At 43.4% G+C, this 135,900-nt stretch overlaps 1 protein-coding gene and 2 long non-coding RNA genes across 4 annotated transcripts; all 3 read left to right on the top strand.

Moving 5' to 3' along the window:
- Positions 1–4,190: 4,190 nt before the first annotated feature.
- Positions 4,191–6,219, top strand: LOC310709856. Its single transcript, XR_014527690.1, has 2 exons — positions 4,191–4,228; positions 5,859–6,219. It is a non-coding gene; the product is annotated as an uncharacterized lncRNA (long non-coding RNA).
- A 29,051-nt stretch (positions 6,220–35,270) lies between these two features.
- On the top strand, positions 35,271–118,476 carry MAPKAPK2 (MAPK activated protein kinase 2). The gene is made up of 10 exons (XM_083509039.1): positions 35,271–35,948; positions 102,123–102,262; positions 104,602–104,666; positions 106,793–106,872; positions 110,770–110,896; positions 112,178–112,253; positions 114,098–114,222; positions 115,377–115,462; positions 115,905–115,985; positions 116,498–118,476. The coding sequence occupies exons 1-10, from the start codon at positions 35,673–35,675 to the stop codon at positions 116,639–116,641; spliced, it is 1,200 nt and encodes a 399-aa protein (XP_083365165.1). The 5' UTR covers positions 35,271–35,672; the 3' UTR covers positions 116,642–118,476.
- Positions 68,349–77,386, top strand: LOC310709474. 2 transcript variants are annotated; one of them, XR_014527549.1, is made up of 3 exons: positions 68,349–68,473; positions 68,701–76,039; positions 76,417–77,386. It is a non-coding gene; the product is annotated as an uncharacterized lncRNA (long non-coding RNA). The 2 variants fall into 2 exon arrangements; XR_014527550.1 differs by lacking the exon at positions 68,349–68,473 and having other exon boundaries at positions 68,564–76,039.
- Positions 118,477–135,900: the final 17,424 nt, after the last annotated feature.

Here is a 135,900-nt window from a genome sequence, read left to right as displayed (position 1 = left end):
GGCTAAATTCTGATCTAACAGTACTAACTGTACCTACCATGGCCGCTAAACTGGTTATATTTCCCCAAAAGTTCTTTAACATTTTTGATCTGTATGTCAGAACAGAATTTTTGACAAGTGGAGTCAAAGTGGTTTTTTATTATTGTTATTACAACCTGGTTGCTTAAGGTAAATTTTTAAAATTTGAATTAAAACCAGAAGGTTGCATATTTTTGTTGTATGAATATCAGTTCAGATGCTAGCTGTTAGCTGTGAAGTGGATGAGGTGGTTGTCATGCTGTATTTGAATTGTTTGAGATTAATTCCCTAATCAACTAATGAATCTCTGTGTTTCTCAATTTCTTTATTCTGTGACTACTACTTAAAGGTAAAATCTGTGCCCTGCTTAATGGTTAACTGGGCAAAGCACTGAGCAGCAGAATAGTCCAGAAAATCAGATCCAGTTGTTGGCTTGAAACGGGAAGATTAAGCTTGTGTAAGGCTCCATGAGCTCTTAAAGCAATTTCACTATTAAAGAAACAGATCTTCAAACCAATCTTTTTGGTGGTGGCTGCGTAATGCTCTCCCTAAGGAAGTTCACATGAGAACTTGTTTTTCAGTGCCCTTGGAATGACTGGTGGTTTTAGATTAAGGTTTGATGGAATTGGATGCAGAATCCAGAACCCTGGGAGTTTGATTGTGATTGTTTTTAAATCAGAGCCATAAAAGATCCTTGTGGCTTTTAAGAGTCTTGTTACATTGTTAGCAGTATCTGGTGAAATCTCGGAATCCAAAAATTGTGCTAAATAGGATTTCCAGTCAAGAGGGGTGGGGGACAGGGGAATCAATTTGTTTTGTAGGCTCTCATTGTTCTGTAGAAACTGAGTCAACAGTGTGATGCATCAACAAAAAAAGCTAATGCTATCCTAGCGTGCAGCAACAACACAAGTATAGTGTCCAGATCAAGTGAATAGTACTGCTCTATTCTGCCTGGGGCAGAGCATACCTAGAATACTGTCCAGCTCTGGGTGCCACAATTTAGGGAGGATAGTGACAAGCTAGAATGTGTGCAGGGGGGTGACCAAGATGATCATGTGTCTGGAAACCAAGCCTTATGAGGAATGGTTGAGGGAACTGGGTAAGTTGACCCATAGGAGATTTAGAGAAGATATGACAGGCATCTTCAAATATCTAAAGGGCTGTCACACTGAGGATGCAGCAAGCTTATTTTCTCCTGCTCCAGAGGGTAGGACTCGAACCAATGGATTCAAGTTCTAAGAAAGGAAATTCCGACTAAACAGCAGGGAGAACTTTCTGACAGTACAAGCTGTTCAATAGTGGAATGCACTCCCATGAGAGCCAATGGACTCCCCTCCTTGAAAGTTTTAAAGCATAGGTTGGACAGCCCTGTCATGTATGATCTAGTTGAGATTCCTGAATTGCAGGGAGATGGGCTGGATTACCCTTTGGATCACTTGCAATTTTATGCAGAACAAACATCTATATTCCAATTCACCATCATCCTCAGCTTTTCTTGGAACAGAATTTTGAGAGGTGTGAGGATTTTCCATCTGCTATTCATAGTGCCAGACTCCCAATTTATAAAATTACACATGGTGCATGTTGTAGATTATGCTGTGTTAATAAGTAGAAAGTGGGGCATGCAGCAAAATGTAGCAATATAAAGAATGCCAGCCACCTCATCTTCTATGATACTCCCATTTCATTCCCACTCCCAGAAGATACGCTCAGCATTCTCTGGCCACTGAACATGTTTAGAATTTAATGGGCTTGTCCAGATTCCCTCACTTACATTTCCCCCCTCTTTAAAGTTACTGGACCTATGCAAACAACCCTGCTGATACCCCCTTCCTGTGCACGGATGATGCCATTTTGGCTATATAAATACAGGCCTTCAGAGAATGAGTTCACTATTAAGATACAGGATGCTGATGTGGTGATGCAGTTCAGGTGTATGACATTGTTCATGCCTTACCCAGCGCTCATTGGTCCATGGGCCCAGAACTTAAGCTATGATCATGTAGATGTTTCTAACTGGCTCTTCACAAGCCAGTATTCTCGGTGTCTTGCAAGATTTTAATTGAGTCATGCCCCAAAGAGAAGGCGAATACTTTTTTATTAGGTCTCAATGGGTTTGAGCCATGAGCTCTCTCTTAGTCTGTTGATGACTGGTCTGAACTAGACCAGAGATGTTTTGAAGTGGCCTGGGGAACTGTCTTGGGGACACAAGGTCTAAGAAGGTGAAAATGCCTGTTTAGCCCCAACTTTCCCACAAGGAGTCTTTTTTTTAAAAAATATGCAAAGTACACACAACCCTACCCAAACCAAATGTAAACAAGCTAGCCTTTAAAGAACAAACTGGAGTAATTGTGGGGGAAAGGAAAGATTTGCCTCACCTACCTAGCTGTTGCTATTATGTTGGTTGCTATGTAAACAGTTTTATTTCTGGCTCACACAGCATACCAGGTTGTAGGTCAGGGCCATTTAATCCTACATTATTGGTTTATGTTTGCTGCAGCCTTCGTCCACTTCAAGTTAGGATGAAAGCTTCTTCAGCATTACTCAGGAGCAGCTGTTCTGGCCACCATAATGGCAGTTGCTGCTCGAGATCCATTGCTGGCATAAAAGTTTTTTTTGTCAGCACCAGAAAATAGACAGTATTCCCTCCCTACCCCTCTCCCTTCCCCAGAGCTGAAATAGCTGCCACCTGCTAAGGAATGCTGCTAAGACAAGCCGATGACAGGCCTGAGATGGACATAGGAACGTTGTCCAGCAGGGTGGAGATTACTAGAAATCTGACAAAATCTTTTCTAATTTTATGTGGTGGTCAGGAGCATGGAATGGAGTGGGGGAGCTGTTCCTGTTCTCCTTTAGCTGTGAACAAAAAATGAGTAAATTCTTTGACAATCTTATTCCTCTTCTGCCATGTAGATCTTTCTAACGAAAACAGTTACACATCAGTGCAGTGAAACATTACAGTATTGTTTCAGCAGGGGTAAGGGAGCACAATATAGGTAACCAAGCCCCCCTTTATTATTTCAGTTGCTAATTTTGGATGTTGCACCTTCATACAGCACATAGTTCAGTCCTGCTGTGTTTTAATTCTTAAATCTCTCCATCTGTCCTTTTATATTCAACCTCACAGTACTGGTCCAAACCATTTTTCTGCCTGTGGTAAAGGACAAGATGGTGTGTCCCACCATTCCATGTTCAGAAGCTAACTGGGCTAGCAGTTGAATCTTATTTCGATTCTCATAATGGGGCCATGTCCTCGATTATGACTGGGGTCAGCAGGGTAGTTATGGGTGTGCAGAACAGGCCATGTGATACACATAGTTCTGCCTTAAAGCAGAAGGGTCAGCCAGCAGGCTTCCACCACTGCTCCCCAGCGACTTCCACCTGAGGCAGTCACCTCATTCTGCCTAATGATAGGATTTGTCCCAATCACTAAGAAGCCCCAAAGGCCCATGCAATGCCATATAGGGTTGGATATAGCCTGTCTCTTTTTGCCCCTGCAAATGTAATGCTAATGACCTTACAGGTGGCTAGAGTCCCACAGGGGTGAGGGCAGCTGTTGGCATAGCAATGCTGTTAGCTGTTCCAGTAAAATCACCAGGTTACATGCTTTTGCCTTGTCCTTGAGTCAGAAATTGATCTTAATATTTGATTCTGTGAGCTGTTTTGCCAGGGCACTTGCAGCATTAGTTCTTCTGACCTAGTTTTTTTAAGTACTGTACCACAAAAGGGATGAAATAGTATATATACGGGCTGCATTGTTAATGCAGCACCATAAAGCACTATACTATGCTGGCTTTGTAGGGACATTATGCTGGCAATGCAGATATGCAGACACGTATATTCTTCACTTTCCTTAGTAGACTTTAGGAACCTAAAAGTTATCTGAGGTAAATTGATATTACTTATTATTATTGTGCAGTTCTTTCAAGTGTTTAAAGCACTTCACACACACTAACTACGTGTAATTCTTCCAGCACCGCTGTATGGTTTATTGGTATTATTATCCCCCATGTTGCAGATGGGGGAAGGGAGGACTGAATCTGAAAGGGAACAGGGGTCACCAGTTATTTTGAGTCACATAGAATTATGATTTGGAATTTTGAGAGTTCTTGGTGTCAGTCACAAAATGACTGCTGTGGGGGGCATAGCATAACACAAAATGGCTGCCACATCTAAAGGAGCACAAAATCAGACAGAACCACAAAATGGTGTAGGTATATCTCCCCACCCCACAATCATTGATTTGGGAGAAAGGCTGGCATAAACAGTCTCTGTACTCAATCACTGAGAGAAGCTCTTTGCACTTCTCCTCTCTTCACAACATCAGGGAGGGTGCTTAATCCTGGCATTCAGTGAAATATGGGCATGTTGCACAGCTGTCAACGTTTCCCTTTTTTTAAGGGAAATTCCCTTATTCCGAATAGGATTCCTCGCAAGAAAAGGGAAAAGTTGACAGCTATGGCATGTTGGGGGTGTTCATTGTGGGAGTGGCTGAGCTAGTGCAAACATGAAGTGAGCAAGAAGAGCAAGCAGTCTCTAATGCATTGTGGGTTTTTGAGGGAATACCTACTCAGACTTTGCATGGGTATCTTAGGAGGTACTGGTAGGCTTATTGGTGTGTGCCAGTACCACATTGGCAGACACTGCTGTAGGCTGCATTCACATGACAATTTCTTCCATTTCCCTGACATTTCCCTAATTGTAAATTTCTGCATTATATTTGAGCTTTCACACAACGTAACAGCCATGTTGTTACAATTGGGTTACTTCTGGAACTGTTAAACACGGAAATGAGTGCTTAACTGCCACTAGATTCTTTTAGATTTCTAAAAGTGGCTTTTACATCAAATGAAAGATCACATATAATATGGAAATTAAAAGTTAGAGAGATGGAATGAACTGCTGCCTGAATGCAGCCCTAGTGAGTTTCTGGCAATACCAATATTCCTAATTCATAGCTCATTCTTTTAGCCCCTATTGCTACACTAGTTCCCCAACTACCGTATTTTTCGCTCCATAAGGTGCACTGGACCATAAGGCGCACCTAGTTTTTAGAGGGGGAAATTAAGAAAAAAAAATCTTATTTTTGGATCCCGCTCGCTGTATTGGCTTCCTCCCGGCCGGAGGGGCTGCGCACGGCTATGCCAGAAACCAAGACAGCTATCTTGGCTTTCTCTTTAGCCGCACACAACCTCTCCGGCTGGGAGAGGCTGCACGTGGCTATGGCAATACCCCCACCTCCCGCAAAAGCCCACAGGAGCCGCGCACCCTTTAAGGAGCGTGCGGCTCCTGCGGGCTTTTCTGCGAGGAGGGAGAGGGGACTGACTGGCTGCGTCAGTCCCTTCTCCCTCTTGGGGAAAAGCCCACAAGAGCCGCGCGGAGCTTTTCCTGCCTGCCTCCCCCTCCTTGGGGGCTTTTCCTGCCTGCCTCTCCCCTGCATTCGCTCCATAAGACGCACACACATTTCCCCTTACTTTTTAAGAGGGGAAAAGTGTGTCTTATGGAGCGAAAAATACGGTATATGCCAAACTACACTCACATTTTGGAGTAGTGAAGTGGGGCACAAAATTACCCTGGTACAAATCAAATTATTTGCAAGTTCACTGGCCTTTGGGACACTATGCCACAGAGACTTTTTTTAAAAAACGGGGAGTACATCTCCTGATGCTCTGCAGTCACCAATATAATCAGAACTTAAACGGAACCTGAGTGAGGTTTTTTTGCTCCTGCCTAGGCCAAAAAAGTTGCTAACAGTAAGAAAAGAAAAGAAAAGAAAAGAAAAGAAAAGAAAAGAAAAGAAAGGAGTTCAAAAGCTATTTTGACCCTCTTGGCTCTTTCAGACAGAACTACTCTGGGTTTGGGGGATCTCAACCCTCTCTCCTCTTTAATGGATGTATATGAAGAGAAGCAGGCTGGCTACACTACTGGATGGACGTGACCAAATCCAAAGCAGTACCTATTCCTGCAACTTGGCCTGTTCTTCCTGAGCAGAGGATGTTCCTTCAGAGTCTTCTTATCTGGGTTTGTGCCTTGGCAAAAATGTTCCTGACCTTGCACACAACTGTTTTTTTACTAGCATCGCTGCTGGAGGCAGACTGACCCTAACCCCAGCCATGGTCTCAGACGACGACTGTCTTTGCTGATGCTGAATGGAGTTTGTCAGATCTAAATACTCAAATATTATGCTGTTTTTGGCTTTGATTACAGTTGCATAATGTGTGTGATGTTTTTCTGTTCCGTGAAACTGCAGAAATTGGCTCCCTAGGTGGCAGAACACAGGGGTGTTGATGTACAGTAAACCTGAGAGCCCTGCTAAGTCGGCATTTGGATTAGGCTTTTTAGAGAAGTTGCTGAGGCAGAAAGGTTGGAGCCAAGCATAGCCTGCATCAGCTGAAGGGGGAAAGGGATGATAGGCTCTCTGCTCAAACCCTTTTACCCTGAAGCTTGGAGCCAGAGGTGCAGTTAGATAATTTTAGAATCCGGACTTAATGGCCTTGCAGGGTGGGGGTGCTACTAAGATGGTAATGTGCATTACTGTACTTAAGTACACTTAATATTCACTTAGAGTTAATGATCTAAAAGGGGCCCCTCTTTAGATTATGCTGTGCATTATTTCACTTACTTCAATATATAGTAATAGGGCATGTCACTCTAGGGAGTAAAACTTATTTTTTTGCAAATTTCTTCAGTGAGCAGTCTTAAAAATACTTTTTTGAGTGTGAAGAGCTCAAATCTGCTATTACTTTTATGACTGGACAACATTTATCGTGGTAAGTCTATGCCCAATGAAGAGGCACATAAACTGCTTTCGGAAAACCAAATAATTTTAATTTTAGCTCCTGAAAATGTCAGGTAATATTAAATAAATATTAATATGTAATATAACTGCAAGTACTTTGCAACCAGTTTTAATTATTTCTGTGCAATTTTAAACATATTTTACTTACCAAGCAAAACTAAATTATGTCAATTTAAACAAAATATCTTTGGAATTCCCAAGTCAGGTTACAACATCTCAGCACCCCTCATTTTTGGAATCTGAAAGTTGAAAAATTCAACATGCCCTAATATAGTAAGCCCGCCAAGCTGCATTGGGGACCCCTGGACTTCTGTCCCATAGTCCTGTCCTGACAGCATCACTGCCTGGAATGGAGGTGGAAGGAGCTAGCGGAGTATGAACAGGAAGCAAAAATGGTGGGGGCAGGGCAAGCTCTATTACAAATGAGTTGGAGAGGGCAACAGTCAATGCCTGACAAACGGCCCTGAATAAATCAGCAGCAGGGTTAGGATTTCATTTTCTAAAAGTTGCTGAACGGAAGGCTGATTCCTCATCACTTCAACAAAGCGAAGGGAACAAGTAAGAATTCAAACAGATTCATTGTTGAACTCACTATCATTTTTCTAGCATAACTTGTTTTGCTTTCAGTTAATGGTTCATATTTTGGGGTCATTCTGAATCTGGAAGCCATGCTTGGGGAAAAAATGGTGTTGTGGAAATCTGTCCAATCAACTGCAGTTCTGACCATATTTTGAGGCACCCATCGCCCTACCCAATAAATAGCATCTGTTCCAACACATACCTGGAAGCAGATGTTTCGTTTCAAAACCTGGGACCTGTTCTAGGGTTGGCCTGTGCATGGCAATATTTCACATCATTTATTTATTTCATAGAGGTTATATACTGCTTGATTATAATGAAATCTTAAAGCAGTTTCTAATATTACTTTCCTTCATAGTATTCATTTAGCCATAAAGTTAAAGGCATCCCTTGTTTGTTCTGTGACCCCTTAACTTTGTGGGTTTTACTATAGCAGTCTGACACTTAGCATCTTGGCTGTGAGACCTGGAAAACCTGCTCCCTGCCTTGCTGGCTTTTTCCCACCTAGCCTGGGAAGGCAGGCCCCTGACGGACTCCAGCTACAGAAGCTACGGCTGCTGAAGAAGCCCGAGACAATCTTGGCTGACTCTTAGTGCAGATCCAGGTCATAGAGGCTGTGCTTCCACAGCTGCTGTCCACCATGAACTACCATTGGAAGGATTAGCAGCAGCAGCAGCAGATATGTGCTATGCTTACAATAACATCTCTTGCTAATTATGCTTTTTTAAATTTGCATTTTTTACTTGACTCTCTTTAGTAATGACTTTTAAAATGTTTAAGATTTTTTTGCATGCTGCATTAAATGTGCAGTGGGCCTCCTTTGTGATGTTTTATTTTGAAATATTTAATATTATATTTTAGTTTCCCATTGATTACATTGCTTTGAAAGTATACTTTATACTTGACTTTCTTCAGTAATGTTTTATTCTGGGTTGTTTTATTTGATGTTTTGATGTGTTGTAAACCACTATGAGATTGGTTTCTTAAAAATACAATGCAGTATAGAAATCATCATCAGCTGATATGATTTTGCTCACATCCACACCATATGTTTAAAGTGCATTGTTTCCTCCAAAGAATCTTGGGAACTGTAGTTTACATCTGACAGAGCTACAGTTTCCAGTGCCCCCAGGAAACAACAGCTCCCAGAATTCTTTGGGGGAAGGCATGAGTTTTAAAGGTGTGGTACAGGTGTTGACCTTAGCCCTTATTTAAAGTAATGCACAACATAGTAGCATTTTAACAAGCTAAAGAATAAAAATCTCTGGCCGTATTAACTGCTCATTGGCTAGTTGGAATAACAAGATGCGGCTTATTTTAAAAATTCAGATGGCCACCTGATTCTCCAGGCTGCTGCCAGACCAATGGAAAAAAATTTCAGCCCAGCTGTGCCCTGGAGGACATGTCAATAGAAACAATAAATGCTACCCTGTGGGTCATACAACTTGGCCTGCATATGCCTCTTTGGATTAAGGCCAGTGGCTGGAGCTGCTTATTGCTAATAGAGTTAATCTCAGTAAATCTTGTCAGGCAAATGCCCTTTTGTTGCTGGCAGAGGGGCAGAGATAAGGATTTCAGACTGCATTGCTGTTGCCAGCACACACATCCTTGCTCTTTCATGCAACTGGAAAAGCTGGGAATGAGCTGTTAGATTTATGCCGGAATGATGTTGCTCTGGGCACTTATCATGAATCATGAAATGATGTCGAGAATTCTCATTTAGGAAGAGTCTTGCAGGGAGAGTAAGTTGTCATGCTGCACACCTAACCTGTCCTCAGTGATCTGTCTTGCCCTGAATCACCTTGAACAGTTGACAGACTGTTCCATTACTTCTGTAGTCGTTGGCATCAGCCCAAAGAAACCCATCAAGGATGCCAATAGTGTTCAGTTTCGATACAATGTATTAGCAGGGGTTGATGGATGGGAAAGCTTTAAGTGGATTCTGCAATTGCCTTTTACAAAAAGGCGGTAATAGATCTAGGGGGTTATTTTAAAATTCCTAAAGGAATACTACTGCAATCAGCCAAGCTTATGTCAAAAGGCTCACGTCACAATTAGACTATCTCATTTACAGACTGCTGCCCAAACAGCAAAGTGCTAACAGGATGAATTCTATAATCAGCAGTCCATCTTTGCCACTTTTCTTTTCTGGAAGAGTTTGTGCTTTTGAGAGGTGTGAGACGGGTGGAAATTCAAGATACCAGTTTTTGTCTAGCAGTGCATAGGTAGGGAAATGTTCCCCTGCTGAATTTCTGTCTGGCAGGTGATTCGTAAGAGAAGGTTGGAAATCTTACTCTGGAGACTGCTGAGAGATTTTTTTTTCCTTCTGAAGGCCTGTTAATCATTTTTAGAGTCAGAATATAAAGAAAACAATAAAATGAAGCACATTGGGGAAAATGGTGAGTCAGTATAGCAAATAATTCAACTGTTCTCCTCTGTAGCCCTCTGATTCCACCCCACACCTCAGATAATGCCCTTCAGATGACAGCCCAGTATCTCAAATGACAAAGGAAGAAAACCAATAATTCAGTGAAGTCCATCCTGGAGGTTAAGCCCAAGACATTTGTCCTGATATCCTTTGTTCCTGCACATTTTTGAGAACTCTGAATGGAGACTCATGCTTCAGTGCTTCAGAATTGGCTCTTGGCACATTAGGTGTGAGCAGAACATGGTTTCTTCCAACATAGCCTGCCAAGCCATTGCAAGTTGCTTACAACAGACCAAACTGTGCAGTGTAGACATTCAAAACTGCAGATCAGTTTGGAATATCACTACAGCTTCTCAGCGTTTCCAAACTTCTGTGTCAGGGTTTCCAAACAATTTGTTTAAGGTGGCAACTTCTTATTGCTTTTCTAAACTTGAACATCTTCAATGGAATCACACAGAGCTTTAGCATTATGAAAAGAATCTCAGCTGTGCCCAAGCAGCCTTTACTTCCTGCAGCTGTGCACTGGGCTGTGGATTTACACTCACATGGCTGGCATCTCTTCATACCATTCCAGCTGCCCCTTGGCATGCACAGTAATGCGCTAGTCATAGCTTTGGCCGCTTTGGGCTACTGCCCGGGAATGGGCCCAACAGTTTTCCAGGCAGGTAAGAGAATCACCAGAGGCTTAGTCATGGAGGCAGCAGAGCTGCATGTCCAGACAACAAAGATAAATGGTGCTGAGCACTATTTACAGTTTAATGACCAGCAGGGACAAGTTAAATGTGCTTCCACTAACTGTTCACCCCTGAATTATTCAGTTCTCAATATTCAGTTATGGCATTTGTTTTCAAGCCCTAGCTGCTAAAATAAACATCTGAGCATACTTAGAAATAAGTTGCCAATCAGTTAATAATTGATAAAAGCTTGAGTGTGCATTTTAGTGCAGCCTTAGGCTGTTCCCATAAGCTGGAAATACATTCATATGAACCTGCCTAATTGTCAGCCATCACTGGGTGCTCCTGCCTGTGGAGGTGAAGTGAGTGGCATATGGAATGCCTGCAAATGCCATCTTGGTAGCAGGGGTGCCCAACTTGAATAAAACATTGGAGGGGCCCAGGTAAGCCCCACCCCACATAATCAATCACATGATGTGGGGCACACACACTATTTAAATGGCAATGCCCATCAACTTAGGAAGGGGGGCGTCGCCTCAAATATTTTACGGGGTGTGTGTGTGTGTGCTGAAGACCCCTTGGCCACTAGGAGTTGGTTCCTATGTTTGGTAGTCAAGATGACCCCAAAACTAATTGATTGTTGTTGCAAGAATGACCTCATATATGTTTATATTCACTTGCTTTGATATATGCTAAGTGGCTTGTTTTGATGCTGTTCTGTTCTGCAGGATGCTGGGCTCTTGGCCCAGAGAGAGGAGCTATCTTTAAGCTTTGGGTGGTTGCCACCTGCGGTCTTACCAGGTGAATTGATGGCAGGTTCTGGCCCAACTGACTTATGCTGCTTTGTGTATAAAGAATGTATAAATGTTTGCTTGGGTACAGACAATTCATGACGACCTATCACTGTTGCCATGTTTGCCCTGCATCTGAAAGGGCAGTGGGGCTCTGCGGACTGTGATGTAAGTCTTGTTCTCATAATAAGGCACTAGAATTGATCACTCTAGAATTTTTGACATCCTTCTGTGGTATCCCTGTACCAAACCACTCCCACAAGCCTTCCTTTGGGCTGGTGGATTAGGACAACCCCCCAGTGTCAATGTGTCTCCCTTTACTTTCTCACATAGGTCAGGCTTCAGATCCCGTACTACTGTCATAATCTTGAAATCACCTATCCAAGGCTTATGGGTTTCCCAAACTAGTGGGGAAGCTTTTAAGTGACCAGCAAGTCACCTGTTATTTTAAGTTATATCCACTTGTAGGGAAGGCATGCCAATTGCTATGTATAACTCCAGGCCATTTACCACATTTTTCGCTCTATAAGATGCACCAGACCACAAGACGCACCTAGTTTTTGGAGGAGGAAAACACGAAAAAAAAATATTCTGAATCTCAGAAGCCAGAACAGCAAGAGGGATCGCTGTACAGTGAAAGAAGCAATCCCTCTTGCTGTTCTGGCTTCTGGGATAGCTGCATAGCCTCTGCATTCGCTCCATAAGACGCACATACATTTCCCCTTACTTTTTAGGAGGGAAAAAATGAGTCTTATAGAGCAAAAAATATGGTACCTTCTTCCCACAAGGAATCCTCCCCAGCCCCTCGTTGTGGTGCCAGATGGCCAATCGTTCTCAAAATATGGCTGTAGAGAAGGAAGGAGCTGAAGTCCTTCTGTCTGCTCCTCGCTACAAGAGTGCCAATTTGAGCAACTGGCATGTCACGAGGGGGAAAGCAGATGGGCACAGTTGGCAAAAGGCATGGAAGGGACTTCCAGCACAAATTTGTCAAGACTTTCCTTTCAGTTCTCCCACCCATTCCTATTTCAACACCAGCCTGCCTGCCTTGCAGATTTGGTTGCATTTTGAACATAAGAAAGTCACCCTGTTTTTAATATTCCTTTAGGAATTCATACAAATGGTTGTCCTGACTACAAGACTCTCTGCCCCTGAAATTGCCTCAAGCACATTTTACTCAGTGGCTGAGCTTTCTAAATCCCTGAAAAAATGAAGCACATAATGGAATTGTTGACATGAAGCAGCCCAGCAGACAGCTACATGAAGAGAGTTACGGTCACCAGCTGGGTTTATTACTGTCATCACCTGGCTTAGTGAATAGCCGGCTTTCCTGACTGCTCATGTGGCTGGGCCAAGATTCTCCTTTAGCCCACTGTGCGGAATACACAAGGAGGGGAAGCCCTCTTTTATAAATGGTCTTATTTCTTGACTTCCTAGCATAAGTAGTTGCCCATGTTTATGAATGTTATAGTAATTCCATGAAGAGGAGGAAGAACAAGTGTGTGTTCGTGTTTTGAATTATCACTTTATTAATGTAGTTACTTGTTTATACTGTTTCAAGAAAGAAAAGGAGTGAAAGGTGGATGAAGAAAATAACTTCTGGCATGCAAAAGAAGGACAACAATGACTTATTTGTAAGGATCTTCCCTCCCAATCACGACACCTCCAGGGAAAAAGTATTGTTTGTTTTTAAAAAATGGGTACCCTGCATTTCTGTTCTATCAAAGCTCTCAAGGTGATTTTATCAAGGCCGCTGGTCACCATATTAAGTACAGTATCCTCGGTTCAGATGCAAATATACACATAGCACAGGGAGGTAGGAACACTAGACAGATAATACATGCACACAACTCAGAAAGAAGGTATTAAGCTGGAGTAAAGAACAAGAGAATGTGGGGCGAGTGCTATCCAGGTTTGTCAGTTTAGGGCCCGACTAGACTGGTATTTTATTGTGGGTGTATTCTGCAACATGTTCGTGATACAATAACATCATGGTGGGTTTATTCTGCTTTATTGGTAGTTCTGCGATGCTACCACATTATTGCTGTCTGGAGTGGCTATAATGCAATGAAAGTGGGACAAAAATTAAGCAGACCTTATGTGGTAAAAAAAGTTACTGGATATCAGCAGGAAGTTACAAGATATGCACTGCCTGAAAATTAAGCATTGTGACCACTGCAAAACTTCTGCAGGTGCCAACAGTATTGAAAGTGGGATTATGAATGACCACCCCAATACTATCATGAGCAATGCTAATAATATATTGTTTGTTTTAAAAAAATACCTGCTCTTCACCAGCAGATCCTAGTGAAGCTTACAACAATTTAAAATTCAGTATTAAAAACAAATTACAGTCACTGGAATTGTGGAGGGGATGTCCTAAAAACACATCTCAGGTGTGAAAGGCTGGGGCAAAGAGGTGTGTCTTTAGCATTCCCAGAGAGCTGCCAGACATACCTGTGTGCAAAGGAAATTTCACAAATTAGGGGCTGCTGCAGAGAATGTACACTGCTGTCACCTCAAACCTTTAAGGGCTGCAGAACTAACAAGAGATTCCCTCCTGCTAATCTTAATACGTGAGGTGGTCTGTAGGGAAGGAGGCAGTCCCTCAGATATTTTTGTTCTAAGTTGTTCATAGCTTTAATCACTAGCGCAAGCTCCTTAAATTAGGCACAAAAGCCAACTGGCACCTTGCTTTTGATCAAATGCCTGGTTTGCATACCTAGAATCTTAACTGAGAACTTGGTGGAGAGAGGGGCTGTGACACTGTCCCCTTTGCTCTGTACACCTTGGTCCACCCTTGAACTCTGCCTTTAGACGAGGTTAGGATTAGGCCCATCTTTGTGTGCCCCCCCCCCCGCCCGACCACAGTCTGGAGCATGGCAAAACAGGATAGACCTTTTCAGTGTTAACACATACAGAATTTTATGGGATGCTCTTCCCAGAGAAGGTTGCCTGGTATCAATACTGACATCTTCTTGGCAACAATCCCAATTGTTTCTTTTTCTCCCAGGATTTGAATGTTAATCCCTTGCTGTATTTCTTTCTTTGCTTAGGTAGATATTTTGTCAACATGCTGATGTTGGGGAGGGATATTTGTTTTGTGGCTTAATCACTTTCAGTTGTGGTGTTCTGGGTTTTTTATGTATTAAGTATTGGCAGTTGGGATGTGGGGGTAAGTTACTTTTAGACTTATTGTGGACAGTGAAGAATAAAATGAATGAACGAGGAAGCAGAGGATGCAGGTGATCTGCTAATTTGTTCTTCATGGGAAGTCTGACCTATGGTTATATAATGTGCATCTATCAAAGCAGAAAAGGTTTGTTTAGACAAGTTAATGTCCAAATCTTTGCCTGTTAGGCAGCTGAGCCCACAAGACAATCCATGCCAGTTTAAAAAGATGGGCAATAGTGCAGAAGCAAACAACTGATTCTGGATTTGCTTTATCTTTATGTTGAGAAGGCAGCAAGTGCTAATACAAAAATAAATGTGCACCCTTATTTGCATAGAGATTTAGTTGTTTCTATTTCATCTATATTGGAAGCAAATTGTGGGCTTTAGAAAACCCCACGAAGCTCCCGTGTTTATTGCAGAACTCCAATCCGCTCACAAGCTATTCATAGGCCCTAATTGGGATTAACAATATCTTTTCAACTCAATTACCCTTGCGCTAAAAGCAGCATGCAACATTATTTAAATGCTTTGTAGAATTTTAAGCATGAAAGACCGGCACTTTGAGGAATAAGCTGCAGGCATGCAGTCTTATCTGTTCTTATCCTAATCTATAAGGTAATTTCCCCATCCTCCTGCCTCATATCACTTATAGAAGCCAATAATGATGCAATTTATTGCATGCTGAGCAAAAACGCTTTAGCTGGTAGGTGAAATTGTGCTGCAAGAATGTAGATGTGAAATGGAGGCCATCCACTTTCTTTTCTTAACATGATGGTGGGGGCACAATAGCTTCGACTTGCAATCCACATCCTTAAATGGTTATAATGGGTGCTAAGTGCAAGCCTTCCTACTCAGTTCCTGAATCAATCTTGACCATTTAGTTAGACTTAATCACACTTCATCATTCCTGCACAATCTCAGAACTCAGGTAGATACAATACTTTTAAAAAAGATAGTTAAAAGTTTATATAAGGATTATTGTTAAATCTTTCTCACTATTAAAAAAAAAATCACCTGCCACTTGTCAGATATGTTGTTTAGACTGTGTATTATTAAAATCCCACCTATTAAGATTTGTGTATGTTTTTGCATTCATTTTAGCTTTAGTTCTCAGCAATAAACGGGCTCATTAGATCTTATCAGTGTCCATAGACAAAGATATCCATACAGGTTGCTAACCTCATATCATAGAATCATAGAGTTGGAAGAGACCACAAGGGCCATCGAGTCCAACCCCCTGCCAAGCAGGAAACAATAGCATTGTTCAGTATGTTCAATAGCATCTTGACAAGCAGAAACTGAAGAGTGATACCTTTCTCGTCCCTGCATTTCCATTTCCACTCACCATGCAGGTGTTAAAAATGCAGGAAAAGAGGGTAACTAATATATTGTTGGGACGCGGGTGGCACTGTGGTCTAAACCACTGAGCCTAGGGCTTGCTGATCAGAAGGTTGGTGGTTCGAATGGGGTGAGCTCCCATTGTTCGGTCCCAGCTCCTGCCCACCTAGCGGTTCGAAAGCATGTCAAAGTGCAAGTAGATAAATAGGTACTGCTCTGGCAGGAAGATAAACGGCGTTTCCATGCGCTGCTCTGGTTTCACCAGAAGTGGCTTAGTCATGCTGGCCACATGACCCGGAAGCTGTCTGCAGACAAACGCCGGCTTCCTCGGCCTATAGAGCGAGATGAGTGCTGCAACCCCAGAGTCGTCCGCGACTGGACCTAACGGTCAGGGGGTACCTTTACCTTTACCTAATATATTGTTATGCATTTCACAGACTGGAAGTTCCATGGGCAGTGTTCACCCTGGCTTGGTTTCCTGTGTAGGAGACACTGCTGGAAGCCTATGGCATTTCTAGCTAATATTTGCATATGTTTAGAAATATATGTGTTTGAGCATTGGTGAAGGCAATCAGCACAGCACTCCTACAAGGCAGCAAATCCACTACATACATCAGATTCCCTAGAGGGGCATCCCAGAAGCTTTCTAGTGTTCTGCCCCATTCCCCCCCCCCCCCGGCTATTGAGAAAACACGCACTGGTCATTCTGGGCCATTAGCCAATAATCTGCTTAACTATGGATGGCCATAACTATATATTCACAGCTAGCATCTGATTCAGTAAAATACTATCTGTGAAAATTCAAGCCACCATGTATGTAGCAACACAGATCTATCCTAAATATGTACTTGGGAATAAATTGCATGGAGCTTTTATTCAAATAAATGGACTTGGGACTGCAGTCCCAGTCTTTAAAGGTCTCTTCATATTTTTCACATTTTAATTTCATTTTTAGACTCCAGGTCCTGTTGAAAGTGCGTGAGTTGAGAGCTTATTCCCACAACCATCTTCAGACCTGTGTACTGATTGTTTCAGTCTATGTCTATGACATCCTTTCCCCTTTGATTCCCAACTGCTTTGACTGCACAGAAGTTGCACCTGCTGCTATTCACATGCTTCAGTCAATTCAGGTTTTGTCATACCAGGAACCCTGAAGAATATCATTCATGGTCAGTGGTATGTCAATAACTTGTATGTGCTGGTGGATGCATCATGTCACATGTCACATGTCACTGCCTTGCCATAGGCTGGAAACTAATATGGACAAGATTTTCCTGTGAGGTTTCATGCACTCAAACTGATATACAGCTAGATTATTGGAATGGACAGATTGGAGGGGCTGAATACAACAACTGAGATGGAAGAAAGCTGTCATAAGAGGAATAGCTGCCTTCAAGCCCCTTGTCAACTTTATCACTTTTCTAGGATTTTCTATTCTTTGGCTCTTTTGTCAGGTTATGGGTACAGGCCAGCGGCAGCACATATTGTGATTGTGATTTCATGATGCCACAGTGTAAGCATCACCATTATGTGTAGCATATTAGCCAAAAGGTAATCAGCAGTGAAGCAATGTTGCTCTCTGGGGGTTGAGGGGCTGAATTGCAGGTTCTTGAGAATCACTGGGGAAGAAAATGGAGCTGGCAACCTTGCTGTTATTTACGCTGATCAATAAATCTATTGTCTTGTTTTCTCTGTGATTATTCTACATAATCACTGGCTTATTCAGTTTACCAGCCAGTGCTGGAAGATGCTGAGTCCCATGAGGAAAAGGTGGGGTGTAAATAAATAACATCACCACCACCACCACCACCATCATAATGCTCAGCTTAAATAGTGCCAAGCCAGCAGAAGACTAGTTTGATTAACCAACCCAATTTCCCTGGTCTCTCTGAGCTCAGAGCTAGTGCTTGTGTGTGCTGCTGACAGGGATGTTTCCCGTCATATGAGGGGAGTAGCCATCTCCACCCCTCATGTGAGCTGGTTTTGTGGCCTGGAGTGAAGGCCAGCAAATTGTTAAATATCCCCCAATTTTCTGCAAGGATGGGGTCTCTACCAGCTCTCCTGCCCTGCCTCCTCCCACTGCATGAAGACACTCCGTTTTATAAATAAATATAAATATATAAATCCTTCATTTCATTAGCACCAGATCTTACATAATGAAGAGAATATAGCTAAACTCACATGTTATGGAAAACTATGAGGCAGTGTGCAACTAAATAGTTGTGCTAGCACAAGGAATTGTGCTGGTGCAATAGAACCCCCCCTTCCACTACCTCCAAATTTTCTACAGAGGGCTGGGGGAGTCCCCCATCAGATTTAGGGGTTGGGGTTGGGGCTAGGAGACAGGAAGAACGTTCCATGGCACAAGGAGAAATCCTTGTGCTAATGAAACTTCCACTTTGGTGCTATGTTGCATACAAAGCATGGCTTCACACTTTGCGTACACTCCCACTCTCTTCTTCTCTTCTTTCATGCACTGTCCTCTGTGATGTCAAAATTTGGGGAGCAGTGGTTTGTTTAAACCAAACCAAGGTCAAACTGTAGTTCTTGGCTTATTCCCAAACCATAGTTTAAACAAACCAGTTTCCTGAGTTCAGATACTGTGAGAAACTTTGTTTAGTTTGATATCAAAAGTGGGGCAATACAGGAGAACAGAGGGATATGGGGTATGCAAACGCAAAGTATTCTGAACCTAATTCTCAAAACGAGAAACCACGGTTTCCTGTTATGTCTGAACTGAGCCTTATTCCACTGCTCTTTTCCTCCCTCATGACATCTTGTACAAAAGCTTCTCAGAGTGTTTGATTTTTTCTGTGAACTATATGCTCACTGGCAGGCAGTTTTGTGGAAAGCCCCTGTGCTCAACAAAAGGTGAATTTAAGCATCTTGAGTATAACTCTGAAGTCATCGTGGAAATATTGTGCTTGATATTTTCCCCTCCCTTCTCCCCAGTTTTGAGCTTTTCCCCATGGATGCCTTGAACTGAGACAGACTTTGATGAGATGACTCTGCTGTAATCGCTTGGGTCAGTGTATTCCATTCTCATCCACACCGTCTCAGTCGGGAGGACTACTTTGCACATTACAGTGCACTTTTGCCATCACATATGCACCGCGTAGGCATATGTGTCAGGGACAAATTGCACAACGTTAAATAAAATTGGTTCTGCCCTTCAGTTCGCCTGTGGCATTGCTTTACAAAGTTTGAGTAAGCTAATACAACACTGTGTCAGGAGAGAACATGAAAGTGAATGTAAAGATGGGCCAGTTAAAAACTTCCAAAAAGGTTGGTGTGCAGACAAATTGCTGCTGAGCACTGAAGAAAGGGGAAGCAAGTTGTGCTGCACTGCAAGTGGAGCAGATAAGGAAGGTGAGAAGTTTCCGTTGGTGCTATGACTTGGAACAAAACTGTATGTCAGAAATGGGGAACCATTTCCAGCCGGAGGGTCGCAGGAGGGTTGTCTACTCATAGCTCCTCCTTTGACCTCATTTGTCCAAAGAGCTGAGCTGCAGGGGAGCCTCATCAGAAGTGGGGAGGAAGTGAGCGGAGCTGTGAGAGGAAGCAGCTCAAGTGGAAACTTGTAACAGGCACCAAAGCTTATGGTTCTAACTGCTGCAGAGCAAGAGGGGACCAGAGGCCATTGGAGGAGGACTTCAGGAGGGGCTGAGACTTAGATGCAGGGCCACCTGGAGAAATGGTGAGCCAGATGAAGAAGCCCTGTGGCTTACATCAGGCCCATGGACCAGAGGTTCCTCACCCCTGGTTTATATGGTGGAAAACAAAGCAAAAATGCACTTTAACATTTATTTATTTTTAAAAGCCTTCCAAAATAATTGGAGGGGGTGGGGATCAAGACTATGACACATGGAGAAAGTGGTTTTACTCTACACGTATGATGGTCACAGTGAAAAATTTCTGTCCCCCTCAAATGATGTGAATTCATCCTTTCAGGTTAAATACAGTATCTGCTTGCAGGAAAGCACTTTCTGTGGGATTGTTACACTGGAGGAAATGGTTCACCACTTTGTGTGCTGTCGTCCTGATCCTGATTGGGGTCCAAAATAGCATAGCTGCTATTTTGAAAGTTTTTTTTAAAAAAAAACAAACAACACATTAAATGAGCTTATGTGTTTGATGTCAAGTCTACCTAGGTCCAGATGAAGCCAGGGAGAGGATTAATACATTTCATTTTGATAACAATGTGGGTATCAACTTTTGATTGATAGATCTGAAACTTATTGTGCTCCTAGAAGCAGTGGCGTAGCGTGGGGGTGCAGGGGGGGGCAGGCCGCACCGGGCGCAACATCTGGGGGGAGGCGCGCTTGCACTCGCAGTGCTAAAATCAGTGCTAAAATCCACGGGTTAGGGGGCGCAAATTACTTGCCTTGCCCCGGGTGCTGACAACCCACGCTACGCCACTGCCTAGAAGAAAGGCATAAATGAAACGCATAAATTATTCACCAGAGTGAAGAGCATTGACCCACCAGTAACTGATTTGAAGCTGTTTAAAAGACTGCATGTGGGCGGTATAAAGTCAGACAGACTGAGATCCAGGTTAACCTGCATGCAGCGAATATATGGAATACAGGAAGTAGCTACAAAGCAATCAAAAGGGCTTAGAATAGCAGGGACAAAACAAAACTGGATGCAAAGAACTCTTAAGACAGGCAGCCTCGGATAAAAGCAACCCCCCAGCACTGGCAAATGCTCTAAACCGAAGGAAGTGTCACTTGCAGAAGTGGCAAAAACTTACAGCAGGTGCAGCAAAAACCATTGCATAAATTCCTGCCCAGAATATGAGAAAGGAGGGAAATAGTATTTATTTATTTATTACAGTTATCTCTCACTGTATACCTCCATGGGAAAGAAGGCAGAAAAATATGGCAAATGTTGTTAAAATGTATAAAACTATAATGTTTAAAGCTAGGGAGGGACAAATCTCAAGGCAAATATATATATAAACTGGCAGAAACAGGTGAATACTTGCATGTTTTCTTCATCAGTCAACTGAATTCTTCAGTTGTGGAAGACAAATTGTATGTGGATCTTCTCATAATTGATCACAAACCGATTTAGTTTAAATTGTACACAGGGGCATGCCTGGTTAATGCAATAACATTTTTTAAAAAATCTCATCAGTTCTTGCAAATCAGATTAGTAGCATATCTAAGGGAAAGACTGCACATAACCGATAAATGTAATCTGTGGGTGTTTCCCAATGGGTATTTGCTGTGGGATCAGTGCTTCTCATGCATGATTTTTTTTCATTTTGTTTGGCAATATGTATAAGACATTGTTGGTATCAAAACGCCAGCCCGTATTCCCTTGCCCACCCCCACAAATCAGGATTTAGCCTATCCATGGAAAACCCATTAAGGAAAAAAAATGAAGAAACCTACTGCCAGCTACCTGTTTAGAAATTAAATACCGATCTGGAAGCATCTCAGTTTACTGATATCAAGACCAAGCAGTTCAGCAGCAATTTTAGGTAGCAGATTTTGGTGTGCAAGCTATCTCAGGTACAGTGGCCATAAATGATTTAAATTTGAAAGAGCCAATTTAGTAAAAGGAGATGCAGATGTTTTCTATTTGAACACGGATCTGTTGACAGTGCTTCGGAAACATAGGCAACAGTTGACCTTTTCAGCAACAACACAGTAGCATCTAATCTTGCACAGTTGACATCTATTAACACAGTTAACTAGAGAAAGAAACACGGGCGATGATGTTGAGATGCATAAGGTCTGACTCATACATCCGTGGAAAAAACCCATAACTGGAGAAGCACAACAGAAATCATTGGAGGAAATTTTCAGAAAATGCTTGCATAACTTGTCCAAGAATCTTAAGATGACCACTAGCCCTAACACCACTAATCCTAAGGCCAGGCTAAGAGTTTGCAGGGCTGATGCTCTATATAGTGCACATATAGAACAATTTAGTTCAAAGGGAATAATGTGGCTGTCTACAAGAGGAACAGAAGAGATCTGCGGAGCATTCAAAGCTTTGAGCCAGTGATGACTGAAACAACGGAAAAAATGTAGACATGTCCGTCAAAAGATACAAACAAGCTAGACTAATCTCAGGAGAGGACAGAAGGGAACTCCTGCAGGTCACGGTGTCAGTGAGACTCACTTCCAAGCAGCTTTTGGGCCCTGAGAGGCCTAGTGCTACACCAAGGATCAGAAGGAGAAGAAAAGCTATTATTAGTAACAGAAACAAATATTTCATTTTTATAAGGAGGCTAAATAGGAACACTTGGGTTCCTACTGTCTTTATTTAGCCTCCTTTTAAAAATCTCTAGGGAGTGCTGGACGAAGGAAAACAGTTCTGGGGAACCCTAGCAGAACACAGAAACCTAAGTCAGTTGTAGATCAGTTACAATTAAAGCCGTACAGAGTTAAATAAAAGTTTGTTTTCTATTATCAGTCTCCTGTGGCACCAATTTACAAACTTTGCCACAGCAAATGTTACAAATGGAATGGACTGCAGCTCCCTTCTGCATGGGTGTGCTGTCATTTCATGGGGGTGGGGAGAAAGAGTGTGCGTGAAGTGACCCTCAGGAACATTATATATTCATAATATATAATATATATTCATAATATTCTCTGTTTTTCAAAATAATAATAATAATAAACAATCCAGATCTAATCATAATCTTTTCCGTTTTTTGATTACCGGCTGGTACTTTTTCCTACTGTTTGGCGCCACCTAGTGAATTGCAAGGTGGTGTAGCAAACGCAACAAGCAGATGAGATTTGGCCATGTTCACCAGTTGCCTAATTCGTAATACATATCATAACCACACACATAAATTGGTGTAATGCAGAAGTTGTGTGATCCGATCTCTTAATGTTTCCCCCCATTTTAAAGCAGCCCAAGGAGGGAAGTGTTCTAATTTTGACTGGAGCAGGTGGGCTAGATGGCGGGGGACTTTTAATCCTTTCCACCACCCTCATTTTTTGCTATCTAATACCCCCTTTTTTGAAGCTGATATTAAACCAATAGTAGAAAAAAGACAGGTGCTTGTGTCATGCCTGCCTTTTTCTCTCTATGGGTCCAAGAACAGCTTCAGGAAGGTAATTTAGATTGGGGAAAAGGATTAGCGCTGCTTTGTGCAATATTGGACAGACACACAGCTGCTTCAAAGTAGAAAACCTGACAAGATATCAGATTGTGGATCTCCCACATCCCATCTTCCCCCTTCCCGCATCTGTCCTCAGAGGTTGTCCACCAGATTATCTCTCCAAGCTGACCATGTATCCCCCCCTCTTCCATGTTCTTTCTTTAAACTCCCTGCCCCCAACACAAGCTGTGTACACATTACTGGCTTAAAATGCTATTAGGATCCTCTGTTTCTCAATCCAGTTCAAAGCTGGTTTGGGGAAATGACAGGATGGATCAGGACTGTAGTTAACATCATGTGTATACCCCAAACTGGTGGTGGGAGAACACAGGATATGGTGTAAATGGGAGTGGTATATGGTCTCTGTTAGTCTTGTGCAGGGTTCATTAGCTATGGGCTCCACCTGGTTTTATGGAGCATTTTTGAGAGTCATGTCTTTGTGAGCACACTGTGCCCTTGTGGGCTGGACTTGCAGCCAACTAATGTGTCATTTCCACCACTAATAGCTGTGGAACATCAGTGTTGTCCTGTTTTATCGCCTGAGTCAACAGTCCTTGGCCTTTCACAGCACAGACTTTCTCTTCCTTTCGATCATGTGTAAATCTCTCAAGCAGACCAATATTTGGCCTTTTTTTGGGGGGGGAGGGGAAAGTCTTCTGCATTAGGTTGTTGAGGGACCTCCGCTCCAGAGGGGAAATGGTGGGGTTTTTTTTTTTTTTACTAGATTTGATTGTTGTGAGACCCTTTGGGGCACTTCATAGATACCTGGAGTGGCAAAGGGCTTTGTTTGGTAGAGGAGGGACCCTGCTGCCTCTCCCCTAAACACCACAGATAAGATTACTCTTAAACTAGCTATCACCTAGCAGCAGACACTGCTGCAGAGTAGAAGGAGATAAGAGAAGCAGGGCTATCCCATCATTGTTTTTGCTGAGAGAACAGCTGCCTTTGGCTCTCCCAAACTGTCACCAAGCACTAGCCATTCTGTCAAGCTACCTGAACGATTTTCATTTCAGCTCAGTGCTATAAGAACTGTAACGTTGCTGTTTATTTGTTTGTTTTGTAACACAATAAAATCTGTAATAAAAAAATGAATTAAGGAAGTGATCTGTAACTTTTAAGAACTGGTGCTTATCTTCCTCGTCCCTTGCCATCCTTTTTTCTTGCGTGCTGTAGGGTTCCCCCCTCCCTTTCATTTTCCAGTTGAGTGTGGTGGTGGTGGTAAATGTAAAGTTTCCATGGAAGCTTATTTGTAGTCTTTTAAAATCTTTTCTTGATTATTGTATAATTGTAAATTGCCTTTAAATTTATATACAAGGCAAGTCATGAAATATTAGTAGTAGTAGCAGCAGCAGCAGCAGGAGTAGTAAACCTGAGGATATGGACTGCCCTGGCTGTAGTTTTGTATAAGCAAGGCTCTGAGAGCCTTTTCAGCTAAAGAGTGGGGTAAAAAACCCTTTAAATAGGTAGATAATAAATGCTCCACCCATTAGTGTTTAAGAAAAGAATTGCATGGATCATATACAGTAGTCACAGGATCGCATAATCACAGCTTTGTGCAAACCCAAATCTTATCACAAAACCCTGATTCCTAGCCAAATCTTCTTTTTTAAAAAATAAAATATTCCCATCAACAGATAGTATTGTGAATCTCCTCAGACACACTTTATCAAATGTGCACACAAGTAATCCATGTTGAGTTGCCCGCTCCTTGTTCTCCTGCTGCAATTGGCATTCTTGTGTTATCTTGTTTTTTCTAAATTAGTCCATAATAGCAAGGCTGGTCCAACTGCATAACCTCTCAGATTCTGTGATGCAGCTATTAAGGGCACCAGAATGGACAGCCTTGCATGGAAAGGGACCCTTCTTCATAGAGCCTTCTCTACCCACACTATAACATGAGATCTTTGGAACCCTAAATGAGAAATGAGTTTTTGACTTCATAAGCAGAGAACCGGATGCTCCTACCTGTGCCTGCTGTTCTGCACTGCAAAGCTTGATTTTGCTTGAATGTTTTGAAGGGGGGGAGGAAGAAGGAATCATATTCTGCATAGCTATCATTGCTCCAAAATCCCATAAAGCAATTCCATAAAGTGTGATAGCTTCATTAAAGATTCTACCAGCAGTACCAGTGTCAGGGGAGGCTTTGGGGGCAGACGCCCAGGGCCCCACTCAGCAGGATGGGGGCAGGAAGACCCCAAACACAGCCAGTCTCGCCCACCACATATTGAAGCAAGCAGAATAATAGACATTACCATCTAAAGAGATGGATGTGTCTGCGTGCATGCAAACGAGACCATTAATTTCAGAGACTAAAATTACCTAACTGCACCACCAAGAGATTCTTTGATCTTTTATCGTTGCTTTGTGCCGGTCTTTTAAAAAGCAGCCACGTACAGACTTAACACATGTACAGTTTCAAACCCCATGGTGATCAGGGCAAAAGGATCAGAAAAAAGACCTCATTTGTAACAAGGATTTCCTGAGATGCTGCACGCCTTGTAATTAATGAGGTTTCTTGGTAGGAGAAATATTAACACAAACACTTAAGATCTAACATAGCTGGAAATGGGTAATAGGCTTCTGCTGTTCTGCAGATTCCAAGGCTTTCCAGGCAGAAGACATTGATTCCCTGGGAAGGTTTTTATAATTTATATGAAATGCTGCCTGGCAACTGATAGATTTAATCGCTTTGTGATCCGATGGATGCTACTGGCACCAAGAGATAGCTTCTGAGCCTGTCATTCATGACATCTGGGTGGTGAATGGCATATAGGCACGTAAGTGATTGCATTGGCTAGTCATGAGCCAGTATACACACCAAAATGCAGCCTTATTAAAAATGCCATGCATGAACAAGATGGCTTCCTTCCTCCTCTACCATCAACTATCCTTTCCTTATGCTTTTTAAGACTTTAACACTGCCGGCAGGGATCCACTCTTTATCTTTTTGTACCGTGCGTGGTGAATATTGTTATGAGTTTGTGATGGGGGTCAGACTCCCCTAAATCTCCAGATTCAGTAAAGGGTTAGTATTTAAGAAACCCCCTAAATTCCTGGATCTAGCAAGGGTTGGAAATAACACAGGCCAGCTTCCTCATGAGGTAATCACTTGACAATGGCTGAGCCACTGACCTAACAAAAGGTAGCGCCACCAGGAGATTCAGTGCCTGCCAGTCCAACGGGTGAAGCCCCTCCCTGGGCCCTGGTTTTAAATGGTAAGACAAAAGGCCAGTGTTAGGGTTTTTTTTTTAGGATTGCAGTTGGCAGTGATATGCTAGCAAAACTGTGACAGGCTGTTAAAGGAGAGAGATAACATGGTTGATTTCTGTTTGGGATCAAGGCTGCTCTCCTATGCGAGAAGCAAAAGGCCGTGCTGGGAACCTCTCCATTGTAGGCTCAGGTTGAATATATGTGTAAAAAAACCAACATATCATAAAGACACCACAATCTCCGCTATGCCTCATTTCCAAAAGGAAACACAAACCCTGGCTAAGCACCTGAACTCCTGGGATTTTGCACTTCTTGGAGACTGCAGTAGCATGTAACAATATTTTATAAAGAATAATGATGGTAGTGGTGGTGATGGTATACTGGCCTAGTTTTGGATAAAACAAACTTAACATTTTAATATTGGAAAAACCTAGGTTGAGAGGGAAGGTAAAGATACTTGAATTAAAAGGCCAGGAACCAGAGGCAATAAATTCTACAGTGATCCAATGAATGACCTGTCTGTTTATGCTGCCTAAACGTTGCACAATTTCTACACTTTTTCTGCAGGGGAACCACATATGTTTCATCTAGGTAGTACAGTCATACCTCGGGTTACAGATGCTTCAGGCTGCATTTTTTGGGGTTACGGACCGCCGAAACCTGGAAGTACCGGAACGGGTTACTTCCGGGTTTCAGCGGTTACGCATGCACAGAAGCATTAAATCGCGCTTTGCGAATGCACAGAAGTGCCAAATCGAAACCCACATGTGCGCAGATTCGCCACTGCGGGTTGCGGACGCTGCTGGTTGCGAACATGCATCCCACACGGATCACATTTGCAACCCAAGCAATCCACTGTACTTGCATTGCATTCTACTATCATTTGGCTTGATCACATTTTACTATTGTTCATGCAACATCTCATTGCTAAGAAAACATGCATTCTGGCAGTCATAGAAATGGGAAGGGCAGCAGGTCACCCTCTGCCTGTTTTCTCCGAAAGCTACTACAACACCTCACTAATTTTGGGAGTGTGCCACCATATTCACCGCCCACCAGAAATGCCCTAAAATCCTCTAATAAACCAAAAAACCCAATTAACGTCTTTGTATTCTTATCTGACTTGGCTGTTTAAATTATCTTCCACACTGTTTATTTTGTTTATTACACTGTTCGGTTGCAACCTGGAACTACAGCCCATTGAATTTAATGGGCCCTACTTCTGAGTATGTGCATATAGGATTCCGCTAGGGTGTCCCATCCCCCCACTACTGTGAACTGCCTTGCATAGAAAGACCAGGATATGTAAATTATAGTGATAATGTCTTCTGCTTGCACAACAGGGCTTTCCCCCATGTCCCTGAAATTGGCTCAAGGGGGAGGGGGTCACCAGAATTCCCAGAACAGCTTGTGGGGAGAGGGGAGGGGCCTTGTTTCATCTGCAATACCTCAAGGTATGAGGTATGAATGGACTTGGACCCTGCAGTCACCATCTGAGGCCCTTCTTCATGTGCCCTCTCCACGAGAAGTCCAGAGGGTGGCAGCATGAGATTTTTTTATTATTATGCTGTGTATTAATATGCTTTGTATGATGTTTTTATTATTATGCTGTATGTTCTTAATGTTGTACACCACCCTGGGATCTTTGGATAAAGGGTGGTATGTAAACTGGAAGAAGAAGAAGAAAAGCCATGCAGACACTCTGTGAGTTCTCAATCCCCCCCGAAGTTCCCCCTTTTTTTGAGAGGTGAGTAGTCATATGTATATACAGATATATGCAGGTACCTGCTGTATTACACACTATATTTATCTACAGTGTAGAACACATGAATGGGCCTGCTATCCTCAGAGGCAGATTTAGGGGAGCACAACCGGTTCATTCTTACTGGGCGCGGAGCCTCAGGTGGGGGGCACAACTATGATATAGTAGAATGGAAGGTGAAAGGTGGAGGGCACCAAATTTTGGCATCACACAAGGCACCATTGAAATTTGGGGCCCCAAGGTTCACCACTGCCTCAAACAACATGTGCAGAATTATTAAAACTAGTCGTTGTATGAATGCGCAAATACCGTACGCCTTAAGAATCCTGGGGAGCAGCTTTCCCATTCATTGTTTAAAACAAAATCAAAAAACCCTTCCCCTTCTACCATGCCTGGAATAACAGGTTTCCAATTGGTTATGTAGTTTTATTTGGATTATTATGTTAACTTGACTATGGATCTGTTGTTCCCTTTTGCCTAACCAATGCTTTGTGGAGGCCTGATGACTAACGTTCGAATGAACAAATCTGAATCTAATCTGAATCGGGCCCTAACAGATGCCAGGTTTCAGAGTGATAAATTGGCTCTGAGTGATTGTCCCTTATCTTTGAAGTCCAGTTCTGGGGATCATTGGTTTCTTTATTGGATTCAGAGCTGCACACGGAAGAGCGAGTTAATTTGCCGCTGCTGGGATGTGCTTTGTTCTTTGCAGAACTCATTCTCACCTCTTGGCCTTTCTTTGACACTCATCCTCCCTGCTCTGTTATTCATGTCCCTTCTCTTCATGGGAATTGATTATAGATAAACACTCGTCAGGAAAGAGGAGGCTTTGGCCAACGTAATGATTAAATCACTTATGTTTTTATTTGTGGAATTAGAGATGTCTGATACAAAGTGACTAAAATGGAGTGAGGTTTCTTAAATGAAATCACCCTTGGGAGGAGATTTCTTCTTTGCATAGAGGTTTTGCTTGTATGTTTTGTCTTGGACAGCACAATAGCAAAGCCTATGCCACTGTTAGCCTGAATAATAATAATAATAATACTTTATTATTTATATGCGGCCCATCCAACTGGGTGGCCACTCTGGGAGGCTTCCAGCAATAAATATATCTTCCCTACCTACAAGTAAGAATCGCTGCCACTGTGTTTTGGAATGGAAGCAGACTTGGATCATGGCATGGGTGGTGGCAAATTAAAATTGCCTCCTGAAGCGACTATTTGACCTGGAAGGGAAGATGCGATTTTTACCTGTTGTGGCTTTCCTGATACTGGTGTGACTTGGTGTGTGTGCGTGATTGATTTTAATTTTAAAAATTGTGCATGTTATCACATTTCTCAAAGCAACCCAAATGGTTCCTCTATATTCCACTTCCAGCTGAGAATATGAAGTTATCAACTAAATTGCCAATAATCTATGCATACGTAACAAGGGTTAAACCTCCATACCACACTCTTGCTTTGGATCAGTGGCTCTCACGGATGATATATTTCCATTGTTAAATATATATATGAAGGTGATCACGTGTTTAAATGTACACATAGTGAAAGGCTGAATCTGTGCTCAGAGAATAAAAGTCAAGCCACGTTCTCATGACCTTTGGGTGGATCCAGTGAGGAGGCCCATTTGAAGAGGAAAACACTGCCCAAACCTATACAGACCCGTCCCTAACCTCATCTCTTTCAGCTTCAGGGATAGCTGCAGGTTGAAGACAAGGATGCTGCTGAATCAGACTGTCTATTGCAGCATTTTTGCCACTGTAGTCTGCTAGAAACCTCTAGGATGCTTGCAAGGTGGGTATGAAGCATTATTCTGCCTGTGGCAAGGCAGTAAAAGATGCTACTCTCGCCACTCACCCCACTTCTAGTTAAGGTGCGCAATACTCAAGGCTAGTCAAATTATTTTGGCACCTGAAGCAAATAATTCCACCTCTCCCCCATCCATGGCAGTAATAATGCAGTCATAATAAATTAAATAATAGTTTGATGCCTGTTCACAACATCCACAATCAGCTGCCTGGCTCTGTCTAACAGTAGGGCTGGTTCTATATGAAGCTGATAGTCCATTTATGTCCAGGAGCTGGTATTCAAAGTTATATGGTCCCTAGATTCCATTCAGCTATCATGGTGAACAGCCTTTGATAGGCCTATCCTCTCTGGATTTTTCTAATTCTAAGCTAGGTTTTTGGGTCTCTGGGCATGAGAGGAAAAGCACCACCATTGGCCCACCCTATGCCTACAGTTGCTTCAAAGAAAGGGAACCAGAACTACTCATCTCCACAGCTGATCTGCATTATAAAAATCCCCCCACTGCTGAATGTGATTTTGAAGCCTTGATTTCACCAGTCATATCTTTGCAGCATAGAAAGAGAAATAAAATATATTGCAGGAGCTGCTGTGCTGAGAGTTTGTTTCTGCAAAAATCGGAAATGGGATTTCTGTGCTATTCACAAGGGAAAAGGAATGTGAAGAGAGGTGGAAGAAACTACAGCTTGCGAAACATTTCAAGGTTGTACTTTATATAATGTCAATGCCTCTTAGCCAATAGCAGTATTGAATGTATGTTCTCCTCCATACTCTGCATTAGTTGGACAAATGAATGAAACCATTATCATGCTGGTTTTCAACAGTGCAAATACATTTCCGATCTGCCTTTTGGGGTCTTTCTTGACAGCATGCCAAAAACCAGCGTTACATAAGATGGCTTCATTAAAAAAAAAGAGGTGTATTTAAATTAAAATATTACAGAACATAGTGTGTGAAAATATGTAACTTGGAACCTAATTGTTATTTATTTTAAAAAGAAGTTGCTAAAAACTGAAAGCATGGTCCAGATACAAATATAACCCTCCTCACGTGGTGGAATGAAGAGTCCATAGATGAGAGGACTCTCAATGGCTACAAGCCATGAGGGCTTTGCTCTACCTCCATGGTTGGAAGCTAGATGGCCCATGGACCTGATCATGCCTGAGAATGGGAAGCTAGGGTCAAAGGGGGTGGGCTTTGGGTGCAGCGAGAAACCTTGAAAGGAAAAGGATTTCTAGTACAGTGGTACCTCAGGTTAAGAACTTAATTCGTTCTGGAGGTCTGTTCTTAACCTGAAGCACCACTTTAGCTAATGGGGCCTCCTGCTGCAGCCAGAGCACGATTTCTGTTCTTCTCCTGAAGCAAATTTCTTAGCCTGAGGTAATATTTCTGGGTTAGTGGAGTCTGTATTTATTTCTGCTCCATCCCATTGTCCCTCATCCCAAAATACACACTCACACAGCTCCTCTCTGCTATTGATCTATGTGCCTGACCTCCAGTAAGAAGGAGAAGGAAAAAATTTCCTATGCTGGCCAATCCTTCCTCCCTAGAATTCTCCTTCCATCCTCAGTCACATTCCTGACATCCTGGACTCTACATTCTTCCGGGCTTCCACAGTTGTTGTTTTCAAAATGATGACATATGGGAAAGCCCTCAAAGCTTTCCTAACCTATCACAGTTTGGGAATTACTGCTAGAAAGGCTTCTGTGAAGCCTGGAGCAAAAGCATGGGGTTTGGAAAGCAACACTAACATGATAAACCAGCCTCTTGTGTTCTCTTCCTTAGTTTCAGAAGTATTCTCATAGCTTGGTAAAATGCAGCAGGTTCTAAAAGCAGATTTTTCCAACTGCACACATTCCCCATCAGATTTAAAAAAATAAAGAAAAGCTGAACGAGCACAAAGTGTGATTTGATCCTTGCTTATACCCTGCATCAGTGGTGGTGTTTCTCCATAGGAGTCAGTAATTCTTATCTACTATACACTGGGAATCCATGTATGAACCTGCCTTAGTTCAGTAATGAATGCATGCAAAACCAGGAGTTATTTAAGGGTGTTTACAAGGATGCAATGACCTGCTGAAAGAGGAAGGCAAAAAAGAGGAGTCTCTGATGAGAAAGAGGAATATGGTTTGGGAAGTTTAAGTATGGGGAAATGACCGGGTACATGCTCTCACTTAACTGCTTAATATGCTTAATAAATACTAGCATCTCTAATACCTGCCCCCAAATATTTCCAACAGCTTCTTATTAGCTTTCCAACTACCCCACTTTTTGTGCCCAACTGCACACTAACAAAAGCCTTAACAACATGAGCTTTGCTAGATCTGACCTTTGGTCCATCTCACCCAGAAACAGTGGCCAACTAGACGCCCATGAGAAGCCCACAAGCAGAACAGGAGGGTGATAGTTCTCCCCTGCTTTCCTATGCTGCCTCTGATTCTGGAGAGAGTAGCCATTATGACTAGTAGCCACCCTGTATGTCTCTGTCTAATCCCATCTTTTTAGTGATTGCAAAAAGCCAAAGATCCACTGTTGATGTGTAGGATGCATACTATATTCTGTACAACAGTGATTTCCATGTACAAATTTTGCCTTCAAAATCTTTGAAATGCCCCTTAGTATCACAGATTCATAGGATTATAGAGTTGGAAGGTACCCGAAGGATCATATTATTATTGGCCTCATTGGCTTGTCAAAAAATAAATAAAAGCTTCAAAATATTACTAGGCCATCTCTCCAGCAGATACTCTTTCAAGTTTGAACTTGGTCACATCAACTTGATTTGTGCAGCCACACAACTCAGTGTAGGGCCAGCCCAGTTTGACTTAGTCCATGTTTATGGTGCTTTAACTTTAGGTCTTTTTGGACACAGAATCCTGAAGGAACCAACACTAAATTTCTGTAGGCACCATGTAGACTCTTACATAGTGATGAGGCCAGATGTCCACATGATATGGCTTAGGAGGTCACATTTTGCCCACTCGGCTCTCAATATACATACTAGCCATACTCCAAAGGACATTTGGAGACCTGCAGATGTAGGGTGCTATAATAATAATAATAATAATAATAATAATAATAATAATAATAATTTTCCTGCTTCTAGCTCTCCATGCAGAATAAGAGAGCATCTTCCACCCTGGTGGTGTGCTCTTTTGCATGCCTGTTGGCAGCCATGTAAGCTGAAAAGTATCGTTCATGATGGCCAGGGTCATCCCAACCTCCCTATGAAGAACACAAGAAATGTGTGCTGTTTTATTTCACCCTTCATTCTAACTTACGTCAGAAACGAAATTGGCCTTTCAGAAATGCCAAAGGCTGGCCTGACATAGCCTTTAATATTTGCCTTCTGTTTGCTTTGTGGGAACAGAAGGGAAGCATCTACTCATTGTTGGCATTTTCTGCACCAAATATCTGCGTTTTCTTAATCAACGCACTTCAAGTTTGGAACATTTCCATAATTTGTATTGACTCAGCTGTCTCTGTCCATTCTGCTTCTTTTATGCTTGCAAACTGAGCACATTCACGTAGCCTGGGTGAACAGAAGCCAAATCCCAAAGGGATCTTTTTAAAGCCTTGACATATAGACCAACGTTATAAAGTATCGCACAACCCACAGCTGCTTATAGGATTGTGTGACTATATTATGGTACAGTAGCAAGCTATGGCACAGTTGCATTGGTATCCTGTTTTACAGAAAAAGGATTTATGTTGCTAGTGGATGCAGTAACTATCAGCAAATGTTAAAGGCACCGAAAAGATATTCTAATTGGCTCATTTCAACCCAGGGATTTCACACAACTGTATACTGAATATTTTGTTCTTTCCTGACTTTTCTCATGCAGATCCACAAACATTCATTTCAGTTCTCAAGAGGATGATTTTCCTTACTTCAAAAACCTTTAAAGAATCTCTACATCTCTCAACTATTGTTTCTGGCCCAGGAGATCTCAGTCATAAAACCACTTTCCACACTTCCTTTCTGATCTGTGACTCCTGGTAGCCTATCTGTTAGGGAAGGGCCAGAGCTCAGTGGTAGAGGATCAGCATTACATGCAGGCGTTCCCAGGTTTATTCCCTGGAATCTCTGCATACAGCTGGGAGAGACCCCTGCCTGAGACCCTCTGCCAGTCAGAGATGGATGGATCAGTGCTCTGACTCGGTATAAGTCAGTTTCTCAAGTTCCTATGTTCCTATCTGCACTGGGGCAAATGTGTATCTGAAGCTTCAATACCTTTCCTGTGTAATATTGTAATTCTCATAGGACACAGGACTTTTTATCCTTTAGTCACCATGGTTTACATTTTTAATGTGTTGTTGTAAGCCACCCAGAGAACACTGTTGTGGAAAGTCATACATTATATTATAAATAAAGTCTCTGTAAGTACCTTTAAAAAATTTATTTAGCCCAAAGCTATGTCTTCTGAGATGTCACAGCTTCTTCACACACTGTACGTTCATTTCCATTAATAAGAAAGGGTAAGTCTCACCGTGCCTTTGCTATGATACCAGAGAGTTGAGCCATCAAACACCTGCTTGGAATTGATGTTGTTTGATGGCCAGGGAGAGATCAGCTGCAATAACTACATACTTGAATTTGTACTCTTTCTGTGGGACTCTACTGAAAAATCTGTTCATAAATTCTTGGGTCTCCCAAGCTTTTTAACCATGTAGGAGTACTATACCTACGAGGCTCAGTTAGTGGAGATTCAACGGAGCTTTCAGCAGCCACAGAACGGATATAGAGTGGTACCTCGGGTTAAGTACTTAATTCATTCCAGAGGTCCACACTTAACCTGAAACTGTTCTTAACCTGAAGCACCACTTTAGCTAATGGGGCCTCCTGCTGCCGTCGCACCGCCAGAGCACGATTTCTGTTCTCATCCTGAAGCAAAGTTCTTAACCTGAAGCACTATTTCTGGGTTAGCGGAGTCTTTAACCTGAAGCATATGTAACCTGAGGTACCACTGTATTGAAGAGCATAATATGTACCTTTTAAAGTGGCAATGTGCATACTTTCTAATGCCTTTGCATTTAGTAGAGTGGAGGTGCATAAGGGTTTTGCTTTTTTTAACTGAACTGAAACTGACACCAGCAGTTCTTGAAACATTTCCTGAAAATAAAGGAATTATTTACTGAAACTATATAAATGCCAGGTGTTGCTTACTGTTGGGTGCCTTCAGTACAGGAGACTGCCTCTGCCCAGCGTGAATCCACACACCTTGGTCACCATGCGAGGCCCTCGTTTAACTGGGGACCCGCCAAGTGTTTAAAACGCTGGTAAGCAAACTTCCCGGCCACACAGAGCTCTTCTTCAGGCCTGGTGTTCACAGGAAAGGAACACCTGCTCTGCCAGGCTCACTTTCCACCCAGCAAAGCCTGCAAACCAGGAACGACTCTGAGGGAGAGAGAGAGAGGAGCCGCCTTCCAGCAGTTCATCCCAAAGTGTGGCAACTTTCCCTCAGCCTTCAGGCGCCTCGCCTCTCCTTCACTATCTCACACACAAAACTCCAGGCCCCGCCTCCCTGGACAGGCCCCGCCCCGGCTCCTCCCACCCTCGTGGCACAGCCAGTCAACGCGAGGCTGTGACATCAGCGCAGGGAAGCCGACCGGGGAAAGGAGCGAGGTGGATACATTGTAGCGATTCCTTTTCCTGTCTCGGCGCTCGAGAGACGTTCCGCGAGCAGCCGGGCGCTGGGGCCAAGCTGGGGCGGGAGGGGAGCCGCGAGAGAAGGGCGGGCGGCCGCTTCTTCCGGCCGGGAGCTCCGGCGGGCGCGGGTCGCAACAAAGGAGGGATTGCGCCTTTCGCCAGCGCCCAGGAGGATCGGGAAGACCCCTGAATTTCCGACCCGGCTGCCGCGCGCAAAACTTCATACTGTTGGGGGAGAGGGAGGAGGACCAGAAGGAGGGGCGAGGCGAGGCGGCCCGGGAGGGAAGCGCTGCTGGTGGCCTCGGCTCCCCCGACGGCACGATGCTGTCCAACACCCAGAACCAGAACCCCCAAATACTTTTCCCCAACCCGCCGCCGCCGCCCCCGCCGCCGATCCAGCCGCCCCAACAGCAGCAGCAGCAACAACTGGCCCAGCAACAACAATTCCCCCAGTTCCACATCAAGTCCGTCCTCCCGATCAAGAAAAACGCCATCACGGATGATTACAAGGTCACCACGCAAGTCCTAGGGCTGGGGATTAATGGGAAAGTTTTGGAAATCTTCAACAAGAAAACTGGAGACAAATTCGCTCTGAAGGTAAGGCGGGTTGCCGGCGGTGGGAGCGGAGCGAATCGGGTCGAGGTCCCGGGAGGCCGATTCTGATCCTTTTCTTGATTTAAAAGTTTTCCCTATCCTCTGTTAGAAGTTTTAAATTCCTGTGGGGCTGTCATTCCCCGTGAAAGCAACCGCCGAAATGAATAGTGGACTTGTTTCCGAGTAAACACCATTAGGATCGGGCTCTTGTAGACCCTGCCTGTGGCAGATCGATCCGTAGCGGCGTAGAACAATAAAACTTGCTCCATTTTGATGCGTGACGTGTGTCTATCGGGGGCGGCTGATCGGGGGTGGAGGTGGGGGTGGCGGGTATTGTGTCTAGTTTAAACCCGCAGGCTGGCGAAGTTGCAGTGGAGGCGCCGTGCTTTACGGCCTAGGCAGGAGTTCCGCACTTACTCACCAGTGGAAAGTTCTGACCCCCTTTTTTAAGGGATGGGGGGCAGCTGATGATGTAATCACGTGGCGGGGTTTGTTTAGTTTACTCTTACTTCTTACTCCTCCTTACCAATGCCGCCTTTTTCAATCGGATCCCGCGTTTGAATGAACTGCGAGGAGTTGCCGGGGGTGGGGGATCCCCAGCGGCTCAAGAGCGCGGGGGGGCTGTAATCTTAGCCCCACTTACCTGGGTGTAAACCCCACTGAACCCATGCTTCTGAGTAGGCACGGGAAAGCTTATGCTGTCCAGCCTTGGAGCCAACTCCTAGGGTCCGAGGGGGTCTTCGGCCCCTCCCAATAAAATATTTGAAGGGGCTGCCCCCCCCCAAGTTGATTGGTATTGCCATTCAAATACTGTGCCTGCACCGTGTCATGTGATCGATTATTCGGGGCCGGGCTTCCCTGGGACCCCGGTTATTTTATTCAAGTTGGCAACCCTGTGCCCAGTGTTGTCAATATAGGCTTGGCACTTGACCCTTCTCTCTCTCTCTCTGCCCCCCACCCCACCCTCTGCAGGGGGTTGCAATGTGTTTTGTGACCGGTCCTAGGACTGGGAGAAGGACTTAGCTCGTGTCTCCGGGGTGGGGGGTGGTGGCGACAAACAAGAGAATCGAAAGCCAGGCGTGGACAGCTGCTGCATCTCACGTGGGGCCGCCGCAGACCACAGCCCCCGGTATAGAAGTGGTAAACGAGTGGGGTGGGGGGGGGACGGCTCCGTAACGACTCGGAGGTGGACCCTCCACCCGCACTCACGAGCCATTAATTTTGGGTCCCGTGGGGGGGTTCCCTTCTCTCCCACCCCCTCCCCCGCTTTTATTTAAAGTCCCGCTTCTGTAAAAGCCTCCCAAAGTGGTTCGGGAGGAGGCAGTTCCTGGTCTTTAGGGAAACGGTTAGTTTCGCCATCGCCGGTCCCTCCCCCTCTTTCCCCGCAGGTCTGAGTAAGAGGAGGAGGAGGAGGGACGAGGCGAAATGGACCCTCCGCCGATCTCTGCTCGGCAGTGAAAGGAAGGCGACCGCGTCGGGGAGGAGGGGCTTCCGCGTGGGGAGTCTTCTCCTCAGGCTGGTCGTCTAGTCACGACAAGGCTTTTTAAAAAGAAAAAAGAAAACGCGCCGCCCACCATGAGCAGCGAACCTCTTGGTGAGGAAAATGGAGATTCGCCAGTGGTCCTCTTAACAGGTATGTTGACAGCTCACGTGTTTCCTCAGCTTTCACAAGGGAAAGAGAGAACAGGGCGGCTGGACTTCCTTGGCTGCCCCCTGAGTGTGTGTGTGTGTGGGGGGGGTCCTTTTCTGGTAAATGGAAGTCATTTTCAGGCACTAAGGCCGCAATCCTAACCCCACTCACCAGGGAACAGCCCTACTTTAGTTCAGTGGGGTTTACTTCCGAGTAAACGTAGTTGGGCTCCTGCTGTAAACCGCCCCCCCCCCACAGACACACACCACTTTGAGCCTCTCCTGATTTTTTTCTAAGGACATGTCAATTTGTGTAGGGGTAAAACACAGAAGATTAAAAAAACCCAGTGTACATGTGCGAGAGCATATGCGCTACAATTGAAGTGCCCTTTGTATTTCCTATAAAGTGAATGTAAAAAATCTAGCTTTGTTAAAATGTGCGCCCTGTGTAAAAAAAGCATAGCTGTCAACTTTCCCCTTTTTTAAAAGGGAAAGTCCCTTATTCCGAATAGGATTCCTCACAAGAATAGTTGACAGCTATGAAAAAAGGGGTGAACCCCCGCTTCTTTCTGTCCTGCATTCTCAACATTCAGATTTCCACAAATATAGCAGGTGAGAGGCTAAAAGATATTTACAGTCTTATATGTAAAAATCCTTTTGTATTATATTAGTTACAGAGAGCAGCGTCATTTGTGAAAGCGTGCTACGGTTGTGGGCGTTCCTAATACAGTATATGTCCGAACTTTTTATTTGGAATACCTCATTTTGCGTTTAAATGTGAGTTCATTTTACAGGTGGGAACTTAGGCTGTGTGTGTGTGAGCGACTTGTCTACCTAGATAGGAGAAGCATGACTACCTAGATACTGGACCTGAGACTCCCTGTTCCACATCCACCCATTCATCTATGACATCAAGCTGGCAGTGGCTGTTCTGGGAGGTCCACGTGGTATAGAGTGTTGGACTTGGGAGACCTACATTTAAATCCCTGCTCAGCCATGAAGTTGACTGGCTGGCCTTGAGGATGTCTGTCTCAGCCTAACCTTAATACCAATTAATAATAAAGAATACTGGATGGTAACAGCCAAAATAGCTCTGCAACTAAGACTACAGAAGTTATTAGCCCACAATTATCCAGGAGAGTGTGTGTTTTTTTACCAGCTTGAGCTAAGAGACAAACATTTCAGATAGTGGCTGAATACTGTGTCATTGTGTCTCTGGTTTTTGTGAACTGAGGCCTGTGAGAATGAGCAATAGAATCCTGAAGTGGTCAAATGACCTTGGGCAGCAACATCTTAAGTGATAAAAAGATGCAGCAGAAAGCTAACACATCGGGGAAGTGAGCTGGAATAGATATTGTTTCTCTGATAGCCCCCCCCCCCGAAACTTATAAAGGTTGTATTTTGCCTGCAATGAGATTCAACAGGTAGCTCCCTCAAAACCTCCATTTCCCCCCTGTGCTTAAAATCGTACAACCTCAGGGTTCTACTGCTTCATTCTGTTGCATATAAAGATCAGCCCTCACTGGAATGCCAAGGGAGACTGCTGTTTTTCCATCCATGAAATGGAAATAATTTAAACCTACCTTGCAGGTGTGTTCTAAGGGCATAAGAAAGGAATGTAAAGCACTGCGGTGATTAGTATTCTTCATCTTCTTGAACTCCCTCCTGACATTGGTTTGAATTCAGTGGTACCTCAGGATGTGAATGGGATCCGTTCCGGAGCCCTGTTCGCATCCTGAACAGAACGTAATGCGCGCGTGCGCAGGTCGCGTTTCACCGCTTCCGCACATGCGCGTGACATCATTTTGACCATCTGTGCATGCGCGAGCGGTGTAACCCGGAAGTAACACGCTCTGTTACTTCCGGGTCGCCGTGGAGTGCAACCCGAAAATACTTATTCTGAAGCGTATTTATCCCGAGGTATGACTGTAATTTACATTCTGTTTGACTGGCTGACCTCCTCCAATGGAAACTTTTTAGAAGTAAAACTCTCCACATGGGTCTGAATGATCTCATAATACTTTGCATACAGTCAATGTTTGTTTTGTTCTTTGTTTCGAAACGTACCTTCTCATCACTAGTATTTGTGTAATATTTCTGCGTCAGCTGTCACTGCCTTCTCACTTCAGAAATATTTGGGTGCATGAGGACAGTATGCCATTACAGCACTACTGTCAAAAGGTGCTGGCTTGTGTGGCTGTTGCATATAACTAGGGTGTGACTTTATAAATCTCCTTTATGATGAACACAAATCTAATCTAAACCAACCATGAACAAAAGGCTTAACAAGACTCAAACCCACAGCCTTGTGAGATAAAGTTTAAAGAATGGAGTGAGCGATTCCATGAGATTCTGCCAGTAAGAAAATGGCACCTTCATTGATATTCCTTCATGTGATTCATCATATAATAATAGTTATCTAAAAGTTAACCTGTAGAATGCTTAATTACCCTGACCATTCTCATTTCTAGAGACCCCTTGGGCTTAATTCAATAAGGCTGATTCAATAATTATGTTAGACAGCATTGTGGTGTATTGTTCATTGTGACATAGGTGGTACATATGTGTTTGGAGCATGAACCCTTTTCTAAATGACTTTGGAAGTGGTGAACGTGAGATGGATACATCTCTGCTGCCTCTTCCAGAAATTTGGAGCAGCCTGTGTCTTAGACATAAATTTGCTCCCACACATTAGCTGTTCAGAAATGCTATACATTATCTTGTTAATTGTAAAGATGGAAAAACAAGAAGTCTCCTTCTGTTGCAATTAAATCTTATTTCCCCTTTTTTTGAAACATCCGTTTTACAAGCAACTGGAAAGAAAAACCCCGGCAATTCTCATGCAAAGCAAATGTCTCTGTGTAGCCATAAATGCTGAGCTTAAAAAGAGCCTGTGGAAAATGCTCTTTTACCTAATCAGCTGAATGGCAGATTCCTGCATTTTGCTGGGGAACATGCACATTTATCACTATTATTATGTCTGAGACACACTAATTCTATCCCCCCCATCTAAGCTGTAAATGAATAGGCTCAGCTTCTATTTTGACAGAACACTCTTAATCAATTCAGCAGTTGCCACAACCACTCTAAATTGTAAGTTTCTAACGCTCCCCTGTGTGAAGCAAGAGGCACGAGGGTTGGGGCGGAAGAGAAGGCGTACACTCCAGTATCTCCATGACCACTCTGCGTTGAAAACATGGGTTGAGATAAGGCATGCAGGTCTCTAAGCGCCATTTATCTTGCCGACAGCAAAGCACAATGCCACAGTCATGCGCTGTATCTCACTTTGACTTTTTTAATAAACTGGAACCAATTAAAGTGACATTTATAGGCTGGGAGTAATACGTTAGTGGTGAATAATACGTCACACAATATTAAACTTTGTTCTTAGAACCTAGGTCTTTTGTTATTTATCAGTATGAGACCTGTACAGATGGAATGTATGTGGCCAAATGTGATATTGCCAGTGTTGACCAGTGGTTAGAGAACTAGACCAGAGACTTGGGATGTGTGTGTGTCTCTGTGTGAATCTATCTCCAGTATTGGCCTTCTGCAGATCAGTTCACCTCATGTCTGTTACCTTCTTTTCTTTCCATTGGACAGAAATAAATAATGGCATCTATCTTTGAGGGTTCAAAGAGATTTACTTGTGTTGTTTTGGTAATCCAGTTTACATAGGAAGCTGCCTTATACTAAGTCAGACCAGTGGTACATCGATATTGACTACATCAACTAGCAGTGACTTTTCAGGGTTTCAGGCAGGGGTCTCTCCTAGTCCAATCTGGAGATACCAAGGTTGAACCTGGGACCTTATTCAGGCATATATTGTGCCACTGAGTTAGATGCGCTTTTCCTAACTGGTGAGGTCATGGCAGGGATGAGATTATAGTGGGGGGCTTGGGTGGACACATGTCACTCATACTAGCCAGAGTGATCTACTGTTGGTAGGACTGATTAGGGTTAAAACAAACACACTTGTACCTAGCACAATGAAGCCCTGATCTAAGCTGGGGCAAATGTTTTGTAAAGTCTTGGCTTTCACTGTTTGTAGACATGACATTCTGTTTCCACTTCTCTCTAGGGGGGGAACTCTTACTCTCTGCTCCCTCTCCTTGTGAATGAGCTTAAACCATTTATCAAATGCGTCAATTTCAGTGCAAAGTACAGGTCTGTGACCCTTTCTAGTTTCATTTAAACTGTTGAATTAGTTGTTTGAGAGTTTGAGCAGGTAGCGCTACCTGGTTGTTTACTGATGCCTGGAGTTTTCTTCCAAACTCATCATTTGCCAAACATGGGCTGAAGTGGGGCTTATATACAGTACATTAGAAATATATTGCTTTTGTTTGGTTGTTATCCATATCTGTATATAAACTAAAGGCGACTATTTAGCAATGTCAACACAAAAAAAACAACAACTGAACAAACCAGATATCTGGAAAGAATTGCAACAGAGCTTGTCTTGCTTCCGGTAAGGTTACAAAGGATTGGACTGAGTTGTTGCCAGGAGCTAAAGCTGAAACTTTCCCTGCAATTCTGCCCATTTGACTCTTCCCATTGGTGTTTCTTGTTTCCAGCGGTCATGGGGCATTAATGCAAACTTGGCTCAAAGGGGAAGACAATTGTAAACCTCATAAATATTAGAGTACTGCTTTTAGTTATGCTTGGTCCTGTTGGGAATTCCCTTGAAAGGGCCTGTTGCTAAATCTGCCCTCATTTTAGGTGCTCTTACATTATGATTTGATGACTACTTATCTCCATGATATGAACAGGGGGAAATGGTTTCATTTATTTAAGAACATGGGTTACTACAGACATATCATCATATAACATTAAAACCCAATCAAGCAATTCAAAGCAAATTGAAGGGTGTACATCAAACAATAGAGGTCGTTTCACAAAAACCACACAAATCTTAACTGTCAAGGGTGCATCTTTAGCACATGATAGAAACTACATAATGAGGCTGCTTGACATGCCACCTCCTCTGGGAACTCCATGCTTTGGAAATTGTATTAAGTCCATGTATGTTTAAGCTGAATAAATCTAAGTTTCCCAGCAAAGTGTTTCAAGTAGCCATGGTATATAGGACAACCTTGTCTATGAAATATATTTAGAGCACAAAACAGTGGAGGTCTACTTAGAAGTAAGGTCTATGGAGTTAAGTTGGGCTTACTCCCAAGTAAGTGTGAAGAGGATTTCAGCAGCCATTCATTAAAGAACTAAAACTCAGCAGTATGATAAAATCTTGCAGGTGACTTCCTTTAAAAGATGTTGGCTGGTCACTGATTTCTGCTATACAAAATGAAATTGGAAAAGCACTCAGTAGTAATTAAACCCTGGCAGGTTGAAAACAGCAAGTTGTCTTTGTATCCATTCAGACCTGGACACCTTTTCCTCTAGAAAGCAATTCTGTAAAGTGGAAGGAAACTTTCCATTGACAGTGGCAAGTAGCTCAGGAGAAGCACTTTGGCAAAATTTGTACTATACTGTCCTCGTCAAATGGCAGCTTGAAGGTCAATGTTTGTGGCCAGTTATTTGCAGAAATGATTGCTTCCCCCTCAAGCTGCTGAAACATCTTGACAGACAGGAATAAAGTGTACGAACGATGGGAAATCTGGAGTATGTAAATCACTCCTGACTTTACCTGGATCTGTTTATTGCTAATGAGGTCCAGGCATTATGTGACACAGATTGCAGAACTGGGAAAACAACACCTCAGACTGAATATTCAAAGCGGATGGTGTTTACAGTTTTATATGAGATCCAGGGACATGGTATGACTGGCTTCCTTAATTCAACTTTTTATTTAAAAATAGACCAGGCGGCCTTCATCTTGGTATTGGTTGTTGGCATTACATTCTCCCATACCCTTTTGGAGAGGCGAGCCATTGCTGTAGCTGCCAGTACGCTTGTCCAGCTCAGTGTGGATGGAGAGATTGCTAGTTCTGATGGAGCCCAGGTAGACAGAATCGTCTACAACCTCAAGTGTGTGGTCACCAGTATTGACGTGTTGAGTTTGGGCAATGTTCTGACCCTTTATCTGCCTCAGCTGCAACAAAACATGTCTCTCCCATATTGGCTTCTACAGCCACAGCATGCTCTGTAACTCTCCAAAGGTTTGGCTTTATTTGTGGCAGCACCTACACTTTGGAGCCCCCTGCCTATTGACATCAAGCAGGTGCTCTCACTGTACCCTTTTGAACACCTGCTTACAAACATTCTGGTCTAGACAAGTATACCCAGATGCTTAGAAAATGAGGTACTTTTAATCTGTTTAGTACTGTATTTTAACTTTTGTATGCTTTAAAATGTGGTTGTAATTTTTTCTTGTTCTATCTTTTTGTAAACCGCTTTGAGGTTTTCAGTTGTTGGTTTTTTTACAATCAAGCAGTGTATACATTTTATTAAATAAATAAATAAATAAATAAATATCATTTTAAAAAAAAATTGAAACAACTGATGAACTGTTGTCATCAAAAAGCCTTCAAGAGATGTCTGAAAGTTGGCAGCGAAGATCTCTGCTGGCAAAATACTCCACAGAATGGGACCAGTGACACTAAATGTCTGACTTCTTCTTGAAGCCAGAGTCAGGTTTCTGAAACATGAGGAACAACTAACAGCCCTGTTCTGAATGTTCCCAGTAACTGAGTTGGAATATAAGGGCTCAGAGGGTCCTTAGGGCATCCTGTAGCCAGGTTCAGGCCTTGATTCTTAACACAACCTGGTGGCATAGGGGCAGCCATTGCAGATGTTTTAGCAGAGGTTTTCCATGCTGTCAGCCATCTCTCTTGATCAGCAATCTACCTGCTCCATTCTGTACCAGCTGGAGTGTACTAGTCAAGGGCCACCCCACCTAGAGCATATGCAGCAATCCAATCATGAGGTTACTAAATGCATGGACCGCAGTTGTCATCCAGATATGGCTTGTAAAAAGCACTCATAGCCATAGGAGTCACTTAGAATCATAGAATCGTAGAGTTGAAAGGGAACTCAATGGTCATCTAGTCCAACCCCCCGAATCTCAGCTAAACTTGGGTCTCTAATGACAATATATATCCATTCGTACCCCAAAGCTGTGTACCTGCTTTTTCAGAGGGAGTGCAGTCCTATACAGAACAAGCATCATATGTGTTCCTTTGAATGTGGAAAAACAAAACCTGGCCATTAGAAGTGTGCAGATTTTTACCCCCCCCCCCCATTTTGACAGCCTGAGAATAATTCCATTGTTCACAGTGATGGGTGTATGTGTGTTTATTACTCCTTAACTTAAGATAATCTCATTTAGTCCAGCTGAAAAGATTTTTCACTGGTGTGGTTAACACAGTTGCTATTGATCAGCCTATTTAATGCACATCATAATGGCAGCCAGCCCAATCTATTTCAAAACTAAGGTACTCTGATTTATGCTGGCTTGCTTCAAAGGGGATTCAGTCCGTTTAAATCTGAGGGCATCTTCACAAAGGAAGCAAGGACTGTGTTTTTTGGTCTGGAATAGGTCACAAATGTTTTCTAATGTGAGGCAAGCCATTTTGAATTCAAATGGACGTAACAATCAGTGCAGGTTTCTTCTTTGATTTTGTCATGGGGGAAATGCAAAAAACTGTGCTTTAGATGTCATCTGCAAAAATGATGTCACTATTTTGGCTATGCTGGGATTTGGATTGAACTGCTTCTGATTTATTTTATTGGGAAGTTTACATTTGAACAGGACCAAAATTCAAAGCATTGTTTAAATATCACAAATTTATTTAAGGCTCATTTACTCCCACCTCTCCTCACTCATGCAAATACCCCTCTCTCCACATTTTGTTGTAACTATGGTTTAGTGTTCAGAGATTTGGAACTTCACATCGGAACTCAGTTTAGGCAGTACAATAGGATGGGCTGCTCCTGTCTTCTCCTTAAGTAAAAAGAACTAGAGTTCATTATTCAGATTTCCCTCCCTTCAACCCCCCCCCACTGCCCAATATTTCTGAGTTACTACTTTGGAGCCAGTTTGGTCATTTATTTAGGAAATTATCTGGATGTCTGCTTCGTATCCAGCTTGAGAACATGGAATAGGTTCAACTTCTCATCCCTTCATCATCTATATTTATTCTCTGTATTCCCCTCTCCCAATCATGTGCTTGGATAAAAGAAGCATTGTGAAATATGATCTGGTTGTTCCGTTGCAACCACAATTAGTTTTCAGGACTTGGGTCCTTTTTTAGCTGTTATATGTGGAATGCTAACATGAAGGGGCCACCTCTGGTTGTTGTTTATATCTTCTCTGGGAAGAATATCCAAGCATGAGCTTTCTAGTATAAGTGCTTTCAGGCAGGGAGAACCACCAGATTTAGGGCTCAAGTTAATCATTAATTAGGGTGTGTGATTAGATCTCATGAAGACTTCTTCCTAATATATTGAAGCTTCTGCTCTTGGCTGGGATCAGAGATTGCAAATGGGACAGGCTATGGGCTTTGACTTGTGTTGTTTTGATCTTCAGTCAGAATGATTTGGGTCAAAAGCAATCTTGGTCGGGGCAGGAAATGTTGCTGCTACTTTCTTTTCTCTTTTGCTGCTACTTTCTTTTCTCTACTTTCTTTTCCCTCAAATGCTAGCTGTTGTGCTTGATACCTGGACAAATGGTCTGACAACTTCCTATGACTTTAGCTAAAAACTTAATGTAGTCCTTGGGATGTACACCTTTGTTCAAACTACCGTCAGGAAAAAAAGTGTGTTATTCTCTCTCTTGCAGTAACTCCAACTGAAGTGTTAAACTCTACCCACCTAAGTGTTCGCCTGGATTTATGCATATTTCACTATAGTGACACTGTCAGTTCTTCAGATAACTCTTTCTGTTGCCTGTTGGTTATGTATACAGCCTTTGTCTTAAATGCTTTCTGTGGCTACATGGACTCTTCATGTTATCTTCAGTCCCAATTTTTCCTGAGAAGTCTAAAGTGGGTCCTTATGCAGCAGTTAAAACATCGAAGCAAAATGTTACCACGGAGACTTTTTTTGCTGACTTTATTTCCCCCCACCCACTCCAAAGGACACATTTTTTAATTGGCACAGTGTTTGTTTCTGTCTGTACTGGTTTGGAATAAAAATTCCCTGCATTTTAAGCATCTAAGGCAGGCACCCCCAAACTCAGCCCTCCAGATGTTTTGGGACTACAACTCCCATCATCCCTAGCTAACAGGACCAGTGGTCAGGGTTGATGGGAATTGTAGTCCCAAAACATCTGAAGGGCCGAGTTTGGGGGTGCCTGATCTAAGGTCTCTCTATTGGAAAAAATGATATAAATGCAGGTCTCATGAGTTCTAAAAGAGGCTTCTAGGCTGAGTCAAGTCCTAGATTGAGTGTCCCTGTTGTTTCATCTGTGTTCATGCATAATTTCCCTGTTTATTGTGTATTAATACAGGGCTTCTGTGTAGTGTTTTCCACCTGTGGACCTCAAAGTGCTTCACAGAGAGCAGCAAGCTTTCTAGAACATGTGCTGTTGACATTCATTCTTGTAGCACTTTGCTTCATGTAATGAGCCTTCTTCACTCAAGTGCATAGTGAGGCCTTGCCACCCTATGCATCTTTAGTCAGAACCAAGTCCCATCGATTCAATGGAATTACTCCCAGATAAATTCACATAGAATTCTTAGCTACACACTCAGCCCTTCATAACGCAGTGGCTTTCTAGAGTTCTACTGTGGCTCAGCTATATAAATTAAGTAGGCAAATAAATATGGGGAAGTAAGCACTGTAGTTGGGGACACAGATATGGTGCATAGGCTGTAATCCAGGCTTCCTCAACCTCGGCCCTCCAGATGTTTTTGGCTTACAACTCCCATGATCCCTAGCTAGCAGGACCAGTGGTCAGGGATGATGGGAGTTGTAGTCTCAAAACATCTGGAGGACCAAGGTTGAGGAAGCCTCCTATAATCATTCAAGAATGATTGTGGAAATGCATCAGAATGATAATGTTTGTGTGTGTGTGTATTTGCCAGGGAGATCCAGTTGACTGTGGTCCTAGTGACACAAGGTAACAGTGCAGGGGGTCTGAGAGAGTGATACAGTGGATAGCAGGTAGGGAAGGGTTTAGCAAAGGCTGCAGCACAGGCAAACTCAGGAAAGAGTTTGTGGAAGAAGTCGATATTGAGGGGAGACTTCGAAGGCAGAGAGAGGAACAGGTTTATTCATTTATAAAAATTATTTATTTACTGCCATTTATATAATGCAGTCCCAGAGTGTTGCACAACAATGAAATGTAACATAAAACAGAACAAAAGCATCATGAAATGACTGGCCAGTCAAAAAAAAGCTTCAAACAGCTGCCTAGGCCTGTTTGCATAAAAAGCAGGATTAAAGAGGCACCTGAGAGTCAAAAGTGAGGATGCAGCTGATCCTCGGCTGGAAGAGTGTTTCACAGCATGGGACCAGCAACACTAAATGCCTGGCTTCTGCTTTAGGCCAATTGAGCTTCTGTATTTTTTGGGAGCGCATTTTTGCTGCTGCTGCTGCTGCTGGTAGATAATCAGTCTGTTGTTTGAATTAGACACTGATTATAGCTCTAGTGGAAAAACAGCCAATACGGAAGAGGGAAAAAGAACTGTAGAGTTGGTTGACTTTTTACTTCTATATTTGACAGTTTGGACTCCAGCAGTATTTCCTGCTAAATGTCTTCAGCTGTGGTTCCAAAAATAGCCCAGAGCAAGGTCTCCTTTCCTTGGCATCACAGAGACCCTCTTTATTTATCTCTTTGTTTACAGGCTGCAGTGACGACTTGCTATGATTCCAGCCACTTAGTATTCTAGCCAAGGAATCTTGGAATTTGTGTCTACTTTTTTCTTTTAAAAAAAATGTTCTGTTTGGAAAGCCTTAGTAAACACTGCCTTTAAGAATGTGGTAAATCTGTGAGTAGGAGATCACCCTAGAGAAGCGTTAACATACAAACAGAAATGTCGCATTGTGGTTTGAGATTGCTGGCAAGCAGCTATGAACCTGTTTTAGAGCAATGTATAAGGTTGACCAGGATTTTATATTTCATTCATTTTATTTGGCTAAAATGGCTACTTTGGACTAGTGTATCAAAGAAGAGACTGGGGTTTGTATCCTAAGTAATGGAAGTTAACCATCCTGTTAGCGCAAGGATTTGCACTTGTGCAATAGGGCTTACTGCCCCCATCCTCTCCCCATGAGCCCATTAAATCTGTCCTGGGTTTTCCCCAAACCCTTCAGAGCAGAGTTGAGAAAGTGCAGGAGGAAGAAAGGTGGGAAGTCCTGTTGCATGAGGTCACCTTCAGACTTCCAAGAATAACTGTCCTGCCTGACGTGTATCTTGTTGTAGTGAAGGACGGTCTGAAAGGGTAATATCAACAAGGAACTGTAATTTGAATCTGTTTTAGTTTAACTTTTGTATGTTTTAAAGTAGGGTTGTGAATTTTTCTTGATTTTACTGTTTTATCTTTCGTAAACGGCTTTGATTTTTTTTTTTTTTAAAGCAACAGCAACCAAGCAATAATCTTAGATAGGAGTTTTTCATAAGACCTATTCGGACATTGTCAAAATGTGTAAGCCATCATGGAAGGGTGAAGCAATGGGGACCATCATCCTAGCTTTTCCTCCGCCTCATATCTTTTTTGTTGTTGTCTTATATGAGTTGGAATGTGACTGTTGCACTGGGTAGCCCTTTGTCTCCATTGAGATTCCACCTGGAGATCTTGATTTTCCAAGGTATGTAGTTACTTAACTGTATCAGAATCTGGTTATGCATTTCAGTATACTTATTTCCCTGTAAACAAATGCATAGACATGCCCACTAATGCCCTGGAGCAGTTGAACTCAATGTTCTGATGTCGACTCTCCTGACTTAACAGGTAGGTGTGTTATGTAACGTAATTCATTTTCTTTCGTATGCCAGAGATTTGAAACAATTACCTTACAGGCAAATAGTTTTAAAATATGGAAGGCGCAACAGGCAGATGCTGTTCCTAATTTGTAATTCGTTTATGGTAGAATGAAGCGTGAACAGTGCCTTACATAGTATTCACACATAGTAGTAACCCTGAGGCCTGTGTTTTAGGCCCCATCTGCACTATACAATTAAAGCAGTTATCAAACCACTTTAAACAGTGATGACCCCCCCCCCCAAAAAAAGAATCCTGGGAACTGTGGTTTGTAAAGGGTGCTGAGAGTTGTTAGAAAATCCCTATTCCCCCTCAGAACTACAATCCCAAATGGTTTCGCAATCACTTTCTCTTCCCAAGGAACTCTGGAGATTGCAGCCATGTGAGGGGAATAGCAGCCTATAGTGCAGATGGAGCCATAATTGCCAATCACAGCACAGTTGCTATGGCACCCCACATGCCCTTAACTTAGACCATGTTCCAGAAAGACATCAGCAGGCAGGGGGCAGGGACTCTTAACATGCCTTGTAGTGTTGTCCTTTGCTCCCATTAAACCATGTTTACACACCCCATATATTTAAAGCATTCTTACACTGCTTCAATAGTCATGGCTTCCCACGAAGCATCCTGGGGACCGGTAGTTGTTAAGGTTGCTGGCAGTTGTATCTTTTTGCAGTGTTTCCTAACAATTCCCAGCATCCTTAACAATCTACAATTCCCAGGATTCTTTGGGGGAAGCCATTAGTGTTGCCATGGTTTAAGAATGCTTTAAATGTGTCCTGTGATAATATTGCATCTAGTTCTCTAGCAATAAATCATGTGAAACAGTCATACTTGCTGGGAAGACGGAATTATTGCACCAACACTTGCTGATCTGATTTCTGAGAAACTACTGTTCACAGACAACAGGAAAACTTCCTGGGTGGCATCATTTGGGCAAAGTCATGATGTCATGGTAAAAGGTGGATGTTTGGAAAGCCCTAATATAACTACACTTATCACTGCACCTCTCAGAGACCCCACCATTAGGACCACCAAAATATGTGAAACTGAATGCCCGAGAGCCGCTGTAATTGAGTTTTGCTAAGAATGCACAAAACATAACAATGTTGATAATGACTATCAGGCATAGAAAATAGAAAGAACTGAAGGAAGGGGTGGAGTGCCACTTTATATGTTTTGTGTACGCACAAATAGAAATGAATGAGTTGATGGCAGTTGCACAGTGTATGGCTGATCTGTAAATAGAATGGACCAAGCTGGGTGCTTCGTTAAACAATTATTTCCTTTTCTATGTTTATGACTCTAAAGACTAAAAGCATGCTCAGGCTGTGAGTCTCTTTCCAGCTACTTTCTAAAAGAGTTTTGTCCTAAGACTTGGAGAACCTCAAAGCTATGCATCTGTCACCTCCCATGCACCCATGGGGGTCTTTCCTGGCACCCAAAGGGTCCCCTCCTCCTGCTGCAATTTTGCTTAATGAAGCTGTTGTGTGGGGTGCTTACATTTGTTCTCCTGTTTGCAAATGTGCTCAAGGGCCTGAAAAGGCTGACAACCCATACCTAAATTCTCAACAGACTGTGCCTGTTCAATTTCTTTAAGCAGGCTACAGTTGAAATGAGTTTAATAACAATAGGGACATTTTAAAAGATCCTCCTGTGAATTCAGAAGCATCCACAATATTCAGAGAATTACTTCTAAATGTGATTTCAGGGAAATGCAGTGATAAAACTCCGCTAAGGAAGTCTAACAGTATATATCTATTCAGTTCCATTTTAAAAATAGGGTCTATCAATAGATTGACTGCCTGGATTCAAGATTCTGACAGAGCCCTCATCTCAAACTGGGATACAGCGATATTGCTTTAGAAACCCAGCAAGAAGCCTTTGCATAGTCTAGCAAAATCAATCTCTCTTTCTTTCTGTTTTCCCCCCCTCTCTCTTTAAATGTTGGTCATTAAACAAGTAGTTCAGCAGTCCCATTAATCTTAACAAAATAAAATACTTTGGAGCAACACTGAAAATTAAGATTTTCGTTATTGAGATGGTCTTAAAGTGAGCTGCAGAGGCATTCGCCAGCACAGACGTTCCGGTTCTCAGTGTCTCTTCTGTATTGCCTTACCTGTTAGAGGTTTTCATTGGTGCTTGTGCATGCCAGTGATGTCAGTGGGTGGCTGATACTTAAAGGCAATCTGCCTGGGCCAAGCATGATTTCCTCCACTGATTTGGGGGCAGAATCAGTAGCTGAATGGGACCAGTAACTGAATGGTAATGTCGTATCTGTGGAATTGCTCCAGCAAGTTTCACCCATGTCTACTTTTTGGTGCTAGATAGATATATAATCCTGGTTGTTGTTCTTCCTGCCCTTCACCCTAAGCTCCCAGGGACCTTAAAACACAGTGTTTAAAACAGTTTAGGATAGGATAGGAGACACATTTCATTATGGCTTGCCAAAAGACATACATTCAAATAGCTGTTTATGTTTATAAACACCTGTTTATGTTTTAGTTGCTTGCCTTACAACCATCAGTGGCAGGATCCTGCTTGTTCAAACAATGAGCTGAACTTGTTCTTATCCTTTGTTCCTCCTCCACTGTATTTCCTCCTTCAGATTTTGCTTCACGTACTTGGTCTTTGCCGCAGTTGCTGGCATCCATCAGATTTTCATTTTCCTTAGAAAGAAGATTTGCCGGAAATAATCAGATTGGGATGCCTCTTTTAAATCCTCGGGACAATGCAGCCAGCTTTCTTTTTTCGGATGAGTAAGGCAAATGCCAAAGTCTGTCTGTCTGCGTGAGCCAGCAAAGCTTGCCAGCATCAGCAGCTGTGTAATTATCCAAATGACATCATCATCATAGTGAAATTGTGACTCAGCAGCTTTTAGCTGATGGGCTTGCCTGCCTTCATCGTGCTCAAGGAATCCAGAATATTGGACTGGCTCTGCATTGTGGATGAGAGCCATTAGGGAGTAGCCTATACACAGTGCCTATGTTGCAGCAGCAGTAGCACACAGTTGGATTTCCTTCAGGAGGGCTTGCTTTGTGGTTGAGAGTGGTGTTTCCATTACCGACAGCAGTACTTTGATCTTCCAGAGCCATGGAATCTGACACTGGGACAGCCTAGATTCTATTCTTGGGTCTGCCAATATACTATCAGATGACCTATATGCCACCCCATCCCCCTCACATGAAGTGAGTAAAATGAGAGTGACTGCTGGATGATCTGAGCCGGCTGTCTTATTGCTAATTGGTTTAGTAAGGGTTCATTTTGAAGGTCAGGGTGTTGCTATACAGGACACTGGGTTGTATTCGTTGTGGCTTTCTGAGGCAGAACTGAGCAGTATAGTATATGCTACTTGCTGCTTGTACATTCAGCAAAGTTCTTCCACTCTAGCAATCAAAAAGTTTCGCTGCTTCTCTTGCCGATTTCAGCACTGAAATATGGTGACCAGCCTCTGAATATGAGCAGAGTGTCCACTATTGACGTTCCATACAGATCAGATGATTCTCGGTGGCATTAGTGGAATGAATGCAGAAACTTTCTTTTTCATTTCTTTCATTTTTTTGTGTGTCATCATGCTATTCAGACAAATCTGTTCCATAAAAGCCCTTTCTTGTTGTATCAGTTCTAGGCTACTGTTGCCTGGTGTTGGTTTGTATTGTTTGTTCTACTTTCCTTACTCCTCAGCAGGTAAGGGTAGTGAAAACAAACAGAAAACAAACAAACAATTTACATGTAAATCGCAACGCATACCAAAATATATTAAATCTTCCAAAAGTGCAAGACGTCCAAACCCTCATATAATGTGAAAATAAGTCATTAGTTTTATCATTAACAAAGGTGGCGAAATGAAATGGTGGTTCTAGTCTCGGAGTGCTTTCTGTGAGAGGTGGTAGATTTTCATGCACACTTATCAGTTCTGTGTGCTTTTATCTTGAGAGAGCCCTCCTAGTATTATCTGGCAGGAGGAAGGCATGTGTTCTGTTTCTATTTTGTGTCACACAGCTGTGAAATCCTGCTGTATCCCATGCTTGACAAAGGATGCCCTTGAGAGAGTCTGTCAGATGACAACAGGTTGCAAGTCTGTCAGGTCATATTAGGATCTCATTTCGATCAGCAAGCTGAACACCTGTAGCTTACTCTTAAAAAATACCATCTTCTATTACCTGGATTTGAAAGGAAGGAGACAAAGACCCAGATAAAGCTGCAGTAAATTTTAGATTTTTGGTGTTGCAGAATGTTACCAGCTAATATCTCTTAATAAATCAAATGTGGATTGAATTGGTGGTTCATACAGTATTAGAACTGAAACATAACTAGCCTTTAAATTTGTATGCTTTTGCAAGCACAACACAAACGATAGAGACCCACGTACCCAACTGATTAAAAATGCATAGCCCCCCTAATATTACCATATGTTTATTTATGAATGTCTTCCCATGAAACATATTGAAGTGAGTCAATATGAACAGAGGAGCATTATGACACAGTATGCACTAAGTATACAGATTTTGCAACTCTCTTAATCCATTCATTATCGGAATTACCCATAGCAAAGTATATTTGTTTCAGTAATCCTAATGCTGCTTAGAGTCCACCACTTGTTTTGGTGTAAACTTAACAAATCCTACAAATGGAAATAAGGAATCAGGAGTTGGAGCTGGCGATCACTTGTCTGTCTTATTTTGGGAGATTGACTGTAGTAATTTCTGATGTACAGGTAGCTCAAATATATTAGATCTTCCCATAAATTGTAAGGCTCTGCTTAGCTTCATGCAACTACTGTCCAGGATTCAGGAGACACAATTTTCTGGCTGTCCTCTCCATATACAGAAGTACAGGTGTCTTATAGTCTCCAATATATTAATCTTTATGGCTCTTTTCATACAGCTTGCTAGATCATCATCATCACCATCATTTTATTTGTATGCCGCCTTTCCACAGTTAAAAACAATGCTCAAGGCGGCTTACAACATGACAAGATTTACATAATTACAAAAGTCATAAACAATAAACCACATCAAAAAATACACAACCAAATGGAAAATAATTTCCAAATAAATCAAAAACTAAAACTAAGAATAAAGCATTAATATCGCAGTTTAAAATAACGTAGGTAAAAAAATAACAGCAATTTAAATAAATAAAAACACAGAGCCCTCTCTACCCATCAGCAGCAGTCCTTTATGGAGCCCGTCAGGCCCCGCCCTAGGCCAGGTGGTGAGTGACAGGACTGGGGCGTTCAGCAGGGGAGTCCTCCTGGGTAGCTTGGCTCCCTACCAGTAAGGGGGGATAGAAACACATTATCGAGCTTGTAAGCGGCAACAGTTGTGCAGCTGGAGTAAGAATGCATTCATATCTGGTTTTTCACACACCTGCTGGTTATGTGAAGGCCTTATGAAGCAAAGTTGCAGTACCTGCACAGCAGATTACCACCACCACTCTGGGATGAGCTTTAAAAAGGTAATTTGTATCTTGCTTCCTCGCCCACAGTGCCAGATCTAGTACTGCAAATGCTGTGCAGAAAGTGCTAGGCTTTGAAGTCACTTGTTGCAGATCTAAGTCAGCACTGAGTAATGCTTTTAAGGTTTGCATACCCTTTTGAAAAGGTCTTTGCTTCTTCTAAATCCCTGAAGTGTTTGACTGGGAATAAAGCTTTGCATCAAAACACATAAGAGCTGAAGCAAGGAGGGTGAGAATGCCCTTTTAAAATCTCTGCTTAGCACGTCACCAGCATGCAGACAAACTTTGGCAAGCCCAGGTGACATTCCACTACAATCTGTTAGGTGAGGGTTAGTCCTCACAGCTGTTCCAGCTGCCATATTTGGCTCTTTGATTGTAGAAAAGTCCTTGGGCAGAGCAGTGCTATGCCTCAGGTACACTAGGGTGGGAGAAGAAATACCACTGAGTGACCTATACATGCTCAACCAGGGAGGCAAGGGGATTCAGAAACTCTGGAAAAATGGCTGGCATATCCATCGACACCCTGGAAACCTCAACAGTCAGGGACAAGTGCTGACAGTGATGCCCACATGCTGCTCTTATTGGTGGTGGTGGGAAGCCAATTAAATCATAACAATCAAGACTTTTTTGTGCAGTGATAATGTTCTTAAAGGGACACGGGTGGTGCTGTGGGTTAAACCACAGAGCCTAGGAATTGCCGATCAGAAGGTCGGCGATTCGAATAACCGCGACGGGGCGAGCTCCCGTTGCTCGATCCCTGCTCCTGCCAACCTAGCAGTTCGAAAGCATGTGAAAGTGCAAGTAGATAAATCGGTACCACTCTGGTGGGAAGGTAAACGGCGTTTCCGTGTGCTGCTCTGGTTCGCCAGAAGCGGCTTAGTCATGCTGGGCGCATGACCCGGAAGCTGTACGCCGGCTCCCTTGGCCAATAAAGCGAGATGAACGCCGCAACTCCAGAGTCGGTCACGACTGGACCTAATGGTCAGGGGTCCCTTTACCCTTAATGTTCTTAAGTATCTTCAGCATGCCAATGGAATTCATACCCAATAAGTGGTAATCAGTGTTCTTCCACGAGTAACAATGAGGGAGGAAGATAAGAAATCCAGGCCCAGAGTTCCGCATGATCAGACCCCTCCCCAGGTCCTTTGGCCAATTATGGTGAAAGAAGCCAATTAGGGAGCTTTCTGCAAATAGGATTTCCCAGCAGGAGGAAAATGAATTATCACTTCCAGGTCAGCGTGGCCTCAAACTCCCATAGCAACAAGGTTGATTGGCATTTGTATGAGGGAATTCCAGGAGAACAGGTTTCTAGTCTCCTAGGGGATGCACATACACAGACATCTTCCTGGAAAGGTCTGGTCAAGGAAAGAAATGCAACAGCCCTGGATGGTTTTTGGCAGTGAGCAGCACATGAAGGTAGTGCAGCACACACACACACACACACACACACTGCTTTACAAACTTTAGATTGGAATTTGAGCTGTAATAAAAATGGATGGCGGCCAGACTTTAGAAACCAGGGCTAATAAGGAGGCAGCATGTGACAAATGCATTCCTCTCACTACAGTGGCAATTGAATTAAGCTAGAGCACATAAATTGGAATCCAGCATGAGCAGAATAAGAGCAATGCACTGCACTTACAATGTGACATTTGCAGGAGTGGTTTATGCTCCCAGCATCTACCTAAGACATGTTGTTTTCCTAGATCTACAGTGCATTGCCAGAGAGGTGTATCCTAGGGACTCTTGCTGGGTGGTATAAGATACTAGGCCACAATTCCTGGCTTACACACAGCAAACATTAGTGAAGCAGTGTCAGGTTTTGTTTTTCCATGGTATTGTCTGTGATATCTCAGGGGATCCTGATATACCCTTTCTAGATGCCATGTTGTGTGGGCTTCCTTCGCCCATTATGTACTGAGGGTTAGCTAGTCTCTAGGGGGGACTAGCCCCTACTAGTCACACTGGCCTTGTGCGTACTGTGATAAATGTTACCTAGCCTCCTGAAAAGGGTAGACTAAGCCCAGAAGCTCATAGAAGATGGATTGTTTGAAAGTTGGCTGGGTCCAACATTCCTCAGGCCCTAAGCTCTTTTCATAATACTTCTTGTATAACTGGGATTGGAGAAGCTTAAATTCTTACAGTGCAAGACCTGGGATTTCTCTCTGTCAGCTGGGGAGGCATTTAGGTTGTGCCCTCAGGCTGTGAGAATCTGTGTTGCTGTTTGTAACCTCCTGGGACAACTCTGTCTAGTTAAATGCTAGTGCAAATGCAAATAATTAATTAGGTGTCATAAGGCCATCTGTCAGTTTTTTTAAAAAATATTTTTAAAGGTTACTTATTGGTATTTCTGAGACTTGGTCTCTAGTGGTTAGATGTTGTTGTTAGCAATCTGGTCTGCTGGGTGGCAGGGGCTGACATGGAGTTTTGGGGCATATCATTAAAACTAAAAGATTTCATGTGTACCCACAAAGACATGCAGTTAACCTTTGCCAGCAGCAAAGAAAATAGGCTTATGCTGGCACGAACCAATTAGTCACATGCATTTGAACACATTCATTTTAAAGAATTGACACATAAAGTGCTTCCTTAAGAAGTTCAGTTGACTACATACCTGTCATAGTAGCTCACTGACCAGGTGCAGGAACACATTAGAGTGCAGCTGGAAAGGTTTGGGAAGAGAACACTGCTCAGTAGTAGATCATGCATTAGGGCCCCAGGTTCAATCCCTGGCCTGTCAAATTAAACACACACACACACCAGGCAACAGCTAATGAGAAACACCTTTGACCAAGACCCTGAAGAGCCAAGACCAGTCAGAGTAGAGAAGAATCAGCTGAATGGACAAATAGCCTCAACTGATATAACATTGCTTCCTGGCTTCTAGTGTTTCTACAAAGAATGAATTAAATAATATAATGTAAGGCTGCCGTGAGCCCAGAGCACCTGGTCACACTTAGGATAAGGCTGCCCACTGAATCTCTGAAGGAGTTGCTGCTTTGGCACTGCCATCTTTACAATTGACCTCCATATTCTACCAAATCTTTTCATTGGGTGTACCTCTCAGGAAATGCCCATCTGTAACTTCTTGTGCCAGGGAAGCGGAACCTGTTGCCCGCTGGATGTTGCTGGATCACAACTCTGATCGTTGGCCATGCTGACTGGGGACTGAGAGTAGGTGAAGTCCAACACCTGGAGGACCATAGACCCCCCAGGTGATACTAGAGGTACTAACTCAGGCTTCCTCAACCTCAGCCCTCCAGATGTTTTGAGACTACAATTCCCATCATCCCTGACCACTGGTCCTTCTAGCTAGGGATCATGGGAGTTGTAGGCCAAAAACATCTGGAGGGCCGAGGTTGAGGAAGCCTATACTAACTGAACTCATTTTCCCTTATTCTTCTCCTTCCACTTACTCTCACTGTGGACTGCTTCTCTCATATAAAGTAAAACACACACACTGATTTCAGCTGAGAAACCATCTTTGGTTCAGAAACCTGCCCATTAAAATCTGCACCTGAACTTGTATTTGGAAGGCAGCATATTACTTTTGGTCTCAGAAGCATAAAACAAACTATTCAGGAATAGACGTTACAATCGGGAGGGGAAAATAATATTCCAGGAATATTTGGCAATGTATTAAAAACACATTGTGTTTAGATTCCTGCAGACTTCCACGCACAATTCAAGGTGCTCTGGGGGTTTTTAAACCCAGAATATTCATGTGGAATCTCAAGAGATTTTATATAACTGATGATAATGAAGTCCTGTGGGTTGCATAAAATTAAACACTGCTATTGAATACAGTGGTCCTCTGGTTAAGTACTTAATTCATTCTGGAGGTCCGTTCTTAACCTGAAGCACCACTTTAGCTAATGGGGCCTTCCGTTGTCGCTGCTCCGCCAGAGCACGATTTCTGTTCTCATCCTGAAGCAAAGCTCTTAACCTGAGGTAATATTTCTGGGTTAGCGGAGTCTGTAACCTGAAGCGTATGTAACCTGAAGCGTATGTAACCCGAGGTACCACTGTACAAGCTATCAGGGTCAGGGAAATGTATCATAGCTTGTATAGCTAATAACACTCCAAGGCTGGGTCACATAAACTTGTCCATGTAGTACAGCTGCATGGTGTGCCATCAGTAAGAACTGCTATAAAAATGGTCTCCATATGATCTTAGCTGTTTGAGTGGAATGTTTGGAGTCATGCTGATGCAGTGGTACCTCTAGTTATGAGCACCTCTGGATACGAATGCTTTGGGCTATGCACGTGGCAAACCTGAAAGTAACGGAAAGGTTTCCACCTGGATGCAAATGTTTTGGGGTAAGAACGGAACAAATTAAATTCATATCCAGAGGTACCACTGTAATGCCTTTCGATTTAACAAATATTCAAAGTTTAAGAATTACAAATGTCAACCTGCCACACACCTTGGATGATCCGGTGATTTCTTAAAGTCCTTTATGTTTCTTTTGGTTGGGTTCACAGGGGGATAAATAGTGCATTGACTCAAAATTTAAAAGGAACCTGTTGGCCAATGTTCAAGGGCAACACTAGTTTCAAAGTCCTTTGCTTCTCTTCACCTTCTTTGGATCCTCTCCCTACTTCCCTGCCTTTTGTCACTTCCGTTCCAAGTTCCTGAAACTTCCTACTGAGTTTGGAAAGAGCATAATGGTGACTATCTGAGCTGCTTGCTCTGACAGAGAGAGAGTAGTGAAAGTGGAATGATTTATTATTATTATTTACTCCTGGTGGTGCTGGAAGGTTGGGAGGAGAGGTGTGTGCAGCCATCATAGCACTGTACTGCACTTTCCAGCCCAGTGGAAGGGTAAAGGTGATATAACTGCCCTCTCCACCCTGATCTGGTGGGAGAGCTCTCTGAAGAATACCTCACCTCCTCCATTTAGGTTCAACTTCAGGGACAGGGCAGGGCTGCATGCTCCATTCTCTGCTGACCAGAAGGACACTTCAAGGCCAACTTTCCCTTTCAGCATGATGGCGGCTGTCCATGCTATAAGTAGTTGACCTGCAGCCAGGATCTCCCTGGGATCATCACATGGTGGAGGTATTGGGCAGGTTCTCCCCTGCCAAATGTATGGCACATGTTCTTTAGTGAATTTGTGTGTGTTCCTTGCACACACACACCTTGCATGTGCGGAGGACACTTCCTGTGATGCTGCGGAAGATTTATTATATTTATATTATGCTTTGTTAGATCAGTACACAAAATGTAGAGCCAACCACCGGAAAATATCACCATGGGAACGGAGGGAACAGCTTATTACAAGTGATTACTGTATAAATATTATGCAGCTGAGTTACAGAGCCTTATGGCTGCCTGAGAACAAAACAAAACTGTCCTGATTTTAGCCTTGCCAGTTGTTTCTATTTTTACTTTTAAAATTTATATCCCTCTAGACTAGCCAGGCATAGACTCTCAAAGCCCCTAAGAAATATAAAAACTCAGACCTGGATCCATTAGTTAAAATTAGGTCCCACTGAAATACATGAAATTAAGTTCAACCAGCTTACTTCAGATCAAATTCACAGAGTATAAAAATCTGTCTTAAGAACAATACGGAAAACACAGCAGAAACAAAAGTAGTTTGTGTAATCCATAGAACCCAAAAGTTGACTGGGTCAGATCTTGCTGAGCTCATGATGGCTTTGCATAGCAATAAGCATTGGAAGGTGTCCTAGCTGTAAGGCTTCATTTCCATAGGCGATAGGAGTGAACCAGAAACTTTCTTCAAATTTAGGAAATCTGGCTATGAGGAATTAATAGCTTTCTTACCAGTATTCTCCAGTTAATCTTTGTACTGTACTTTACAGTGATCCACCCTTCACTTACACCATGAACAAGATAGTGTGTGTGTGTGTGTGTGTGTGTGTGTGTATAGTAAAGTACTGCAGTACACAATTTTTATGGGGCTAGTCCCAAATGGATGAAGAGCACAACACAACTTGTGCTGATTTCTGAATGGGAGAATGGTGTTTACTAGGGCTTGGCATCAGCTTTGTGTACTACCAGAGTTACAAAGCAGCTTGTGTTGATTCAGATGAGGCTTTCTTGAGTCAGATTGCACAGCTAACAAGGCTTCTCAAGTTGGATCAAAGTTCTGAGTTTTGGCATTTTACAAGTGATCACTTTAAAGCCAAGCTAACTAGAGAGCTGTGCTAAATTTGAGTGGGGAGGCAATGGAAGCTTGGGTAAATCTTTCATTTTGACAGGCAGGTCTAGGCTTTTAATCACAGGGAATTATTCTCCCAGATCACAATTATTCTCCCAATCACAGTGATTTGGGAGAGAGATTAAAAGCTGTGGGCCGGATTCAACTAGCAGAAGTAAGTGCACCAAGTTCCATTAGTGCAACAAGATGTCCCCCACTGATTTTATCGTTCTATAATTTGGTAGGCTTAATCTATTTGGGAAGGAGGGGGCTGTTATGCCTGCAAATTTTATCTGCTTCTGTGAAGAAAAACAACGGGAGAGGTGCCATAGCTGATTTTGGATTCCCCATCATAAAACTTCATTTAAAAAAAAATCTAATTCAGTCCCAAAATACTAAGTCAAATGGAAAGTCATGCAGTGACTCTGAAACAGATCAGGCTGCTTTCCAAAGCTGCAGAAACAAATTGAATCCTGTGGCTGGTGCACACCCCTAGTGTTTACAACCAGTGCCTATCTCCACTGATATATCACTGGTGGTAATCTTATTACGCTGTATAATATAGAGTTAGAACTTCCGGATTTATATCCTGTAACTTTTTATGCATGCTGTGAACAAAAATATGACTCTCTTATCAGAGGTTTTTGCACATTTATATCTCCGAAACGTGAGACCAAGGTGAGACCTTGCATTCATATCAGAGCTGCCACTCTTCAAGCAAGAAATCTTCAACAGAAATACAAATGAAAGGGGATTCATTTGCTGCAGACCTGTGGTTCAGCATTTCCAATTTTAGAAGAAAAGCTCAATGTGCTTAAAAAATGGTTGTGTTAAATCTTCAGCCAAACTAGCTGGAATTATTAATATGATTTGCTCCAAGGTATACCCACACATTACACATTTGTGGGATAAGTGACAGCTACCTCTATCTCCCAAAGTGTTGTAGATGTATAGCTTTGTTATTCAGTTTAGAGAGGGAAAACTGCTACAGCTAACTTCCTGACTCATGTATCCTTTCGCTGTATACCTGACTGGTTGCAGATATGACTAACATAGCAGCACTGAGGGGAAGGTGTGGTGATGATGAGCATCTCATTAGTCATGCAAGTTTTGCATGTAATGTTGAGCCTGTCCTTCTTTGGGGAAGGACTGGGTTACAAATAATATCTCCATAATATTTGGATCGGAGCCAGGGGAATTATTGCAAAGCACCCAGTTAGATTCTTTTGCTTTTCTTGCTTTCCTGTTGAAAAGGTACCTTTCAAAAGCAGGCCCTGAGGCAGGGAAAGTTTGCATCAAAGCAAAATATTCTTATAAGAAGAGTGATATAGGCTTGGGTGCTTGCTTCTACTTTTTAGTGAAGAGACATGGATTGCCCCTGCTTTGAACATCTTTTGTGTACATGACTTTTCATGTGTACATTTTCGGCTTAGTTTGTCTGAAAGGCAATGGTGACAAAAGGCTGCATTGGAATCTTTAAATGACTTTTCATCCCCTTTATGCAGAAAGAGGGAGAAAGAAGCCATATTTGTATTTCACTATGAAACCCGTGATGCCTGCGCTTGTCACTTTAAAATAGTTTCTTATAAGGCTGAATTCTGTTCACAGAGATGTTGATCCTTCTTCTTAGTCTAGGTGCTGGCCTTCCTCTCCTATCCCCATTATGGTAGCACTGCCACAGTTCTGATCATGTCCTGTGAGGCTAGAGTAAGATGTGAACAAGTGTCAGCCAGTGTCAAACTTTCCCTTCCAGAGCAAAATGCTTGGGTGTGTGGTTGATGACCCACTGAAAGCTCTCTTAGATTAAACTGTTTTCCCTCACCCATTTCAGTTGGGTTTCAGGACTTGTTTTGGCATAGAAACTGCCTTAAGAGTTGCTCTGTGGGAGGACCTCTACCAAGAAAGAGTGACAGTGGCTTTTGATACAATTAGCCATGGTTATTTTCTGGAGAGTCCATCCAAACGGGGTGGGGGTGGGGCTACTCTCCAGTGGCTCAGACCTGGATCACCATTTCCCGAAGGTGGTACTTTGGGTCTTGGCTTGGCTCCTTGGCATTAATGCTCTTGGGTCTCACAGGGTTTTATTTTACTCCCCATGTCCTTTAATTTTTACATGAAACCACTGAATGAGGTCACCTGAGGATTTTGAGTGAGGTGTCGTCAATTTGAGGATGACATCTCATTCTGTTTCTTTATATCTAATGTAGATGAGGTAGCAGGAGAACTCAGTCTGTGAGCCAGCAGTGGACTGGATGAGGGCCAATAAACTGAAGTTCAGTTCAGACAAGATACGTGGGTAGTTTGTCTGTTTGGGTAAGTGATTTTCAACCTCTTGCAGAAGGGACTGCCCTCCTGCTAAAGGATCAGGTTTATAGTCTGGGAGTGCTCACTGAACCATCTTTGTCACTGGAGATACGAGTAGCCTCTATTTCCCTTTTACCAGCTTAGACTGATATGCCAGCTCTGACCCAACCTGGACAGATAAATAGCCTTGCTTTATTTGTCCATTCCCTGGTAACCTCCCACTGCTGTGTTTTACATGAGGCTGCCTTTGAAAATAGTCTGGAAAATAGTCCAGAATATTGCTGTGAGACTGTTAACTGGGCAGGTTGATTTGGTATTATTTTGGTTCCAGGTAAACTACCCTTTTATTTCCCCAATCATTAATTCTTTTGTCTTTGCTTTAAGCAGATTTTACTCTCTGGGACTGTTTTTATTCTGTATTTTCACTAATCCCCATGCAGTCCAAGCACCCCGTTCCATTGTGGTATTCTTCCACAAAGAAAATGGCAAAGTGACTGCTTATGTAGTTGGATTGCACTTGAGCTTGTGAATTGGTTAAAGAGAGAGTGAATAGAGATGCACATGGCCAGGCATAGGTTGTGTGAATCTATATCTATCAAGCAAAAACATGGCTGGCAAATGTGTTGTCCACACAGCCTATGTGCTGGTGGTTGAACTAAACAGGTGCTGGAGAGATCAGCTGCCAGTTGTACCATATGGCTCATTTAAATTAGGCTGTACTCAGCTTGGCTGAGGCCACATGGAGAGGATTGGCATTCACTATCACAAAGTTTAGGTAGTTTAAAATGCTATAGAAGTCTCTGGCTTTGAGAACGTTCTTTCTTGGATTCTTAGGTGTTCACTATGTGTTGGGTGCAGGGGGTGGAGCATAAATTGTCCAACATAGTTACAAATCACCAGGAGTCTGCTGTCCTTTTTGTGCTATTTGGAAGGAACTAGTCTGTGATTCATAAAACATGTACAAAATCATGAGATCTGAGTTGCGTCAGCTGCTCCAGTCAGCAGTGGCCATGGGTGAGTGATTCCCACTTCTCTGTGCTTCTCTGTCCCCAGCTGTAAAAGTAGCAGGTGGGGTGGGGGGTGGGCAGAAGAAAAGCACAGTGCCTTCCTGTAATGTACGTAAAAGAGATTGCTCAGTTGAGAAAGTTGCCATGGGAGCAACAAGTGTGGCATGCTGGCTTGAGGAAAGATGTAGCCTTTGCTCCAGTTAGTTTGCAGTCTGCATGAATTGTGAAGTTGGACAATTGTGTTAAGTCATCTTGAAATACTCCTTTGCTCAGTTGTCCATTTTGCTTGAACATTAAAGTCAGGTTCTTTGGCACTGAATGCCTTGTCACTTTGGGAGAGAAATTTGCATTGCAGGTCTGAGTTTAGGCCCACTTGCATATGGGCAGGTATCTCAAAGCCTAAAAAGCATGGCACTCTTAAGACCAGTGATGTAGCAAACCTTATGTACTAAACTGACTTGAAACTGGAAGTTTATCAGAAATTTGAAGTTTGAACTTGAAGTTTATCAGAAATTTACTTGAAAACGTGATTTATAGGAACAGAACTTCCGCTCAAGGATGTATAGGGTCACAGCATGGAATGATTGACTTAATTTGGCTTGGTATTCAAACAGGACCTTTCAGATTAACATGCAGAAGTCTTTGACTTTAAATGCATGATAGATGATGCTTATAAATTGTGGGATGAGACACTCTGCAATTTGGGTATCATCCAGTCATTCTCATGCCTTGTCACATAAAATCCAAAAACACCCCTTCAGCCCCACAGTGAATTCAACCCTGAAATAAGTATACAAATGCTTGACAGTTGGTGTTTTTGAACGTATTCCCCAGTTTTGCTGTTTTAACTAAATAAGGTCTTCTTCCTCTGCCTAATACAGCTGTTAAGGCATGTCAGTGAAATACTAGTTGCAGTTGAGGGTCTTAGTGTAAAGCGGCAGACAAATTTTCTTCAAAGCAGTATGTGAGGAAGAATCCCCAAACACTTCTATTTCCCTAGCAGCCTGGGGGTTACTAATAAAACGGCTGGAATTTCCAGTAATTAACAGGTTTGGACATCATGTTGCTGAGGTTTGCTGCAGCTAGTAATGGCTGTTACCTGATAGCTTTGCACAGACTTCTTGTTAATGCTAAAGGGATAAAAAAAAAACTCAAGTAAAGCACTTTAGAGCAACAATAATATAATCTTGTAACACCAAGTACCTTTTATTTCACAGGTGAAGTTGCAATATATACTCATGAATTATCCATACAAAGCTATCATTTCATGTATACATTATTAAAGTGTTCAGCGTATTAAAATACAATACATGCTCAGTACATAAACCATTCGCCTACCTGTTTGCATGCCTAGCCTGTTATAATATTGTATTACATTCCTGCTGAGAAGACTGATTTTTATAACTTGAAGTATCATTACAGTGAAAGAGAATGTGCCCCAGTTAGGTATGGCCTTGCTCTGTGAATCTGCATCATTCTGTGTCTCTGAAGAATATCCCACGTGTGTGTGTGTGTGAGAGAGAGATCTTTACCTTTACATAAGCCGCCTCACTGTAAGAATAGGAGTCGTGCTGCCTCTTAGGAGCCCACCTCACTATGTTTCAATACCTCTGTCAGGCATTCCTTGTGTGAAGCGCTAATGTGAGTAGAAAGGAGCTGCAGGGCCGCATCCCTGCCCTTGCCCCCGGCCATACCTTCTGTGTCGTCATCCCCCCGACCCCATTACTGATCTCCATGCATTAGTGTGGATGTCTAAGTCTGGCAAGCTTACTTGTGCAGGCTTCCTTGGATCCGAGAACCCCAATTGTGCAAGGTTCCAGGACCCAGGAAAGCCTTCTCACATAGAGATGCATATGTATAGGGTCCCCTGTCTCAGTCATCCATTCCAAATCTATGGGGAGCTGTGCATTACATCTGTGCTTATGCGCATGTGGCTGGTGGGGGGGGGGCAGAGGCATCGTCCCGCAGTCCCTTTTTCTCTGCATCGCCCTTTCACATGAGTAATGTGTGAGCTGTTGTGCATGTTTTGAACCTATTTCCTTAATGGAAGAAGGTAAACCCGTAGTGTTTGCTATTATTGTTACTACCTTCCTCCTCACCATCACTGCCATTGCTTCCATTGAAGACTAAATTATTTTGCCAAGCCAGTGCTGCATTTTCCACTTCTCCTTAGCGCCATCCCACATCATTCCAGATAATGAAGAAACCACTTGTGTACTTGTGAGAAGGTGGAGGTGGTATTGGTGATACTGGTGGCAGTACAGGTCTTTGTCTAGGCTGTAAGAAGAACCCATATGTTACATATATTTAAAGCCAAGAAATGTTTATGCTTTTGCATCTCATTTTGCACTCTCCAGACATGCTGTGTATTTCTGACTTGTGCAGGTACCAAAGTGACTTCTTTTTAAGCAGCTTAAGGCTATTGTGACAAGGCAGATGATCTCGTACAATTCTTTATTGTGCCAGGCTAAAAACTGGTTTTGCACATTATCTGAAGAGACAAGGGAAATTGCTACAGGATAATTCCAAGAACAGCAGGAAACAACGCCTACTTGTAGACACATGGGGAGGGCTACTTTTAAATCCAGTCTGTGGAGTTACTTAATGTTTTCAAATTATTTAAAAGTGCATATGTATTAGCCATATGCCTGGGTTCATTTTGGCTTGGTTTAATAACCACTATTTTTTTTATTCTTCCCGTCTCCACAACGGCATATGGTGAAATTGGTCTCTCCGTTTCCACCAGGCACTTGGAAGAATGAGAAACTGTAAGAGGGAACTTGTGCTGCTTCTTGTTTCCAAGGACCAGTACAAAGACAGTGAGAAGACCCCAGTCCTGTGCACAAACCAGATGACTCTGAGAGCGATGGAGTTGGTCTCTTACAGTGGTTAACTTTAGAGCAAGTGTGGGGGAACTTGCAGCCTTCCAGATGTTGTTGGACTCCAGCTCCCCAATGGTCAGGGATTGTGGGAGTTATAGTCCATCAACATCTGGAAGGCCAGAGGTTTCCGACTCCTCAATTTACAGCACTAGGCAGAGGGAGAATCAGGGCAGCTAGAGCTGTGCTGTTTGCCACTGCTTGTTCCCTCTTGTCTTGTGATGAGGGATCCACCAGGGTGCCTTCCCCAGGGCTCTGTTATGATGCTGTCCTTGTTCTTGTGTCCAGTGCAAAGATCCTATTTATGCTCTCTATCCTGTGTGGGAAAGTGGGAGTAGAAGAGGGATCTTTGTACATCCATGGCATCAGAGGTTGCCAGAATGGAGTTAGGGACAGTGCCAATGTAACAAGCTGTGTTTTAGATCCCTGCAAAGCGATACTTACTGTGCTCCTTACTTAAATTTAGGCTAGTCAGTGACATGTACCGTAAATCCATATCCTCCAAAGAAAGCACATGCAGCTTTCAGACACGAACATTTTCAATTATTTGGACTGCTTCAGGCAAATAAGGAGAAGAATAAACAGAGATGAGCCTCAAAGGATTGTAGACTTGGCATGGGATAAATTAGAGGATTTTGCTTGAGTCAAGTTCCTAGTATAGGGGAAACCCATAGTTTCTACTGATTCCCCCCCCCCCTCACTCTGACAGTTTAAGGATCCTTTTGATAGTTGTGCAGATTAAAAGGGGACTAGCACCTAAATTGGAAATAAAAGACTCTCATTCTTAATCCTATTGTAGAATTCTGTTGTAAAATTCAACAAAGTTCTAGCATCAGAATCTAGACTAGATTGTAGGTTATTTCTGTAATGTGAACAATCTTTTATTTGGATATCACAGACCACTTTGACTCTACGTGTTGCAACTTTCTCTTTGCTTTTCACCTCACTTTCCCCAGCTCTGTATAACTAGGCAGAATGGTCTTCTGACAGTTCCTTTGGTTGCCTTCCCTCAAAAAAGGATATTGTAGAACCTGGGAGAAGGGCAACCAAAATTATCAAGGTGCTGGAGCAACAGCTGTATATGGAAAGGTTACAACCTTTGGGGCTTTTTAGGGAAAAAAGTGACCAAGGGGAAACATTATAGAGCTTTATAATATTATGTGTGGTATAGAGAAAGTTTTTCTCTTTCATAATACAGTAGTACCTCGGGTTAAGAACTTAATTCGTTTTGGAGGTCTGTTCTTAACCTGAAACTGTTCTTAAGCTGAAACACCACTTTAGCTAATGGGGCCTCCTGCTGCTGCTACGCCGCTGCTGCATGATTTCTGTTCTCATCCTGAAGCAAAGTTCTTAACCCAAGGTAATATTTCTGGGTTAGCGGAGTCTGTAACCTGAAGCGTATGTAACCCGAGGTACCACTTTACTAGAATCCAATGAAACAGAATGCTGGAAGTTTCAGGAAGTGCTTCTTCACACAGTGCATACTTAAACTATGGAATTTGCTCCCAGGAGATGTAGTGAGGAGGACCACCAACTTGGATGGCATTAAAGGAGGATTAGACAAATTCATGGAGCATAAGACTATCAATGGCTGCTAGCTATGATGACTATGTCCTGCCTCCAGTGACAGCAGCTGAATACCAGCTGTCTGGAATCACACAATGTGGGAGGGGTGCTGTTCCACTTGGGTCCTGCTAGTGGAATCCCCACAAGCATCTGGTTGGCCACTGTGAGAACAGGATGCTGCCTTTGGCCTGGTCCAGCAAAGCTCTTCTTTTGTTCTGATTTTACACTTCTTTGTGGTCTCCCATGTCTTTGTGCTTCGTCTGACTTCTATATTCCTGTGCTCTTCCTTTGCTGACAAACTTTCCTTTAACTGTCAGATCCTGACATGCACTGGATGGTCAGCTGTGTCTACTGAGTTAAGTGGCTTCTTCTTCCTCCCACCCCCTAAAAAATTGTGTGCCAAAGTAGCACAAGGTTCCTTGGTTATCCTGACCTGTTTAAAAGCTGCCACATTTGATCCTTTGTTCAGATTTATTCTCCCAATCCCTTTATTCCTAGGGACAACATCTAGTGCTCGGAATGTCATAATTGCCACACAATTCACAAGATCTGCTTTGCAGTGCCTTTGTAGTGTCATTGTCTGCTTCTTGAAGCTATTATGATAGCTGAGGAAGTCATTGGGTTCCCAAAGAATTGTGATATTGGGATTGGAAGGAACACCTCACTGCTGTGCCTGCGGCTGTGTGTGCTCTTATCATATCACCTTAGTAACTTGGGTTTATTATTTCCTCATTTCTTCCTCCAAAAACAGACAGACTGGCAAACAGATCCTGTAAGCTAGGCTGGTGCTCTTCTTTTCTACAGATAGAAGAGAGAAGTTGGGTGAGCTGTAATTTGAAGTTAGCTGATGCTTCTTGCTTTCCTCGAGCCCCTTGAAGATCTGGATTTAAAAACCAGCGGGAAGCAACCGTACCCAAAGCTGTCAGCCAGGAATGGCGAACTGAGGCCCCTCCAGGTGTTGTTGGACTCCTGCTTCCACCAGCCACAGCTCTCATAGCCAATGATCAGTGACAACACCTAGAGGACCACAGGCTGGCCCCCCTGCTGTTAGCCATGGTAGCTAAATTGAGCTTCTCATCTTTCAAGGGCACATGCCTCTGAATACCATATGCTTGGGGGCAAATGACAAGAGATGGTTGTTTGTGACTGGTTTACAACTGCTGGAAACAGTGCTGAACTGGGCCTTTGGTTTGATATAGCTGGGCTTTTGTTTATAGTCAGGATATTTTATCTGTCTGATATTGCACACTAGCACAGCTAGAGGTTATCTGGAGTGCATACCTTTAATACTTCGAATGATTGTCATGTACATAATTGGCAGATGGAGAATTGGAAGATCTTCTTTTTCTTCTTATCTTCCCTTTCTATTATATGTAATCTTTGTTTTCTCCCTATTAATTTTATCTATATTTATACTTTGCTTTTTGAAGTCTCCTATTAATGAAGATACACGCAGGAGGGTGATGAATGGAAGCTGAAGGGCCCTGAGTGAGAGGCAGGGTAGAGAGGGTCTTCCAGGGTGGGAGGCTGAGGGAAGAGAGAGAAGCTCCCCTGCAGGTCACTTTTCTCTGCATGGAATAAAGATTAAGATAAAATTGTGATAGAGGGCCTGGTGTTTATTCTCTCTCCCTTCTTTTCTTCTATTTTTCTTTCTTCTCTTCTTTTTCCTATTCTTGCTTCTTACCTATTTATCTTCTTTAGATTAGTTTGGCTTTTATTTTATGTTGAAAATTCTTAATAAAGCTTGATTTTAAAAGAAAAGAGCCCTTTATGAAGGAGTAAACTGGCAAAGGAGGCTCAGGTGCCTTCCCCATTGTTCACATTTGGCCTTGACATTGCTTCTTCAGTGTGTGTTGGTACAAGTGTTCCATTTTTCAGGTGAATATGCCTTTCTAAAATATATGCTCTTGCTCCTCTCCATTTTTGATTGCCACTCACTAAGTTACCAGCTGACACAACAGCAATTCAATTATTCTGCCTTTGATTGAGACAGTTCCTCTTCCTTTCCTTTGATGGCCCCAATTTGCTCTGATCTATTTGTTTTCCCCTGCCTACTGCGTCCTGTACTATTTCTCTAAAATTTTGTTGACTCATAGCCACCTTGTTTTTGTGTGCTCAAAGCCTTCCTACGTAAAATCCACTTATATTGTGGCTGCCTGCTTCTTCCAGGGAAGAGTGATGAACCCTTTGTCCTCTTCCACATTTTACCTTTTTATAGCAATCTGTGGCTTAGTTACAACTTACAATACTTTGAGTTTATCTGTGTGTACATCTTAAAGATCCTTCAAACTGCCCCACCACTGCTTCTAAAGCAGTATTATACTGTTGCCTACCGTGAATATCTTCCATTATCAGCAAGATATGTTCCCACTGACTGGTCCCAGTCAACTTTCTGGCAGCTGTATTTTGAAGGAATGGAAATGCATAAACAGTTTTCAAAGGAAACCCCATGTAGAACACATTACAGTAGCCAATCTTAGGTGTGAGCATGGATGGCTGTGGGCAAATAATATCTGTCCATGAAAGAGCACAGCTGGTGCACCAGCCAAAGCTGATGAAAAGTACTCCTTGCTATACAAGCTAACTAAGCTTCCAGTAAAAAACTGGATAGAGGGTTTCTCCCAGATTATGAACATGACCCTTTTGTCCAGAACAGGTTTAGCACCATCTCTCCCACTAGGCAAATCACTTACTCATAGAACCTCAGTCTTTCCAGGACTGAATTCCTGTTTGTTTGTTTGTTTGTTTGTTTGTGAAAGTTTTTCTATACCACCATATCCTAAAATGTCGGGGCAGTTTACAATGTGAAAACACAAAATACCATTTAAAATACAAATAGAAAGATAGATAATCACTAAGGTGACTGGCCAACAAAAGTAAAAAATAAGCAACTGCAAAGGTATGTCAGCAGACAAAGGTCTTCAAGAGATGCCCGAAAGTCCATAAACAAGGATGGTTTCATGGTTCATCAAACATCCACTTGCTGATTTCAGATACTGGTTCAGCATTTCCACTGCCTCACCTGAATACAATTAAAATGAGGAACAGAAATGCCATCAGCACCTAAGTGGCACCTCTCTCCAAATCCCTAAGTGACCTCACATAACTGTTAAAAAGCAGTAGTCCTCCAGCCCCACCTTCTGGAATTAGCCCTCGCTGTGCCTCCACCTTCCAATCCAAAGAAGCTATCCAGAAAGGAGTAATAGACAAGGGTATTGAAAGTCACTGAGAGGTCCCAGGGAATCTAGAAAAACTCATTCTCTATCCTATAGGGCAGCCAAGGCAGTCTCTGTACCAAAACCAGGCCTCAAACTGCATGGAAATAGATCTGGATATTGTCCATTTCATCCAAAAGCAGCTGGAATTGCGCAAGCACCACCTGCTTAAGCAACTTGTATCTCTGTTGCATTCACGTGACTGGGGAGGGGCAGGAGCTGTGCTGGAGGAAAGTTACTGAATGGAGACCTGAGTGCAAGTTGTCTCTTTAAGCCAAAGAATCATGGCAGCAGAAGCTTTCCTTCCAATGCAAAAATCAGGGACACCAATCTGAATTAGGACTATAGGTGGAAAGGTTAAAGCCCCCTTCCCTAACCACCAGGGGCCCTAATTCAGATAATCCTTCCCATAGCTGATAGTTGAACTTATTAAAGAACCATTCGTGCGGCTGCTAATTGCATCACTGATGTCATGTTTAGTTAGGGATGGAGGAGAATTACATTTGGTCTTCATTTTTCACTGAGTAGACCATGTCCACTGCCTGATACATGGATTGGAATATAGTTATCCTTCAGATTGTTGCACTTCTAAGATCAAAAAAATTATCTAAATGCATGACAAATAGGATAATGGATAAATTGCATTTATAAATGTTTTTAAAGGGATACATTTGATGAAATACATACTTAAATACTATTTAAACACATTTTTTAAAAAAGAATGTTCATAAGGATTTATTTATTTTTAAATCAGATTTTTGCAAGGGGACAGAACAAAATGGACACAGAATGAAAAGAGACTGATCTGACCATCCCTATGTATGTTTTTTTCCTAAGTGGAGGTGGTGGAAGTGAGAGTTTATTGGGGGCAAGTCGCTGCAGCATTACTGCCATAGAAACACCTACATTCTTCTTTCTCTCACAGGCACATGTGCAAATAAGCATGCAGCAGTTCTAATGCTCCATGGTACTGGAAGTCAGAGAGATGCTAAAGAGGAAGCTTTTCCTCCTTACTTGAATTTAGGCAAAAGCTAGTCAGTTCGGATTATAACCTGGCTTTATAGAAGTAACCCTTCTCCCAGCCCAGAATGAGTAAAGAGGCACGTGGGGTTTAATCTGCTGCATTGAACTAGGCTTTGTTTAGCCTTTTGAGGAGATGTAACTAGGAGGATTCTCTAAACTGGAATGATTCCCAACAAATCCATTTCTGAATGAACAAATGAAAACTAATCCTCTCCTTCTACCCTACCTAATGTGAAATGGCAACGATATAATCCACACACTTGTCTCTACGGAAAATTGGAAATTTTATGCATTGTAATATGTTACTTTTGTGTGTGTTGTGGTGCTGGGAAATCTATAAACAAACCTATAAATATCTATATAAATAAACCTATGTCTGTAAATATAAACCTGTCTATAAAAACATCATGTAATCTGGTAGAGCCCTTGTCAGAAACTTGAGAATCTCTCTTTAACTTTGCTTTCAAAAGTGCAAGTTCTTGATTATTGTCCCTTCTATCAGCTGGATAAGGATAGTTTAACATTTGTCACCTGTGCTCTGGAAACCTCTAGATTAGATTACTGCAATGCATTATACATGGGGCTGCCTCTGAAGATGGTTTGGAAACTTCAGGTGCAGAATTTGGCAGCCAGGTTTCTCACCAGGGCTTGAAGCATATAATGCCAATTCTGGCCCAATTACACTGGCTGCCAATTAGTTTCTGGGCCCAATTCAAAGTGCTGGTTTTGACCCATAAAGCTTTAAACAGCAATATGAGAGTGAGCCTTTTCTGCAGTGGCTCCCTACATGTGCAGTGCTCTCCCCAGGAAGGCTTGCCTGGTACCTTCTTTATAAATATTTTGGTGCCAGGCATGAACATTCCTCTTCTCTCAGGCCTTTGGCTAATTAAACAATCCATGGCCTTTTAAACTGTGTGTGTATGTGTGAGGGGAGATTATTGTTTTTGTTTGTTATTATGGTATGTATTTTTGTGTTTTTGTATTGCAAGCCACCCTGTGATCTTTGGATGAAGGGCAGCATAGACATTTAATAAATAAGAACAACAATAATTGTGCCCAAACAGCTTGAAAACATTTTAGGCAATCCTGTTTGAAGACTCAGACATGAAAATGTAATTGGTGGTGATGGGTGAACTTGCTTTGGCTCAATTCAGAAGAGGCTTTTGATACTTAGGAGTTCTTAGTAGGAAGTGCTTAAGGGTGGTGAGAATTGTCTGTTTTGGAGAGTTCCCTTCCCTGCACTGATGGAGCTGTGTACATGCATTTCATTTTGTTGTCCCCTGCTTGTTTGCACTAATTCACAGAGAAATACAATACTGCATAAATGGTGGTTGCCAGTAGCACTTCCATTTTACAAAGATAGGAGGAGTTCTTCTGGCTCAGATCAAAGGCCTGGCTAGTCCTGTATCTTGTTCCCCACAGTGGCCAACAAGATGCCTCTGGGAAGTCCACAGCCGGGACATGTGTGCTATAGCCCTCTCCTGCTGTAGTTCCCCAGTAACTAGTATTCAGAGGCAAGGAAATAGTACAGAGCCATGGATCATGGAAATAGTACAGAGCCATCACGATTTGCAGCCAGTGACAGCTTTATCACCTGTAAATTAATACAATCCCCTTTTAAGTCTGTCTATGTTGGAGGCCATTGCAACATATTGTAGAAGCATGTTCCATAGTCTAACTATGCACTGGATGAACAAATGCTTTCTTTTATTTGCCCTGAATCTCTCACCATTCAGCTCCACTGGACTACCCTGAGTTGTGGTAGTACAAGAGAGGGAGCAAAACTTTCTCCACCGAATTCCGGGTGTGGTCTTACTACAGATTTGTCTAGTGGCATCATGATGGAGGCAGTTTTGCTTCCGATCTCCAACACAGAATTTTCCTTTTCACAGCTGCAGTGTTTTCACTGAGCTATCCACTATGACCCCAAGATCTCATTCCTGGTCAGTCACTGCCAGCTTAGAGCCCCATCTCTGTATAGGTGATGTTAGGATATTATTTTATTTTTGCCCTTAGCCTACCTTGCTTTACACTTACCAGCACTGAATAACATTCTTAATACCCCTTCATCCAGTTCAGAGAGATAGTTTTGGAGCTCTGTTTTTGCCACCCTTTTGAGTCAAACATTTTGACCTTGTCATTTTAACACTGCAGCTTTCAGCCCTACCCACCTACTTCCTTTTCCTTCGGGTGAAAGTAGATGTCATAGTCTTCCTTCAATGACTGTGTCCTCTTTTCTCGCCTCCCACAAAATGTTCTTGCTAACCTTTTTGGAATAATGACGTGTTAGTTTGTTTGCTTTTACTTTTAAGATTTTGGTTCGAGGGGGGAGAAACCAATACAGGATGATCTTTGTATATTTTAAAAATATGACTAATGAGTTTTGTACTGAAGCACAGCTTGGACGGAAGCAGCGCCTTGTTTACACAAGCTGTTTTCAGTGCAGGGATGCTGGGTTCCCCCACCCACGCACCCACCCAAATGAAGGGGGGCAAGCAAGGGGCCCCTGGCAGGTGGCTCCTATTTAGGCACAACTCACTTTCTGCCTTTGTGCTTCTGGAGGGGGCTTTTGTTCCCAGCTGAAAAGCCTGAATAGCTGCCACAGCTGTCATTCTGGAAGAGTGACCATTTGCACTTGTTTGAATAAATACACAGCAGATGCCCTACTTGGCTGAGGGCCTCCAAATTCCCTGCGTTCCATGTGCACCTTAGGGAGTGTATGCTTCACTGTGTGGATGCAGGAGTGCCAGAGCTTCAGATTGTGCCCTTATCGATACTGTGTATGCATCTCTGCCCCTTTACGAAGCCTATAATATACTTCAGCTACCGTGTACCTCTCACAGAGTGTGCTGATTCTGGGCACATCTACATGAAGTTGAAAACAAGTGAACATTAAAGAATTTGTTTTAGGCTGACTTACCATATGCTACACCATGGATATTGCTGTGGTCCTAAACCAAGGGTAGATGCGGGTGGCGCTGTGGGTTAAACCACAGAGCCTAGGACTTGCCGAACAGAAGGTCAGCAGTTCGAATCCCTGCGATGGGGTGAGCTCCCGTTGCTCCTGACAACCTACTCCTGACAACCTGCTCCTGACAACCTAGCAGTTCGAAAGCACGTCAAAGTGCAAGTAGATAAGTAGGTACCACTCCGGCGAGAAGGTAAACGGCATTTCCATGCGCTGCTCTGGTTCGACAGAAACAGCTTAGTCATGCTGGTCACATGACCTGGAAGCTGTACGCCGGCTCCCTCAGCCAATAAAGCGAGATGAGTGCCGCAACCCCAGAGTCATCTGCGACTGGACCTAATGGTCAGGGGTCCCTTTACCTTTAAACTAAGGGTAGCCAACATGCCCTCCAGAAGTTGCCGGATTACAATTCCGACCCCCCCCTGAGCATTGACCATGCTGAATGGGGCTGATTGGATTCGGAGTCCAACAACATCTGGAGGTCAATACATTGGCCTCCTCGCTCTACACAGTTCAGATGTGCATGGTTAAGGCTTCTCCCCAAACTGAGATTAATTAGGTGCTGTACTTCTTAATTCTAAGGGAAACATATGCCATTCCATACAAACTGGCAATGGCCCTCCAAACCCAGATCTCAAGCGATGTTTTAAAGCTGGTTTGCAATCCTGATTTGAAGAGCAAGTGTAAAACCATAGAATGCAGATTTCAATGTAACTGCAAATTATTCATTGCTGCAAGCCAAAAATGAACTGTTTGGAGGGAGGGGGGAATTAGCATGTTCATTGCCCTCTGCTTGTTCATGGGGAGTTTGCAGGCAAATTGACCTATTGAAAAAAGGCAGAACTGACCTAGAATGCAGTGTTGGACCTCGGTTCTTATCTCATGCAGCATTCCAGCTTGCTAGGTGGTCCTGGTCTCTACCTAACCTGGACACAGGTTGCAGATGATTGCAAATATAAGAAAGAAACCCTTAGAAAACTACCGTGAACACACTGAAGGAAAGGTGGAACACAAATGCAAAACTTAAATAGACCTTTGGAGGCTTGTATAAGGAAAGGAAATTGGAAATTATCCAATTATCCAGACAGACATGTTTTAAGGAAAAACTGTAGCTAAAATGTATTTCATTGGCAATTATGTAATCACAGATACCTAAAGTAAAGAAAAACATACCCATGGAACTGTTACTGTGCCCCTCAAATAACCAGTGAATAGTATGTTCCAAGACATGGGTATGAATATCTAGGTTGCACTCCTTGACATTGTTAGCTGACCTTGAAAGAAAACTGCGGCTGCGGTGGGTGTGAGTGCTTCTATGCTCTGCGCAAAATAGACAAGAAACCCAAAGCTATGGAAGAAAGATAAATGAGAAATGACTTATACAAGACAGATAAGCAGCAGAGCTGATAATGGAACCCATGATTCCCTGACTATGAATCTATCAGCCTAGAAATTTCCCAACAGCATTTACTTTCAGTAAACATTGGCTGGTGAGTGGTGGGCTGTACTGAAATCTTGCTATGTATGCATTTGACAATATTCACCACAATAGCCACACTGGTCTGGCAATCAGCATGTTGCTGCTAATAATAATACTTTATAAAAAAATTCAGCTTCTCCTAAATGCTCCACAGATATCCGAAAGTAGTGGAATCCTACATAACACACAATGGTGCTACTGAACCTGGCACACTGTGGGTTGTTTGTGGTTGAGATAAGGTTTCAACCAGAGAGCCTACAGCCCCAAATCACTATGATACACACTTTCCTGCTGTCCAGTACTATATCAGTTCAGCAGATAACAGTGTGGAAAGCAGATGGCATATGTGGGAGAGGGGTCCCACTTAAAATTCAACCAAAAAGCAACAAGAGTCAGACTTCACTTTTCTGAGCATTATGGGAGAGGTGTTCAGCTCCATCAATCCTTCTTTGACCCATGTTGGAAGGCTGAGTTCTGCTTCCAGCTGACAGTCTTGTAGTGAAACATTGGGTCTCTTTCCCTGAACGTGATCTGCAAGCTACTGGTTTATGGGCCAATGTTTTAAAATCTCTCTCTTGTGTGACATAAATAGGAGGATTAGCTGGAGCAGGTGAAAACATTTACGTGTGGTAGAACCCACTTGCCTTTACCAAAGAGCTGTGTGTGTGTGAGAGAGAGAGAGAGAGGGAGATGGGGGATGCTGTGAGTTGATACATGGCAGGATGGGGCTTGTACAGACTCTGCTGTGAGCTCTGAAAATATTAGTTGGGTGTTGGCAAAGCTACTTTTGCAGTACAGTGGTATCTCTGGTTATGAACTTAATTCGTTCCGGAGGTCTGTTCTTAACCTGAAACCATTCTTAACCTGAGGTACCACATTAGCTAATGGGGCCTCCCACTGCCAACGCGCCACTGGCGTGCCATTTCTGTTCTCATCCTGAGGTAAAGTTCTTAACCTGAGGTACTACTAACCCGAGGTACCACTGTACTTACTGCCTGCCCATCTGTGCTGCTGAATATTTCTGCTGCTTTTTACCTATGCCCACATCAGCCTGTCATCTTCTGAACAACATACAATCTTTTACAAGGAAATTCCCATGGGTGCTTTTTATGCTGCTAAGCCCTTCCTGATAGATCTCTCCCCCCCCATCTTATCAAGCCTGATGGTGACATCAGCTTAATTTATCATATACAGTACTTGTGTTGAAGTTGTTTTGTGGTCTTGAAAAAGATGTTGAAGTCTGATTTTTGTTTGTGTCGCTCAAGATGATATCTTATCTATCTTGGAGATGTGAAAGCCCTTTATCTGCCTGTTATTGGATGAACCAAGAAGTCCAGTCTTCACATTATCAAACTATTGCCCAAGTGTTGCCATATGAGGCTGCTTCCTCTTGAAGCCCTGTACTTCCAGGCTACCCTTAGCTACCCTTCACCTCTTTGTGAAATGTCACCACCATTTATGGTAACATGTTAGTAGAGGGTGGGATTAAACTTGGTGAAGTGTTGCAAACTCATAGTTTAGTTGTGTTGAGACCAAGGTTAGGTCAGCAACTGTGGCGGCATAGGTTTTTATGCAAAAAAAAAAACCCCCCCACAAAAAACAACCCTGCTCCCCCCCCCCAATCCAATCTTACACAGAGATTCTGGAGAATCCTTTAACTGCAGACTTTTGCAAGCTGGTTCACACATACCCAGCAATTGTTTTTACTGAATGCAGCTCAGTCTTTATGATGGTGACCATTGTAGAGTGTCCATGGTGGACACATCTACCGTTACCTTTCTCTTTCTTTCTTTCTTTCTTTCTTTCTTTCTTTCTTTCTTTCTCTCTCTCTCTCTCTCTCTCTCTCTCTCTCTCTCTCTCTCTCTCTCTCCTGGGTAGCCACAATGGGCTGCAGCTCCTTGTTGCATTTCTGTCCACTGCATGTTTACAAAACCTGCATCTTCCAATCAGAGGTTTGCTGTAGTGAACACCCAAACATCTGTGAACACATGAGGAAAATCTGGTGCAGGTTGGATTCTTCTAATTTCTTGGAGAGGTTCCTTTGGGTGCTCTTCCAGAGGCTAGCATCATATATGTCCCTGGAGCCATCCATTAATGACATGGAGCTTTCCAGGTGATGATATGACATTACAGATGGGGATATATCAAGGCACCATACTTAAGCAGCCTCCCATGCAGCTAGTCTACATGCTACCTTAAGAGTGTATATTGCATTTACAGTGGTACCCCGCAAGACGAATGCCTCGCAAGACGGAAAACCCGCAAGACGAAAGGGTTTTCTGTTTTGGAGGCGCTTCGCAAGACGAATTTCCGTATGGGCTTGCTTCGCAAGACGAAAGCCCATAGGGAAATCTCCGGGGACCTGTTTTAAATTGCTGGCGGTTGGGAGCAAAGATTTCGCTCACAGCCGGCCTTCAGAAGAGGTCCTGGACCTCTTCTGAAGGCCGGCGGGGGGCAAAAGTCTTTGCTCCCCCCGCCTGCCTTCCCGGGACAGCGGAGACTTCTCCGCTGCCCCGGGCGATCTTAAAATGCTGGCGGGCGGGAGCGAAGCGTTCGCTGCCGACCCCCAGCATTTTAAAATCTCCCCGGGACAGCAGAGAAGCAGCCCCCTGCGACCCTCTCCCGGCTGGAGAGGTGACGCGCGCCTATGGCAGGAGCCTCCATAGGCGCGGGTCACCTCTCCAGCCGGGAGAGGGTCGCAGGGGGCTGCTTTAGCCCCGCGCGCGCTCTCCCAGCTGGAGAGGTGACGCGCGCCTATGGAGGCTCCTGCCATAGGCGTGCGTCACCTCTCCAGCCGGGAGAGGGTCGCAGGGGGCTGCTTTAGCCCCGCGCGCGCTCTCCCAGCTGGAGAGGTGACGCGCGCATATGGAGGCTCCTGCCATAGGCGTGCGTCACCTCTCCAGCCGGGAGAGGGTCGCAGGGGGCTGCTTTAGCCCCGCGCGCGCTCTCCCAGCTGAAGAGGTAACCCGCGCCTATGGAGGCTCCTGCCATAGGCGCGCGTCACCTCTCCAGCCGGGAGAGGGTCGCAGGGGGCTGCTTTAGCCCCGCGCGCGCTCTCCCAGCTGGAGAGGTGACGCGCGCCTATGGAGGCTCCTGCCATAGGCGCACGTCACCTCTCCAGCCAGGAGAGGGTCGCAGTGGGCTGCTTCTCTGCTCCCGCCCGCCAGCATTTTAAAATCGCCCCGGGACAGCAGGGGCTTTTAAAATGCTGGCGGCCGGCAGCAAAGCCCTCCTGTCCCCGGAGCTTGCGGGGCGGGAGGTGGGAAGAACGGCTTTTCTTCCCACCACCAGCCTTCAGAACAGCTTTCTGAAGGCTGGGGGTGGGAAGAAAAGCCCTTGTTTCCCCCCCCCAGCCTTCAGAAGAGGTCGGGGGACAGACTGTCCCCGGACCTGGTCTGAAGTCGGTTTCCCTAGGAACGCATTAATTGATTTTCAATGCATTCCTATGGGAAACCGTGCATCGCAAGACGAAAAACTCGCAAGAAGAAAAAACTTGCGGAACGAATTAATTTCGTCTTGCGAGGCACCACTGTACTCATAAAAATACCTAGCACTTAAACAGGGCACTCAAGTATTCTCAGTCATTTCCAGCATTAAAGTGAAGCTGCTTTCGAGATGCATACTCTCAGACTATGACAGCGTTTCCAGTAATCTGAGGGCCACTTACCACATGAAAGTCAAATTTTACATAGTCATTCCCCGATTCTATAATATGAGCAAATAAAAACATTCACCATCCTTCAGAAGTGAACAGTGTACATGATTCCCCCACTCACAAATACCAATTTCTGTCTAGGAGCACATTTTGAATGAGAAATGGTCTGAGTGCTAAGTTCTTCTTCCTGAGATGTGTGGTGTTCTTTCCATCAGCAACGGTTAAATCATAACCTTTTTTTAATGGGAGAAAAGCAAACAATAGCACAAAAACAGCTGTTGCACCAACGTACGGCACCTGATGAAGTCACAGCAACCAGAGAAACAGGAAGCCAGAATGTGCTCAAGCTGCCTGTGCAGATGTTCCACTTGGACAAGGGCAAAATGGTGGCCTTGGCCATCACATGTCGGAAGATAGGAAGACTACCTGCTGCTCCACCTTGCTCAGTATTGTCTACACTGACCGGCAGCTGTTCTCCAAGGTTTCAGGCAGGGGTCTTTCCTGACTGTTCTTGGAGATACCAGGAACTGAACCTGTGACCTTCTGCATGCAAAGCAGTTGCTTTACCACTGAGCTATGACCCTTCCCCAAATGGAAAATGCTGAACCTTGAACAGCTGCTTCCTTGTATTTTAGTGCAAACCATCCATCTTCATATTTGTCATTTTTCTTCCCTGTCCTGTCTCTCTACCCTTAGCTCGGGAGGTTATTTATGACACTCGGTGCTTTTCTTTACATTCCACTCTGATGCTGGATCATTTGTGTATGTACACACCTAGAGTGCCTCCTTTCTAGCCAAATGTGAGATGTTATGAGAGCTGGTATAGTGTAGCAAGAAAGAGTGGCCCAGTTTCTACATCACAGTAAACTGTAGTTTAAAATAAATTACTGGACCCCTCCTCCCAGTCCCAACACAGGGATTGAAATGCTGACTGACATGACTGGTTTGTTGTATGGTTTTGGTGAAATAATGTTTTTGAAGCACTATGAAAATTCCAAACATATATACATAGGTCTCACTCACCAAACACAAAGCATTCCCTGGAAATTGTTAGTTAGGCGAGTGTTCACATAACGAGTCCACGATTTCCAGTGAATTCTATGGGAAATTTTCTAATGCATTCCTGAGCATGGAATTTTGACACACACACACACACACACACACACACCACAAACAAAACAAAAACCCTTGGGGAAACCCAGGAAAACTGCTTTCTGATTTGTCCCAATTGTCCCCTTCCCCCCATTCTTCAACCAACCAGCAAAAGGCAAACATGGAAGTAAAAAAATGCTCTCTGTATAGATATCTGAATCTGCTGTGTGCATAGCATGGTATGCATACTAATTCCTCACGTTTGGATTAATGAATTTAGTGAATGTTGATAGAGAAGGACCTTCATGTATAAGATACAACATATCTTATGGAACATGTTGATCATTAGTGGGCTAGGCAGTTAGCATTTTACCATCATCTAGTGAGAAAAAGTATGTTGTGTAGTCTTTAAAAGTGGGGGGTGGGGGAGGTGAAGATGTGAAGTTGTGTATTGAGGTTATGTAGTCCAGCATATTAAGTATTATGCTGTGTTTTGATATTTGATGATGTAAACTGCCTTGGGACAGTTCACTCTTAAAGATGGTCTATTAACCTCAAGCAGGCAAACCAACATTCTTATGTTATTAGATCATATATGAAACTATACGGATCCCCATAGTATAGGGGATACATAGAAAGATGCCATGAGCCTTGAGAGCTCAGAAGGAACCAGAAGTAATACAGCCACGTTACATGGCCCAGACACTTTATTTGTTCAGCATCTTATTTTTCAGCTTCATTTATTGCTATTGGAGCTTATTCTGTTAGCATCCAAAACAAGAAGGGTGCTCATGCTTTAGAGACACAAGACTGAGGGTGAGAAAAGATTTGTCCAAAGTGACAAAGAGTAACTGTCACTTTCCTATACTTTTCTGTACAGTGGTACCTCGGGTCACAAACGCTTCGGGTTACAAACACTTCGGCTTACAAACTCTGCTAATCCAGAAGTAGTACCTCATGTTGAGAACTTTACCCCAGGATGAAAACGGAAATTGCACACTGGCGGCACGGAGGCAGCAGGAGGCCCCGTTAGCAAAAGCGCGCCTCAAGTTGAGAAGGGTTTCGGGTTAGGAACGGACCTCCAGAATGAATTAAGTTTGTAACCCGAAGTACCACTTAATTCGTTCTGGAGGTCCTTTCTTAACCTGAAACCATTCTTAACCTGAGGTACCACTTTAGCTAATGGGGCCTCCCGCTGCCGCGCAATTTCTGTTCTCATTCTGAGGCAAAGTTCTTAACCCAAGGTACTATTTCTGGGTTAGCGGAGTCTGTAACCTGAAGCGTATGTAACCTGAAGCGTCTGTAACCCGAGGTACCACTGTACTTCAGAAAGAGCCTGTGAAGCCAGTAAGCGTCATAGCTTTTGGCATAGGCAGAAATGTTCTTATCTTTTATGTCTCCCATGAAACTTAAGAGGAATTAGCAGAGTGACTAGCCCTGTTCAGGTGTGCTGTCCAAACAGGGACTGTAGGCATAAGTTGGGCAAAAGGGCCACATACACTGTGCATGACCCCAGCACACAGTGGCCCCTCTGCTCTCCACCCCTGACCTCCGGTAGAGTGGGAAGTTTTGTGAAGGCTTGGGAAGGAGTGGTTTGGAGCAGGAAACATGGTGAATCAGTTGAAGGCTGCCTGCCTCTGCGCATTTGTTGTCAAGGATGTGGTCTGAGGTTTTTCTGTAGGAAGCCTCCTGAAAAATCCCCATTTGACTTTTGCTGATTTGTGACCTGATGTGTTCAAAGTGCACTGAGGTTGTGGATAGGAGTAGCAGAGCATGGCTGACCTGTGGCAAAGGCATTAGGAGAGCATCTAAGAATAGGAACAAGAATGGCAGGAAACTTGCTAGCAAGATTGCTATCCTTTTTGGAGTTCAGTTACATCCGGAGGCCTTTGAGATAATGAGTGTGCTAGTGCTGTGATAGAATCCAGAAGTGTTGATGAAAACAGATTGTGTGACAGAGAGACTGGACACAAGATGCCTCAGTTTCTGTAATACCTAAGGAATGAAGAGCCAGTTATGCGTGCCATTTCCTTAGGCCAGTGTTTCCCAACCGGTGTTCCGCGGCACACGAGTGTGCCGTGAGACGTTGCCTCGTGTGCCGCGAGATGCCTGGAGGGAGGCGGGCGAGTCGGGCGGCGAGAGGCGGGGCGGCGGCGGCGAGGAGAGGCCGCGCCTCCTGCTGCTGCCTGGCGCTCCTCCTCGCAGCCGGCAGCGCTGCCTGGGCGCCTCCGCGCGACTCTGCCTCGCTGGGTTTGGTCTCCCAGCAGAGACGGGTCACACGCGCCCCTCCCTCCCTCCCTCAGCCTACGCGGAGGGAGAGCCAGAGAGAGGCATCGCTCCTGCGCGGCGGGAGAGGGAGCAGCCGGAGCGATGCCCCAAACGAACGCATGGGACCGGAGGGGAAATCCTCTCCGAGGCGGATTGAGCGCAGCTGAGAGAAGCCTTTCGAGGAGCTGCCGTGTCCCCTGGAAACCCCCTTCCCAGCTCTGCCTCAGCCGCCGCCGCCTCAGTTGCCGCCGTCCCTCAGTCCCTCGCTCTGCTGCCTCCTCCCACCCCCAAAGCTTGGAGGTTCCCCAGCAAGGGGGAGGGAAAAAACTTTCACTTTTGTGCGTCCCTCCCGGCGTGACGCTGCGCGCTGACGTCACGGGGCGGGGCTTTAATGGTGGTGTGCCGCGAGATTTTTTTTCAGTAAACAGGTGTGCCGTTGCCCAAAAACGTTTGGGAAACACTGCCTTAGGCAATGCAACACTTTTACAAATAGGCAACTGAAACATGAGAGGGAGGGGAAAGGGACATAAGTCTGGTGCAGATTTAAGCTAGTTTAATAGTTATTTCTTCTCCTCAAGGAACTCTGAGAGATGTAGCTCTGTTAGTGGGGAGTTTGGCTCTATCAGCACTTTCACAAACTACCATTTCCAGGATTTTTTAAAAGGGAAACCATAGCAGTTAACTCATTATAAAACCAGTATACATTTGTAGTGTAGTAATATCCAAAGTGACTCTCCAAATGTCCATCTAGCAAGTCTTGGCCACTTTGTGGTTACAAAATGGCCTTATAATTAGACCACACTCTCTTCTGGTTCTGGCTTGTTCATAACAGTTCACCTTTTACTTTTTTTTACAAAATGCTCTTGTGTTTGTCATTAGGGAGAAAGCTAATTTTCTGTGCTTCAAAGCCAATTAGTCTCAAATTGGGAGCTGTTTCTTTCACTTCCAAGGGTTTCCAGCTGGGCTACCACCCACTACCACAATAAAAACATTGACTGAAAGATAATGGCATTAATGTGCCTCAGAATTTAAGATCCTGGTGTTTTTATTGTTTAGTGTCTAATTTTTATTGAGTTTCAATATAAGCAAATCACACACATCTACAATGAAAACTTGTTTGTTTGTTTTAAATACACATTACAGTTTCCCAGATCCTGATGTTAGTACTCAGTTTGAGTTATGGGCCGAGGACATTCTCCCCAAGAACAGCAAACATTGTCACACGGTTACTATTGATGATTTATATCTGGTCCCCTCATTTTTGGGCTGGATTGTTCCTCATTCCCCTGGCGAAGCAGGAAATTGGAGGAGAAGTATGAGTATTTGTTTTATCTCAATTGCAGACTTTTAAGAACTAGTTGTGGGAACTTGTTGTTTTCTGCAAAGGGAGGGGCTGAGGTTACAGCCCTGCTGCATGTACATGCTCTAAACATGCTCTCCGGACATGTTTGGAGGAGGTGTAGATGTTTGAGCATCCTTCCATAAAGACGTCTTGCTGCACCTGTGGAGGTAATGGTGGCCTATGTCTTTCAGTATCATTAGTAACTCACTGTGCTAATTCAAAATAACCTCTGTGCTAATTCTGAGAAACCTCTTGAAAGCAGAAGTATGTTCTCATTTTATCCTCTTTATGGAGGAAAGTAATTAGATTATTTCCTGCCTTTTGATTTTTCTAGCTGGGAAATGTTGATTTGTTTGCCTGCCCTGGGTAGTTCCTTTGTTCTCTCTCCACCCCCTTTTGAAAATAACTAGTGGTATTAATTAAGCTTTTGACATGTAGGCCCACACAAATGCCGTACTGATGAAAGGAAATGCAGTGCTTTAAATCACTAGGGGAAATAAATATGGCTATGAAGAGACATTCCACACTACATATATTTATTGTACATAGGTAGATGTATATATGATGTATGTGAGAGCTGTACCATAAAGAAGGTTGATCGCCGAAGAATTGATGCTTTTGAATTATGGTGCTGGAGGAGACTCTTGAGAGTCCCATGGACTGCAAGAGGATCAAACCTATCCATTCTTAAGGAAATCAGCCCTGAGTGCTCACTGGAAGGACAGATCCTGAAGCTTGAGGCTCCAATACTTTGGCCACCTCATGAGAAGAGAAGACTCCCTGGAAAAGACCCTGATGTTGGGAACAATTGAGGGCACCTTGAGAAGGGGATGGCAGAGGACGAGATGATTGGATAGTGTTCTCGAAGCTACCAGCATGAGTTTGACCAAACTGTGGAAGGCAGTGGAAGACAGGAGTGCCTGGCGTGCTCTGGTCCATGGGGTCACAAAGAGTCGGACACGACTAAACAACAACAACAGATGTATGAAGGTACTGACAATGCCTCTTACTTGGAAGAAGGGAGGGTTGTGTGGGGCACGTATGTACAGAAAGAAACCTCTAAAATTGTGTGGCTGGAATATAGTCTACTGAACAACGGTTAAGAACCATGGATGTTGCTGTTCCCAATTGTTACCTCTGGCGCCCTGTCAACCATTGCTATGTGGCCCCTGGAAAGTTTGCCAGGAGGGAATGTGGCCCTTGAGTTGATAAAAGTTCCTCAGCTCTTACTCATAGGGTGTTTTCTAACCTGCATATGTAACATTCAGGGAAGTTTAAAGCAATTAAAACCACAATATCCTAATATAACATACAACGGATAAGCACAAGCTTTAGATAAAATGATCATGTGCCCAGCAGGGAAAAGCTTCCCAGAATACATAAAGGCTTTACTAGAGTAGCTGGCGAAGGATGATTTGAGAGGCGGCCATGAGGCAATAATATTTAAGCCAGATTGTTGCACACCTGCCTGACAGTACTATATTTGATCTGTGGCTGTCAGGCATGCCACTGTGACAGTGTGAATGGCTGTTGGCCATATCCTCGACCACCCAGTCCACTTGTCTACATAACTTACCTACATGACTATATGCCCAACCAGAAAGATTGGGAGAGAGGACAAAACCTGTGAAAAGAAACTGGCCCTTGGGTGACTTGTGTAAGGTTGTCCACCTGTTGGCTGGGGTTGATGGGAATTTTGGCCAAAACGTCTGCCAGGCATCAAGCTGGCATAGTCTGAGTAAGAGTATTAAGTTGGGGCCTTGAACCCTTTAGTTCGGATGGGAAAGAAAGCTAAATAAAAAGGAGGGCAGGAATGATTTCTTCAGATTTTCAGATTCTTTCATGACCACCGAACTACATTTTGTCCTGTAGTTTAAGCTCTTAAGTGATTTCATAGAGTGGCTTTTATGCATAGTGACCTGTAGCGTATTTAATTAATGGCCTGCATAACTGAATTGAAGGCCCTAATGCTGGCAGCTCCCGAGGGAGAGATTAGCAGTGGTTAGTCTACCTGATGCAGCATTTTGAAAATAGGTTCCCTGAAGTCTTTTTCTGTGAGCCTAACTGCTTATTAATTGCCTATGACAGCATTGTCAAAACCATCTCTCTGCTGAATCTGACTGTAGTAGAACTGTGTGCAGTGTAAGTCCATTGTGTTTCCTTAACAGTATTTTCTCTGCAAACTTTAAGACAAGCCAGCATCTCTTCTCCCCCAACAAGTGAGCTATCTGTTGTTTCTGGATTTAATTGGGCAAATGCCTGTTTTCTGTCTTTCCCTTCAGAAGAGAAGTATGAAACATGCCATACCAGTCACCTGAGAGTTAAGGACCAAAATTTGGGCTGCCCTGCTCACTGCTGCTGTGCTTTGCATATTTTTAATGGAGAAAAATAGACCCGTGACCAATCTATAAATTCTATCCTTAGGTCTGCATTGCCTCCCCCACTACACCCCCCTGCTGCTGCTGCTGCTGCTGCTGCTGCTGCTGCTGAGAGTCATGGCAGCAGGGGGTAAACAAAGGTTCAGCCTGAACATAAAGGAGGAGTCAGCACCCCACCCCCTGACAATGGCGCAGTGTGGGAGAAAGAGAAGAAAGATGCACTGCAGGCTTGCAAGCACACACTTGGTGACTCCTTACATTCCTGGTATCTGGAATGTAAGGAGGCACCAAGGACTCAGCTACACAGCTGCGGAAAAAACCAAGCACGTTTTAAATGGGTTGTAAAGTGCAGTCTACAAATTTGACGCTAGATGGCGAAAGTGAGCTATGCAAGATTCTATATACTTTCCAAAACTTTTTTTTTTTAATATATAAGAAAGCATTTTCAAAGCGTTTTTTATATGTGTGTAGATTCTACCCAAATGTGTGCTGTGGCCCCAGCACAGCTCTCCCCTCTCTCTCATGGAGGTTGCTGTTTTGCCATCCCCCTACCTGCCACTGGAGGAATGTACTCCCTCTCACCCTCCTTGATCTAGGTCTGGAATAGAACCTGGTAGAAAATGTCACAGAGCTTTTTTGCTCTTAAGAAGCAACATTTTTTTTTAATGGAACTGTCTTACCCTTGAAATAAAACAACGGAAAACATGCGCGAGCGTTTGAATAAAAGACATCTAGCAAGTTCCCTTTCTGAAAGGGACACTTTGGGAAAACTTGTTCAGTTCCCATCTTGTTCCATTTTAGAATTTAAGCCTGACAGAGCTTCAGAAAACAGCGAAGAGGTGGCAATCCTGTTTGGTTGCAGCCAGTTGGTTCAAGTGTTATACTGTTTAAGTGTTAATTGCCTCCAACCCAAGTCACTGTATAGAAGTGCTGCTGGCTGATTATTCTGTTCAGCCCCTGACAATATAAAGTATTCTCCTCATGTTTTAGCAGTATAAGGAACCTAGGCTTAATATCCAGTGATAGCATGCTGAAAAGAGCTTCACCAGGTTTGGGAGACTGGAGTGCTTGGCTGCTCTACTACAGTGGTACCTTGGGTTAAGAACTTAATTCGTTCTGGAGGACTGTTCTTAACCTGAGGTACCACTTTAGCTAATGGGGTCTCATGCCACCGCTGCACGATTTCTGTTCTCATCCTGAAGCAAAGTTCTTAACCCGAGGTACTATTTCTGGGTTAGCGGAGTCTGTAACCTGAAGCATCTGTAACCCGAGGTACCACTGTATTTGGTTTGGGGAAAATGCTATGAATATGGTTGAAAAACTTCCCCTTTGAGTAAACTTTGTCCTTTATAATAAGGGCTAGGGCTTCCACTCCCTCTTTACCCTCCTCAAATGACTGTTATGACTTTGGCTTGTACACTATTAATATCCAGGGAACTATTCTGACACTGTGGGCTTCCACTTCAAAGGTCATACTTTTCAGGTGGGGATCTCCATGTTTCGCAGGCTGTTACAGGACCATGAAATTACTTCCTCCAGCCGCTCAGTGGCGTAGCGTGGTTGTCAGCACCCGGGGCAAGGCAAGTAATTTGCGCCCCTGCCAGGTAGGGGCAGAGAGCTGCGAGTGCGAGCGCCCCCCCAGATGTTGCGCCCGGTGCGGCCGCCCCCCCCCCGCACTACGCCACTGCAGCCGCTTAGGACTTTATTGTTTCCTTTTCTGTTTATAGTGATAATGTTTAGAAGTACTTTGAGGCAACACCATGTTTATCTTATTTACAGGGGCTGCATGAGGGCAAATGTGCTTCCTTTAAGGTTCTTTAATATAACATATGACACAAAGGTCCTAGAATTGCAGAGTTAGATAAAATGGGACCACCCATAACCCCCCCCATGTTAACCGCCTTCACCATACAGTGGTACCTCGGGTTAAGAACTTAATTCGTTCTGGAGGTCGGTTCTTAACTTGAAACTGTTCTTAACCCGAAGCACAACTTTAGCTAATGGGGCCTCCTGCTGCCGCTGCACCGCCGCTGTACGATTTCTGTTCTCATTCTGAAGCAAAGTTCTTAATCCGAGGTACTATTTCTGGGTTAGTGGAGTCTGTAACCTGAAGTGTCTGTAACCTGAGGTACCACTGTAGATGTATTTCATCGAACAAAATCATTTTCGGTTCTGCTCATCCAGGTTCCCACTCCACAGATGCTGTGCAATGACAGCATTATAGAAGCCTTTGACTCCCAATGAAACAGGTAGTTACTTACTGTAGTGCTGCTATTTTCCCCCAGTGAGTGAAGTCAGTGTTGCTGAGGAGGCCAGAAGGTTTGAACAAGAGTCTTTGGTGCAGCTGCCATAGGGCTTTCCTGTGATTTTCTGTCTTAAGAAATTAAGTCCATGGTAGCACTGAGAAGCTACAATCTGCTTCTCTGTTGCTCTCATGCCGGACAGTTGTTGTCACCACTGGTGGGAAAACAAATATAATGTCAGGTTTATAAAGATTAACCACCAGTCCTATATGCATGTTCCCATCTCTCAAACAATGGCCCAATTCACACATAATACTAAACCATAAAGGTAAGGTAAAGGTACCCCTGCCCGTGCGGGCCAGTCGTGACCGACTCTAGGGTTGTGCGCTCATCTCACTCAAGAGGCCGGGAGCCGGCGCCGTCCGAAGACTCTTCCGGGTCATGTGGCCAGCGTGACGAAGCTGCACTGGTGAGCCAGCACCAGTGCCGCACACGGAAACGCCGTTTACCTTCCCGCTACAAAGCGGTCCCTATTTATCTACTTGCACTTAGGGGTGCTTTCGAACTGCTAGGTGGGCAGGAGCTGGGACCGAACGACCGGAGCTCACCCCGCCGCGGGGATTCGAACCGCCGACCTTACGATCAGCAAGTCCTAGGCACTGAGGTTTTACCCACAGCACCACCCGCGTCCCCACATACTAAACCATGGTTTAGCATAAATGAGCAAATATGCAGGCTCCCAGAGAGAAGATCTTGGTGGGCTTGCTGCTCCTCCTGTGAGATTTTATTTAGTGTAACATCTGCACTCAGATTTGCTGTTCGTCTCCCTCAGACAAACCACAAGCAATAAGCTACAGCATGGGTAGGCAAACTAAGGCCCGGGGGCTGGATCTGGCTCAGTCGCCTTCTAAATCCGGCCTGCAGACGGTCCGGGAATCAGTGTGTTTTTACATGAGTAGAATGTGTCCTTTTATTTAAAATGCATCTCTGGGTTATTTGTGGGGCATAGGAATTTGTTCATTCCCCCCCCCTTCAAAATATAGTCCGTCCGTCCCCCAAGGTCTGAGGGACAGTAGACTGGCCCCCTGCTGAAAAAGTTTGCTGACCCCTGAGCTACAGCTTATGTCTTGGAGCAAGGTAAACTGCAAGGCTGGGTGTGGCCGTAGGACTAAGATAAACAATACCGGCTTTAGCTTACAGCAGCAGCAGGAAAGAAGAACCAGAGCTGCTGCTATCTTCTTTCCAGGAGCCTGCACATTCAGAGTAAGCCATTGTTTGGCTTAGTGTTACATGTGGACCAGGTCAGCGAAGGAGGATGGGTATGAGCACACTAGCTCTGCCTCCCCCCCCCCCCATTTGAGTTGGAGGGATAACTTCTGGAATGGAGCATCACACTACTGTATCTGAATGGAGGATTATTAAAGGCTTTTTGATCATGCATTCACTGCTTGTCTTGATAAACTTTTGATCCATAGGAACTCTTTCTTTCATTCTCCCTTTTAAATTTGTAGCAGAGACCTCTCTGCCTTGCTTGCCCATGAAGTATCCTGAAGTCTCAGTGTCTGTCAGTGTGCATCTCTAGCCCCGTGTGTGGTGCCAATGCTTTGCCTCAACCGACACTCTCCTGCCTTCCTCTCTTGACCCTCTGCAGATTCTACGCCTGGTGGCTGGCTCTATCTCATGCATACTCGGCTGGCCATGTGCTGCATTCTTTCCACAAGCTGTCATAGACTTGTTGGTCTGGCATTGCTGGTTGCGGTTTGGATTCCAGGGAAGCCTCTTTATCTGCCTTCAGGCAGGGATTTTAAACAAAACCTTTGGGATTTTAACAGTAGCACCAAAAAAGCAGCAGTGTCCTTTGGCCAACAAGAGAATGCAGTTGCCCTGTTTTCATTCTCCCTGCCCCCTCAGCCATCTTCCCTTATGAACTTAACATTGTGAATGTTTATACAGTAACTTGTACAAGCCTCATGTGCCAGGACGGGGGAGGGGGATGAAAAATCTATTTTCATGTGCACATTTTTTTAAAAAAGAAGCAGCAGCTTTTTTTCTTTTCTTTTTGGGATTTTGGGAAAATGCTGGCTGAAGCATTAAAATGGTTTTTAGGGTTTGCTTCCGGTCGTTCTTTGGTCAGTGTTGGGGGACCTGCATTTTTGAGGGGGATATTATTCGGGAGTCTTTGATGGGAAATAATGGTATGGAAAGTGTGGTAGTAGTGGCTTTGTGGGACTTCTCAAGGCACCAGCATACGTGATCCCAAAGAAATCTCATAGGAACTAATGAACATAGAACAACAACTCACAAAATCTGCCAAAATTGTGGTTAGAAGAAATCCAGAAATGGAGGAGAGGCTATCCCAGTATATATATCTGTATTGGATTTGAAATTGTTTTTAATTTGATTTTTTTTCCATTTTAAAAGAACATAGTTATAACTGTTTGAAATAAGGAATTCTGTAGTTGTTTTTATTGATGATTTTGTTGTGAAATTGCTTTGAGATGGTTTGCGCGAAGTTATGCATAAATAACTAAAAGTGAAATAGAGCAATCCATGGCACAGTTGCAGGCTTGGAAGTGACATCTGAACTAGGCCCGAATCTCCCTAAGCCAAGGCAAAGCTTACTGTAACAGTTGCTTGCTGTCTGTTGGACAGCAAACTTTTTTCATATCCATTCCCTTTCTCCTGGTGGTCCCTTGGCTAAATCCACTTCCCCCTCAAGAGCATACTCTCATCTGGAACCAGTGGCGGACTTTGGGCTTTAATATTTCAGTAATGCCCTGTGCAACACCAAAATACAGCTTGCCCCCTGCCTCTCGCCTTCCATTGTCCATCATTGTTGCAGCGCTCCCTGCAGCGCTCTCTCAGCTCAGCACACCGGTCACACTCCCCAAAATCCACCTCTGTCTGGAACCCAGCTGTCCTAAAGGAAAAGAGGACTATATGGAGGGAATGATCCATATAGTGGCCTGTCTGGGGAATGGGAGTGGAGACCTGGCTTATTCTCGTCAAAATAGCCCTTGAGTAAAACCAATGTAAAGTCTTTACATTTAATTGTGTGGTGGCTATTGCCATGTGATGAGTTGCTTTTTTATGTTGGTGTGGACTATTTTGGGCATCATCTGGCAACCTTCTATATAGTTGGAACAGCTTACCATGTGGTAACAGAGGAACATTTCAAAGTTACCTTGGCTTTGTCAGCTGTCACACATGAAATGATGCTATTGGCAGGCATATTGGACCATGATACTACTTGTGTCATAAACTATGACTGCTGTTATGAACTGATTCCTATATAAGATGTGAGCAACTTGGTTACCATGATTGACAGATGTGATTTATGTGCTATTTACATACTGCTACCTTATGCATGTTTGTATGTGCAGTAGAGCATGGTGGATTTCCCCCTTCAAAGCCATAAACAAAAGCTTAGAGATCTGAAGATAAGGCAACATTTCCTTATATGTGCATCCCTCTCTGTCTCTTTCAAGTGCTCCACTAACAATGTAGGCTGAGTAATCTTCTATTTCTGTTGCTGCAACTTTGGTCTAATTCTCATCCAGGTAGTAAACCTGTGTCTGGACTCTACCACTTCAGACTTTAGTTGAAAAAAAATCACATAATCTAATGCTTCTCCAAACTATTCACCCCCCCCCCTACAAAGAGAGTAAAAGATCCCTATTGAAAACTAGCTTAAGCCACAACTCTTCTTCTTTGACATGTTAGTTTTCTGTATGGAGGGGTATGGAGAAGCAATTGGCTCTGTGAGTCCACCCATACAGTCTGAAGTGGTACAGCCCAGCAACAGGTTTGCTACCTCAGTGATAAGTCTGCATTTGTTGCCAGGTGAACAACATCCCTTTCTGGCTAAAACCAAGGCATGAACAGAAAATCTCTTTCGACAGTATGCAAGTCCTAGTCTCAGAGATGATGCAGTTCCTTAAGAATGGCTCACACCAAGGGAAATAAGCAAATATTTTATACTATTTTATGTCACTCTCTTAGAGATTTCTTAAAATTATGTGACATGTAATTCTTGCTAAATGAAATAAAAATTGTCCACATGCGTTTGTGGAATTGGGGGTGGGGTAGCAATATTTTCATTGCATCTAATAACATAAACCAGAGAGCAGAGATGACATGCAACAAGCTTTTTTTTTTTAAGTTTACCCTTTCATCTGCATGGGTTTCTGCTCCATGCTGCTATAGCACTGTGCTGACATATCTAATATTTTAGCTAATATTCTAGCTGTTTTTGCTTTTGAAGTACAGGCTTTATTATTTTGCAATTTGAGAATCTAAGACAAGCACTACCCCACTGCAATTCTGGCTAGGGTATCAAAATAAGGTACATGCTTAATGAAATCCTGGAATTTAATTAAATCCACCTTTTACAGATTTGTAGAGATGCTGGCTGGTAGCATTCCTGTTTTGGGCTCACAAAGTAACAGTAGGGGAATTCATTATGCATCAGCATTTCAAACAAACAAACAAACAAACCCTACAATCTGAGAATATTGGATAATTTACATATGAAATCTCGTATATAGCCACTTGTTCATCTAGCCTTGTTTAGCGTCTTCCAACTGGCAACAACTTTTCACAGTCTTTCCGATTTAGCCTGAGACATTTATGTATTGAAAGTGTGTGGTATATCCCTGTTCTATTACTGTAGCTCTCTCCATTTTAACACTGTATTCCATGCAGAAGTGAAAACTCTGGTTGCTAGCTGGTAATTTTTGACAATATCACATGTGCAATGTTGATATTAGGTCAAGCATTTTAATTAAAAACGTTATGTATGAAAGGGACCTTTCCTCTTTAAGTGGGGAGGGGTTTCCTGTCTTATGACAGGCTGTGTAAAACTGTCCCTCTGAAGTGTTTGATTAAGAAAACTAAAAGGCAAAATACACTTGAGAGTCTGGGTGCAATTGCAAAGCATTTGACATCTAGTCTGGGCTCCCTTGGACAAACGTCAACAGCCTCAGATGTAGACACATTGATGCTCTGTATTTGCAAACATGCAGAGTATAATTAACACTGCCTTGTTTATGCTCCCCAAGGGTAATAAACTGTTAGCTACACACAAATGATGTAAGGAGGAGGGGTTGCTGGGCTGAGAAACAATTCCTTTGAAAAAGAAAGAAAGTGGTGTTGTTTAAAGCAATGGGCTCCTCCTGCTGGAGATGTTGGGAAATGTATTCTGCTGCAGCCTAATAAACCGACAAATAAGTATTCTGTGGCAGAATATGAAATGGTTCTAGGGTTGGGGTGAGCAATGAGGTGGCCAAGTTTTCTGTCAACACCAGATTGTTTCAAGTGGTGAAAAAAAGGAGCTCCAAAATGGTCTTTTCAAATAAAATAGATTAGATGATGAATAGATTATAAAATGAATTTATAAAATAGACTGGGTGAATACATAATGGCAGTTTCAGTTCAGTGTAAAATGGTTCAGGACTGTCATTCTTCAAGGACTGCCTCCCCATATGAAACAACCCAGACCCTGCAATCATCATCAGAGCCCCTTCTTCATCTGCCTCCTCCACAAGAGGTCCAGAAGGTGACAACACAAGAATGGGCCTTTTCTGCAGTGGCTCCCCACTTGTGGAATGAACTCCCCAGAAAGACTCACTTGGCACCTTCATTACATATATTTAGGTGCCAGGCAAAAATGTTTCTCTTTAACTGGGGGCACTGTTATACGGTGGTTCCGCTCCTTTCTCCTGGGCCGTGTCCAGAAAGTGGGGGGGGGGATGAGTGTTCAGACCCCTGGGCCCTCACTTGTGGGGTGCCTCAGGGTTCCGTCCTCTCCCCCATGCTTTTTAATATCTATATGAAGCCTCTGGGAGAGAGCACCAGGGGGTTTGGACTGGGTGTTCATCAGTATGCAGATGACACCCAGCTCTACCTCTCCTTTAAATCAGAACCAGTGAAGGCGGTGAAGGTCCTGTGTGAGTGCCTGGAGGCGGTTGGAGGATGGATGGCGGCTAACAGATTGAGGTTGAATCCTGACAAGACAGAAATACTGTTTTTGGGGGACAGGAGGCGGGGAGGTGTGGAGGATTCCCTGGTCCTGAATGGGGTAACTGTGCCCCTGAAGGACCAGGTGCGCAGCCTGGGAGTCATTTTGGACTCACTGCTGTCCATGGAGGCACAGGTCAAATCTGTGTCCAGGGCAGCTGTTTACCAGCTCCATCTGGTACGTAGGCTGAGACCCTATCTGCCTGCGGACTGTCTCGCCAGAGTGGTGCATGCTCTGGTTATGTCCCGCTTGGACTACTGCAATGCGCTCTACGTGGGGCTACCTTTGAAGGTGACCCGGAAACTACAACTAATCCAGAATGCGGCAGCTAGACTGGTGACTGGGAGCGGCCGCCGAGACACCAGTCTTGAAAGACCTACATTGGCTACCAATACATTTCCAAGCACAATTCAAAGTGTTGGTGCTGACCTTTAAAGCCCTAAACGGCCTCGGTCCAGTATATCTGAAGGAGCGTCTCCACCCTGATCGTTCAGCCTGGACACTGAGATCCAGCGCCGAGGGCCTTGTGGCGGTTCCCTCACTGCGAGAAGTGAGGCTACAGGGAACCAGACAGAGGGCCTTCTCGGTAGTGGCGCCCGCCCTGTGGAACACCCTCCCATCAGATGTCAAAGAGATAAACAACTACCTGACATTCAGAAGACATCTTAAGGCAGCCCTGTTCAGGGAAGTTTTTAATATGTAACGCTGTACTGTTTTTAACACTTGATTGGGAGCTGCCCAGAGTGGATGGGGAAACTCAGCCAGATGGGCGGGGTATAAATAATAAATTATTATTATTATTATTATTATTATTATTATTATTATTTTATTTAACGAGATGTTGGGCTAATTAAACATTTTATGTCCTTTTAAATGTGTTTGTAGGAATGGGGTTATTGGTTAGTTTTTGTTTTTACTCCTCTTTTTGTTATGCATTTTTATGTTGTGTACAGTGGTACCTCGGGTTAAGTACTTAATTCATTCTGGAGGTCCGCACTTAACCTGAAACTGTTCTTAACCTGAAGCACCACTTTAGCTAATGGGGCTTCCTGCTGCTGCCGCACCGCCAGAGCACAATTTCTGTTCTCATCCTGAAGCAAAGTTCTTAACCTGAGGTACTATTTCTGGGTTAGTGGAGTCTGTAACCTGAAGCGTATGTAGCCTGAAGCATATGTATCCTGAGATACATTTATAATGAATGATTTTAGAATGTTGTTTATGTTGTACTTTTGTACTGTTTTATTGCTGTTAGCCGCCCTGAGCCCGGCTTCGGCTGGGGAGGGCGGGATATAAATAAAATTTATTATTATTATTATTATTATTACTGCTGTGTGTTCACAAATTTAATTATTAAGGTCCCATCTGAATTATACATTTAAAGAAGCATCAGAGGGATCACCAAACAACTCTCAATACCCTTTACAAACTACAGTTTGTTACTACAGGATACTTTGGAGAAAAGCCTTGAATGCTTAAAGTGGCTTAGTCATGCTGGCCACACGACCCGGAAACTGTACGCCAGGTCCCTCGGCCAATAAACCGAGATGAGCACACAACCCCACAGTCGGCCATGACCGGACCTAGTGGTCAGGGGTCTCTTTACCTTTACCCTTTATAATGTAACTTAAATAGAAAACTATATTTGAAAAGATTTTTCCTCCAAAAGCATTTTATTTTAAAAATCTGATTTAAATTTTAAAAAATCCAATTTAAATTTAAAAAATCTGATTCAATTTTTTTTTTTTAAATCCATTGATTTTTATCCACCCTGAATCATCATCATCATCATCATCATCATCACCACCACTAATATCGTCTGAGCTGGCAGGGGCTGACCAAGAAAGGAGGTGGTGCTACCCTTTCAATAGTGATGCTGCTTCCACTTACTAGGGCCGGGCAGTGGTGCAGTCAGGGATGTGTCAGAGCGCTGGATTGGCTCTGCCAGTGTATAACCTCCGTCTCCGCTGCTGCCCTATCCTGCTTCCTCACAGTAAGAGGCAGCAACAATGACTGTTAGGAAGGCAGCAGCACAGCACCAAACTGTTGGCTTGAGAGAGAGTGACTGGTCCAAGGTCACTGTAACCTCCTGGCCATGTGGTGGATTCAACTGGTCCTCCCTGGACTTACTGGGCTGAGGGGAGGTCTGGCCTACGTTGCAATTCTAGGAGTGAAACTTTTAGAATAATCTCAGCCACTAGGTGGCACCATAGGTCACATAATCATGTTTTTCAAAAGAGGTAGTTTTCAATGCATTGCTCTTTCGTTGCTGCTGTTCATAGATATAGATCGGGGGCAGCAACCTAAGGCCCATGGGCCGGAAGCAGCCCGCGGAGGTCGTTTGACCAGCCCACAAGCCACAGCTGAGCTGCCTTTTGCGCACGGCGCTAAACTGATGCAATGTGGAGTGGGGACTCACTTCTGCGGCACTGGAAATTGTGTTTGCACATGCACAGACGCCAAAAAATGCATCTGTGCAGACACAGACACCGAAAATGGCCCATGGAGGGATCTCCACAGGACTGATTAATTATTTTAATTACTTAAAAGAGTTTTTGATTGCTAAATATTTCTCTAAATGCATATATAATTGCTATTTGCTGGACTAAGTTAAGCATATTAATTTCTAGTATTGTATCCAAGCTGGAATTTGCATATCTGACCCATCTGCTGCTTCTTCTTTGGCGATCACTTCCATGATCATGTCTTCCATGAACAGGGTCTTAACAGTGAGTCTGTAAGTGTCTGTGAAGGCTAATTCTGGATCCACATGTCTTTCCACAGTGAGGACATAGGTTTCCGGGGGGGAGTTGATAATGGTGAGGGTTTGCCAAATGTGCCTTCCTTGTAGCTCGTTTCTCCTTTCCGCCCTGAATTTGTGCTTCTTCAAAACCCATGACACCTTTGGTAAAGGCTCTTCTCCAATTGGGGCACTCGTAGGCCAGTGTTTCCCAGTTTTCTGTGCTTATATTGCATTTTTAAAGATTTGCCTTGAGAGCATCTTTAAACCTATTTTTGTCTACCAGCATTACGTTTTCCATTTTTAAGTTCTGAATAGAGTAGTTGCTTTGGAAGATGATAATCAGGCATCCAAACAACATGAACAGTCCAACAAAGTTTATGATTAAGAATCATTGATTTGACACTGGTGATCTTTGCTTCTTCCAGTACACTGGCATTAGTTCGCCTGTCTTCCCAAGTGATGTGTAAAATTTTTGAGAGACATTGTTGGTGGAATCTTTCGAGGAGTTTGAGATGGCATTCATAAGTGGTCCATGTTTCACAAGCATGCAATAAGGTTGGTAGTACAATAGCTTTGTAAACAAGCATTTTGGTTTCCCTGTGAATGTCCCAGTCCTTAAACACCCTGTGCTTCACTTGGGAGAAAGCTGCACTCGCAGAGCTCAGGCAGTGCTCAATTTTGGTATCAATGTTGGCCCTGTGGAAAGATAACTGCCCAGGTAGGAGAAGTGATCAACACTTCCCAGCGTTACACCATTAAGTTGAATTTGGCGCAGAGGGGTTGTTTTGTGCTTGGTTTTTTGGATATTGATTGATAGGCCAAGCTTTCCGTAAGCTTCTGCAAAGATATTTAGGATGGTTTGGAGGTCATCCTCTGAGTGTTCACACAGTACGTTGTCATCAGCATATTGAAGCTCTATGACGGAAGTTACGGTAACCTTACTCTTTGTTTCAGGCTACTCAGGTTAAAGAGCTTTCCATCTGCTCGATATATGATATCTACCCCAATGGGAAGTTTCCCTTCAACAATGTGTAGGACCATGGTGATAAAAATACCTTGGTTCTCTGGGGGACGTGGGTGGCGCTGTGGGTAAAACCTCAGTGCCTAGGACTTGCCGATCGTATGGTTGGCGGTTCGAATCCCTGCGGCGGGGTGAGCTCCCGTCGTTCGGTCCCAGCTCCTGCCCACCTAGCAGTTCGAAAGCACCCCTAAGTGCAAGTAGATAAATAGGTACCGCTTTATAGCGGGAAGGTAAACAGCGTTTCCGTGTGCGGCGCTGGTGCTGGCTCGCGAGAGCAGCTTCGTAATGCTGGCCACGTGACCCGGAAGTGTCTTCAGACTGCACTGGCTCCCGGCCTCTTAAGCGAGATGAGCACGCAACCCCAGAGTCGGTCACGACTGGCCCGTACGTGCAGGGGTACCTTTACCTTTACCTTGGTTCTTGAACTTAATCTGTTCCAGGACTGAGTATGACTCCCAAAACTGTTTGAAAATCAAGGCGCGGCTTCCATTTGGCTGCAGGAGCTTCTTGCACTCAAGCAGAAGCAGTGTCGGACGTTTGGCTTCCAAGAAACGTTCGCAAACCGGAACACTTATTTCTGGGTTTGCGGCATTCAGGAGCCAATTTGTTTGGGAGCCGGCCGTTCGAGTACCAAGGTACCACTGTAATAGACTTGGGGTGATAATATATCCCTGTTTAATGCATGAACCCACTGTGAATGGTTATCCGCGATTGTTGCCATCATATTATTGTGGAGGAGCCAAAGGATGTTCACAAATTTATTTGGGCAGCCAATTTTCGGAAGGACAGTCCACAGGGCAGTACGATTTACAGTGTTGAAGGTCTTAGGTCATTAAACAACCATATATAGGGGTTGATTTTGCTCCCTGCATTTTTCTTGATGCTGTCGCACAGTGAAAATCACATCCACTTTCTCCTTAGAAGGTCAAAAACCATTTTGGGATACATCCACAATTGGTTGCTCCAGCCAAGTGGTGTGAGTTGCAGTTACAGTATTCACCACAAGATGGCAGTGCATACCTTAATATTTTATTTGTTTTGCTGGTTCAGAAGATTCGTAAGGGATTCAAATGCAACTTCTTCTGAACGTTACATCAGACTTCATGGTTTTTTGTCTGGTTCAAGCCCCTGCTTGTGAAGTTCTCAAGGTGGCCGTGTCCATCTTTCATCCCATTTTGTGGTGGGTTTCTTGGGCAAAAATAAGAAAGTATACAGTAGCATCCTAAAGTTCTTGGAAGAAATTGGGGGGTGGGGAATCTTAATGTGATAAAATGTCCAGTGAATTATTGGATTGGGTCCTTTTAATGCATTTCATATTTGTCACTTAAGCTAGGAGTGGCTGACATGGTGGAATGGTGCTATGCCATTCTACAGAAAACAGTGTCTCTGCCACTTACCAGGATGGTATAGGGACAAGGTAACGGTGCAGTCAGGACTTTGTGGGCGCACCAAGAAAACCTCAAGGTGCAGCTCCCATCTTGCACTTACCGCCTCAGCAACTCCTGACTTGACTATGAGGAGGTCACTTAGTTTCCAATCTGTAAAATGGGACTTAGGATCTGCCTAGCTGTTGTGAACATGACAGATGCAAAGATTTGTTAAGCAAACTACTTGAAAAAAGGAGAGAGAGAGAGAGAGAGAGAGAGAGAGAGAGAGAGAGAGAGATTGTGTTCTTTTGGGGGATTGTGTGAAATCTGAGTCCCACGTCTTATTCATGACGCAAACTTTATCCTACTGTACACTGGGGAAATGATTGCTGGCAAGATGTTAATTGTTAGGCAAAGATGATATGGACAAGCATGCTAAGCTCACACTTCCTTTTTCTCTTTCCCTTTCCAGATGCTGCAAGACTGTCCGAAAGCTCGCAGGGAGGTGGAGCTGCACTGGAGGGCATCTCAGTGTTCTCATATCGTGAAGATTATAGACGTCTATGAAAATCTTTACCAGGGTCGAAAATGTCTCCTGATAGTCATGGAATGGTGAGTGTTGTGGTTTGATGGGACAAAGCGAGTTGTGCAGTTGGCCATGCTTAACCACAGCTAGAGAGCACCACACACAGCTTTGTAGTCAGAAGTGCTGTTTTATCACTACATTCCCCAAATGTGGATATGACCCACCTTTATGGGTAGTCCCACAACCCATATATATCATTCATTTTCACTGGAAATGGCATTTACATCCGCATTTGAACTCATTAACATATGCAACTATTACAGTGCCGAGATAATTTATTCCCAACCATAAGTTTGCTAAAGATAGGGCATCTTCCTTGCAAAGAGTTAACTGATACAGATTTTAAGTGTTTCTACTTGGGTAAATTGGTACTGAAACTGGCAGAGTTGTGGGTGGGTGGGCAGGGTGTGAATCAGGGAGAGATTATAGAAGTTGTGGGGTGTTTTGTTTTGTTTTTAACTCATTTCCTGCTTTCTAAACTTTTCTCTTGGGTAAAGTGCTTCAGATGACTTTTTTGGGGTTGTTGCTGTAATTTACTTTTTAAAAAGAAATTCACGATTGCTACCCTTGCTTAAATCCGGGGGTGGGGTGGGTGCTTTTATTTTATTTATTTCCTTAACATCTGTACACCATGCTTTTTGGAGAGAAATGCCCAGAGTGGCTTAAAAAATTTTTTTTGGGGGGGCCACATTCAAAACAAGAAAAACCATAGTAAGGAAGTGCAACGCAGTAAGAAAGAAATAGCGAGATAGAAACTAGGGCAAATCATCAGGTCTTTACTGAGTGTCTAAATACTAGCTGTGGATTTCTTTCGTGAAACACTTTTAGATGTATGGTAACACAGAAGAATGTCCCTGGATGTTTTGTGGGATACAGCTTTAGAGGATAGGATATGGTGGCACGGTGGAAAAGATACAAACACCTAATCTAATGCAGATTTAAGTAAGCAGGCAGGCTTCTATGGAAGGAAGCAGTTTTTCCAGATTCCTTGGACCTAGGCCATTTAAGGCTTTATAAATCAAAACGAGCATTTTAATTTGGAAACACAACAGGAGCCAATAAATATATTGAAAGATGAATGCAATGTATTGATTTCTGGCTGTTGACATTAGCAGAATTGCCGCTGCATTCTGAACCAACTTGAACGTTCTGAGTGGCCTTCAAAGGAATTGCAGTGTGCAATGCACTGCAGTAATCCAATCCTGACATGCTTAGATCATGGCAAGGTCATTCCTATCCAAGAAGGGAAGAGACTGAACACTAGGAATCCTGTCCTGCTGCTGAACTTTTAAAAGCAGGGACGGGGGAAGTGCCTGAATGTGAGCTGAGGGAGCCTCCACCAGGGGGAGCTCTGCTAGCAGAAAAGTGCTCCACCTGATGGCCATCCCCCTACACTGACTCCCACCTTACACTGTGTGACAAAGCCCTACTGATTGTTTGGAGAAGATTATTGAGTTACGAGGGGCTGCAGGATGGGGTGATACAGGTTGTGTGAACTGCTTGGTGCTTCTGTAACCATTGGCTGCGATAGGCAATTGTACAGGGCAAGTCAAAGTCCTAGGTAGGATCAGAAGCAGACAGACAGAAGAAAGCTCTTCAGTGTTTTATGTGACAAAACATCTTGAACAGTGGAAAACTTCTAAGCAAAGTTTGAAGCTACATTAGATGCTAATAGACCTATTACTTTATTAGGATTTTGCTCTTTTGTGCAGCCCATTCTGCCCCCCCACCTTTTTCTTCCAATAGATAGATAGATTTGTTCCAAAGCGATTCTCATCAAGATAGTTCAAGTCAAATTGTAAGCCAGTTTAATATGTTTCTTTCTTTTAATCTCCACGCCTTACATCTTTAAAGGAGCTTCAGTCTTTTAGAGTTTGCCTTGTTCTTCTTTTCATTCAGAGACATTTGAGCAGATATATCACTCTATGCTTATTAACTGCAATGTGGCCGTTGCAAGCTTCTTGGGATGGGTGCTGACTACATGGGTTCACTCCCACATTTCTGTTGAAACAATCTATGCCCTAAATAAATTTATTGATGTCTTTCCCTGGTGCCCACAAACCCTCTGAGCCCCAGGTCCCTTGGTCATGATTGTGGTGATGGTAGTTACCTTTTTCTCCTTGGAAAACTACATAGAGCTGAAGGAGGAAGAGTGACACTCTTTCCTACTCTCTTTTTCAACCCTATATGTGCTTTTCAAGGCCCAGATTAATTCCAGATGGATCTGATCTGAGTTTCACCCAGAGGCCTTGGGAAAGTGGTGTGTGTGTGCATGGAAATGTACTCATAGCCTGGTGGTGGTTTTGCTTAGGCAGTAATTCTTGTTGCTTCCATTTTTGTAACTGCACTTGTTTATGACTTTCAGCTTGGATGGTGGGGAACTCTTCAGTCGAATTCAAGACAGAGGAGACCAGGCGTTCACAGAAAGAGGTATGAAGGGATACAATAGATTTCTTAAAGCTTAACAAGCGTTGACAATTTAAGTCTTAAGACTTCAGGCACAACTGTTTACTTTTTAAGGCAGAGAAGGGGGACCACTGGCCCTCTGTATGTCAAAGGACAAACAAACTGGAACCTGCAAGTAAAGGACTGAGGTGGATTTCCGATTCTGGACTAGCGTTCAGTTTGCCAGTTTGGATGTCATGACGAAGTATGACTAGAAATGACATGGAAAGGAAACCATGAGCTCATACTTTTGTTTCTGATCACCTGAATTAAGTCTGTGGTCAGGAACATGGCGCCACGTTTTCTTGCCAACAGCACCCAGTGATGTGGAGGAAAGGTGAGGAAACATCAAGGCGGGCAGGTGGGTGGGTGGGGGTAAGCTATGTAGATGATTGACAAGGTGCCCCACGATATTCTTGTAAAGAAGCTGGTAAAATGCGGTCTTGACTATGCTACCACTCAGTGGATTTGTAACTAGCTGACTGACCGAACCCAAAGGGTGCTCATCAATGGTTCCTCTTCATCCTGGAGAAGAGTGACTAGTGGGGTGCCACAGGGTTCTGTCTTGGGCCCAGTCTTATTCAACATCTTTATCAACGACTTGGATGATGGACTCAAGGGCATCCTGATCAAATTTGCAGATGACACCAAACTGGGAGGGGTGGCTAACACCCCAGAGGACAGGATCACACTTCAAAACGACCTTGACAGATTAGAGAACTGGGCAAAAACAAACAAGATGAATTTTAACAGGGAGAAATGTAAAGTATTGCACTTGGGCAAAAAAAATGAGAGGCACAAATAAAAGATGGGTGACACCTGGCTTGAGAGCAGTACATGGAATTTAGTCTCCCCCCCCCCCATAGAGAGCTGTTCTTCAAACGTTTAGCCTTAATACAGTGGCTGATGTAATGCCCTTCTGCTTCACTAGGCATTTTATATAGGGACATTAAAATTGATTTTCTACATCTTGGCAGATGAAAAAAAGTGTGTTACATGCCCTATTGCCCAAAAGTGTGCAAGCACAGAGCAAAGGTTGCAGTGACAGAGGTGGCCAAAAAAGAAATACAGTAAATAAAAAAGAAATCATACTTCGTATATCCTGCCTGGCTTGGGTGGATGGGGGGGACTTTTGCTTTCCTTCCCTCCCCATTTAAAATGTGGTTACAAAGCATGGATCCACATGGATCCTCAGGATTTTTGCATTGGGCTACTCCAAACTCACTGTCAGATCACATGTCTGTGGCCACAGCATGAACCACAAAAATCATACATCCACTGTTTCATTTAGAATATTTTTTTTCTTGTTTTCCTCCTCTAAAAACTACGTGCGTGTTATGGTCTGGTGCGTGTTATAGAGCGAAAAATACGGTAATTGTGCCACTGTATTCTGCTCTGGTCAGACCTCACCTGGAGTACTGTGTCCAGTTCTGGGCACCACAGTTCAAGAAGGACACTGACAAACTGGAACGTGTCCAGAGGAGGGCAACCAAAATGGTCAAAGGCCTGGAAACGATGCCTTATGAGGAACGGCTAAGGGAGCTGGGCATGTTTAGCCTGGAGAAGAGGAGGTTAAGGGGTGATATGATAGCCATGTTCAAATATATAAAAGGATGTCATATAGAGGAGGGAGAAAGGTTGTTTTCTGCTGCTCCAGAGAAGCGGACACGGAGCAATGGATCCAAACTATAAGAAAGAAGATTCCACCTAAACATTAGGAAGAACTTCCTGACAGTAAGAGCTGTTCGACAGTGGAATTTGCTGCCAAGGAGTGTGGTGGAGTCTCCTCCTTTGGAGGTCTTTAAGCAGAGGCTTGACAACCATATGTCAGGAGTGCTCTGATGGTGTTTCCTGCTTGGCAGGGGGTTGGACTCGATGGCCCTTGTGGTCTCTTCCAACTCTATGATTCTATGATGTTATGGTGGAGAAGAGGAGGACCACACCATGGGGCAGCATCAGCTTCATGTTCTTCGTCACATTTGTTTCTGCTCTGAAACCTGACCAGTAATGTTCTTTGTTCCCTCTAACTCCTTGTAATCTGGGTATTAGGTGGCGGTTGCCTCTTTGGCTGCAGAGTAAAATGACCCGCTTTGTTTTCTTATCTTCCCCAGAGGCTTCTGAAATAATGAAGAGCATCGGAGAAGCCATTCAGTATTTACACTCAATCAACATTGCACACCGGGATGTTAAGGTACTCTTCTTCTTTTTAATATACTTTTTATTGGTTTTTACACATGTTTCCCAAACATAACATCCCATTTTAAACAACAAACCTTTGGCTATCACAGCCTAGGACTTCCATCAACCTCGACTGATGGTTTTCTGACTTCCTGGATGTGGTCCACACAAAACTACTAACTATTTCCAAAGACTCTGACCAAATGAAGGTGTCCCTCAGGTCCAGACACAATGCTGTTCATATCACTTGGCCTTGTGTGGTGGTGGTTTTCAGTGCATAACCAGCATGGCAAAAGGCGTCCTGATTAGGACCATGGTAAGGAGGAGGATTTAACTATGTGCCCCTGCCATGGTTCTTATTCAAATTGATCTAGCCTCCCAGCTCCTGAAATTCAATGTTATGCCAGTGTGAGCTTTCTTCTGGTTGCAAATTGAAGGCACTGGGACTAGCGCCATGGCAGGAGCAAAGAGTTAATTCCCCCTTTCCTCACATGCCTTGAGCCCAGTCTGGCTCCCCCCAATACAATGGCTATTTATTAGGGGGGAACTCTGGAAAGCCAAATGTCATGTCTAATTTGTTATGTCAAATAATTTCATGTCCAGTTTGACCCTAAAAATCTGGGGTCATGAATGTGTAGTGGTTTGTTGGGAGTAAGATTGAATTATTTCATTGCAACCAATGTGTAATTCATGTGGGACCAACAGTAAAATGCCAGCAGCAGATGGCTTCTGGAATAGTACTAAATTTGATTTAGGAGGTCTAAAACGTAAGTGGACCGAACAGTGGCACAAAGCAGATACTACCTACCTCTGATATCAGTAGTGTCTGCCAGCAAAGGAGGAAATATTCCTTTATTTTTATGATTTGAAAGCATCCTGAGAAGATGTAGATTCAAACCCACCCACCCTTCCACCTGTGTTGGTCTCTGAAAGAGGAACCCCTTCATCCTCTCACTGACCAGCACTGGCAGCCATTGGTAGAGAGTGCTGTAGAACTCTCTTATCCCCTTGCCCTACTCAACTGTTCTGGTCAAGAGAGACCTGCCCTGCTGCATCTCAGCCCAGCATGAACTGTGAAAGTTAATGGAACCTATTTGAATGCCTACATAATCCCCTTTCTTGCTAACTCATGGAGGGTAGAATGGGCTGCCTCCTGGCCCCGCCTCCAGTGTCTTTACGTTGAGTGAACAGGTGCCCTGTGCAGTTGTTCACATATACAGAAATTAATGCTTAAGGTAAAGGACCCCTGGACGGTTACGTCCAGTCAAAGGTGACTATGGGGTTGCGGCGCTAATCTCGCTTTCAGACCGAGGGAGGCGGCGTTTGTTTGCAGACAGCTTTCCGGGTCATGTGGCCAGCATGACTAAATCGCTTCTGGTGCAACGGGACACTGTGACAGAAACCAGATTGCACAGAAACACCGTTTACCTTTCCACCGCAGTGGTACCTATTTATCACTGGTGTGCTTTCGAACTACTAGGTTGGCAGGAGCTGTGACAGAGCAATGGGAGCTCACCCCTTCATGGGGATTTGAACTGCCGACCTTCTGATCGGCAAGCCCAAGAGGCTCAGTGGTTTAGACCACAGCGCCACCCTTGCTTTATGAGTGGATGGTGAGGGCACATGTTTGTCTGTTCTAGTTTAAATAGGCAGCCCTTGCTCACTTGTCATGTTAACAGAGAGGGCAAAGCATATTTAAATCAGAGCAACCCCAGTTTAATTCCTGAACAGATTGTGGGTAAAATTAATAGCTCCAGCTTAATTGCACTAGGTTCATGTAGGCAGGTGCTCTGGAAGAATCTTCTCTGGATGTGGTTTTCAGCTAAGCAGGGACATGTGAACAAAGTCTAGAATGCAACCACACTGAGGAATAGCAATTGTGCAGCTCAGCATGGTAAGAAAAAGCTAATGAATTCCTGCAAGAATGCTAATTTGGTTAGGTGGTTCCTTTTGTCTAGAACCCCCCCCCCACCCCACCCCCGGATATTTGGACTAAGAATCCTTGTTAACAGAAGGGGCTCCCAAGCATGTTTTTTAAAATAAAAGGTAGATTCTTTGTTAGATTTAGGATGAGGCTTGAAAAATCCAATTGCTGTAATTATAACCCACTGCCCCTGAGGCAATAGGATGGGCTTGAAAATGTTTCCCTTTCCCTGCCTGTTACATAATTCTACCTCACCTGCCAGCACATTCTTTCTCTCCTAAGTGACGAAATTTCAAGTCCTCAAAGGCTATGGAACCGTATTTTTAGTCTTGTTCTTTTTGGCTCTTCTCTTTTATGGAGATGCAGGAACAGACACATGTTATTTAGATTAAGAATATCAAGAAGGGGGTAGTCATGTGGACAACTCGAGCCTTGGTTTCACTGCACCACTGCTGAAACATCTAAAAAATAACACACACACACACACACACCCGCTGAACAGGGATCTGGTTGTTTGGCGTCATAATCTGCCGCTGTGAATAGTGAAAACAGAGCTCTAGATACATATTGGCTCTCTCCAATGCACACACATGCCTGCTGTGGATCTTGATCTATATTATTAACATTCAAGGTGCAAAGTATATGTTGATCATTTTATGCTTTCTGAAACAAAATATATACTTGCATACACTGATAGAAGTTGAGATACTCTCAAGTCTGAAGGGTAGTTTTAGGTTCCCTCCCCCATATATCTTCTCAATCTAAGCCGTTCACATTCTGGTTTACTCTTGCTACTACTACACACACACACATACACACACACATACACACACACACACAGAGAGAGAGAGAGAGAGAGAGAGAGAGAGAGATTTGCAATACTCAAATTCAAATACACACACACACACACACACTCCATTAACATGCCACTTGCATAGACCCAAAGATTTTTACATACCGACCATGTTCCCACCTAAGGCAAAACCATAGTTTAGCAGTCTGTGGCTGAGCCTGAATGAGCCACAGGGAAGCAGCTTTAGGACTTCAACAGGTATGTGTAGCGGTTTTTCAATGAGGCTCATCCATTTAACACGAAAACATGATTAGATGTCAAAATCAAAAACTCTCTGTAATGCTGCCTACTCCCTTCGTGGCTGAACTCCTGCCCACCAAAAGTTCACAACCTTAAGCTTTGTGCTAATAAGCATTACATAACATTTCATTCGCTGAACAAATGGGCTAGGGAACGTTGCATTTCAATAAACTGGTCAAGAGCCTTGCGGCCAACACTTATAAAGAGTTCAGAGACTATGTTTACTTCAGGTATTTATTTAATTTTGGAGGGTAAATTGGCTATACCAGCATTTCCCCTGTAAATATGTGTTTAATCCTCTGTTCCTCTATAAATTCCTCTAATGTCCTAGTGTCTGCTGTAAAAGACTCTCTGAAGCTTTGACCTTGCAAATATAAAACGCATCATGTCTTGAGGACTGCAAATAAACTCAGTAGCATAAGCATTATAGGGAATTGTCAATATAATCTGGATCATATACCTAATGTACACAGATGTGTAATGGCATCTGCATAATTGCAGCTATTGAGAGGGCCTTTTCAGTTGGGGATGCTTATCTGTCACTATCATGCCTTTCTAGCACCAGGCAAAGATGGCTTTCATTCCCCCAGGTCTTAAAAAAAAATCATTTGGATTGTTTTCCCTTGCCCCTGTTAATGCTGTTGTGTTTTAGTCTGTTCCTGGTTTTTATTCATAGGTGTGCTTCACTTTTCTATTAAATGTCTTTGAAATGACTGTCAGGCTTCCTTGGGAGTAATTTTTACTGCAGATGCATGAAGAAATGGTATAAATCAATAAGCAAAGGTTAATGGACTCCTGATCATTAGTTCTTACCATGTGCCCAGCCTAGGGTCTGCAAGGTGGTGCAAAATATAGTTTTCTCTTAAGCTGGTTTTGCTTATTATGTCTTGCAGCCAGAAAACCTCCTATACACCTCAAAAAGGCCCAACGCTGTATTAAAACTCACCGACTTTGGATTTGCTAAAGAAACCACCACACATAACTCCCTAGCTACACCATGCTACACACCATACTATGTGGGTAAGTAAACCATTGGAGAGCATCACCCGCTTCCGAGACATAAGAATTGCAACCTCCAACACCTCTCTTTTTCATAGAAATAGTGATGGTGAGCTTCAGGGCACATGTACACTGCTGTTGCGTTTTGTAATAAGAGCAGGGATGGGTTTTCAAGATTTTTAAGCAAGCAGCCTGATCATTTTATTTCATTTGCTACATCATTTAAACTAAATGGCATATCTTTCAAGTTTAAAACCTCAGCACTGGTCTGCAGCTGATTGGGCAAACAGGTGAGCATGCTTCAAAAGCTGGTCTCTGCGCTTCCAATAGATTGCTTGTGCTGCCTACTTAGTATTCTGGAAAGAAAAGGGATTGGCACAGGGTGAAACCTTTAAGAAAAGCAGCCAACACAGGTGTCACTATCATGTGGCGACCAGATCGAGGTTGTGCAGGTGATCCCCCTCATTCTATAACATTCTATTTCTGGCCTGGGAAAAAGTTGGGAAATTATTATTATTATTATTATTATTATTATTATTATTATTATTAGTTTGGGGATTTAGTTCTGGTCCATTTTTAAATGGAAGAGAGAAAACAATGCATCATTCAGTTTCAAAGGCTAAGACCTCTGGTCACTTTTAAACACCGTATTGGCCTGAATATAAGTCTCACTTTCCCCCCAAATTCCGACCTTGAAAAGTTAAAGTGCGGCTTATATTCGCGACCTTACAGTATGCAGCCAGGAGTGTGAGGCAAACAACAGCAGGAGCGTGGTAAAGTGGTGCCCGCCCTGCATGTAGTCCCCCGTCCTCTCCCCCAAGGCCAGGAAGGGAGAGAGCGAGGAAGGGGAAAGACCGCCAGAAACGCAGGCCCCCCCCAGTATGCAGCCAGGAGCAGCGAGGAAGGGAGCCGCTTATATTCGGGTATTTTTTCTTTTTCCCTCCTCCCTCCAATTTTAAATGTGCAGCTTATATTCGGGCCAATACGGTACTTTTCTGGGACCCTTTAATGTCCTTCGCTGGCAGTTTTATAAATGTTCTATGGCAAACAGCCTTGGTGTCAGAGGTTTTCCCATGAACTGAGAACTAATATCAAGTGCCAGGTAAACTGTATCCAAACAGCATATTATTTTGCAAGCGTACTCCAGGCACAGTTCCAAGGGTAATAAGCTCCACAGAGAGGGGGACAGCCTGTCCTCTTGAAGTGTAAATGTCTGAAAATTGTACTGATGGCATGTGACAAAGTTGTACTGATAGCATGTGTGACAAAGTTGACTTTGCATTTTGTTTTCATCTCCTTTAGCTCCAGAAGTACTAGGCCCAGAGAAATATGATAAGTCCTGCGATATGTGGTCCCTTGGTGTCATCATGTATATTTTGTAAGTCTATTCTTCTGCACTGTACTGCACGGCACAGTTAGTTGCTTTGTATATTCTCCTCTGTGTGTTCTTGCTCCTGGCAGGATTCCATAAAGTTCCAAAGTTAGGGATATTCTTGAGCCAGTTAACTGGGAAGGGCTGTGCTTCCAGCATGTTCTGTTTATTGAGTCATTGAGGAAGATCCTTTGTCGATATTGAGGAAAAAAGCACAGATTATGCTGGCTGATTCAACACACCTTAGGAACAAGCCCTGGGCGGTAGAAATAAAATTGGGTGCATTGATTGTGGGGAAGATGAAATTGGGAATGTTTTCCAAGGCCGCTTCCAGAGGAAAAAGATACCCTGCCTCCCTTGACTGCAAGGCGAGCGGCAAAGCGGTGGAGGCAGAGGAAGAAGAAACCCAGTTCTCATGCCTGCAGAAAGGAGGAGAGCGGCAGGCAGAAGCTGCAGTTCCATTCCAGCCATTTTCTTCTGTCTGCATCTCTCTCTGTCTGCCTCTCTCCTCCCTTCTGCCTTAGTCTTTCCTGCAACTGTGCTAGGAAGGCTGTTGCTGCTGGAGCCAAGCTTTTGCAACTGAATTCATGCAAGAAACATGCACATGTGATATGATTATGCTGTATTTGGAGCGCTGAGTCATTGCTAAAATATTTGTCTCGGTTGATGAGCTACTAATGCACTGAGACAATGGCTCATAGGATTTAGGCCAGGCGTATCCAGAGTCTGTTTCGGTGGCCTAATCTGGTCTGTCGGTCGATTTAATCTGGCCCCCGTGGCAGCATATGTCCTGGAGTAAAAATCCTAATAAAGCTCAGCAATTTCAATCCTAAAAAAAAACCTCAACAACTTTGGTCGGCCCTCACGCATGTTCACTTCATCAAATCTGGCCCTCTTTGAAAAAAGTTTGGGCACCCCTGATTTAGGCAGGTGGTTTGCAGCATGCCATACCTCAAAGTGGTTTTAACATTTAAAGTACCTTGGAACCTGTTTTTCCTAATGTCCTTTTAGTTAGATTGCTGCTTGGAGCGCATTTGTGCTGAAGAGAAGGGCAGGAAACATGCTAAACAAATGTGTACAAGACAACATGTTTCCTTATCCCACTGATGCTGGTGCTTTCTTGCTGCTCCCTGTATAGCACAGCTGTGCCCTTAACCTGTCTCCCCAGGGCCCTTCATCATCCAGGTTCACAAAAGTTCACAATTCAGCTTTCCATGTTTGCCATGGGGAGTGCTCCATTGCTTTCTGTCAACAAGTGTAACAAGAGGGACCTCAGCCTTTCTCTCCAATATGAGCTGTGGGTCAGGGCTGGTTTCCCAGTGTTGCACTGTGCCTGGAAGTACAGTGGAACTACAGAGATGATTCCCCAGGTCCAATAAGCATAAAGATCAGAGATAAATCTCTGTTTGCTCTTAGATAGTAAACAGCAGGAGCAGGGTGTTCTCTCTGACGCTAGGACTGTGGTCTCACAGCGCTAAGGTGGAAGATCAGGAAAATGCTGCCAGCCCTTTTACAACTTCCTGTTCAGAGAGTGAGCACAGAGTTATCTCTCATCTTAGCACTGTATTGTTTAGATTGGAGATAACAGATGCCAAGTGACTGACAGATAGGCGTGGTTTGCCAAAAATGGCCTCACAGGCCTAAGGCAGAGAGAGGCCTAGCAAACCTAACTTAGAGCCTTAGGCTAGAGGTTCTCCACTGCTGTAGTGGACTCTCTTACCTGACAGCCTTTTATAGTACAAACAATAAAAATGATACCTTTTTTGGGGGGGAAGCACATTAGATCAGTTTGGCATTCAAAATTGGCTTCTCTTCTACATGTCATTTCTCTATTTTTCTCTTTTGCCCAGGTTGTGCGGGTACCCCCCTTTCTATTCCAACCATGGTCTGGCCATTTCTCCGGGCATGAAGAAACGGATCCGGATGGGTCAGTACGAATTTCCCAACCCAGAATGGTCAGAAGTATCTGAGGAAGGTAAATGTTTGTGAACAGAAGCTGCTATTCTCCTCTGAAAGGGAAAATGGGATTTCAAAACCTGAAAAAATGTGATTCTCTGGGCTAGGGTTGGCTAACCTGTGGCCTTCCAGATGTTGTTGGAATACAACCCCCAACATTATCCACCCCTGCACTAACCTCATTCATTCCTTGGCTCTCTTGCCTTTCATGAGTGGCCTTTTTACTCATGACTAAGCTATGGCTCAAGAGGAGGTCTTGCTCTGGTTCAGAGAAATTGTTCTGGGCCACCATAACTGGAGTGTTTTGCTGCCAGGGAAGAAAAAGTGCCTGCTGCCCCCATAGTATGGCTTCTGTTAAGTTGTGGGTGAACATATCAGACAACACAGCGATTCTTCAAACAGCTCTTGTTTATTCAAAGGCCAGAACAGAACTGAACTGAAGGGTTCAGTCAGCCTGCTTCTATAGAGCTCCAGTACAACGTAACTGTAACAATTTTCTAAAACTACCCAATCACTGAAAGTCACTTTCGATCCCTTATTTGCATAACTATCTACAGTATCCCCCTGCTGGCCCAGGGTGAGAACTTCAGTACATAACAGCTTCTGCTTTTCCTTTGCCCTGCCTTTCTCTTCTTCCTTTTCCTTCCTTCCCCTACGGGATTCTGCTCCTGTGTTTGGAGGCTTTGGCAAGGTGAGGGTTCCCCCTGGACCTCCACACCCTAACAGCCCATGGCCAGATTGACTCTCCCCACTGCCTTTGTTATCTTGTGCATGCATGATATAAAAAGGTTGCAACATGGAGAGTGGGAAAATGAATAAAAATAAACACTGCACCCCCCAAAAAAGGCCAGGCCCCACAATGTCACACATGACAATTCTTTCAAGTACATTACTCATCATATGTACTAAAATTAATTAGTATTAAGAGTCCTCAGAGTACTTTTCATGTGTTATCTAAACAAGCAACATATTTGCTCAGGAGAAGTCCCTTCAGGTTTTTATATGAGTCAAAGCATGTTCTCCTTAAAATAGACCCATCCCTTTGTGTACACTGTCTCTCCTTTTGCCGTGCAAGCTTCAGGATTTCTGCAACACCTGAAGAGAGCTTTGGAATGAGGTGGCGAGACACAGTGTGTGTTGTTGTTAATGCTGTTTCCTTTTCTCCACCTTCAGTTAAGCAGCTGATCCGGAATTTGCTGAAGACGGATCCAACCCAGCGAATGACTATAATGGAGTTCATGAATCACCCTTGGATCATGGTAAGAATCCACCTGTCATTTCTCAGGAAGAAAAACTGGCGCAGAAGCCTAGGCTGAGAAAAATGAGTGCAGGGAGTCTGAGGTAGCTTTATAGATAGAGGGGAAACATTTGTCAGCTCAGTCGCCAGTTCCATTATGAGAAAACTCCTGCAGCTGCATGCCAGTAAGGGGGCAGGGGAGAGAGAAGAGAGGCAAAAGTGGATGGGGCCAGAGGGGAAAGTGGGCAGAGCACTGGGTGGAGGCTGTATTCCAGCCATGCAGAAGTCAGAGGCTTCTACAGTACACAGTAAATCCGATCAGGCAAGGGGCAGCCAGTCACCACCCAGCCAGTCAAAGAAGGACAGAAGAAGTCTTGGCAAGTCCCAAGGACTGGAAAGAGAGTTTCCCAGGCCGGAGGCTCCCCAATCCCTAGACTAAAGTTCCATTTGTCTTCCCTCTGCAGCAATCAATGCAAGTGCCACAAACCCCGCTGCACACTAGCAGAGTTTTGAAAGAAGAGAAAGATCTTTGGGAGGACGTTAAGGTAAGTTGTCTGCAAGTTTCATCTCACACGCTGCTAAGCAGCATGGATGAAGGTTACGCAACTCCAGGTGTAAGTGATTGTGAGCCTGTCCATCAGTGCTGCAAGCCACTCCTAGCCTGTACAGTGGAACCTCGGTTTTCGAGCATCTCGGAAGCCAAATGATTCAGAACCCGAATGCCAAAAACCCGGAAGCTTCCACTGCGTGTTTTTCCTTTTTTTCCAATGGATTTTGCCAACTGCCCATTGGTCCTCGGTTTTCAAACATTTCGGAAGTTGGACAGTCTTCCGCACTGGATTACATTTGAAAACCGAAGTTCCACTGTAGTAGGTAATGCCAGATATACAGGCTTAAAGGCCCTCCTCACTCTACCACAGTCTGAACTTGGAAGTAGTCTTTTGTGCTCACTGTTAAGTTACAAATAGGATCTTTCCTCTGGATGACAGTAATGCCTGAAGCTAGAATAATTTGGCTAGCCAGATGTTAATTTGTTTCCTCTACCTCACATTTGTAGGAGGAGATGACAAGTGCCTTGGCCACCATGAGAGTGGATTATGAACAAATCAAGATTAAGAAAATTGAAGATTCATCCAACCCGTTGCTTATGAAGAGGCGGAAGAAAGCAAACCCCGCTGAACCTACAGCACTCCCCCACTGAGGGTTCAGTAGAGCCAAACCTGGTGGTTGTGAAAGCAATAACTATATCTATATATTTTTTAAAACAAATTGGAGATAAAGACTGTCATATCAAACACATGGAATTCAGATCTTTATACCAGACTAGTTATTTTTTTTTTAGCTGCCTCTCATGGTTCTGACCTTTCTGAGGTCCAGCAGGAGACAGCTGCTCTATGTACAAAACATACTTTTATGTTATTTCCCAGCCCCTGGTCCTGTAGGGAAATATTTCTGGTAATCAGATTTTGTTTGTTTGTTTAGTAACACCCCCCTTGGTTTTTTCCTCCTTCAGAGACACTGAAATTCCTGTGATCACCATTTAAAGGTTAATAATATAAATAAAATATATATAATCTATATTTTTAAAACTACTGTAGAGCTGAAATCAAGATAGGAGTCCTGTGCTGAGTACAGCGGTTGTTGTTTTAGAGTTAAAGGCTTTCAGTTTGTGTCGACAACAACAACAAAAGGCCAGGGCTGTTGAAGAATTCCACCTGAAAACAAAGGCACTGACGATACTGTGGTCTTCATTTAACATCAAGAACTGTTCCTTGGCTGATGGACCTTAAATTCAGTTTGGGAAGTTATTGTCCCAAGTACAATAGGGCTCCTTAAACTGAAAGCCTTCTGCCTCTAACTGTGCAATCACAGGATTGACTTCCTCTCACTTGTGTGTTTGTGGATTGTATGTAATAATGTGATAGGATGGATATTGTAAGTATAGGCAGGAAGGCCCACCCCCTTCTGTATTCTACCTTGAATTTTTGAGGGGTAGTGTGTGGTGAGGGTCCATGAAGCACCCAGAATTCAGTTATGATCTCAGGGTTATTTGGGTGGGTGGGATGGATGGAAAGTAGGTGTTTGTTGAGTGGAGAAGTTCATGATTGATCTGTTTCAATAACTGATGCAGCCTTCCTGGAGCTCTACATCAGAATATGTCCTGTTGCCCAGTTTCCGCCACCATCTTGTGCAGTGTTAAAACTTAAGACCTTGATGCAGTTCTAAAGATCTCATTCTGCAAGGTTGCAGGCTCATATCCTCCACCCCAGCTGTTTTGTTGTGGCTCTTGTTCTGTGTTGCTGTTCACAACCATCCTGATCTTTTACTTTACCAGGAAACTGCAACTATTTGGAGCACATAGCAAAAGGCTCAAATCTGAGATTTGCATCTCATTGGAATATAACTTGGAGCTCATGTGGGACAGAACCTGCCACATGCACACTCTGATATGTGAAGAAAAAACAGAAACAGTACCATAAAAATGAGTCTTTTTTAGATGGATTCCTTAGCATCTTTGGGTGTTGAATAGCCAGATGGCACAAATATTAATATGGGAATATGATGATGGGAATTCTGCCTAGAAAACCAAAAAGTCTCAGCTGAAGTTTGAAGGAGGGAATTGACGTGCCGCAGACTTGGGCACATTTGTCTAAAGTCAAGCTCTCTTGAGTCTTACTCTACCTGTACCTTAGGGAAGAAAAGCAGGAAAGTATTCCTTCACATAAACTTTTGCCTCATTATGCTGGTGGTCAATCCCTTTTTCTGCCTCTTTCTGTATATCTTTAGTCCATGAATGAATATCTTTTGCCACGTTTGTTTCACTGGCATACTAGTGTTTTAAAAACCCACACTTTCCCTTTTTTTAAAAAAAGAAAGGTTTAGCTTTTAGGTGGAATTTTAGACACTGTATGAAATTTTAATTTGTAAAAAAAAAAATGTTTTAATTTTTGTTGTTGGTGGTGTCTCATTGCTGGAAAAAAAAATTTATTTGCTCTGCTTTTTTCCCATTTTGGATTAAAGACGCCCAATACATCAGAGTTTGTATTTGTGTGATCTATGGTGGGGGGTGGGGGAAGCCAGAGCAGGCTTTGTCTCAGAAAGGGCTGGCTATATCTGTAGCACAGAAGTGTGATCAAAGAGTTTTCTAGCAGTTATGATTTTAATACAGATCAGCTTTTCACATACAATGAGTTGTGGATTGTGCTAAAGACGGCTTGCAAGCAGGGAGTTTCAGACATATACCAGCAGTGGCTACTTGGAGAATATTGGCATGGAAGAGCCACATGAAAAGAATCGGGCCTCGTATATATGACACTTCAATAATATCTATTTCAGATATCTACTGCAATATTCAGTTGGGGAGAGTATACGATGCTGCCAATGAGAATCTCCTGAGATGGCATTGAGAGAGCAAGGCCTCTGACATTGATCTTAATTCCCAGGCAGACCTAGTGGTGGAACAATGTGCCACTAACTTCAGTCTGCCCCTCCATTGTAGGCTCAGGCTGTATATATGTGTAAATAAACTGTATATTGGGACGTGGGGGCCGCTGTGGGTTAAATCACAGAGCCTAGGACTTGCCGATCAGAAGGTCGGCAGTTTGAATCCCTGCGACGGGGTGAGCTCCTGTTGCTCGGTCCCAGCTTCTGCCAACCTAGCAGTTCAAAAGCACTTCAAAGTGCAAGTAGATAAATAGGTACCGCTCCGGCGGGAAGGTAAACGGCGTTTCCGTGTGCTGCTCTGGTTCGCCAGAAGTGGCTTAGTCATGCTGGCCACATGACCCAGAAGCTGTACACCGGCTCCCTCAGCCAATAAAGCGAGATGAGTGCCTGCAACCCCAGAGTCGGTTACAACTGGACCTAATGGTCAAGGGGTCCCTTTACCTTTACCTAAACTGTATTGTAGAGTCTCTGCTGTGCCTCATTTCCAAAATGAAATACATACCCCAGTGTAAGAACCTGGAACCTCTGGAATCTCACACTAGAGATTGGAGTGGTGTGTTACACTGGTGTCAGAAGTGGGACACTCCCACCCCCCAAAAAAAATTTTATAGAAACTCTTTTGTTAAGGGTGCTGGGATTTGTAGCTTTGTGAGGGGGAACTACAGTTCCCAGGATTCTTTGGGGGAAGTTCTGTATTTTAAATGTATGGTGTGCATCTGCTCTGTATTGACAAGAAGCCTCTACTAGACAGAGCCAGTTGTCTAGCTCTGGTGCATCCATTGCCCTTAAAGTGGCTTTAAGTTAGCATTCTGGGTTTCGAAGAGAGTGCTTCCTGGATTTTGTGACACTGCTTCAGTAATGCCGATGTCACATGCAGCTTTTAAAATCTGGCCAAGAGATTTTAACATGTGAGCACACAAATAGAAGGGCAAAGGTACCAGACAAATTTAGGCTTTCTCCAGCGCACGCATTGTAATTTGGCCTTTGCAACACTTATCGGTATACACACAAAATGTTGTGAAAGCTCGTGTATGGCTGCCATTGGAAAAGACCGTGGCTTGCCAGTATCTTTTTCTGAGCAAACAGCACTGAAATCAGCATTTGTCATTGAGGGCGAATTGTAGAGTTGGAAGCCATGAGTTGAGCAGAGGAATGAAACAGCTCAACTACCTCAACGTGACACAGAAGGAAACCAGAGAAACCTCTTTCTTGCTGTTGAAAACTCAGCATTATAGTTAATTGTATAGGCAGATTTGTACCTTCCAGCAGCTCTGTTGCTTTGTTTTTTAAAAAAGATATATATATATTTTTGGAGATGCTGAAGTATATTGCATCAATATAAATTTATTTAATGGCACCTGATGCACCATATATCAGCCTATTTTTTGTTGCTTGGACCTTCATTCCCTTAGAGGCCAATTTATACATTCTTTTTGAGCTGGTAAACTCCACTTATTTTTTTCAACACTTTCATTGCCTTTTCTCAGTGCAGTGGTACCTCGGGTTACATGCGCTTCAGGTTAAACACTCCGCTAACCCAGAAATAGTACCTCGGATTAAGAACTTTGCTTCAGGATGAGAACAGAAATTGTGCTTTGGCAGCAGCAGGAGGCCCCATTAGCTAAAGTGGTGCTTCAGGTTAAGAACAGTTTCAGGTTAAGAACGGACCTCTGGAACGAATTAAGTACTTAACCCAAGGTACCACTGTATATATATTATTACAGAGGTATTTTATCAACACAACAGATTATAACAAGAGCATAAGAATGAAGCAAACAAAACAAAAAATCACACTTTTGCTCATTTCCGCCAGAGTAGCCATTGCTACTTATGGCCTTACTGCATTTCAACTCATGCAAAGAAGACTGCATGCAGTTCATCCAAGAATTCGAGTTACAGTCATTTATTTTGCTAGATATACCACACATGAATTGTGGGTAATCTTGTGGAAATCTGTTTCTAAGTGAATTCTATTGAAGAGTGCCAAGTTGGCATAAAAAGAGTCGTGTTTCTTGGCCTCCTTGACTAAGTCAGTCAGTGGCTGTACCCGCTCCCCGCATAATAGCTTTCCTGTTGAAAGCGGCTTGTAGGAAAACAGGTACCAAATCAGAAAATAGTCAAATGTTTCTATGGGCACATTCTTGCCCATAGCAAGGGTCCCAGGGGGAGGAGAGGAGGAAACCCCACTGTGCCACTGGAAGTCATGGTGCTAGATCCCTCTAGTGCAACTATCTAGTTGAATTTGGTCTCATGGTGGCATCCTTGGGGTTGCAACTCTGTTGATGGAAGTAGCAACACACCCTTTTTCTCACACTTTGCTCCTAGCTGAGAGTAAAATAAAATATGAAATGGCACTCATTTCTGTGAAGGCATCACTGTTCAAAGGAACTGTTTTGTCAATGAGTGGGAGGTGGTGAGAATTTGAATGTAGAAGTGAACTTGTTCAGGAGGTTCAGAGTCCAGCTGAATGAGATTCAAAGTTCTCAAGCAAATGGTCCTAGCCATTCTGCTTTGCCAGTGCATTCTGTGGGGAATGTGTAGATGAAGCAGACCCTTTCCCCCAAACCACAGGCCAACTTTGGCAAGCGGTTGAAACCACCCACCTATCAATCACCTAATATCATCATGACACCAGATGAGGGAGAGGTGGGTGGCCCTAGCCACCTGTCAAACTCTGCCTGTCTGGAGTGGGCAGGTAAAGACTTAGCCCATCCGGCCAAAAAGGTTCTGCACCCTAGGTTTAAGGTAAGCTATCTAATTGGTTGCTTGTCAGAGTTAAGAATTTTGAATTGCAAGCAGGGATCTTATTAAAGTATGGCAAAACATCGACACCAGCTTTAACACTCCCTCAGTATGAAAAGGGCTGGAGCTGCAAAAGTGTATGCAGGCTGGGATGGAAAATAAGCAGCCTCACTGGATGGATTTGCAGTCCACTGGCACATGGGGCGTTTTGCATCCAAGCCCCTGTCTGCATGCAATTTGCACAGAACTGACCTCAGAACAGGAAACGGTATAAAACTGTGTTTATAAACAGTGTTTACAAATGCTTGATAGATGTTACAGTGTGTTAATTACCTTTGTTAAGTTATTGGGTTCATGCTGACCTTTAATTCACTTTATAAGAAGGTTCTGGTTTAGAATTTCTACTGAAAACCGGAGGTAATTTCAAAACAACATGTTCCAAGATAAATTGAAGGTGTGATGCCATTTTGCTGCATCATAAGTATAACTGGAAGTCACGGCTAGCTGTGAGATAAATATATCATTTTATGACTGTGTTTGGAACAAGTTGAGCAAAGATGATGCTTTATTTTCACCTAATGACAACGATTACGGACACAACCACCTTCTGTAGGTGGGGAGGAAGGAATATTTATTAGAACACTGATAATGAGTTTTATCAGATGGTACATATGTCTATAAATAACTATGTTCAGGGTTGGTTTGTTTTACATCATCACCATTTTCCTTCCTAAAAAGACAGATACTTTAGAGACAACTTAACGTAGTGTTATGATTATTAGGATTGCCGACTGAGGTCTTTCTCTGAATGCCGCCACTTGCTGAAGTGAGTTATACTTGCAGAAAGGTGCCTTTTCTGTGGTAGCACCCTGGTTTTGAAATTCTCACCCTAGAGGAGATGAATTGGCATTCCAATGATTTCAGTGCCAGTTTAAGACATGTTTGCCCAGCCATTTTAAAGGGTTTTTAGCTGCTGCCTTTTAGTCTTTACTATTTTATGATGTCTTATGGTTTATTGTATTATCAGATTACAGTGGTACCTCGGGTTACAGATGCTTCAGGCTACAGACGATTCAGGTTACAGACTCCACTAACACAGAAATAGTACCTTGGGTTAAGAACTTTGCTTCAGGATGAGAACAGAAATCGCGTGGTAGCAGCGGGAGGCCCCATGAGCTAAAGTGGTACCTCAGGTTAAGAACAGTTTCAGGTTAAGAACAGACCTCCAGAACGAATTAAGTTCTTAACCTGAGGTACCACTGTACTTGGATTGGTGGGTAGTTTAGACATTTTTAAACAAAGTGATAATAAGTAAAGTTCAGATAGTACAACAAAGTTTAGATAGTACAGCACAACAAATATTAAATCATTCTGGAACTAAAACGCATAGGACCAAATGACACATAAGTATGTTTGCTAAACACACACTCACTGTTTGGCTATAAAAATAGACTGTGGGTCTATATATATATTTTAATCACAACGTAATCCTAATCATGGGACGTGGGTAGCGCTGTGGGTAAAACCTCAGTGCCTAGGACTTGCTGATCGTAAGGTCGGCGGTTCAAATCCCCGCGACAGGGTGAGCTCCCATTGCTCAGTCCCTGCTCCTGCCAACCTAGCACTTTGAAAGCACGTCAAAGTGCAAGTAGATAAATAGGTATCACTCCGGTGGGAAGGTAAACGGCGTTTCCGTGTGCTGCTCTGGTTCACCAGAAGCGGCTTAGTCATGCTGGCCACATGACCCAGAAGCTGTGCGCCAGCTCCCTTGGCCAATAAAGCGAGATGAGCACCGCAACCCCAGAGTCGGTCACGACTGAACCTAATGGTCAGGGGTCCCTTTACCTTTACCTTTAATCCTAACCATGCATACTCAGAAGCAGACATTAATTCAATGGACCTTACTCTTGTGTAAGTGGGGGGTTAGGATCACAGCCTAAATGGATGGGAGACAGGAGTAAAATACTCCCCCCTACTGCTTGCTTCGCTGTGCTGCACACTTTAATTCCCCACTCCCAGTCTATCTCCAGTGGCAAAAGTGAGTCTCATGGGAATAAAGTCCTCAAAGTGGGGAGGAGAGAGCGGGTCCCAGGTTTACTCCCATTCCCTGTGTTCTATTTAGTAATGAAAATATACCCAAACCAGCAAGCACATGTTTAGCAGACATCAACACTTCTGGTTTTTCAACAATGCCGTTTGGATACATACAAATGTATCCCAAAATAAAGTAAATGGAGGCTACTCCTCTACTAGAGTATTAGTGCAACCCAACACCTCTTTTCTCTACCCTTTCGCCTTCCTTCCTACATTCCTGGCGCCTTCATTACACATCGGTGACAGGAGAAAACTCTTTAACCAGGCATGGGGCTGATTAACATTCTAAGGGCTTTAAAATGTGTCTGTGGGAGGGGAAGTTATTGGTTTGCTTGGCTTTTGTTTTATCAAGTATTTTGTATTTTCATTTTGTATTTTTATGTTGTAAACTGCCCCTGTGATCTTCAGATGAAGGGCGGCATACAAATTTAATAAATAATAATAATTCCATCACTGGATTTCCAGTTCTTAACAAACCTATTTATTTGATAATGCACAATGAGTTCTTCATTCGCGCCATAACTATAGTTTTAAAAATTATAAGCTGTCTTTCCAGCGCTCAAGGTAGCATACAGAGACTACTGCTTCGCACTGAGCAGGAAAAAATTCTCACTGATGCCACTTTAGAATAATTGATTGAAACCATGGGGAAGAGCCATAGCTCAGTGGTACCACATCTGCTTTGCATCCTGAAGGTCAATTCCTGGCATCTTCAGGTAAGGCCCAGAGACCCCTGCTTGAAACCCTAGAGAACTATTGCCAGTCAGTTCCGACATTGCTGAGCTAGATGGACCAATGACTGGGCTCAGAATAATGTAGCTTCCTATGTTCCTATGCTTCCTATCCATAACCTGCTTTTCCCCATCCAAGTACTAACCAGGCCTGATCCTGCTTAGCTTCCGAGATCAGACAAGATCGGGCGTGTTCAGGGTAGTATGGCCATAGACTCATAACCTGCTTTTTAGCCAAAAAGACCTCAACGTGGTGTACAAAAACTAACACAGTAGTAAGATGGCCATCGCCCTCAGGCTTATAATCAAAAGGATGTGAAAAAACATGTCATCCATAATCAGCATATTTTTATTTGGCCTAAATTCTCTCCCAGTTAAAAGTATTCCCCATGAAAGGCAGAAGTGGTAGCCAGCTAGTTTGATGAGAGAAGTCTGTGGTCTTCTCTGATGCTGTTTGTTTATGGTGTTATATAACTAACACCGTCATATAGACTCACTCAGGCCAACTCATATTTTAAATTCCAAACCACAATAGCATGTGATATTGGGAAGTAAAATCAAATGCTTCCCCATCATACATGTATAGTGGCGGCAGTTTTCCCCACCCTAAAATAACCAGAGGCCTTATGGAAGAATTTACTGTATTTTTCCGTGTATAAGATGTATAAGACACCCCCTATTTTGGGGGACTCCAAATTAAGAAAACACCCCTCAGCACTACCCTAATAAACCTAATAAAACCTAGTCTTATACATGGAAAAATACAGTACATCAATAAATGTTTATTAGATTAACAACTTAAGTTTTCAACAGAATCCTCTAAATTCTCAGTACTTGCACCAGTTTCTTGTTTGCATATGGCTGAGGCAATTCCAGGTAAAATTGTTGCAAACACATTTTGACTATAAGCAGTACCTTTGCTTGTTGCTGTGATGGCAGATGGTTGTCAAATTTTGTCTGATGCTATCTAATGTAAATCACGTAGCATAGTTTTTGAGATAAGATGACCAAGTGATTTAATAAATAGCACCAGTGCTATTTTTCCAGAAAAAGAGGTTCCAGAACTCATCACGAACGCCTCCCTTGTTCTCTTATATAATGGCAATGGGGCTCACTAATTACTACAGACTTTCTAATCTTGAAATGTTTGCCAAAGCTATTTGGATGTTGATTTAGATCAGTTACGGGTGGTGAGCATTTTAGGAGTGACCAACTGACATGTGATCACCAATGCGCAGGTTCTTTTGGACCCAGAAGAGGGTTAACATGGGCATAAGGGGGAGGGGCACAAGGGGAGGGGCATAAGGGGGTGGGACATGCTTATGCATGTTCTGCTAATGTCCGCGGGGGCCAGGAACGAAACCCCTAAATGAAATGGTCACCACCTGTGTATGGAAAGATGCCGTTTAAACACAATGGGCCTAGCCTAAAAATTGCTCTGCTAGCCAGTGTGAACACGATGGCACTCGCTTACTGCTTTATCTAACAACATCAGTACAACACTGTTCCAGGAACATTCACCAGCACCAATATGCCAAGACAAATAATGAGTTACTAACCGGAAGTTGGCAGAAAGAGACAGTTAAAAGATATGTGACTAAAAGCTTGCATACGTTACAATTCTGCGCCTTAGCTCTCGTTCCTTGGCCTGCTCTAAATTCTGAATGCATGGCAAAATGATTGTTGTAACAGCTTCACCCTGTGCTCTGATTTCCATCTAGCACATGATGAATTATATGGGGGAAAGTCCCCAGGGCCCAGATTAAACTGCTGTAATCTGGTGCACTAGCAGAAGCCAATGCAAGACCACCCAGTAGCACAATAGAGCTTCTCTCTTCTCTCCCTGCTGCTTCCCCCCACCCCCCAAATTCACTCTGGATGGTTGGGAAAATGCAGGACAGGAGAGGGGTGATTGTTCCACCAGGTAAACAGAAATGTGCACTGATGGAAAATTGTATTCTAGTGACGCTTAATTCTACCCTAGGAAAATAGGTGTGGGGTGAAATAGTGAGGTGGGCAAATGAACTGTAGAGCTGTACATATGTATGTATGTATGTATGTATGTATGTATGTATGTATGTAGTTATTTATAAGATTATTTACAAGCTTCCAATTCATAGAAAAGTGTAATGATGAGGTACAATGACATCATTAAAACTTCATAATATTATAAAGTAATAAAATACAGAGGAAACTGTCAACACAATATTTTAACAAATTCAAAAATCTGATAAATCTTCCAGTTTTGCCACTAAAAGTTTGGATGGGATATTTCAGATTCAAGATACATTTTTTTAAAATTGTGAATTCCACCCCGTCCGTCCCAAAACAGAGTCAATGTAACTTTACTGGAAACTAGTTACAGATAGGTAGCTGTGTTGGTCTGCCATAGTCAAAATAAAAAAATTCCTTCCAGTAGCACCTTAAAGACCAACTAAGTTAGTTCTTGGTACGAGCTTTCGTGTGCATGCACACTTCTTCAGATATCTGAAGAAGTGTGCATGCACACGAAAGCTCGTACCAAGAACTAACTTAGTTGGTCTTTAAGGTGCTACTGGAAGGAATTTTTTTATTTTTACTGGAAACTGTTGATAGTTTTGAATATTACATATTTGATATCCGCTAAAACATACAAGTATGGCCAGCTGCTAAATATAATTTAATGTCAACAAACATTGCATGCTGCTTGTCCATGTTAGCTGCCCATGTCAGCTTGTACAAGTATGAAACACTGTCAAACATCAAATGTTGAAAGGAAATATTGATCGGATATGAATATGCAAGTTAAGGATACCATAAGCAAATGTTTGGTGAATATGTAGCAAACCTCTGAGCAGTTGAAGACACTGTGGAGAATAATTGGAAAACCCATGTTTTACAACTGATTCAGAGCAAATAGCAATCCACTGGAAGCCCAATTGCCGTTTGTTCCGCTCAGTGGTGAAAGGCAGGTTTTCCTGGGGGAAACATGGACCTGTGACTTGAAGCATGGCACAAAAGGAAGTGTGGATGAGCCCTGTGACCAAGGGAGAAGTAAGATCTGTTGGGGTGTTAATTCTGTGAGCCCCTCCATATTATGCTTGGGTTGTATATATGTGTAAATAAAGCCATATATCCTAAAGACACCACAGCCTCTGCTGACTCTGATGCCATATGAACTGAACCCTGAGTTTCTCACTGCTTATCTCTTTTGACATGCTTCTGGGAGTTTGTGACAGTGGCTCCATTGACACTATTTTTGGCCACATCCACACCATTTAACATTTAAAGCTTCACTCCACCACTTTAATAGCCATGGCTTTCCCCAAAGAATCCCGACAACTGTAGTTTGGTAAAGGTGCTGAGAGTTGTTAGGGGACTCTTATTCCTGTCACGGTGCTACAAATACCACAGTGGTTTAACCATATCTTCATCTTGCTGCGGAGCTCTGGGAATTGCAGCTCTGTGAAGAAGAAGAAGAGTTTGGATTTGATATTTGACTTTATCACTACCCGAAGGAGTCTCAAAGCGGCTAACATTCTCCTTTCCCTTCCTCCCCCACAACAAACACTCTGTGAGGTGAGTGGGGCTGAGAGACTTCAGAGAAGTGTGACTGGCCCAAGGTCACCCAGCAGCTGCATGTGGAGGAGCGGAGACGCGAACCTGGTTCACCAGATTACGAGACTACCGCTCTTAACCACTACACCACACTGGCTCTCCAGTGAGAGAGGCAGAGGTTTCCTGACAACACTCTTAACAAACTACAGTCCCCAGGATCTGTGGAAGGGATCCATGCCTGTTAAAATTGTATCATAGTGTTTTACATGTGCGGATGTGTACCCTGTTTGAGAGTTGCTGCCGTAAAATGGTTTCTCAGCCATTGGCTTCCTACTTACTGTACACTGGTAACATGGGAAAGTGCTTATCACCTAAGTGGAAGAGGTAACTGTGGGAGGCCCACTGCATCCTTTTGTTAACCAAGGCTTAGAGACAATTTCCCAATTGTGAGAAAGCCGATACCTATCAGTAAAGTTTCTTTTTATCGCTGACTGAAACAGTTACTATATCTGTTAACAAAAAACCTCAGAGATCCCCCACTGGTTACTATATTGCTGGCATTCCCACTCAGACATCCTTTGGTCGGGGGACACTCACCCAAACTGTGTTCTAACTATAATTCACATGTGAATAGCTGAGAAACTCACATGACCCTTTGGTAAACCAATTTGTGTCGAGACATTTCTTTTCAGATTATTTAACTGAAGCCAACTTTGTTTCTGAGAAGCTGCCTATATATGTGTGCAGCCCTGACCTCATGTACCACACAGTAGCCAGCACAATTTATCTGACTCATGGAACCAAACGAAAGCCCTCAAAATGCTCCACTACCCTACTTTACAATACTGACAACTTAACAACTACTTCTTTAGTTCACTAAATATCTAATAAGGAGATAACGGTCGAGGACTTATATGAAAGCAAGGGTTAGGGGGATGATCCTGGTTATGAGAAAATGACTATTAAGGCGTGAGGGGGAAACCACAACATAATTTGTGCAGAAACCAAAAATACTTTTCTGATCATTGCACCTCAGTGTCAGGATAATTACATGCTGGTCATACTAGTTAGTCTGGACAGATTCCCTCATTGACTGTTGTCATGCTCCTTCACCCTATCTAATGACGCAACAACGTGTTCCCTGCCCAAAGATGAAGGCGGAGCAGAGAAGCTTCTGGCTGAAAAAATGGTGCTTTAATTTGCTTTGGTTGGTTTAAGAGTGAAAACAGCACATTCCACCTATAGTATTTGCAAGATTACAAATCATGCATGGGGACTGCATTAGATGGAACAAACTTTACTTAGTGGTGTGCTGCTACCAAGCTTAGCTTCCTTCCCTGCAGTTGTCACCCAGAACAGATTTCCCCCATACAACCACTTCCCTTATATAAGACATACTGTCTTCCCACAAGCAGAATGAAACAACCACCCCTCTACTTCTGGGCCCCCAGTGGCCTGTATACAATAAAGAAAAAAAGGCATAGTGGCTGATAAAGGCAACAGGAAATGTCAGCGGCCTTCCCTTACCTGCTGTGCCTCCAATAATTTTAGAGAAAGAGTAGATGCATACCAGCAACCATGACTTCTTCCTACTGGCCTTCCTTCCTGAAGTGAGAGCCTTAAGCAGCTGGGATCACAACACAACACCCCCCCCCCCTCATTTGTAGCCTGATAGCTACAGGCCACATTAATCCCTAACCAGACCCTCACAGGTAGATGAGAAAGAACTCACTCCTCACCTTAAGGGAAACTTAGGAAATTTCTCTCCAGGATTTCCCCTGAGTACACCACCCAGCCATGCATATTCCTACTTCGCTCTGATACAACATTACAATAGTCGTTCATTAAGAGAGGCATTTTTCAAAGGTGTGTGAATTCCCATCTGCTTGTACCTCTGCCTTTTCACCAACCTCTCTGGTGACAAATGCAGAATGCTTTTCTCACTGAGAGGAGCGTGACATCTACGATGAAATGTGCAGTAAAAGCAGTATTCCTGCAGGTGAAATATGGATAGTAATGGCTACAGACAGTAAGGATGGCTGTCGGGTAATAACGGCTGACCCTAAGAAATGGGGACAGCAGAACTGAATGATACAGATCAAGAGCTCTGGAGCCTGCTGGTGACCAACTTGCTGCTGTTGTGTCTGCATTAATGCATAGCCTCTTGCCCCCAAGACTGCCCACATCCCAACCATATAACCAGCAGACACTGTGCACAAAGATGCCTAAGGACAGTAATATACTCCTGAGCATTAAGGATAGAGCTGCAATATTTTATGGAGAGAAAAAGCTTCTGTATCAAAGGTCCAGAGGTGTGGTTTTCTTTATCATTACAAAACTGAGAAAGTGCACCAAAGACAACTGCCCAGTTTGGGCCAAGCAAATCTCCGTTGGCTTTTACTCTTCTTTTACTCTGCACAGAATATATTAACTGTCACTCTGTTGCTATGATGACCAAAAAAAAAAAATGTTCATGATAGTTGACCATGTCGCAGAAATGTGTATTTCAGAACCATACCCACCCTTATATATGGCAAGAGCTAGAATCAACCTAGATGGAGGCTGTTGAGGATGAGAACAATCCCAAATTGAGAAAAACTATATTACTGTGCTACAAGTGGGATAGTGTGAAAATGGCCTGAGCCCGTGCTGCTCCTCTTCATGAAACAAAAAGAATCATAGCATGTCATCCACTGGTAGCAATGCAATCTTCTTTTTCCTAAGAGAGGCTTTCTGCAGGAAATGAGCAATTATTGCTTTTCCTGCTTTCACTGCGATTTCATGTTTTGAGACGCTGCACCTGCAGACTTTCATTCTGTCACCCCACTAATAAAGTGTGCAAAGGTGGTGAATTTCAACATCTGTTTCATTCTTTGGATAGTATTACTGTTACTGGATTCTTCAATCATTCAGAGAATTTAAAGTTTGTAACCTGAGTAATTTTAACTTTAATAAGCAATTGATTTTAGTTGGGCCAGTGACTTGAAGGCTGGGCAGGGGTAAGAAAGAGTATATTAATGTGCAGAGGGAAGTAATGGACTCTTCCTCTATCAACCTTTGTTACAACAGTACATGTGTCAAGCCCATATGAAAGACAATGGCATAATTTGACCTATTTTATGCAAACCTCAGACTTTCTGCAAAGGTCTGTGATGTCTGGAACACAGATCAAAGATAGTCTGTGGTCACCTGCTTGCACAGATTCTTCTGAACATCATAAAAAGACATAACAAATTACAATAATTAAATTCAAGACTGTCTGGTTGCTGCATTAATCCACTCCCTTCACATTCTGCACAGTTTATTTGCTATGGAAAGCAAAATGTTATTTATTTATTTATTTATTTGCGGCTATTAGCCCATAAAATATGTACAAACATAAAAGCACAGAGGCATAAAAACCGATATATTCGACACCAGAAGGTGAACACCACGATGCAAGGGTGGGTCATTGAGCAGAGCCAAATAACAGTCGTTTGCCCAATGGGACAGCTTAGACAGCAAAAATTTTGCATAGATTTTCCCGATGATAGACAAAAGGCTGATGTTCCGATAGTTCTCCAGGTCAGCAGGGGGACCCTTTTTATGGACTGGCACGATCACGGCCTCCTTCCATGACCTAGGGATAAACCCCGTAGAATTAATTGCATCAAAGACTTTGGCCAGGATTTCGGCCCACCACCTCGGTTGCGCAACAATAGCCTCAGCAGGGACTAGATCCGGTCCGGGGGCTTTTCCCGTTTTCAGATCTAATGTCAAGTTCATTATCAGGTCTGGGTCGGTAGAGGGCCACAAAGGTAGATGGTCGGCTCGGAATTCCGTGGATGAGTTGGATTCCTCTGCCAAGGAGAAATATTTACTCAAGAATTGTTCCCATGTGGGCGCAGGGATAATCGTCAGTGGGTACTTCCTTCCTCTTTTGTTTATCAAAGCCCAAATCAGGTGTCTCAATTTATTGCGTACAGGCAGACAGCTATGGCCTCATTGCTTTGTGAGTGTGTGTTTGTGTATGCAAGAAAGAGAGAGAGAGAGCAAGAAATACAGAGAGGAGCATGCACAGGCATCTCCTTGGACGCTTCCAGGCTTGTGTTTTATCACATGTGTATTCTGCACCATCTGCTTGACACAACAGTGCATTAGAGGTAGACTTATTCTGCTTCAGATTATTCTGCAGTGCTTTCCCCTCGTTACCACACTATCACTGCTGAGAGGGGCTATCGTGCAACAAAAGCCAAACCAAAGTCAGAACATTTGTGGTAGAAAAGGTCACAGGATTTCAAAAGTTACTTACTGGATATGCACTGATTAGAAATGAAGCAGCATAGAATAATAGAATACAGTGGTACCTTGGGTTACATATGCTTCAGGTTACATACGCTTCAGGTTACATACGCTTCATGTTACAGACTCTGCTAACCCAGAAATAGTACCTCGGGTTAAGAACTTTGCTTCAGGATAAGAACAGAAATCATGCTCCGGCGGCGCGGCAGCAGCAGGAGGCCCCATTAGCTAAAGTGGTGCTTCAGGTTAAGAACAGACCTCCGGAATGAATTAAGTACTTAACCTGAGATACCACTGTAATAGAATTGTAGAGTTGGAAGGGACCACAGTGGTCATCTAGTCCAACCCCTTTCAATGAAGGAATCACAACTAAAGCACCCATGACAGTTGACTATTCAGCTTCTGCTTGAAAACCTCCAATGAAGGAGAGTCTACGCCATTTTAAAAATATTTAAAATGTGATTGTGTATGGCTGTCCCGATAGCAACAAGAACACTTATAATCATGAATGCACAAAAAAAGAGAATGCCTGGAAGTGCCCTCTCCTGTATGGTGGAGGTGGCTAATCTTTGACCTCCAGATGTTGCCAGACTACAAGTCCCATCCATCATGATTAATGGCCATGCTGGCTAGAGTTCTTGGGTGTTAGGATCCAATAATATCTAGAGGGCCACAGGTTAATCACGTCTGCTGTAGAGGGATAGGAAGCACCATTCACACTAGGGAAAGTGTGCCCACAAGAGCACACTATGTCTTCTGCTGCTGTGGTTTCAGAGATGGAGCATGTTCACCCAGAGGAGGAGTAGGCCAACTAATCCTAGCTCCCATTCATGACTTGTGGATTGATTAGAAGGCTGAGGAGAAGGTCTGAGAGCAGCCTACCTTGCAATGTTTTTCCATGGTGTTGTGTTAGTGGCAGTTCTCCAACTTCCCCCATTCTTTGCTCTTTTGGCCTGAAAGCAGAGTGGGGCAGGAAAGGACCATCTCTCCTCTTTTTAGAACATTGCACAAATGGAAGAGCTACTGAAATCAGGACAGCACCTTCCCCCTTTTCTCCCCAAACAAGTGAACGTGACTTTCCTTTAATCCTTCATATTCATTTGAAGAAGTTGCCACCTACCCAACAACTTTCTTATGCTCCATCTCCATCTTTTGGTCCCCAGATATTTCCAGGATTTGTCAACAAGGATGTGACAAAGAGATGATTAACACGTGTGTTCCTTGATGTAGCAGGAAGAAAATATCCAGTACAGGGGATGATACTGTCCCTAATTTCATTTCTGTGGTTAAGTGAGTGAGACAAAGGGCACCTCCAGATGAACTGTTTATTGAGCATTTATCCTGCTTGCACATAGATTAGAGTATGTCTGGTATTTAATGAGCATTCATTCTGGTTTGTTTGAGGGGTGGTTATACCACAATGAACTTTCATCCTGAATTCATCTTGATTTGCGTGTGTGGTGGTTATATCAGAAGCTCTACGTGGAGCAGGGCTTTTCAGTGTGGCTTTCCCTGTTCCTTGGAACACTGTTCCTGTTCACAATGCCCACTATCTGCCCTTTCTGGAAACAACTGGAAACATTTCAATAAGCATTTCCAGCTGGATGAAAAGGTCTCTGCTTTGGGAATTCATTTTGCATTGCTTTAAAACCTGTTTTCCGTTGTTGTTTTGCACTGTTTTTAAAAAACATTTTAATTGTTTTTATTATGTTTGTAAATTGCCTTGCTGTGCAAAGGCTGAAGTCTTCTTATTAATAATCATAGACTTTTCAGTGCATTTCCTTACCTCTTTCCCAACCATAAAAAGTTGTTTTAGAGAATGGGTTTGTTGTAACAGAGCATTTTAATCCACTTTAATTGAACAAACCTAAATTTCTGGTATGCTCTTGAACACCCCCAACCCCCAACAAACTACTGTTACAAACGTTGGGCTCCACCACCACTCTTTGCCAAGTGGTGAAAAATTCCCAGGAGGTTCCAGGCACTCATCCAGGGTCTGCACTCCTTTGGAGAATTGAAGATGTAGCAGAGACTGTTGTAGCTTTAAAAAATATTATTTATTCACAAATTTACCCCTTCAGTCTGCATGGAGGGAGTAGAGATCTTACAGCATTGTCATCTCAAGAAGGGCTTGTCCCCCCAGAAGTGCAAGGCATCTCTCCCAGCCAGCCTTCAGCCAACCTGCCCAAGATGGATCTCCATCTTTGTTCTCCCTTCTTCTTCCAAGTACAACTTGCGAAATACACTCTTTCCCTCTCACCTCAAGCATATATACCATCAGCATAGCATCTCTGTCTGCCCAGGCCCAAGATTCCTCTTCGATGGGCCATCAACAACTTTTGTCATCAACAGCCCTCTGGTTCTTGTGCTGGTCACTCACCCACATGATGCCTGTTAGTCACCAGTTGTCTTTATTCACAGTTTGTGTTATCTATTAATGTTTTTTTTTCTATTTAGAGTAATACTGACACTACTATACTTTTATCCTTCTCACCAGGATGCCCTTCCAGAAAGAGCTAACCTAAACTCTGACAAAGTAATAGTGATTCACATTGGATATCACCCTAGCTCACGGGTTATTCACGAAAAGTACAGCCTCCAGAATTATGCAAGTTTGGATTTTGTCTATGTGTAGTTTTTGTCATAGATAGATCCCCTCTTCTGGGCCCCATATTGCGGTCTCTGCCTGTGACTCTTTTCGGTATTAAAGGCACAGGAAGTACATCACATTACCACCAGCTATGCTATCTGTCTCAAGGACTTGGAGATTATCTGTAGGGTTTTTATTCTTCTCCTCATTCTGTTGTTGTGGTTTTTCCAAATGTGTGTGTCTATGGGATATTTTCTGAAACTATTTCCAGTTTTTGATCACATAATCATCTCTGGAAAATAAATGCAATGTTCTTGTTATGCTCCCTTCCATCTTCCCAACTAGTGAGGAGCTCCAGGGTCAGCATTACTCAAATTTGAGTTCCTTTTTGGAGGAGAGATCACTGGAGACTGCCCATTCTGAGTAATTAGCCAGCAATTTCCCTAGCAAAAGGAAACCTGCAGCCAGGATTGGTGGGCCATAAACCCATAGACAATCCCTTTCCATAAGCCAGACATGAACTCTTCCATAAAGTGCAGGAACAATGGATACATTTTGTCCTGTAAAAGCAGGACTCATTTTGCAGACAGATCATTACAAACAAAGTAGAATTTCATTCCCCATTTCATACATAATAATGTAGGGTTGCCATATTCCAAGAAGTAAAAATCCAGACACAAAAAGTTGTCATTTTGCCAATTCCCCCCGGACGCTGCTAATGCATTTTTAAAAATCAGGAAATTCCACTCACCTTAACACAAACTGAAAGGCTGATTAGAGTACTGATAATGAAAATATGCTCATGCTGTCAGTGTTATAACTAAATCTGGAGGACAGTTTAGGCAGCAGAGAAACCAAATACAGTGGTACCTCTCCATTCCAGAGGTCCGTTCTTAACCTGAAACTGTTCTTAACCTGAAGCACAACTTTAGCTAATGGGGCCTCCTGCTGCTGCCGTGCCACCACCACGCAATTTCTGTTCTCATCCTGAAGCAAAGTTCTTAACCCAAGGTACTATTTCTGGGTTAGCGGAGTCTGTAA

The sequence above is a fragment of the Podarcis liolepis genome, assembly GCF_965112155.1.
Source record: "Podarcis liolepis genome assembly, chromosome: 6".
NCBI lineage: Eukaryota > Metazoa > Chordata > Lepidosauria > Squamata > Lacertidae > Podarcis > Podarcis liolepis.
Note: the sequence above shows the minus strand (reverse complement) of the source record. Positions and strands in the feature narration are given on the sequence as shown.

Excerpts from the sequence above, each read along its gene's own strand:
- MAPKAPK2 (XM_083509039.1), top strand. The coding sequence starts at position 35,673 with ATGCTGTCCAACACCCAGAACCAGAACCCCCAAATACTTTTCCCCAAC. Across the intron at positions 102,263-104,601 it reads CTCCTGATAGTCATGGAATG|CTTGGATGGTGGGGAACTCT; the intron begins GTGAGTGTTGTG and ends TATGACTTTCAG. Across the intron at positions 112,254-114,097 it reads GGTGTCATCATGTATATTTT|GTTGTGCGGGTACCCCCCTT; the intron begins GTAAGTCTATTC and ends TCTTTTGCCCAG.